This window comes from Paroedura picta, chromosome 18, assembly GCF_049243985.1.
Source record: "Paroedura picta isolate Pp20150507F chromosome 18, Ppicta_v3.0, whole genome shotgun sequence".
In the NCBI taxonomy this organism is placed as follows: domain Eukaryota; kingdom Metazoa; phylum Chordata; class Lepidosauria; order Squamata; family Gekkonidae; genus Paroedura; species Paroedura picta.
The window spans coordinates 3,321,489-3,459,955 of record NC_135386.1 but is presented as its reverse complement, the minus strand read 5'-3'; the positions used below and the strand labels follow the sequence as shown (position 1 = coordinate 3,459,955).

The following is a 138,467-nucleotide window of genomic DNA, read 5'->3' as shown; positions in this document are numbered from 1 at the left end:
AGCCAGATACAAAATGGTTGCTTTGAGGAGGGGAAGAGCCAGCAACAAAATGGCTGCCTTGAGGAGGAGAGGAGCCAGATACAAAATGGCTGCTTTGGGGAGGGGAGGAGCCAGCAACATACTGGCTGACTTGAGCTGGCTCCTCCCCTTCTCAAGGCAGCCATTTTGTAGCTGGCTCCTCCCCTCATCAAGTTAGGAATTTAGATCAGCCAATCAACACTGAGTCAGGAAGCCTCAGCCAATCAATACTGAGACAAAAAAGTGAGATCACAAGCCTCAGCCAATCAACACTAAATCAGGAAGTGAAATCAGCTAATCAACTCTGAGGGGAGGAGCAACACTGAGACAGAAAGTGAGATCACAAGCCTCAGCCAATCAACACTAAATCAGGAAGTGAAATCAGCCAATCAACCCTGAGGGGAGGAGCAAGCTATAAAATGGCTGCCTTGAGGAAGGGAGGGGCCAGCTACAAAATGGCTGCCAGGGGTAGGGAACAATCAGCTACAAAATGTCTGCCTTTAGGAAGGGATGGGCCAGCTACAAAATGGCTGCCGGGGGTAGGAAAAAGTCAGCTACAAAATGGCTGACTTGAGCAGGTTAGGAGCCAGCTACAAAATGGCTGCCTTGAGGAGGGGTGGAGCCAGCTACAAAATGGCTGCCAGGAGAATAGGAGGATTCAGCTACAAAATGGTTGCCGTGAAAAGATTAGGAGTAACTACAAAATGGTTGCCGTTAGAAGGTTAGGAGTAACTACAAAATGGCTGCCATGGGAATGGGAGTCGTCAGCTGCTATATGGTTGCCATGGGTAGTGAAAAGTCAGGTTCAAAACTGCTGCCTTGAGGAAGTGAGCTCACAAGCTGCAGCCAATCAACCCAGAGTCAGGAAGTGAGCTCACAAGCCCCAGCCAATCAACCCTGAGTCAGGAAGTGAGATCAGCCAATCAACCCAGAGTCAGGAAGTGAGACCACTTGGGAATTGTAATGTTAGGGTGTTGTGTTATGGTATTGATGTTTTTATGGATCGATAGAACCACCCTGAGCCTTCAGATAGGGTGGTATATAAATATAATAAATAAATAAACAGAGAATTAATTAAATTAATTAATAGATTTTTTAAATTATATATGTGTTGCAAACTGCCACGAGCCAGTATTGCTTATCGGTGGATGGATGGATGGATAACATTTCAAACTGTAGACCTTATCAGCACTTGGATGGGAGACCTCCAAGGGTGTCCAGGTGTGCCATGCAGAAGCCAGCAATGGCCAGCCCCCCCTCTATCTCTTGCCTGGACCTGGATGTCCCAGGCTCGACTGATCCCATCAAATTTCAGAGACTAAGCAGAGGGAAGCCCAAGTGCCTCTGTTGGTCTCTTGCCTTGAAGACCCCAAAGGGTCTCCATAAATACCACTAATTGGGGGGGAAGGGGAGCCAATCATACTGCAAGCAATGCTTTCCTTTGAACCGATAATGTAGAGCTCCAAAACCTCCCCCCCCCCTCCATCTAGCACTTAGCCTTTGATCCGTTTTGGGTTCTCTTCTTCTAAGCCATACCTTTGCTGTTCCAGATTTTTCACGCGTGACCTCTGGTGACATCCCTTTCGGGCCGGGCAGGTCGGCTACGGGAAAGGAGGTCAGAAAGAGCCGCCTCACTCCTGCCAGAAAGCTGAGCGGTGAAGAAACCCCCTCTTCCGCCCCTTGACGGACATCTTTCCGCCAGGCCCGCTGATTTTTTTGGAAGGTTCCGACTCAGCCGGGCTACCAGCTCCAGTTCAAGAGGTTTGGGGTCAGAGGAAACTCGGCAGAGACGAGAGGCCATACAGTCCCCCCTCCGGAGCATCCCTTTTCTCCAGGGGGACCGATCTCTGTGGTCTGGAGATGACCTGTAACTCCGGGGGATCCCCAGGTCCCGCCTGGAGGCTGGCAACCCTAGCTGGCCACCATACACCTTCTTTTTCTCTGCTTTCCCCCAACATTCTCCCCATCTTTCTGTGCGTCCTTTTTCTTCTTCCCTTCCTTTTACTCTGCGCTGGCTTTTAAAAGGGAGAAGTCGAGCCAGGCTGGTGATCAGCCTGAGTCAGGCGCCGCATCCGGCTTAACAATCAAAAGGTCTAGATCCGAGGCAACTCACTCAGCCAGTGTCTCCACAACGGGATCTGATTCTCCCCTCTGTCAGCAGCTGTCTGCCTTAGCTTTTTGGAGGCAGATGGCCTCAAAGGCACAGAAAGTTGACTGCTAGAAGCCCCACTGAGTGAGCAAATTGAGGGCAACGTTTAAATACGCACCGGAGCCGAGCACCAAGCTGCTCGAAGGATAAATAGCTTTATTTTAAAAAGAAAAGAGAGAGGAGAGAGATGGCCCTAACTGATTACCTGTATTGTCTGAAAATATAATTTCTTCAGGTGACATGACTATATATGTCTTGAGGGTCAATGATATTTAAATCCCATGAAAGCAACGTAGTGGTCAACCGTATAAATAAACATGATATAAATATAAAAAACCCGTAATTTGCGGCTTTGGCAAAGCCCCTCAAGGTAATCTGACCGTTGTTGATGTTGCATTATTGATAAAACCAAATGTTTCTAAGTCTGAATTATCGGGAACTCTCTTATTTTTAAGAGGGATAAAGATACCTTTTCTTTCTGTAGGGACTGGGCCAAGAAGCACCACAGAGACAAAATGTGTTTGAGAGAAGTGCTTTATAGACTAAGATGAGGTTACCTAAAGCACTAGATCCAAGGAGACTAGAAATCTGGAGGAGGGGAATGGTGGCAAACGTTCGGGGTTTCTTTTTCGGGGGTGCCAGAGGGCCAATCTCCAGGCCCATGGATAGCTCATGAGCCAGCCCTGGCTTGTCCTGGAATGGGAGACCCCAAGGGCTGTTATGCAGAAGTAGAAAACAGCCACCCACCTTAGCTTGCCCCTTCCTGGGGTCACCATACGTCTTGGATGGAGACCACCAAGGCAGGCTCTGCAGAGGACAGCAATGGCCAAACGCCTCTGCTCTGAAAGTCTTTTGCTGAGGTCACCATAAGCCAGTTGTGGCCCTTTACAGGGCTCTCTCAGCCTCACCCACCTCACAGGGTGTCTGTTGTGGGGAGAGGAAAGGGCAGGCGACTGTAAGCCACTTTGAGGCTCCTTAGGGTAGAGAAAAGCGGCATATAAGAACCAACTCTTCTTCTTCTTCTTCAGTAATATCAGGGCTCTCTCAGCCTCACCCACCTCACAGGGTGTCTGTTGTGGGGAGAGGAAAGGGAAGGTGAATGGAAGCTGCTTTGAGACGCCTTCGGGGAGAGAAAAGCGGCATATAAGAACCAACTCTTCTTCTTCTTCTTCAGTAATATCAGGGCTCTCTCAGCCTCGCCTCCCTCACAGGGTGTCTGTTGTGGGGAGAAAAGGGAAGGCGACTGTAAGCCACTTTGAGACTCCTTCGGGTATAGAAAAGCAGCATAGAAGAACCAACTCTTCTTCTTCTTCTTCTTCTTCTTCTTCTTCTTCTTCTTCTTCTTCTTCTTCTTCTCCTTCCTCCACACACACACACAGTTTATATTTTATGGTAATCAGGGTTTTTATGGCATATCCTGTGTTTTATTTATCCCTTTGGGTTCAGGAGGGTGAGAGGCATTTTTCAGGCACCGATAATACAATCCTAAACAGAGATGCACCCTTCTAAGCCAGTAGCCTCAAGAGCCCTCGGAAGGGCTCGACTCTCCTTGGGACTGCAGTGCGTGAACCCACGAACGACAGCCGTCATGTCACGGCTTCACAGTTCCCCGTCACCGAGCGCAATCGGCCATTGTGTGATAAACAGTGCGAACGGACCTCGTTGTGATACCCACAGCCTCTGCTTTGCTCTCCTTCAGATGGCAGATGCTTTTAAGCTCTGCTTAGAAAAATATCCTTGGATGACCCCCCTCTCCTTCGCCTCCCTTCGCGTATTAATATGAACATTTGCTATTTACAAGTCCGGGAAAGTGACCGTCCTGCTCTTCCGATCGCGGTCCCGCCGTTAATGCCTCTGGCCTTATCATCCGCAGTGCGTGGAAAATAATCATTTGCGATGACATTATCAGAACGCCCCGCGGGCAAAAGACAAACAAGAAAAACACAGGCCAGGCCCAAAGTTTCCCAAAAACCAGCAAGCGGAAAAACAACCGAGGAGAAACTTAGGGCGATGGTGGATTCAAATTCACGAGGCCGCCTCGCCTGGCGCAGAAGTCTGCTTTCCGAAGAAAACATCAGAAGCCGCTTGTTGAAAGGGCGGTAATACATTGCACGGGAAGGGGGTGATTACGTGGACGATCTCGCTGTTTCGGGACTGCTCCAGCTGCGTTGTCCTTCGCGCCTTCTTGGGATGCAGGGGGAAAAAAGGCCTTTTTATTGTGTTCGCAGAGAAGCAGGAAACAAAGGCAGAGACAGGCTAGTCCATAAATCAAGCCAAACACAATGGTGCACTGGGTTTCTCCTTCTGATGTCTTACTGCTCGCCTGACTTTCGGAGTCTCTTGAATGCTGGCTTCAGTGCAAAGAGAACGGAGATGGGGTTTGGAAAGCAGCAGCCCGGTGCTCTTGAAGGGCATGAGCTGTGAACAGATGGATCTGGGGATGCCAGCCTCCAGGTGGGGCCTGGGGATCCCCTGGAATTACAGCTACTCTCCAGACTATAGAGATCGGCCCCCCTAGAGGAAATGGCTGGGAGTTCCTATTCTAACTATGCAAAATACACATGTCCTCCGCTGCCCCCTGCAGGACACTTTTCATCGTCTGTTCCATCCTGCACACTGCAGTTCTAGCATCTAAAACGTCTGAGTCCAGGGGCACCTTTGAGGACCAACCAAGTATTATTCTGGTATAAATTTTTGCATGCACATACGCCTCATTAGAGCAGGGGAGAAATTGATTTTAAGCAATGTCTGCCAGAAAGGAATTGTCAGAGACGAAAAGCTCAAAACTAGAGCCAGGAATATGCGCTATAGTGGTCCCAATACAGCGTTTAAGAAAATGAAAATGAAACAAGTACCCCCAGATTTAACATTTCTAAGTATTGCTGTTGCCTCCTCTTCACCTGGCACAAGCCAACAATCAAGGTGAGACTCCCAGCATGACAACTATGTGAGGTTATTGGGAGCCGTCCCCGAAATTCCTCCATTGGTCTTTGTTCTTAGTAACCATTTTGGAGAGAGGCAAGGAAAGGACCAGGAGAAAGCTCGATCCTAGAACTACACACTCCGAAACGTGTTTTAAAAGGAAGACCGGGAGGGTGGAGGTGATTTCCAATCACAAAACATCACATCACACACTTTGTATAAGTGCTTTGACCGTAAGCCTTCCGGACGCTGATGGATGAGATGCAGCGGCCGAAACCACAGGTCCGCGTGATTCGAAGGCTGCTGGGTTGGAAACCAACGGGCAGACAGATCCGCTGGTCCTCGAAGACCCAGAGGGGCTTGTGTGTTGGAGGGGGAGGGGAGAAAGTCCCAGAGCTTAGAGTTGCCAACTCTGGGCTTGGGATTTCCTGGAGATCTGGGGGATGGAGGAAGCGTAGGGAGGAATGTCAGTGGTTTTTAATTTCACAGATTCCCCCCTCCAAAACAGCAAATTTCCTCCAGGGGAACTGATCTCTGCTGTCTGGAGAGGAGCTGTAATTCCAGGGGATGCCCAGGCCCCACCGGGAGGCTGGCATCCCTACCGGATGCAGACCAGGCGGCCAAGATGAGTAAACACAATAGGCAAACACCGCAAAATCCATTTCTTTCTTGTTCTTTCCCTTTGGACGTCCACCTCAGCTGACTCAGTTTGCGCCATCTCAATCTGGAGTGAGTCCCAAAGTGAGTCTTGGCCTGTGATTCATAAGCCTGGCGCACGCAGTTCTGGAGTTCATAAGCCCTGGACGGCATGATGCACCTTTTGAAGAGTTATGTAATGCTTCTGTGCTGTTCGTTTGTCAAACCAGGATCCTTCCCAGATCTTGAAAACCTTCCACACAAGGCCACCAATTGTGGTCAGTGCCTGTAGGCTGCCACCTGCTGGGCAATTTAAGGAATCCACGTCACTGGCTAGGAATTCGTTTTAAAAAATGCTCATTCCTTCTAGCCACCATGGGGCAAGTTGGAGGGTTTCGGGGTGGGCCAAGGAAGGGTGAATCAAGGGCCATGGCTCAATGGTAGAGCCTCTGCTTGGCATGCAGCAGGTTCCAGGTTCAATCCCCGGCATCTCCAGTTGAAGGACCAGGCAAGAGGGGATGGGAAAGGCCTTGATCTGGGACCCTGGCTCAGGGGCAGAGCCTCTGCTTGGCAGGCAGAGGTCCCAGGTTCAATCCCCGGCATCTCCAGTTAAAGGACCAGGCAGGAGGGGATGGGGAAGGCCTTGATCTGGGACCCTGGCTCAGGGGCAGAGCCTCTGCTTGGCAGGCAGGAGGTCCCAGGTTCAATCCCCGGCATCTCCAGTTAAAGGACCAGGCAGGAGGGGATGGGGAAGGCCTTGATCTGGGACCCTGGCTCAGGGGCAGAGCCTCTGCTTGGCAGGCAGGAGGTCCCAGGTTCAATCCCCGGCATCTCCATTTTTAAATATCAGGCAGGAGAGGATGGGGAAGACCTACAGCCAGCCTGGGTAGGCTATACTGACCTTGCTGTGTTAACTGAAATAGACCTGTCTTCCGAATTTATGATGGGGGAATTAGCTATTCTCGGAGACAATAAGGGAAGGGAGAAGGGCAATCAGCAAGATACTCCTCCAGGGTCTACAAAGAGAGCACCTGGTCAAAAATCTTAGGCAGAGGCCACTCTTAAAAATTAACTTGAACGTTTTTTTTTATTGGAGCAAATAAAGCATCCCTAATAACATACACTCGGTTTAAGCTAAGCATGATCGTATATATTAAAAAAAAAAGAAAGAGGTGATCGGGTATGTTAAAGGGTTAAATCTGGCTGAAAGAAAGCTGATAAATGCCATCTAAGAAAGATAGAAGGAGCAGCAAAACTAAATAAATTGAGACTTTGCTAATAGATGATAGAGCCCCAAACCCCACTTGCTCAAGGCTTTCCCCCCCAAACCTCCAGGAATTTTAAACTTATAAAAATCCTTTCTCCCTCTCCCTGCATCAGAGTGGGGCGTGGAGCTCAAGGGCAGAGCTGAGGTCATTCCTTTGGCCAGGGAGGTTTCGGAAGAGCAATTCCGCATACTTTGTTAGAAAGGTTACGTGTCCGTCAATCATGCTGCGATCTAAAGACAATGACTTGCTCTGTTTTCTTTCTCTCTCTTTATCCCCCTCCCTTCCTCGGTTTAGGCAGCGGCTTCGGTGGTACTGGTGAAACCATCGGGCTTGAAAACATTTCTTTGGCATATGAAAAAAATAACAATAAAAATACACCGCGGATGGGCGAGAAACAAGGCTGAGATTTCCAGATTCGTCTGTTTCCCCCCGTTGTTGTCTTGAAACGCGGTGCTTTTCTCTGTGCATGTGTGGTGGACTGCCACCGCCTGGGGTGGTGCGAGCCAAATGTTTGACAAATCTGTATTTACGGCCTGTAGAAACCTCCGAGGAACTGCTGATCCCTAGAGAAAGTCAAGCACGTCGTCGGCCCAGTTGCTGCGATGCTTATCGATTTGCCAAAACGTTAGTCTGTCTGTAGCAGGAGAAAACCGCAAGAGCCCGGGAGCACCTTAAAGACTCACAAGATTTGTGACAGGGAAGGAGCTGTCGGGAGACCCTGCTCGCTTCTTCAGATTCAGCTAGAAGGGAAGTCTGTTTGTCCTTATATATGAAATTGCTCCCCTCTCCCAGAAGGACAGAAAAGCTCCCATTTTAACAGTAGAAAAGATCAAGAGTCCAGGGCTCACGAAATTCACGGCAGGGGAGGAGTTTCCTGACTGCTCACTTCTTCAGATGCAGCTAGAAGGGGACTCCGTCTGTCCTTATACGTGAAATCGCTCCCCTCTCCAAGATAGGACTCGTATTCTAGCAGGAGAAAAGATAAAGAATCCAGGAGCACCTTAAAGGTTCACAAAATTCACGACCATTCGGACCTCTCTGTCCCTGTTTCTCACATAAATAGAGGCCATGATGTGCCTTAAAAAGTTAACAACATTTATTTGAGAGCCGGGAGGCCCAGGTTCGAATCCCCAGTCGGGCCATGGAACCTCACTGTGGACTAGTCATGCTTTTTCTCCCCGGCCCACGTCTGTTGTGAAGAGAAAACGGTGGAAGCCACTTTGGATTTCCTTTGGGGGGGGCAAGTGGCATATAAATGAATTAAATATATGACGAAATATTGAAATGACTGATAAAGTTTTTTTAGAGTACTCTCCAAAGGTCGCGATCCCACGCTAAAAGAGCAGTCCTAAGTCTCCTTGGAATCCAACTCAATGGGCTTCCTCTCAAGAAAGATTCCTCGAATAAAACTTTTGTTGCTCTTCAAGGTGCCGGACTCAAGCTTTGCCCTGGGACTTCAGACCAACACGGCGGCCCACCGGAATCTATCTTAGGGGCGTGCTTCGACTCAGTACACTTTGCGCAACTCACAGAGATGTAAGTACATTTGTCCTGCCCACACAGTGAGCAGCACGTGGATAAAATAAGCTTGTAAACAGGCAACCTCAGACGTCGGCTAGGGCAAGGGAAATGGATGGGAAGGGCAGGAATCAATATTCTCCTGGCTTTTAATTCCGGCGGAGCACTGCGGGAGGAATCAACACAAGAGTCAGTTCGGGAGCAGAGAGAAAGAGAGAGTTTTCGAGCGTCCAGGAGCAAGTAAAAACTGATGAATATTTAAATGCCTTTTTCCCCTTTCTCAGTAGCTGGAAGACATTCTGCTAGGGGGGTTCTCCCCAGAGCCTCGGCCGAAAGCGTCGGCCCCTTGTTTCAATTCTGATATCCTTTTAGGCTCTTTCGTTCCTCCACTTTAGTTGTGTTGCTCTCGGTCTAGGGAAGGGAATAACCACACAGGATGGCTGACCCGTGTGAGGTTAACAGCGGACCGCTGGGCGTTACCTAGGAGCAACTCGCCTTGAAAAGCACGCAGCAGGGGAAGAGGAAAGGGGTCAACAGCCAATTTTTGTAGATGCCCCATGAGCAGCTAGGGTTGCCAGCTCTAGGTCACCCTGCCAGCTTCCATGGCACAAGTGGGGATTTGAACCCAGTCCCTAGCCCAACATGGTAACCACGATATCATGCTAGGAGCCAGTGTGGTGTCGTGGTTAAGAGCGGCAGCTTCTCATCTGGCGAGCCGGGTTTGATTCCCAGCTCCTCCACATGCAGCAAACCGAGTGACCCTGGGACAGTCACAGTCCTGATAGAGCTGTTCTCACAGAGCAGTTCTCCCAGAGCTCTCTCGGCCCCACCTCCCTCCCAGGGTGTCTGTTGTGGGGAGAGGAAAGGGAAGCTGCTTTGAGACTCTTTTGGGCAGTGAAAAACGAGGGATAAAAAACAACTCTTCTCCTCTCCTCGTCCATCCTTTTTGGGCTGTTGTGCTTGTGAAAAAGGTTTTTATTGCATTTGAAAAGAAACACGGTAGCCTATTGTAGAAGAAGTATCCTAGCTTTGTGAAGGCCTGGGTGTTGTTGGTTTTTCTGTGTGTGTGTGTGTGTGTGTCAAGCGTTCCTTATTTTTTCTCGTCCTTCGACAGCCGCCCCCCCCCCCCCCTAATTACTTTCCAAATGCAATTTGGCTGCTTCATCCGACGCAGCCATTAGCAAACCGGGGCATAATTCACTTTGCACGGAGGCCTGCCTGCCTGCCGGCCCGGCATGGCGAGATTACAGCCCTCAGACCCCCCCCTCCTTTTGCTCCATTTGCCTGATATTCCAGCCCCCCTCCCCTCCCCGCCACCCTCTGCGGCGAAGAAGCACACCTCCAGAAGGAAGAAACCCAAGCTTTCCCCCCCTGCGAAACCTTCCCTAACTTTATCCGTTGAAGGAACTGAGAAACCATCTCCTTTTCAGCAAGGAAGGAGGAAAAGGCAAGATAATCCACGGCGTTTCACTGCCGGGGAGTCTTGGGGTCTGGTTCAGCTAGGCAAAAAAAAGGAACTGCTCAAACCCAATCGATTTCCCCTCCGCAGCCCACTTATCCACACCACAAAAAACCCGAGCCCCGACGTCAGCGTTTTCTGAACAGGGATGCTGCATCGGAGGGCCTTCTGCTCCCGGCCAAGTGCTTTCATGCTTCGGTGGCTCGCACTCCCGGATCCCTGCCAAAAGGTAGATGGGGCGGAGAGGCGGAGAGCTGCAGCGTGTCAGAAAGAGAGTACAGCAAGGTTTGTGAAATTCCTGGAGATCCAGGGATGGAGACCGGGGAGGGTGCGGTTTGGGGGGTGTTGGGAGTCTGCGAGATCTGTCGTGGGCACGATTCAAATAAGTATGAAGACTATCCAGCAGGGGGCATTGCAGGGGAGGTGCATTTGGCATAGTTAGAGGAGGCTTTTTTTTTTTTTTCCAAATAATGTTTCGGTGTAAACAATTTTATTCGGGCGGCCAATTTCTCTGCATTGTTCTGTTCTGCGATGTTTCGTGGAAACCGCCGTGAGCCTCGGGGGAGGGCAGTACAGAACTGCGATCGATCAATAAACAAAGGAGAGGTTTTTAAAAAGCAAAAGGGAAGAAATCGAAGAAGCGGTATTTTTTCCCCCCAGATAAAGTCGAATAACAGGCACCTCCTGATATTTTTCAAATATTCTCCCAATTTGCTGAATTGGGGACTTCCTGCTCCTCTGAGCACACTTCCTCGTTGCCTCTGGAATGAAGAACAAAAAATTAGTCAGTTGGACTGTTAGAACTCTTGCTCTCCTCTCCGTTTACAAAGTTATTTCTCTTATCTATAAAGCTACTTTTGCTTTAAACAGCCAGGGTTTTGCTCTTCTGCATAATTAAGCCCTGCCAACAGAAAACGGGGGAGCTGCCATGGTTAGCTGTGACTTAATAGCATGTTCTAATATTCTCACACCTGGTTAATGTCCTGACCTGCATAGTCCAGGCAAGCCCATCCCATCAGATCTCAGAAGCTACGCGGGGCTGACCCTGCCTATTATTTGGATGGGAGACCTCCAAGGATGTGGCTGGTCGCTCCTCCAAGGAACACGAGGGATTGAGACGTGGAGGCAGAGGGGCAGACGTCCCTCGCCTGGCTGCCACGATAAATAAATAAGAATACATAACCCCTGGCTCGCAAGGTCATTGAGTAGTGGCCACTCTCAGGCCCTTTAAGGAGCAGGCTTAAACATTCAAACGTCTCTTAAACATTTGCCGAAGCCAGCAGAGTTGTCCGAAACCCTTTCGAGGCCCTTCGTGACAGTAATCGGAGCCGACAGCGTGTGAAGCGTCCCAATTCGTGCCAGGTTGAGAACTGGGCAGGAGGCAGAATGGGCATGAAGGACTCATCACTCAGAAATGGGTGTGCCAGCGCCTTGGTCCTGAAACCAGAGCTTGTGCCACTCGGAGAGCGATGGGACCTGAGAATCTAGAATGACTCCACGGAGTCTGGCGTTGGTGGGTCCCTTCTGAGAAGACCGGGGACACCGGAAAAGACAGCCGTGCTCAGGAAAACTGTAGGGAAACAGGACATTCAGATGCGAAACGGACTCACTCCAGCAAAGACAAAGGTTTCTGCAAGGCCCAAGTGAGCCGGTTCATAGGGTTGCCAGCTCCAGCTTGGGAAATACCTGGAGATTTTGGGTTTGGAGCCTGAGGACGGAGGGATTTGAGGATGGGAAGGACTTCAATGGGATCGAACGCCATCAAATGCACCCTCCGAAGTGGCCGTCTTCTCCTGTTGGATGGATCCCTGTCCTCCGGAGAACAGAGGTCGTCTCAGATCTCCAGCTGCCACCTGGAGGTTGGCGACCCTAGGCGTCCACCCTAGCCCATTGGGGAGGGATGGCGTTAATTCACTCAATTGGCCACGACGGTATTAACGTTCACCCGCCTGCCCGATTGAGGTCTCCCCTTCCTAAACCCCCGCCCTCAAATCTCCAGATATTTCCAGACCAGGAGTTGGCAACCCTGCCAGAGGAGCAGAGCGGCCCACGCTGATTTTCCAAACCGCCCAGGGACCTGGCCTGGTGCAACGACCCTTGCTGGGAAAGCAGGAATGTTCGTAGCAGGTTGCTATTTTCATCTGAGAAACGGGGTCGGGTGGGCGATTATGATCCGAAAACGTGCCCACTGGTTACAATTCCAAATTTAGACATATCGAAATCCCGGGCATGTGTGAGGAGTCTTGAAACAGTCGCTCTCAAGGAAATCTACAAAAGCGACTTCTTCTTTGCAGAATCTGAAGTTCCTAGGATGGAGACAGGAGCCAGCCTCCAGCTGGGACCTGGAGCTCCCCAGAATGACAAGTGTCTCAAGAAGAAGACTTGTTTTTTTTATACCCCGCTTTCCCTTCCCCCGAAGGAGTCTCAAAGCGGCTTACAAAACCGTTCCCTTCCTCTCCCCACAACAGACACCCTGTGAGGTTGATGAGGCTGAGAGAGCTTTGAGAGAACTGGGACTGGCCCAAGGTCACCCAGCTGGCTGCGTGTGGAGGAGGAGCAGGGAATAGAACCCAGTTCTCCAAATTACAATCTGCCGCTCTTAACGGCTACACCACCACCCCTGTTCCCCTGGAGATGACGGCTGCTTGGGAGGGTGGACTCCATGAACGGTGGGGACAGGGGGTTGATCAGCCCTAAATACGGCAAATAGGAACAGTCACAGCAGATGTCGGCCTGCGCTTTCTAGGACTGGCCGTGGCCAGCTTTCCCGGGGCTCTCTGATGACCAGGAAATGTGTTTCTCATCAGGCCCATCTAACAAGACTCCCAGAGCAGGCAAATTCTGCTCGAACAGAACGTTGATTTAGACAAGAGTTCAATTTCGCGTCCGGGGATTTGATTTGCGGAGCAGGGCGATCCGTCTTGGGCTGGCTCAAGGTTCGTCCTGACAACCCGCATTAGGAAGAGCGTTAACCAGACGCCAGCTGATAATTCAATTCGGGCCTTCTCAGAATCAGGGCCACGAGGGCGGGCGCCACTGGTCTGTCTTGGGAAGTTGTCGGAAAGCTTCGGGGGACGGGGAGGGAGCTTGAACGCTTACCGTGGATCGGGAGGGCTGGTGTCAGAGATTCTGACGACGTTCAGTGCCCTTTAAAAAGGTTTTAAGGGGTATAATGCCATCGAATCCCTACCTCCCGTGCTGGGCGGGAAGGACCACTGGTGTGACCCAACATCTCCTGATGTTCTTAAGAAGGCCTTGGCCTCTATGCCCCGTTGTTGGCCATCCAGAGCTGGGCTGGCTCTGGATCTTGTCCTGGATTTTCCAGAACTTGCTGGCATTGGCGAGGCTCTCTCACCGGGAACTTTGGGGCCAAGCCATTGCCCTTTGACCCTCCCCCCCAATGTTTAGTACTCTGAGCCTATTTTTGGAGCACCAGCATCTGCCAAGGCCTGGCTCAGAGCAGGAAGCAGCTGTCATTCAGAGTTAGCTGATAACAGCAGCGCACGGATGGGTCCGGGAGAACAACGGTGCGTTTTGGCCGTGGCCTTTCCAGCGTTGCCCGTTGAAGGACGTCAGTCCCCCTGGAGAAAAGGGCTGCTTGGGAGGGGGACTTTGTGGCCTTGGATCTGGCTGATAGGGATGCCAGCCTCCAGGTGGGGCCTGGGGATCGCCTGGAGAAAAAGGGCTGCTGTGTTACACTCCACCGACGTCCCTCCCTGTCTTGAATTTGCCCACTCCCGGTTCCACCCCCGAAATCTCCAGGTGTTTCCCAGCCCAGAGCTGGCAACTGTATCCAGGCACCGTCACATCCTGGCTCTTTAAAACGCTGCCCCTTCCGGGATATCGCTGGACCCCCTGCATAGTCCTCCTCGGTCTCCACACATGGAGCCGCTTCCGTTGCAAGCGTCTGGCCGGGAACCCGGAGACTGCAAGTTGTAAAAATGTGCAGTGTCGATCTTTTTCTGCTTTCTCGTTGGCAAGGCCCCAGCCGGCCCCTGGCACGCTCCGCTGAGCTCCTGCTTGCCTTTTCAATTTTCTTCCCGTGAAAGAATCGTCTATCACCTGCAGCCTTAATTTTTACCAACCAGCCGGGCGGGCTGGACTCCGCCTGTCCCCCCTGCCCTCCGCTTTGTAACTGAATGGGACGGGGGGAGATATATGTGGCCGATTTCGGTAACCTTAAAAAAGGAAAAAAGAGAGAGCGGAAGGAGCCTTGGCGGAAGGACGCCGATATTCGCAGGGCTGTTCCGCTGGCCTGCTCCGAGCGGCTTGGGCTTGTATTCGACAGGCCTCTCTTTCTCCGAGGGCCAAACCTCGACTGACAGCTCTACGCAGGAACGTTGTGGAGCAGATTATGAAACGGATGCCACCCCCAGGGTTGAGGGCTGCAGTCCGGCATGCTGCGTTACAGGGAGCGTTTCGCATTTTGGAAACTTAACATCGCGGGTCAAGAATCGCTTCCAAACCAGTGGCGTGTCTGGATTTCGTCCCTGCGAGGTAGGCGGGGCTGAGAGAGCTCGGCGAGAACTGCTCTGTGAGAACTGGGACTGGCCCAAGGCCGCCCAGATGGCTGCATGCAGCGGACCGGGGACTCAAACCCAGTTCTCTTTAACCCCGACACCACACAGGCTCCCAGGCCTCTGGGTAGAAATCGGCGTCCATATCTCCGTGCAAGCTGAAATGGCCATTTTATTTGTTTAAGTGTCCTGAGCCGGCGCCAAACCCTACAAGACCGTCCACGTCAGGCTAGAACGGGAATAAAAATACAAGATTCGATCCGTAATTATCCGAGGAAGGCTAGCGGGACGATGAGCTCCCGGAGTCGAGGAATTTTAACCACCGGGCTGCTTGCCAAGGCATGTAAGCCGAACGCCTCTGCTTCATTTCCACAAGCATAATGCTTCTAAACAATCGGGCTGCATCCTGAATGCTTAATGGCTTTCCTTTCGGTCTGCTGCTCTGTTTAAATAATTTCTACCCCCTCCCCTTAGACGTGTGGGAATAGGCAAGATCTGAAGTGTGCATGACTGGGCAGAATATGAAGAGTGTCCTGCAGGGGGCATCGGAGGAGATGTGTATTTAGCATAGCTAGATCTGGAATTTCCTGGAATTTTTACAAATTATCTCCCCGGTTGTTCTGATCGACTGTTTGGAGATTTCTTGTTCCTTTGAGCCGACTGCCTCCCTGCTCACCTACATTTAGTCAGACTTAGTCAGACTTAGGAGCATATTTCTCACCTTATTATAGCGGTGGGTGTAGCCTCTAATCTAGACCGCCAGGTTTGATTCCCCACTCCTCCAGGTGCAGCCAGCTGGGTGACATTGGGCCAGTCTCAGTTCTGTTAGAGCTGTTCTCACCAAGCAGTTCTGTCAGGGTTCTCTCCGCCCCGCCTACCTCACAGGGTGTCGGTTGCGGGGAGAGGAAGGGAAGGCGACTGTAAACTGCTTTGAGACTCCTTTGGGTAGGGAAAAGCGGGATGTAAAAACGAACTCGTCTTCTTTCTATACAAAAATTTGTTTCCCTTCTCTTTTAAGCAGCTCAGCGTCCCGTCCCTCTCCTCAAATTTGTCAAAAAGATGTCCAACGGCTGAAATAAACCGATAGCCCTTTTGTCAGCTTCGTATGTATTCCTTCCTAGAAACTGAATATAACATTTGCGTAGGAAAACATTTTGTGTTTGCTGTTGGGTTTACCATTCAGGGCTTTTCCTGAGCAGCCGTTTCTGGTCTGTCATACCTCTTGGAAGTTTGCAACTCCTCAAAATGCTTGTTGCGTATTATATGCGCCTGTTTACCTCCAGTGCTTAACATTTCCTGCAAAAACACGACTGCATGGTAGGAAACTCCGACTCCCTCACCTTCATCCAGGTGAGAGCTACCTGTGCAGGTAAGGGGAGGACACCTGCGATTCCCCAATTCTCTGATCCACAACGGCATTACACCGCGGTAAGAAGCGCTCCCCTCTCCATCAGGAACGTCTTTGCAGAGGAATGGGAATAAATTTGACAGGTTTAACCGGAAGATAACACACAAATTAATGTAGCTGCCCAGCTGTTCGGCCACTTTCAAATGAGAGCGTCAGTCCAAGGGGCTTTTAATAGCTTCTTTTGTTCCTCGGGAAATGGGGTCATTACCCCAAAAAGCACCTCTTTTGCTAAATTAGTACATTCAGGTTCATTGTGTGTTGAAGAAGCACAGGACGGCTGTGACCAATCGTGGTGTCAATGAGTTTCATTTTTTTCTTTCGTTTAATTTTACTAGAATCAAGCCAAGCGTGATGTAGGTTTTTTTTGCGGGGGGGGGGAATTGGGGGAGCCGATCTCTGTAATCTGGTAATATTGGCAGATCTCCAGCCACCGCCTGGAAAATGGCACGCCTAAGAACAACGCAAACTCTTCCAGTCTTTTGAAGTCTAATAAACCAGAGACCAGCATATCTGTCTGGCCCTGTTTATGGGACGCAAGACCATTTAACGGTCTGGAAACGTCAGCCATTCTGGTTTTACCTATTAAAATGATTTATGGCATTACAGACTTCTCACGGTGGGGCGGGCGTTTGAAAGTCCAGAAAGAAGAGAGCTTTGCGTGTCAGGAGACAAGAGGAAAAGAACCAAAGGAAAGAGTATTTCCTTCTGGTGCCACCGTCAGCGTCGGCCATTTTGAAAACGAAATACATTTTCTGCCGCATGTTTACATTTTTAAGAAAATGTCCTGTCTCCAAAGAGATTATAGTCCTGCTCTCAGTCTGTCCTTATGACGGCCGAATCTGAAAAAGGGCTCGTGTTCTTAAAAGCTTACACCCAGAACAAAACTTTTTCGGTCTAAAAGGTACTGCTAGACTTCAATTTTGTCCAACAACCTTGCTCTGTATGTCTTGCTCAGAATACAGCAGGAGTCCCCAGCCTGCTGACATCTTTAGAATTCTGACAGAGGGTGATGGGCTCGAACACAAAATGGCGGCCGCAGGAGGCGGAGCCAGCCACAAAATGGCAGGAGAGAGTGGTTGCAGAAATATCTCTTAGTAAGGCTAAACGTTTCAACAGTAGCCGTTTTACAGGATGTATTTTAAATCGGCCCAGCTGCTCAGAACCCCTGCTGGGCAAAAGCCCCCCATGGCAGATGTCAGGAAATGAGTTGGCACGCCATCTTGGAGACCCCCTGCACTAGAACGGGAGTTCCGGCTTTTCGATCTCTTTGGAGGGTTTAACCGTTACGGAAGTTAGCCGAGCGGAGAACAATGTTTCTATAATTCAAGCAAACAGTTCCCCGGTTGGCGCTTAGGATTATAACGGGAGCGTCTCTCCGACGCAAGGCCCATCTGTGATTGTTTATTTCCTGCAGGGGATAAGAGGAGAGATTTCTCTACCCGCTTTGGTTTCCGAAGCACAGAGCCCTCTCCCTTCCCTGCTCTTAGGACTGACTGCAGATCGTCCTTTTGTGGCAAGGCCCCCTAATGTTTAACCAAAAACTCCCTTGGATTAAATTTGGTCCTGGGGCCTAACCTACCGTGCAGGGTCGTTGTGAAGATGAAATGGAGGACAGGAAAATGATTTTGGGTTTTGGGGCCCCACTGGGAAGAAAGGTGGGATGTAAATAAATATAATACAAATAAAGTGGTAGTTAGAGTACTGGACTAAGATCTGATATCCAATCCTCAGTCAGATTCATTGGGTGGCCTTAGGATTGTTATTCTCCCTCAACCAAACCACCTTGCAGGGCTGCTGTGAGGGAAAAAAATGGAGGTAATTCTGACACAATGTGGTGGGTGCAGCCATACAAAATGGCTGCATAAAATGGCTGCCTAGGGAGGTGGAGTCAGCCAGAACATGGCTACCTTGTCTTACCTTACAAGTCTACCAAGAGGGTTATGGGCCCAGAAGCCATAGGTTCAGAACCCATGGCATTTTGAGTCCCTTGAAAAAAGGACAGGATAATTATTATTATTTATTATCATGTATTTGATTTATATACCGACCTCCCCGGGGGCTCAGGGCGGTTTACATGGAACTTATGAATGATACATAAAACAATCAATAACACATGAATAACCATACAATATTAATAACAGGTAGTTGTAATAATAAACAGTGTAAACTGATTAAGTTTCAGAATTAAAATATTGGTGGCTGATACAGAACTCAAAAAACAGGCTTTCTGATACAGCGTCAGATCCCACGATTTAGAAATACAGCCTGCTATTTATCAAAGAGGTATTTAAGTCCATGTTAATTCCAATTATTACGTATTTCCATAAAGAGGAAACAGCTAAATCGTACCCAAAGAGACATGAACGAAGGCTCACGGCCAATTCTTCTCAGTGGGGCATCAATTCTTCGGGGGGAAAAAATTCCCTGCTATGAAACGTCTCCGTAGAGGCCAATGAATTCTCCGCAGAAACTTTTACTGAATAAGGCAGAAGCATAAATCAAGAGCGTTTAAAGGGGAAAAAAATTGGCGAGAGCAAATTCCCATTGTGAAGGTTGTATCTGCGGTTTTCGTTCCATATTTCAATTGAGAGATACATTACCTAAATTAGGGTGAAGGGGGGTTTGTCATGGACAAAATGGCAATTTTAGCAACTTCTGTTCCCAATAGATGGGGCAGGGGTGATACCTCCCTTGTATTAGGCAGGGTTGTGGTCCTGATTGGAAGAGTCTGCATTTCTGGAATTCTCAACCTCACCCCCCCAGCCTTAGGTCAAATATTTGTTGGCTACACCTCAATATAGGAATGTCCCTGTGGGATTATTTTGAATGTGATTCACGGCCAACCCAAGGAAGCTGAGCTGCTGAGGATACAGGAATGATCGCAGGATTAAACAGTTTTCAAAACCGATAAGATTCTTGACGTTATCAGTGGCTAATAGGGGAACCTCCATATTCAGAGGCACATAGCCTCTGAAGGCCTCGGCCTCTCTGCCCTGTTGTTGGACCACCAAAAGAACTGGTTGGCCCCTGTGTGAGGCAGGTTGCTGGACTAGATGGACCAGTGGTCTAATCTAGCAGGGCTCTTCTGAGGTTCTTAGGAAGGCCTCGGCTTCTCTGCCCGATTGTTGGCCCTCCAGAGGAACTGGTTGGCCCCTGGGTGAGACAGGAGGCTGGACTGGATGGACCTTCACTGGTCTGACCCAGCAGGGCTCTTCTTGGGTTCTTATGAAGGCTTCAGCCTTTCTGCCCTTTTGTTGACTATCCAGAGGAACTGGTTGGCCACCAGGTGAGACAGGAGAATAGACTGGATGGAAAATGTGGAGAACAAGGTCGCCTTGAAGCATTTAGGTAGAAAGCCAGTGAGATATGGTGGTTCTCTGGATAACACGGTTCGACGGTTCCCCACTCCTCCTTCACAGGCAGCCGGCTCGTTGGCCTTGGGCTAGCCCCAGTTCTTTCAGAGCTCTCTCAGCCTCAACTGCCTCACGGGGTGTCTGTCGTGGAGAGTGGAAGGGAAGACGATTGTCAGCCACTTCAAGACTCCTTTGGGTAGTAAAAAGGGTACAAAAAACCCTGTTCTTGACGTTCTTGCTGAAATCTCTCCTTTCCAAACTCTACGGGCTTCACCCCAAAGATTCAGGAGTTTCCCAATCTGAAGCAACCCTGAGTCCCATGGAGTTCCAACAATTATGTGGCATCCGATTCATTTTTAGAACGCTTCTGAAGCGTGTGGATCGTGCTCGTGTCTTCAGAGCTGGTCAAACTTGTGTGAACAGGATGTCTGAGCCTACGATGAACGCTTCACAGACAGATCTGCAAATGAGGCCCAGAGTATTTGCGATGATTGGATTGCCACCGAAAGGGCCAATCCGCTCGCCGGGCGCCAGTTGGGTCTCCGCCAGCCAGAAGGGCTTCGAGCCGATCCCAATTAATTGCCCGGCCCAATATAATTCCAAACTGATTAAGCAATTCCATTAGGGTTCGGGAGGGCTTCCGAGGAAGGGGAGGGCATCGCCGGGTTCCCCAGCCAATTTTGATTTCACAATTAGGAGCTGGGATGGGTTTTAATTTGGGGAAGGCTGTCGGATGGCACAGATCTGGAGCTCAAGGGGAAGGAGGACGTCTCTGCCAAGCTGGGGGAGAGGCCGTGGTTGAGTGAGAGAGCCTCTGCTTGGCAGGCAGAAGGTCCCAGGTTCAATCCCCGGCATCTCCAGTTAAAGGACCAGGCAGGAGGGGATGGGGAAGGCCTTGATCTGGGACCCTGGCTCAGGGGCAGAGCCTCTGCTTGGCAGGCAGGAGGTCCCAGGTTCAATCCCCGGCATCTCCAGTTAAAGGACCAGGCAGGAGGGGATGGGAAAGGCCTTGATCTGGGACCCTGGCTCAGGGGCAGAGCCTCTGCTTGGCAGGCAGGAGGTCCCAGGTTCAATCCCCGGCATCTCCAGTTGAAAGGACCAGGCAGGAGGGGATGGGAAAGGCCTTGATCTGGGACCCTGGCTCAGGGGCAGAGCCTCTGCTTGGCAGGCAGGAGGTCCCAGGTTCAATCCCCGGCATCTCCAGTTGAAAGGACCAGGCAGGAGGGGATGGGAAAGGCCTTGATCTGGGACCCTGGCTCAGGGGCAGAGCCTCTGCTTGGCAGGCAGGAGGTCCCAGGTTCAATCCCCGGCATCTCCAGTTAAAGGACCAGGCAGGAGGGGATGGGGAAGGCCTTGATCTGGGACCCTGGCTCAGGGACAGAGCCTCTGCTTGGCAGGCAGGAGGTCCCGGGTTCAATCCCCGGCATCTCCAGTTAAAGCACCAGGCAGGAGGGGATGGGAAAGGCCTTGATCTGGGACCCTGGCTCAGGGGCAGAGCCTCTGCTTGGCAGGCAGGAGGTCCCAGGTTCAATCCCCGGCATCTCCAGTTAAAGGACCAGGCAGGAGGGGATGGGAGAGACCTTGATCCAGGACCCTGGCTCAGGGGCAGAGCCTCTGCTTGGCAGGCAGAAGGTCCCAGGTTCAATCCCCAATATCGCCAGTTGAAGGCCCAAGCCGTGGATGACGTGAAGACCTCAATCTGAGACCCCGGAAAGCCAGCTTGAGTGGCCAGTGCTGGTCCAGATGGACTAAGAGCCTGATTCAGTACAAGGCAGCTTCATGTGTTCCCCCTCCTCTCCCAAGAACAAGATTTCCCCCAGTACTGCTTGCCGGCGAACAACCTCTGAACCTGTCTTGCCTCCAAATCCTTCGGGAGCTGCCGTGAGTCAGCCACACCATGAACGTGGTTTCCACTCCTCACCACTGCTTAAGAACCTTCTTACAAGCGCCCCATTAATTTTTCAGGCCCCGACCGCCGACCCGCCAGCAAGCAGCACGCTGGGGGGAAGCCGGGTGAGCCGCAAAGGGGCCCGTAAGTGGCCACCCCTTATGCGAAATATATGTTCTCCGATCTTTATGTGGCCGCGCTGACCCGGAAGGAGCTGAATGATTTATAGGGGAAACAGGCCGATTCTGCACGGCACGCGGATCCCGGGGGGGGGGCGATGAATAATAAATGGGGCAACCCTTCCGCTATTAGTTGCCTAGCTGACTTGCGACCGGGGCTGAAAGGAGTAACTTGTTCTTTAACTTGCACTGCAAAGAAATTTTTTAAAAAATGTACAAAGAGGATTTCTAGTGTTGGCTTCTCTTAAATTGACAGTTTGGGTGTTCCACCCCACGTCCCTCACCTAGAATGCCCACAAGTTCGGCTGCCTTCCGGAAACACACTTCCGGAGATAGACTGCCTCTGCCCGTGGGGCTTTCCCTGAAGACTGTACAGGCGGCTATTCACCACAAATTTGTCCAGAATCTTTTTTTGACACCGTCCGAGAGGACTACCTTTGCCAGGTTTGCCTCTCGCCTACTTCCTCTTGACTTTGTTTCCTTCCTCCAAGAGAAAGGATTAGGCAAAAAAGCTGTCTCCCCTCCCAAACGCTAACAATCCCCCTTCTCGCTGGCTCTAACCTTGACTGTCACTTTGCCTCGTTCCGGGAAGCGCTGAGCTCAGCATATCCCAGATCTTTGCTCGGCTCCAATGCTGTGCACGCTTGGAAGACCTAACCCTTTCTTTGAACCCCCCCACCCCCTAAATTGCTAACTGCCTTGTCCTGTCTGCATAGATCGTGTCGTGTCCTGCATGCAGAAGACGCCTGGATGGGGCCGGTGGGATTGAACTGTAGGGCCCAAGTGCAAACAGAGGGAGAAGAGACAATTGGAAGTTCGTAAGAAGAGGTGCCAAGGTGCCACTGGAGTTCACCCGGCAATGCCACAAAACTGGCCTGGGTCCTTTATGCCGCCCTTTTAGATTCTACTGGACTTGCACCTACGGACAGGTAGCTCAATTATTTGCAGCGCGCTGTTAGATCAAGGATTTCCAACCAGGGGTCTGTGGACCCCTGAGGGATTCAGAGGGGATCTGCGGCCTTTCCCCTCCTACCTTAATGGATTCACAATACGGGGGGCCCAGGGCAGATTCGGTTGAGAATCTGAATCCGTAAGCCTCAGATTTCGATTTCTTTACCCCCGGGTTCTTAATTCATGTCTTCGGGGTTACATTTCCCCCCCTCCCTTCTCCTTGTTGGCTTAGCATTCTCGAATCCTTGTTCAGCATCTCGAGGGCTCCCAATTTTGGCCAGACGAGGCAGCTTGAGGAGGTAAAACGACGTTGGGGCCAACATCTGTGAGCATAAATATGCCATCTGTCTCAGCCTCATTCACTCTCCCACTGAAGACGGTTGCCGATTTCTTGCTGCGGCACCAGCTTTGCAAATCCTGAATCCTATGATCTTGATACTGTGAGGCTTCAGCCATCCTGAGCTACTTGGAAGGACGCAACTAAATTCCTTAAAACCTCACACTGCATTTTTGGGTGTCGTTAAGAGCGGCGGCTTCCGGTCTGGCATGCCGGGTTGGATTCCCGGCTCTGCCACACGCAGCCCGCTGGGTGCCTTTAGCCCAGTCACAGTTCTCTCAGAGCTGTTCTCGCAGAGCAGTTCTCTCGGGGCTCTCTCGGCCCCACCCACCTCACAAGGGTGTCTGTCGTGGGGAGAGGCAGGGAAGGCGATTGTGAGCCGCTTTGAGGTATAAAAAGCAGCTCTTCTTCTTCCAGAGGCCTGTGGTCTCTCCCACAAGGGTCTCAGGCAGCTAGTATCAGGGGAAAAGCCCTTTGCACACCGGAAAACCTGGGAGAACTGAGCTATGAACCAGTATTTTGAGTCAGCAGAAGGGAAATTCCTAGCACAGCTGCTTAGAAGTTTGCATTCTTGAGGATTTGCTGCCCTCTCCTGGCCATTTGCTATCCTCATCTGGTCAAATCTGCTTTCTATAATTAATTCATTTATAAGGTCATTTGTAAGGTGGACCTTTGATATTCACAGACCCAAGTTATACGGCTTAAAATATAAAACATAAGGTATAAAATATAAGGTTGAGTGTTGAAGACTTTGTTAGTATCCCTGAAAAAAAACAATTAATGTTCACTGACAAAGCAAAATACGAAAGTGAGATTTTATACCTAGGAACTCGTTCTGTTGTTCTGTTTGAATAAAGTTTTTGCCATGGCCACCTTGGAAATTTCTTTCTTGTCTACTATTCTGTAATTAATTCTGCAAAATGAGAGATCTTTCCCCAGTTCAGAAAAGGGAGATTCCAGAGCTGACTGGCTGTTCAAACTCAAGAAAGTTCAAAATGACACCAAGGGGTGTGGGAGTGGGGAACATGACCGCCTTTTAAACCAGGGCCTCCCATGGCACTCTCCAGCATCTTTCCTCTGACATTTCTTCGTTGCAACGACCCTGCAAGGTAGGTTGGGAGCCGTAATTGGCCTACGGTCAGTAAACATCAAGGTTTACTGGGGCCTTGGATTCCAAGAGTCTCAATTTTTTTGGCAGATGCAAACCACTGCCCCACGCCGGCTCTTGGTATTTTGGAAGAGTTTAGAACTCGATTTAGGAAGGGATCTAAGATGCCCCCCACTGGAGGGACAAGAGGCAAGGCCTCGCTAGCGTCAACTGATGGAGAAAAGCTTCCTGCAAGTATGGAGCAAAATCTGAAGCACCCTCTGAGTCAGAGCAGGTATTAGGAGGGCAGGCCTCTGTTACAGGCCGGAAGTGGCTTGAGAAAAATCAACTTCTTTTTCCAAAGCCCCGTGGGAAACCTGGGCTGAGCCCATCCAGGTGTCAAACGCCAGAGACATGTGCCCAAACCTGCCCAGGTGGCACGGCCAGATTTTCAAACGTCTCCATTCTGCTGCGTTCCTTCTGAAAGGCCGAAGAAGTCTTATGAGTGAAATGAAGCTTTCAGGAAAGAAAGAAAATAAACCAGTGGAAATAGTTCCGGAAAAAATGTTCTTCTAACTCACTCAAAAGCCTTTTAGTAAGCCATACAAACTCGCGAGGAAGTGTATATTTATTTGTTTATCTATTTATTTATTACTGTATTTATATACTGCCCTCCCCGAAGGCTCGGGGCGGTTTACACGAAACAAGAATGATCCATTTGTAACAATGCGGGGATAACAGTGACATTAACACGGTCATAACATTAACAACATTATAAAACGGAATACAGCAAAGAGCATAGGGGCGTTGTTTGAAGAGTACACGGGAGTGTGGCTTTCTTTCTACTTCATATTAATATTTCTAAGTAGATTGCTAACATAACGGGGGAAAGCTACAAACCACCAGTTGAATGCCCGCGAGAATCTATCACAGATGCATAAAACCTTGCAGTGAAAAGAGTTAGATCTACTATTTTACCTTCTAATAAAGGAAGAAATGCTTCCATATCTATATTTCGGGGCAAAGGAAGAAGGAAAAGATACAAACATCCTGCTGGATCAGACTAGGGGTCCATCCAGTCCAGCCTCCTGCCTCACCCTGGGGCCAACCAGTTCCTCTGGAGGGCCAAGAACAGAGCAGAGAGGCCACCGGAGGGTATTTATATATTTAATACATAAATATTAAAGGCGGCAAAACGATTCACAGGCCAGAGGAATTAGGCATCCAGGATCTTGCCCAGGGCTGCCAGCTGCCAATTGGGGAATTCCTGGAGATCTGGGAATGGTGGGGTTTGGACAGGAACCTCAGCAGCATATAGCACCAAAGGGCTGGGAAATTAACCAGATGACCCAGGAAACAAAACAAAACAAAACCAAAGCAAGGCTAAAGGGTGTCCTGTGAAGAGGTGTGAAACTTGTTTGTTCCGAGTCTCGTGCCGTCTTGCAATACAGACCCCGGCTCTCCCCTCTCCTTCCCTCCCCACCCAAGCTGCACGTATGAAACCCCCTCCCCGTAAGGATCTCCCCTCTCAGTCGAGCTGCAAGAAAGCCGCTTCCGGGTTCTCCCGAGTCAAGCTGCACGTGAGGAATCCCCTCCCGGGCTCTCCCTCCTCCAGGACTCCCGAGTCAAGCTGCACACGAGAAAGCCCCTCCCGGGCTCTCGAGTCAAGCTGCACGTGAGAACCGCCTTCCGCCTTCCGGGGGCTCTCCCTCCTCCCGGACTCCCGAGTCAAGCTGCACGTGAGGACCCCTGTGCGGGGCTGTCCCTCCCTCCTGCAGGCCTCCCGTGTCGCGGTTGCACGTGCGAAAGGCCCTTCCCGCGGCTTCCCTTGCAGCTCCTGCCTGCCGGCTGGGCGGGACGGAGGGCGGAAGCGGGGGCCGGCCCAGCGCAGCCCATCCCCTTCCCTCCTTCCCTCCCCGGGGCCGGGCCGGGCCTGGCCTAGCGGCGCGTGGTGCTGCGGGGGCCGGTGCGGGGCGATGCGCGGAGGATGTCTGCGGCGGCGGGGCTGAGGGCCGAGCTGCGGCTGGTGGCCTCCATCTTCGGCGCCGACCACGAGCGCTTCCGCGTCGTCTCCTGGAAGCCCGACGAGCTGCACGGCCTCTTCGTGGCCCGCCGCGCCCCCCGCGACCCCCAGAGCCAGCCCCCGCAGCCCCTCGCCATCCACTGCAACATCACCGTGAGCCCCGCAGGGAGGGAGGGAGGGGGCCTTTGGGTTGGGTTGACCCCAGGGTTGGGGGGCTTGCAGCAGCGGTGGGGGCATGGGCGTCCCTTGCTGGGTGTCTCCCCTCTTCCCCCTCCAAGGAGGGAGGGAGGGCCCCTTTGGGCTGGGTTCCTATGGGGCATCCCCCCTCTTCCCTTGCCCTGGAGGGAGGGGGCCCTTGGGTTGGGTTGACCCCGGGGTTGGGGGGCTTGCAGCAGCGGTGGGGGCATGGGCGTCCCTTGATTGGTGTCTCCCCTCTTTCCTTGGCAGGGAGGGAGGGAGGGGGCTGGGGTGGGGGTGAGGGCTCAGGGAGGGTGGTTCCCCCCGGGGTAGGCTGGGTCATTTGGGGCTGGGTTGACCCCAAGGGTGGGGCAGGGGGCTACTATGGGGTATCCCCCCTCTTTCTTTGCCAGGGAGGGAGGGAGGGTGGTGTGGTGGGGGTCAGGGAGGGTGGCTACCCCCGGGGTAAGCTGGGTCATTTGGGGCTGGGTTGACCCCAGAGGTGCTGCATGCTAGGTATCTCCCCTCTTTCCTTGGCAGGGAGGGAGGGGGCTGTGGTGGGGGTGGGGGTCAGGGAGTGTGGCTACACCCGGGGTAAGCTGGGTCATTTGAGGCTGGATCGACCCCAGGGGTGGGGCATGGGTGTCCCTTGCTGGGTATCTCCCCTCTTCCCTTGCCACGGAGTAAGGGAGTCTGTGTTGTTGTTGTTGTTGTTGTCGTTGTTGTTGTTGTTGTTGTTGTTGTTGTCATGGAGGGGGGCTCCCCCAGGGGCTGGGTCGACCCCAGGCTTTAATGTATTTATTGCATTTATTGCATTTATATACCACCACTCCCAGCAAGCTGACTCACAGCAGTTCTATAGGAGTAGGAGAGGGGGCTGTGATTGTCGTGGAGGGGGGCGACCCCAAGGTCAGCTTGGGGTTGCAGGCCCGGTCCCTTTGGGCCAGGCTTAGCACAGGGTTGGGGGTAGGGTTCCCCAGGCGACTCCAGTCAAATTGGGCTGGGCTAACATTCAGCACCGGTGGGGCACGGGGTTTCCAGTCCTGGGGGTCCCCCTCCCCTAACAGGGAGTCACGGAGGTTGCCGTGAATTAAGGGCCCGAATTGGAGAGGGCTACTCTGGAGGGTTGTCGTTCTAGTTTTAGGATTATTTGGGGCACAGTTACTGGAAGAGGTAGCTTGCAGGGTGTTATGGCAGTCAGCTTTTGCTTGATTCTGGGGTTTTCCTTCCCTGGGGGGATACGTGGAGAAGCGGTGACACCCCAAACTCATTGGGTTGCAGCTTGCAGGTGTAACTTTGGGTTTTCTTGAGGTGGATTGCAGACGGATCGCTGGGATGAGAGCTGTGACTTTACAGGCTGACCTTTTAAACTTCTGTTTTGCGCTTACGTTTGGTATTTTTTATTATGCTTTTAAGCCTACTGTTCTACATAATTCCTCTTGGATGTGTCAAATTCGGCCACCCCTTTGCACCGAAAGCAAACTTGCCCGTTTCCCCCCTAAAGATTTGGTTCTTTTAACGGAGCCTCCTTAGAGGTCATCTAGCCCAACCCCTGTACAGTGCAAGACATTCACAATTAGCTCCTCCTTTTGCGGTGTAAGATGCCCAGAAGAAGGCAAGACTCCAAGACCCTGAGCCATTCTGGCCTGGCAGAAAATGCCTGGCATTACCCAGGGCATATAATAATAATAATAAATATAAATATTTTTGCTTGAAAACATGGTGTCTGTTGTGGGGAGAGGAAGGGATTGTAAACCGCTTTGAAACTCCTTCGGGCAGGGAAAAGCGGGGTATAAGACCCAACTCTTCTCCTTCTTCCTCTTTTTCTTCGTCCTCTCTTCCCTTAAACCTGTTAAGCCCTGTTTCTCGGCCGGGTGTAGCAAGGGGCAAAGCTTCCCATCCGATTTCTTCAGCGGAGCTCAAGGAGGGCCTGTCTCAGCTGCGTAAAGAAACTAAGCACGGAGTTGAGAAATATCGCACGTTTCAGCGGCTAGTGACAAAGCAAATGGGTTTTCCCCCACACTTCCGAGATCCTGGCTGTGCTCAGAGCCGCGTTGGGGCTAAATCTCGACCCTTTTCTTACGTCCTGGGCGGACGGCACCTCAACCTCTTGGGCTACTCGCACACAACAGGCACCCTGCGGAGTAGGTGGGGCCGAGAGAGCTTGGACAGAACTGCTCTGTGAGAACAGCTCTGACAAGACCCCCCCTTAGCTGCCTGCATGTAGAGGAGGAACAGAGAATCAAACCCAGCTCTCCAGATTAGACGCAGCCGGTCTCAACCTCCACACCAGGCTGGCACACTTTACCACACGCTTGCCGCATGAGTGTAGAATCCTAGAGTGAGAAGGGGCCATAGAGGCCATCTAGTCCCACCCCTTGCTCAAGGCAGGATCAGCCTCAAGCATCCAGGATAAGCCTCTGTCCAGCCGCCTGGAACAACCCTCCCCAAGCACAGAAGCGTTCTTCTTGTCGTTTGCTGTTCTCCTGCACGAAACAGGACGCGCTCTCTAATCTAAATCGGCCGTGCCAGCACATTAAGGGCATCGCCGTATGCCGCTGGGCACGGTTCGGCCGCTCTGCGTTTCCGTGTGCGTCAATACGGGGGTTTTCGAGGACGCGGCGATGGGCCGTCACAGCTTGACCCTGCGCCACCAACGCACGCCGTGAAGGGAGAAGACCCTGAGGCCGTTCGATCCGGTCCTTGAGCATGTAAAGAGAGGCTGACGGGAGCATAATTATCTCGCAGTTATTTACTGCTCTAATTTCTTTCCCTCCCGCCGTCGAAATAAGAGATATTGACATTCGATTAAGGGGCAGAAGGAGAGAGCGGAGGTATTTGTATCTGCGTTGACCGTGTGGGTTAGAGGTTCTAGGCCTATGTCCCACCGGGATTGTCTTCCCTGCCCAAGACCCCTGCATTTGTTCACCGCTGTTTGGCGGAGACCGAAATTAACTGCAGGGGAGCCTCTTTTGGGGGAGGAATTGGCCGCGGCCATGCACATCCCTTTCAGTCCGGCTTCTGCACCGCGCCACTGCATGTGAGAGTTGGCGTGGATATTTTATGTACCAATTAAGATGCAAAAAAACAAACAAGCAAGTGAAAGGGGAGAGGAACTCCACCCAAAATATACTGTTAGTGCTGCAGGGGTCAAGCTGCCTCAAATAAAACATCCATCTATCTATCCATCTATCCATCTATCTATCCATCCATCCATCCATCCATCCATCCATCCATCTATCCATCCATCCATCCATCCATCCATCCATCCATCCATCCATCCATCTATCCATCTATCCATCTATCCATCTATCCATCTATCCATCTATCCATCTATCCATCTATCTATCTATCTATCTATCTATCTATCTATCTATCTATCTATCTATCTATCTATCTATCTATCTATCTATCTATCTGGTGGACACAGTGGTGGAGATGGTAAACAGAAGGTCAGCAGATCAGACTACAGAGTTCGACATTAGCTTTCGTAAGCTGTAGGGATTTCGCATACAAAATAGAGGATTTCACCGAGGCAACTGAGGAATTTATTTATTTATATTTTTATTTATAGGCTCATGGTCCCTGTCACTCATCCGTCAATCTAGCTCTTGCGACGTTATCTCAAAATATAAGTGTGTGTTACGGTTAGCCCACTGGTAGGGGGGTCGGGGCGTCATCAGGCCATGGAATTGGGGTCAATGCGGGTGGGCAGTGAGTTGTGAATTCCCGGCATTCTGCAGGCGGGGTTAGACTAGATGACCCTGGGGGGTCCCTTCCAATTCTGTGATTCTATGGGCTTTGTCCTAGCCTGGCCTCTTTCAACCTTTTTAACTGTGGAAGAATCCCTGGAATATTTTTCAGGCTTTGGGGGACCCCAGAAGGGCTGACCTGCCCCTTCATAGAAGTGGACACAGGACTAAGACACAGGAACCAGCCTATCAATCAATCAATTGATCATTTATCGTTTCCATGGGGGAGAAAGAGACGAGGCCTGTAGAGCAACAGGGAAGGGGGCTCCTGGGACGTCCAGTAATGTCAGCGGCCGTCGTAACCTCTGGGAAAGGACGCAGAACCCCCGGGGACCTCCTGCGAACCCTGATTAGGAATCCCTGCCCCTCGCATGGCTTTCTCTGTGAAGGAAGCCCTTGCTTTTAATGGGGGGGGGGTTCTGCTGTTGGAGGCTTCCCCCATCCCAGATCCCCCCCCCCGGGCTGCTCCTTCCATCTGCTGTTTGTTAAAGCAGGCGGAGGGAGCGAAAAATACTTGGCAGCCGTAGCCTGCAAGGCGGGTTTCACCCATATGGCCGAGGAAATAGCGGAGCATGGCTGGATTGTGCTCATGCATCATCTCCTCAGTGTGGCAGGAAAAGCACACTGAGCGTTTAAAAGGAAAACCTCCAAGAGGAATTCGCCCTCTCTTCTGCTGTGTTAGGTTCGAGTCCAGGAGCGCCTTAGAGACTCCCCAAAATTCCAGGGTCTAAGCCTGAGGCTCATGGGAATTGTAGTCCATGGACATCTGGAGGGCCGCCGTTTGACAACCCCTGGTCTAAGCTTTTGAGAGTCTAAGCTCCCCTCCCGCCTCTGGTTAAGATAGAAGGACTCAATTTCTTCTCCATTTGTATCTGATGAAGGGAGCCCTATTTCTGCCTGTTTCCTCATTGGTCTGTTCAGCGGGGAGGCCACAAAGGGAAAGCAAGAGGGGAACCGGTTTTGCCGGAAAACACCCGCGACGGGAAACGACGTTTGTCGGAACGTCTTACAATCTCTGCTCCAATGTCCTCCTTCTGTTTCCTGACCAGGAGTCTTACCCCTCTTCCTCGCCCATCTGGTTTGTGGAGTCCGATGACCCCAACCTGACCTCGGTCTTGGAGCGCCTAGAGGATATCAAGAAGAGCAATACGCTGGTAAGCGGTCGGAAGGCGGGTCACTTTTATCCTTCCGGAATTTTTCCTAGCCGAGTCCCAGTTTTGTAAACCACAACCCCCCCACCCCGTTTCTCCGAAAAGGACCTTTTGCCTTGATGGGTCCAGAAGAAGAAGGAGAAGGAGAAGCAGGAGTTGGGTTTTATACCTGGCTTTTCACTGCCCAAAGCCACTCACACCTTCCCCTTCCCCCAACAGACACCTCTCTTGGGGAGAAAGAGAGCTGTAAGAGAACTGTCCTGCGAGATCAGGCTCGCCTGGGCCAGGGCGTGTCCCGTTCTCGTAATCTTTCGCGGAGGATTAGCATCCCACCGTCGTCATCCCGGCAAGGATCTGTGGGGAAGGTTGCTCAGGAGATGGGAATCCGTGGGCTTGTGGGTGGGCAAGGCGCCGTTCGGTAGCAGCTGACGTCCGACGGCTGGGTAGGGTTTCCAAGGCAAGAGGCAAACAGAGGCGGCATGTCCTTCCCTGCCTCTGTGTATTTCCTTGGTGGCTTCCCATCCTCGGTGGACTCCCCAGGGCTCAGGGCTGCACTCAATGTCCTCCCAGCCCACTGCTCTGAAATCGCCACGTATCCCACCTTGACGTTTCGCCTGACGGTCCGAAGGGAGGGCTCCTTCCCGGGCAGAAGCCGTCCTCGGGGCTGCTAGGCAACCCTGCCTGGATGCCGCCTTCATTTCTTTTTAACGAGCCCAGTAATTGCCATGTGCTCCCCTTAAGCCGAAGTCTGTGCATTCCTGTGACAGATGTCGTCCCTCCACACATCCAGGGGAAGCCACTTTCCGGCAGGGAGAGGGACTGAGAGGGCAGCTGTGGGTTCTGCTGGCTAAAAATAGCTTCCTCGGAGCCAAGGGCAGGGCAGGGTGTCGAGGAGCGGGAGAAAGCAAGCCGGCTGCCAACAGGTGCTCAGGTGTGCCCAGGTGTGGCCAGGTTGCTTCCGTACGCCCAGCTGTTGTTGATCTTTCGCTCCTGCACACGCCAAGCTCAGCTAACTGGTAACCCGAAGACCCATCTGCCTCTTTGCCTCCTTTTTTCCTTTTCCCTAAAGATCATCCTTGCTCAGAAGAGGCCAGCATGTTCACAGAAGCTCATCCCTTGAATAAAGCTCTCAAAAGGCTCCACTGGACTCTAAATTTGTGCTTCAGGATTGACACTGGTTTCCTTTCCCCGACTTTATTTATTTTCCACTTTTCCCCACGCGGCGTGCATTGCTCTCCTCTCCTTAAAAACCTGGGGGTTTTATCCCAGGCCCCTTTGCCCGGATTCGGTGCCGCTTGGTTTTCTTTCGTCCACCCCCGGCGCTTCGTCCGATTACAAAAGCCGCCCCACGCAAACACCCTTGACTCTGTCTCTGCTTGTTTTGTAGCTTCTCCAGCAACTTAAGCGGTTGATATGCGACCTCTGCAGACTCTACAACCTCCCCCAGCATCCGGATGTCGAAATGCTCGACCAGCCACTGCCGGCGGGCCAGGTAAGTACCGGGGTACGGGTAGAGGTAGGAGTAGTGGTAGGGGAGGAAAAGACATTTTCTAATCAGAAGCAACCTCAGTGTGTCTGCAGGCTTCCTCCCCGCTCCCCTGCAAGCCTCTCAGTTGGCCGCTGGTTTCCTGTCCTTCCAGGAAGCAAGGAAAGGAGCCTGCTGAATGAGCTATTTTATTTTCTTGTTTTCTAGAATGGCACGACCGAAGAGGTCACATCGGAGGAAGAGGAGGAGGAAGATATGGGTGAAGTACGTGTGGGGAAAAGAGCACCGGGCAAGGGGAGGGGGGTGGGCTGGCCTGCGAGCGTCTCCGTAGCCGCTTCGGACTCGCCTAACTCCGTCTCCGGAAAAGGGGCCGGGCGCACGTCTTCCGCCAAATTCTTTTAATGAGATCGGGTTTAGAGGAGGGGGTTTATCTTCACGGCTTGAGAACGAGTTTCAAATCGTCACCCGTCTTGGCAGCTCTGGGGTGGGCAGAAAGACGGGGCATAAAACAAAACGAGGCACCCTAAGGGCCTTTCACCGGGACGTGCGTTTTGGGCCCCTCGGGATTTCTGCCAAGGGCTCTCAGTGTGGTGTGGGACCTTGAACCGGGGCGTCCCCTTGGCCCTCCAGGACATCGACCTGGATCATTACGACATGAAGGAAGAGCCGGCGGACGGGAAGAAGTCGGAGGACGACGGCATCGAGAAGGAGAACCTGGCCATCTTGGAGAAGATCCGGAAGAATCAGAGGCAGGACCACCTCAACGTAAGCGGGTCTCGGGTGAGGCTGGTCGCTTCCGCACCTAAACCCGGCATTCAGCTGCTGGGCAGTCATGCTAGTGATTATTTGCGCAGCTTTCGGGGGCTTCTGTGCAGAACCCATCCTTTTCCTTCTGTTTGCCTGCAGGGTGCGATATCGGGGTCTGTACAGGCGTCGGATCGACTCATGAAAGAACTCCGGGATATTTACCGTTCACCGAGCTACAAGACAGGTGTGCAGTCGGACCGTTCGGGGATGGCGGAAAGGTTGTGCCATCCTTGTTGGCACGCATGTTTCTAGGGTCTAGGCTCCTGTAGCCGCGTGAAATCTCATGGGTGTTGTTCTGTTTGGGGGATTTGCTGAACCGAGTTTTGCCCAGTCGTCGAAGCAGGGCCCCTGGAGTGCAGGAAATAAATCTCCCCAGGCGGAGATTTCCAAAAATAAACTGATGTTTATTCAGGTAGACGCAATTCGCCTTCAGGAGAGAGCGCAGCCTGATCTAAAAAAGTTCTTTCCCTGTTTCAAACGGCCAGCTCGTCCGGCATCGTGAAGGGGGGGGGGAGTATGAAGAAGAGTTGGCTTTTATACCCCACTTTTCTCTACCCGAAGGAGTCTCAAAGCGGCTGGCAATCGCCTTCCCTTCCTCTCCCCACAGTAGACCCCCTGTGAGGCAGGCGCAGCTGAGAGAGCTCTAAGAGAACGGCTCTACCGGAAGAGCACTATCAGGGCTGTGACAAGCTCAGCCCGCATTTAGAGGACAGGCATTCAAGACAAGTCACTGTATTGCTAAGTAGCTGCAATATTAACACTGTCACCATTACTGCTTGTTCTGTTAGAACTCATTGGTAATGTGACAGCCACCCCCTCCCACCCCCCTGTCCTAGAAGCCACCAGCCCCTCTGGGCCTTGAACTGGGGCTATCTCCTGTCGCTCTCCCAGTCAGGAAGGGTACTCTAAATACTGCTATGGGGAATACCCGTCTAAGAAGCTTGTTCTTAATTGCTACCAGGGTTTCAGCTATCTATAGCCCTGGGTTTTTTGGAAGGCCGCTAATCCCACAGAAGAGAGAGGGACGTGTACGCACGGACTTAGCAATGGCCATTTATCAACCGGAGTGCGCTGGGAAGAGAGCAGCTGCAGAAAGGCGAGGGCGTCTTCTGGCGTCACCACCGTTAGACCTTGGTATCACTCAAACCCTGATATCAGAGGTTGCTTTAGTAAAGGAGGAGATTGACAGACCTAGAGAGCTGTAGCAGGAGGAATCCCCAGGTTGGTTAGCATAGCAGTGTAGCCAGCGTGGCTCGAATCTGATTCGCCACTCCTCGTCCACGCGCAGCCAGCTGGGTGACCTTGGGGCCAGTCACAGTTCTCCCTGAGCTCTCCCAGCCTCACCGGGCACCTGTTGTGGGGAGAGAAAGGGAAGCGGCTCTGAGAAGTGGGGTATAGAATCCAACTCTTCTTCTTTTGCTGCTTTAGAAAAAGAAATCTTAGAACAGACTTGAACTGTGATTTCCCATGTATCGGCCTCCTTACCCTGAGTTCTCCCTGTTTCGCCAGGGAGTTTGTGATAAACCCCAGGGGGGTTTGTGATAACCTCCGTGACTCCAGCTCCGCCAAGCCGAGCATCCAATTCTGTAACGGCATTTGTGCCCGAATGTTGTGGCCACCTAGCAGACAGAATAATTGTGAGCCTTTCGTGGGATCCTGTACCCTCCTCTCCTCCGTGCCGGAGTGACGCGGGACAGCATGTCTAATGGACGGGCCCCCTCCTAATCCATGTCCCTGTTTCCACAGGGATTTATTCTGTGGAGCTGGTGAACGACAGCTTGTACGAATGGCACGTAAAGCTTCTCAAGTAAGTGGCCCGCCCCAAATAATCCCGAATCTGGCTTTAACGATGAACAGGTGTACAGATAGGGCTGCTCGTTGTCTCGTTTCCATGCTCCCGAGCATGGCGCTGCATGTTGGCTTAGAGGATGTAGTATCCTTAGCCTTGGAAGAAGGGGAGGAGCGCTCGGTCGCCCCCAAGAGGGGCTTTTTGGTGGCAGCGTCGGCGAAGAAAATCTCAATGTGGTCGCAGTGCTATTGCCCACGCCGTTCAAAATGGCGTCCACCTCTCAGAAGTCTTACCCGGCTGACTCCCGTGTTCTCCTTTTCCCTCTTTCCTTTGCCACGGCGTCCAGGGTTGATCCCGACAGCCCGCTGCATGGCGATCTTCAAGTCTTAAAAGAAAAAGAAGGCATAGAATATATTTTACTCAACTTCGCTTTTAAGGTAAGGAGGAGCAGGTCAACGGGGCGGGTAGAGGTCTTCCTGCAGGATTTGTGGAGCCGATCCATGTTGGCGCCATGTTGGAATTCATTCCAGAGATTGGGGGGAAAGGGTCTATGGCAGGGGTAGTCAAACTGCGGCCCTCCAGATGTCCGCGGACTACAATTCCCAGGAGCCCCTGCCAGCGAATGCTGGCAGGGGCTCCTGGGAATTGTAGTCCACGGACATCTGGAGGGCCGCAGTTTGACTACCCCTGGTCTATGGGATTCTATTTCCAGAATGAGCCCACCGAAGAACAAGTCTCCGAAGTTCCTAAAATCTTGCATCTGCTCCCTTTTTTCAGGATAATTTCCCCTTTGACCCTCCGTTTGTGCGAGTGATTTCCCCTGTGCTTACTGGCGGGTAAGTTGGTCCCCGCCAAGAAAATCAGGGAGGATGGGCTTTGAGCGTTACGGTCCAGCCGAAACATCAGGTTTTTGCAAACGGGGTTTTATGATTCCCTGCTAGTACGTAGTCAATTTTGTGATGGTCCTGAACTCATTCACTGAGATGAAAAGAACATCCTATTATTGATCCACGAGGGAAGTGCTTTGTGGAGAGTTCTATGCACTGTGGGGAGGTTTGTTCCAATTGATGCTTTGTTTGACTATAAGAACATCAGAAGAGCCCTGCTGGGTCAGACCAGCGAGGGCCCCTCTAATGTAGCTTCCTATCTCAGACAGAGGCCAGCCAGTTCCTCTGGAGGGCCAGCAACAGGGCAGAGAGGCTGAGGCCTTCCTAAGAACATCAGAAGATCCCTGCTGGGTCAGACCAGGGGTCCATCCAGTGTAGCCCCCTATCTCACACAGGGGCCAGCCAGTTCATCTGGAGGGCCAGCAACAGGGCAGAGAGGCCGAGGCCTTCCTAAGAACATCAGAAGGGCCCTGCTGGGTCAGACCAGTGAAGGTCCATCTAGTCCTGCATCCTGCTTCACACAGTGAGAACCATGGAGAAGGGCTCTGACTCCGTGGTAGAGTCTCCACTTGGCATGGCGATTTATACAGAAGGCTGAATTATTTTTTTTTTGCCATATCCTCAGCTTGCTTTTTTTCCTGTCTTGCAGGTACGTGCTCGGTGGAGGCGCGTTATGCATGGAACTCCTTACTAAGCAGGTGAACGCAGAGACAGACTCTTGCCCTAAACCGTTTGCTCCTGCAGGACTGGGGGGGGGGGTCAGGCTGAGGACGCCCAAATCCTCTCCCTCTCGTCCTTCAAGCGGACCAGAGCACCAGGGAATTAGGGGGCTGCCAGTTGTATATTCCCTCAGTGTTCCTTCTGGCGTGTTTTTAAAAAATCGGCCCTCTTCTCCCCTGCCCTTGGGCCTCCTCTGTGTCCCCAACTCCACCCACTAAGGCATCCATTTTGTCACTGCTCTCACTGCCCTTTGTCACAATTCAGAAGGTGCCCACAGGCTTTAAGAAGGCCAGAGACCCTTTGCCCTAGATACAGGCATGGCCAAACTGCGGCTCTCTGGATGTCCGTGGACTACAATTACCACGAGCCCCTGCCAGTACTGGTAATTGTAGTCCACGGACATCCAGAGAGCCGCAGTTTGGCAACCCCTGCCCTAAAAATAAACAGGTCTGCTCCAGAGCGTGAACGGAAGCAGGGGCATCCGTTCAAAGGCGTGTGAACTGGCCAAGAGGAAATCCGTTTTGGGGGCACCCTATTCTGCCACCCCACGAGCACCATCCCGTGCTGGAGCTTCTCTCCTTTCGCTTCCCTTCCAGGGCTGGAGCAGCGCCTACTCCACGGAATCGGTCATCATGCAAATCAACGCCACGCTGGTCAAAGGCAAAGCCAGGGTCCAGTTTGGAGCAAATAAGGTAGCTACGGTGATCTTGACTGCAGTGACCACTGTAGGGTTTGTTTGTTTGTTTGTTTGTCTTGGCCTCCAGAGAAATAGGAATAGCAAACTGTTGGTTTGGATTCAGTTCCAGGAGGACTGAATTCCCAGGGAAACACAGCAGGGTCCACATCGCTGTTCTTATCGATCTCCAGAATCTGTTTTCATGACGCTGTATGTTAATTTACTGCCCTGCCTGTAAGCATGGACCGATTACTTCTGGGGGATCGGCTCCCCCTGTCTGATGCCATCTTTAGTCTGGGGTAGCTGGCGGGGGGCATGAAGTGGGTAGGGGGAAGAGTTGGGAGGTTCAAATTGTAGGTTCAGATTCAGAGACCTTTATTGGCGTATAACGTGAATTACGTAAAGCAACGAGAAATAACCAATCCAGGCAAGGACATCGATCACAATGATAGCGTATTTTATTGTAATTTTAATAGTGGCCCTGACTTTGTCGAACGTTTTCCTGTCGCGAGCTGCCCAGCGCCTATAGGGGGTGGGGCAGTATAGGAATTAAATTCTCTCTCTCTCTCTCTTCCTTCCAGAACCAATATAACCTAGCGAGAGCACAACAGTCCTATAAATCTCTAGTACAGTTACATGAGAAAAATGGTATGTATGGTATGTATGTTTGGTGTGATAAAACCCGTAGTTTTGTAAGTATCAACATTACAAGGCGAGAGAGACCACCCCTCCGGGGGGAAAAGCTAGAACCAACCAACCTAAATTCTCTTTAAAGCTGCCGTGCTCACGGTCTTTGCACGCTACATGAACCAAACTGGTGTATAATATAATTTTCACGCCTTTCTGTAGTCCGGGGCTTGCAGTGTCTGCACCCAGGCTCTGGGACATCCGTGACGATAAGTATTCCTTATTCTTCCAACATAAATATTCACTGGGTCCCTGCCAAATCTTAATCCGTAGATGAATCAGCTGACACAGTGACTGATGAACAGGCCAGCAAGATGAAAGTGGGTTGTTTTTTGGGGGTTGTACGTATGTATTTGTTAGAAAACAAAGTGGAAATGTGAAGAAAACCAATTTGGTATATATTTTTTAAAATCCCGGTATGCAGGGTGCACGTAAACGAAAGCATGTCCCCCTGATACCCACTTGTTTATAATTTTTAAAACACTATAAAACACAACAGCACTTACTTCTGTTGGGGTCAATATATATTCAGCATTTGGAATTTCAAAATTCGTTTTGCTTCTACATGATGGGTTTCATCTTTACTACAGTATTCGGCATGATGCGTTTTTGCCCCTTCTGCCGGCTCTCTGTAACTTTTTGGCACTGAGTGGTGTGGTTTTTGCATGAAAGAAGGCAAATTTGATTCCGCCGTGTTAGACAAGGGAAGGGAGAATAAAAACGTCCTTTTTTCCAACAGTGGCCAGTACACCATATAGATAACTGTACCCTTGAGTATCTTTTTTTAAAAAAAAAACTGTTTTGGATGTTTCGACAATATGAAAATGTAAAGTTTGATTTAAATAACAAAAAGGCAAAACGGGACGTCCAGGAATTGTCGTGCTTATCTTGGTGTGGCGCAGAAAACCAATTTTTTGGGAACCCCTCTTGTCATGACGTGATCTTTTCCAGTTGGGAATTGGATTTTTGAACCCGATTCTGCATCTCTGAGGCACCCTCATTGGTCCAAACCAACATTAGTCCATCATGTCCAGGTCACCCAGACAGTTTTGGAGGGGTCGATGCCTAACTAGGGCATGAACCTCCCACAAGCCATTCAAATCTAGTCGCACGAGCACTTCCGAGCGTGAAATTGGGCGCTCAAAGTGTTGGTACCGCATCTGTTTTGTTTAGTGGTACGGCCACCTCTTGAGAAAAGAACGGGCCTTGGTCATTGCTTCTGGACTCCCACAGCCCACTGACCCTTTCTCTCCCCCGCAGGCTGGTTCACGCCTCCGAAAGAAGATGGCTAACCGTGCGGACTTGGCGTCCCTTGGACCAACGCTGGCGGAAAAAGGTGTCCCTTTCCAACCCAGACTCAAGCTACGAATGCCCTTAAACAGCCATACTGAAGATTCTAGCTAATAGATAATAGTCAGGTAATCAGTTGATGCTTCCAGTGTAAGTTAACAGTTGTACGATTCTGCGCCTCCCGCTGAGTATCTTGGACCGAAGAGTTTGCTGTTCTCGGCCCGGTGGATTATGCCTTACGAAGGGGCCGATCGTCTCTCCTTTTTTCTTTTTCGATTTTTAAGGGCGAGATTCTTCAGAACAAGGCTTACAGAGACATCAGTCAGTGGGTGGCTTCCTGCCCCCCATAATTTTGTATGCACTTTTTTTTCTCCCGATAGCAGAGAAATGCAATATATTTTATTCACAGCCGACTAAGTTTAACAAGCTTAGTTTAGGGATCTGTTACAGAGCTTCCCCATCCACCGGACTCCTGGGCCTTGTCAAACGTCATGCCCCTTTTTTTTCCCTTCCCTCCGGCCTAAAATCAAAAGCAGCTGTAGCATTGCCAAATCGCCTGATGGATAGGAAGACTGTACGTTGAAGTCATGACACTTTTTCTTTCCCACCATGGCTGTGTCGAGGATGACGGACTGGGAAGAGCTGCTCGTTGGATGTCTGAACCGTTTTAAAGCAAAGCCAGTCTGTGCCGATAAAAACTTTTTGACTAGTCGACTCCACTGGGGCATCAATTTTTTTTTTTTTTTTTAGACAGGCACTTCTGCTCTTTGGCTCCCGTCTCCTTCACGGCAGGAAGGAGACCCTAGGTTCTAAAGCTTGAAGTGATTTAAGTACTTGGACACCTTTTGCGTAGTCACTCAGTTCTGTCGTGACGGGTCGTTGCAATCCTTCGTAGAATCCACAAACTTCTCAAGCGCTCGGCTGAAATCGAGATGCAGAAGAAAACCGACAAGGAGTCTCTTGATTTGACGGTCGCGCCTGTGGTTTTGTCGCAAAACTAATAGGTATTGTTGTTCCTTTTAGGAAATGAATCTGGGTCGGCAACTACCTGTATGTATCTCCTTGCCTTACCTTTTAAAAAAAACTCATAAAATCAGGGTTGGGGCTTTGGTAATTTTTTTTCTGTTTGCAGGAATCGAATTAAAGGTAAAAGCACTTTTTTAAAGTCCAGAGTTGTCTCTTCTCTCTGCCCCTTCTTGAAAAATGTCACGGGTATTGGTGCCCAAGGGGCTTCAGGCGTTCCGTCCGTTTGTGCTTGGTTTTCTTTTCCACTTGGAAGAACAAAATACACAGATCTGGCCCGGTGGAATGGTTATCGGTGTTTATCGGAACATTTGTAGACGACTTCCCGGCCCCTCCGCTTTTCCTGGTTATACGCGTTCAGTCGCATAAAATCCAGTTAAGGCAAAGGCCGAATTCTGTAAACCTGAGGCGACCGCCTTTAAAAAAAGAAATACATTATTCGGTTCTTTAATATTCTAATGGACTAGCAAAACAACAGGTACATTCTTTGCTATGCTTTTTTTTTAGTTTCACTTTTTTCACGGCAGAATTATTTGGTGGTATACAGTAATCTATAAACTTGCATCAAGTTTATGAATAAAGAACCATTTTAAGAATTCTGTTTCTGATCGGTTATGTCTGTGTAAGTTGGCTTTCGACCGCTTGGAGTGTAGCATTTTTCTTGGCACTGGTGAAGATGAAGGACTTGCTGACTAGATTTATTTTTATCATGTGCTCTACATTTAATGTTTAATCATATATATAAAGGGTGGAGTTAGCTGCTTAGGGGCTGGGCATCTTTACATAATGCTACCCCCCCTTGCTGTTGTATTGGCAAGGTTCTTGAAATATTAATCCAAAGCAGGTAGAAATCTTATTCCTGAACAAAATATAATTTTTATAAATGTGTGTGTGGAAGACCCATTACTGCCACTGATGATAGATATTGAATAGAAAACGGAAAACCATCTAGACATCGTTTGGGCTGAGTCCGGGTGGAAATTATAATAAAGAGATAACAGAGGCTCTCATATTTCTAAAACTATTTGATTAAGCCATCGGGCAGATTCTTTTTTCCCTTGCTCTTAACCACTGTGCAAAGCGTGAAGGAAGATCAGCAGAGCTGTCATTCCCCCAGCGGTTGTTCCTCAACGGATATGGGGAAGGGGGCCAGTAAAGGAGCACAGAAGATGACCTGGGCCAGGGATGGGGTAATTGTGGTGCAGGGAGAACATTCCTTGCCAATCATCCCCAAACTCAGCCTGGCTCCCTTTCTTTCATCCTCCCCCCACCCCCCAGCTAAGGTGGCCATCTCTGGTTTAGGAAAGCCCTGGAGACTTTGGAGGTGGAGCCAGGAGTGGGTGGGGTTTGGGGCAGGGGGGGTCCTCAGCGGCATATAATGCCAGAGTCCCCCTTCCAAAGCAGCCATTCCTTCCAGGGGACCCTGCAGGCAGGGGAGGAGCTGGAATGCCAAATCTCCAGCCACCCCCTGGGGGTTGGCAACCCCCCTTTCGGCTTGATTCGGGTCTGGCATTTGAAACTGACCCTTCGAGTCACCCCCACAACCGCCAGCAAAAGCCTATACGTCAATTTCAGCCGGAAGTGGTCCTTTGGGTCGCTCTGGCCGGCCATGTCGCTGGGCCCCTAGAGACCGGCCCACTTCCGGTCCAAAGCCACCTGTTTTTTTTTCTTTCTCCCCCCCCCCCCGGCTTGAGAGGCGTTAAAAGGCAACGCCCGGGCCAATGAGGACTGGGCCGGAAGTCCCGCCTCTAGCCTTCCGCCCCAGGTGACGCACTCGGAGCGCGCCCGGGCTTCCGGATTCGACCTTTGGCCTCGGCGGGTTGCTAGGCGACGGGCGAGGCCTGGCGGGACCCGAGATGGCGGCGGCGGCGGCGGCGGCGGCGGCCCCGGAGCCCGACCCGAAGGCCTTCTACGTGCTGAGCAACCTGGCCGAGGTGGTGGAGCGCGTCCTGGCCTGCCTGCCCACCAAAGCCCTCCTGCGGGCGGCCTGGTGAGGGAAGGGGCGGGCGCCGGCGGGGGGGCTTCGGGGCCTCGGACCCCGGGGGGGGTGCCACCCTCCAGGTGGGGCCTGGGGACCCCCGGGATTGCAGCTCCTCTGCAGACCGCGGAGGGGGAATGCTCTAGTCTAGGGCAGGGGTAGTCAACATGTGGTCCTCCAGACGTCCACGGACTACAATTCCCATGAGCCCCTGCCAGCGTTTTCTGGCAAGGGCTCATGGGAATTGTAGTCCATGGACATCTGGAGGACCACAGGTTGACTACCCCTGGTCTAGGGCATTGCACCCCCACTGCGGCCCCTGCCCGCCCCAGGCTCCACCCCCAAATCTCCCGGAGGTTCTCCAGCCTGGAGCTGGCAACCCTAGCTCCCATGGGTGGCGGGGGTGGGTGCAACCCTAGCCCCCCCCCCCAAGCTCTGTAAAGGAGTTCCGCCAAAAGTCCCTTGGAGACGCTGACGGTGGGAGTTGTGAAAAGCCTTTTCAAGCCCAAAGGCTGGGAGAGGTTCAAAACTAGGAAGAGGAACAGGAAGCCCAGTTGCTGGTCGTGTCTGGTAGCAAAAAGGACAAGTGGAGGACGGAGATTGTCGCTTAGCGTCTCCTCTTGCTGCTTTCTTGCTGGGCAGCTTGAGTTTGGCTCCTGTTTCTCATCCAAAACACACACACACAGCTGTATAGGGTCCACTGGCCTACCCGATTGCATGGATCACAGTCAGATAGCACTAGTGATGCATCTAAACACAAAAAGTGCTTTCCGGGCCTCCCTGTTGACGGTGGTGCTGCTTCCTTTGCCTTTCAGCGTGTGCCGGTTATGGAGAGAATGTTCCCGTCGGTTGCTGAGGACCCGGCAGAGTTTCGCCTGGGTCTCTACACATGAACCAGGCTTATCCAGCAATCACGCTCTGGTCCATGAATTGGAAGAGGAGCTTGAAGTAAGTGTATGAGCCATATCGGAGCCTATTTGGAAGTATCCGGTCGCTTTAGGCATTGCCCAAGGTGGCCTTTTTGTTTGATTCTTAAATAACTGGGTAACTTTTAATGAAGTTCTTAGCCTGAGGAAGCGTGCTTGCACTCAAAAAGCTCATGCCTTGCACTCAAAAAGCTCATGCCTTGAATAAATCTTTGTTGGTCTTAAAGGTGCCACTGGACTCTTTGTTTTGTTGTGCTGCTTCAGATTAATACGGCTACGCACTTGAATTTAACTTTTAACAGTTTCACTTGGGCTTTTTAATATAAGCTTGCCAGTAAACTAAAAGAGCTCTTTTGATTCTTGAAGACAGGTATAGTGTGTGTGTGGAAGAGGAATTTCCACTAGTGTTAGAGAACCTAGTTAACCAGCGAATGGTACAGCCTAAGAAAATGCAGGGATGTTTTGAGGTATAGCAATGCATGATGCATGTACCCAATGCACATACCTAATGTTTGTTTTTTCTCTGAAAGAGAGGCTTGTGAATGTGCACCCACCCACCCACCTGGTCTGTTGTGCTTGGCTCCCCCCCTCTTTTATTCTTGCAGAAAGTCCAGGTGCTGCCCCAAACGGTGTTCTATATAGCGGATACAGAGACGTTCAGTGGCTACGTCGAATACTGCCGTGGGCGAAAGAAAGGTGAGCACCCCCATAAGAATTTGGCAAGGCATTCATGTGGTTATCGGACCCCAAGACACAAGCAGAGCCATCGTGAGACCAGTGAGACAATTATAAAATGTATAAAAATCACAGATTAAAACCTTCCATTAAGACTGCCAGTAATAATAACTAAATCAAGATGCATTCCTAAAATAAAGCCTCTCAAAGATCCACAAGGAGAAGGCCAGGCATAACTACCTGGGGAGGTTGTTCCATAATTATGGGGCTGCCACCAAAAAGGCTCTCCCTTGTGCATGAAGCAAACAACCCCCTTTAATTGTTGGGACAGTTAGAATGGCCTCTCCCCATGACCTCAATTTCCTGGCAGGAACATCTGGGAAAAGACAGTCCTCCGGGTACCTTGTTTCCAAGTCAGGAGGGCTTGAAAGGACAAAGCCAGCAAACTGAATTGGGCTTGGGGTGGTTCGGTCATTTCTGTAGCATTGGGGACATGGTCCTGATAGCTGGCCCTGGCTAGCAGTCATTCTGCAGCAGCTGCAGCTTCTGAATGCTCTTGAATGGGAGCCCCAAGGAGAGTGCATCTCAGTAGTCCAGTCGGGATGTAACGAAGGCACGGATCGCTGTGACCGGTTCTCACTGGCCCAGGAACGGATGCAGTTGAGGTACAGATCATTGTGTATTCCATTGCAGCTCGAAAAAGAAACAGCAAAGAAACAGCCAGCGCTTTGGAAAAGTTACTGCCCACCCGATGCCAAGTCCTTGGATTGGCGACTCCCGGGATTGTAGGTGAGAAAATGCCCTGGCGCCCACTGCGTTCTGGGGCTGCTCCTTCCCCTCTTTTACAGAAAGACCAAAACGTGACATAAATATGAAAGTTTTGCTGGTGAAGGAATGAGTCTCATTCAAACAAAGCTCCTGTATAATCAGATGGGGTCACCCAAGGCCAGTGTTCCAGAGCACCTGGTATGAACCAGTTTTAAACATTCCTGCTGCTCAATTATTGAAAAGATATCCTCATAGGGTGGTACTTCTGTGTCACTTCATTCAGCTAGCCAAAAGGGAGATGTTAAAAAAAAACATTTACTATAAAGGAATTTCATTTTGAAGTAATTAGATAAACATGACAGAGCAGTGACGGGGTGTTTCGTGTGTTTTGGTTTTTTTTTTTTTGGCATGCCAGGATTGAGGGGCATGCTAGAAGCGCCAAAGATCTTAAAAATAAAGTTTGCCATAGAATGGATTTTCCCTTTCCAGTCACCCCGACAGGAAGTCGTGGCGGACGGCCTCTGGAAATTGAAGATGGCGAAGCAGGCTTTGCGTTACTGTTCCCCAAGATGGATGGCGTGAAGATTCAGACCTTCCACTTTTTTAAAGACCCAAAGTCCAAGGTTATCGATGAGAATCAATTTGCTGAAGCAGGCAAGTAAAGCTAAAATGTTACCAGACTTGATGGGGTTAGGAGGACCTCTCGCTCAGCGTGACCTTCCTGCTTAAAAGGCAACATGACATGAGAATTCCTCCCTTCTCCTCCCCCCTCCTCCCCCTCCTCCTGCCCTTCCCAACCAGGTCTGAAGAACAACCCGGATCTCAGAGTGGTTCTCCTGTTTGGGTACAACACCTGGAGCGCGGGGGCCACGCGGTTTCTGCACCAGATCGTCAACCGCTTGAACGAGAAAAGTATCATCCTGGCCGGCGGGCACGTGGACAGCTTTACGTCTCTGATGTCTGAGAAGTGGGTATCCTTGAGCAGGGTGGGCTGGGCGCCTCGCTGGATGTGCCAAGCTGGCCCGCAAGAGGGATGCTGAAGTCAACCCGGACGAAATCCCTTTGGGTGACTTCGGTGTCAATGGCGGAGGGTGAGCTTGGTGCTTTGGGGTTGTGCTGAGAGCTCTTATCTGCTCTCTCCGTCGGACGGCACGGCCAGTTAAGGTGGTCTGGCCCCAAGGACGCGCAGTGCCGAGCAGATTGGGGACCTTTCTGTTGGCTTGGCAACTGCTCTGTCAGCTGCTTGGCCACGCAGCTTGAGTTCAGTGCTTAGGGTCCTATAATCGTCCCCCACTCGTCTTCATGGGTTAATGGCGACCCATATTCCTTTTCTTGCTTTGTAGAATGGATTTAGCCTTGCCAGTACTAGGGAAGAAAAAAGCTTTCCAACACGCGGCTTCTCTCTCCCCAGCCACAGTCAGCCCGCCGAATCCTGCGGCGTTGTCGGCTTGACGTTTAGCGGGCCCCAAATCCAGAGCGCCGCCATCCTCTTAGACCAGGACGTCGTCGACGAGAAGACGGCGGAAGCGGCAATGCAGCGCCTCAAGGCCGCGAGCATCCCCGAGCGCAACACGGTCGGCTTCATGTTCGCCTGCGTCGGGCGGGGATACCAGCATTACAAAACCAAGCAGAACCTGGAGGCGGACGCCTTCCGCAAGTTCTTCCCCAGCGTCCCGCTCTTCGGCTTCTTCGGACACGGGGAGATCGGGTGCGACCGAATCGTGACTGGGAATTTTATCCTCCGGGAGTGCAACAACATCAAGGATGACCTGCTGCACGGTTACACCACCGTGATGGTCCTCGTCCACCTGGGCTGAGCCAAAGCGAACCGCCCTTAGGCCTCTCTTGGTCAGCGGGCCGGTGCAGTCACAGAGCGGCCTCGCCTTCCAGAAACAAAACCCAGGACGGGCTACCCGGTGGCCTCTTGAGAGACAAAGGTGGCCGCTGTCCGGTTGGCTTGATGATTTCTAGCTGGTGTAAAAGTTTAGGTGAACGAGGGTCTTTTTTCTTCCTTTTCTCGTTTTGGTCCCTGTCTGCTTTTCAAATGGCAAAGGTGTCGGTTTGGTGGCAAAATTTGGATTTCATTTCCCCCGTGGGACCGAAGAGTTATGTTCAGACTTCCCAGGGACTACATCCGGGTGGGACTGAAGCATCATGCATTACCACATGGGATCTGTGGACTGTCTGTCCCACTCTGTGTGAGTTTGGCGTTGGATGCCTCGTGTGCTTGGCTGTAGCCTTTGGAAGATTCCTTTGGGGTCGGCCGTGGGTGACCCAGGCCTTCGTATGAAATCCCTGGTTCGCAAGGTCAGACGGTGAATATCCATAGGTGGGTGGCCAAATGAAAAGACAGCTTATTGCTTTCTTCTTCTTCTTTGAGCTAGATGTCCTGTAAGCTCTGGCACGTAGGCAAGAATAAAGGCAGTCCGTAGGGTTTTTCAGAAGACGTCGTGGATTGGAAGCCGTCCTTGGCTAAATTGGGCTTTATCATGAATTACAGTGGCTGCCTGACCTCCCTGGACCTCCTCGGAGCACAATTCTTAGGGTTCTGTTCCAATTCCCACCATCGGAAGCCCCTTTCTTTGGAAGCAAGCCTTGCTGGCTTCCGTTGGGTCGCCGTGCGTGTCCCTTTTCCGCTTGATCCGCTCACCTCTTCAGCCGCTGCAGCTGTCTAGGGCCGCCGTGAGAAAACAGGAAAAGGTCTCGTGTGAGCTGCAGCACCAAAAAAAAAAAAAAAAAAAAGGGGGGGGGGAGAGGAAAAAGCACAGCTTGCATCTGCAGAAGGGGGCGTAGTCGCTGGATGGGACACACGGCCCCCAAGAGATTCTTGGTCTTGCTAACGCAGTATCGCTGTATGACCAAAACGTTTTGCCGTTCAGTAAAAAAACTGTGCAACTGCATTGTCGTTTTTTCGCTTCTCCTTTCCTCGTGACGTTTGACGGTATCTGCTGCTTGTGCGGCTTCGGTGTTTGTATTCTGGAGTCGTCGCAGTGGGGAGACTCCCAGCCAGCAATGCGCTGGGGGAAATCTGATGTGGAATTCAGTAGGATTGCTGTGGGACGGGTCTGGTGATACACTGACATGCGTAAACTAAGGGGAACCTGGCCCCTGGTGGCCGCCTGGCCTGGAGGTAGAATTCTGAGTTTAGACATTCTTTCTGCCCGTTCTCTTCTGCATTGCCACGTCAAGCTTGAGTGCAGTGTGTTACAGGAAGGGTGCATACCCTTGAAACTAAGGAAGAAATAATTTTTTTGGGGGGGGAGGAGGGCATGTAAAGCTTTGGGGGACATTGCTGGCGTTTGCCCCATTTTCAAAGCTTGGCGAGTTTTCTTTGGCCCCCAGCGGCCGTCAAAGAGAAACTTGGCTTTCTAAAGCGTCATTTTTGTTTTAAACCAGAAAACAGGCTGAGCCTGGAAAAGACAAGGATTGTGTCTCCTAATGGCGCCGTGTGCGGTAGGCAAAACACGCTACCCCATCCAACGATGCACACGCTGCCAACAGCTGAGAAATTAACTATGAGGAGAATTTCAATTTTTCCCCCCCAGCAACAGATGGCTGAGATTGGATTGCCGACAAAGACGTTATTCCTGCTTCCAAAAGGAACGCTATTTGAGGAAGGATGTCGGGATCCGTATAACGAATAGGTAAAGCAGTACAACTCTTATACTGTTATACGTAGGTGTGCAATTGGCACGAGTCAAAAATACAAGGCCCAATCTTTGGGGCTCTGCAGAACGGCTGCCATCTCTTGCGTTTCGTGGCCCTTCACGTGGTGCCACTGTTTAGGGCTTTCTCTGGACTGTCTGGCAGCAGAGGATAAATGCATCTTATAAAGGGGCCCACAAGGACGTTGACCCCCGTCAGTGGGTGCTGCTGAGACCCTTGGGGGAAGGGAGGAAACACTCCCATCCGCAGAGGTTTTGTTTTGAATTTAACCCTGGATGAAGATTTATGAGATTATTATTATTATTATATTATTTAAATTTTTATTCCCCGTCCCTCCCAGAACCGGCTCGTTTCCCCCAGTCTGAAATTTGCTACCGACGGATATAATGTGAAACGCAACATTTGTGACCTTTTTTTGAGAGATGCTAAACAGATCTTTGATGAGAGATGGACGAGTTTTATTCATAAAAGAGAAGGGTTTGATTGACTGATGTTGGATGACCCCCGGATTTCTCCAAGTCCTCCAGTCCTTTGACAGGTATCTGATTAGTTCAAACAAAACAGCTAAGTCTATGTACATTGAGAAGGCTCTGGGTGTCTGTCCCTGTTCTACCTTGTGGAAATTCGTATGAGATCCATTCTAATTGGTTTCCTAAGCCAGACCTCCAACATCACCTTCAATCCCACACAGTCAAAGGCCTTCTTATTTGCCCTGTCTGGGGGAAATAATACGCCTCGTTTGGCCCGTGATAAAAATAAACAAGTAAAACACGGTGACGCTTTAACACGACCGGAGAGCTTTCCTGCATGACTTGGCAGCATTTCTCGCCTTTTAACAGCTAAAGCCGGCCGTAACGGGCGTCCGAGGGTCTCCGTGTACCTCTGGCGTTCCAGTTGTGGCAACGGTGCAAACACAAGCAGTGTACATCGGTGCTGGTCTATTTGGTCCTGTAAAAAATGAGCAACGTGGTCTTCTGTCGCAGACTCTGGGAGCAGTGTTATGATTCCCTGCAAATTACAGAAAAGACAACAGTTATATGAGAAGTTAAACAAGCTACTGTAATGGGGCAGGGAGGAGGTTGGTTTCTTCCACAGGGGGAGCGGGGGCTTGCTCCTTCCAAAAAAATCCATAGGAGGTTTTGCTAGTTTGAGCACTGTGCTCAGCAGAAAGGGGCTCTTTAGACTAATGAGTATAGTCAATTTTTCATATTTTAGGTTTTAAAAAAAGCCAGGTTGGATCAGGCCAGTGGCCCACCCAATCCAACACTCTGTGTCACACAGTGGCCAAAACCCAGGGGCATCATGAGGTCCACCAGCAGGGCCAGAACTCCAGAAGCCCTCCCATTGTGGCCCCCCAAGCACCGTGAATACAGGGCATCCCTGCACCAAACTTAGTATACTGTCTATACATTGTGGCTCATAGCCACTGATGAATATATGCCCCATATGTTTCTGCTATTCCCTTTAGGAGCTGTCTGTGCTTCCACCCACTTCCTGTGGCTGTGAATTCCACACGTTCATTACTCCTCGGGTGAAGGAGTTCCTTTTTAGCTGCGTTTTGTGTGCCGTGTGTGTGGACTACCTCTTAACGTTTTTGTCTACAGGCAAGCAAAATATCCCTCCCTCACCCACCCACCCCAAACAGTGACATGTCCTTTAACACCCTGATATTCTTCCCTTGTTTTCCTTTCCTCTATTACATCCAGGAGCCGACACTGTGCTCCCTGCTTCTTTTCCCTGTTGATTCCAGTCACTTTCCTTCAGCACTTTGTTATAAGCCGGATGTCAAGTGGCCAAGAGTTTGATATTTCTGTTATTGCTGAAATCAGAGGGTTTTTTTTTTTTTCAGAGCTGTAGTACTCTCAAGTTCTCTTAAGGACTAGACTTTTCCATTTCCCATTTTCAAGACATCTTAGTGCTTTTGTTGTTTTTGGTGTCAGCCGCATTGTTCTCCTTTTTTTTTTTTTTTTTTGTAAATTCCAAAAGCACAGTCTGAGGAACCAGGAAACCCTTTGCAAAATGGGATCCAGATCTTCCCCCATCCCCATTCTTGACTCTGGCGGTAATGCTAGTAAGTTATATGCTCTGCAGAATTTGGGGGAGGAGGGGACAGGATTGTCCCAGCAGGAAGAACGGAATTGAGATAAAGGCTTTTTGTCCAATATCAGAGATGAACACCTAAGAATGGAATGTGTCTGCCTGGGCACGCTCTTTTTGTAATTCAGAGAGGTCTCATTTTCAGATACGGTCACCTGGAAATTATTTCAGCGTTTTGTTACTAGCTGATTACACTTTCCCCACGTCCAGGGGAAATGTGAATTCAGATGAGGCGGGTTTGAACAACACGGCTTGTTATATGGGATAATTTTTTTAAAAGGGTTAAAGCTTAGACAGGACCAGAGGAAATACGCTAGTAAGAGATTTATGTTTGCATTGAACACTTTATCCATCCTAGCTCTAGGATTCACCTTCCCTTCTCCCCACAACAAACGCGAGAGAGCTCTGAGGAAACTGTGACTGGCCCAAGGTCACCCGGCTAGCTGCACCTGGAGGAGGAGCGGAGAATCGCACCTGCTTCTCCAGATTAGAGGCTGCCACTCTTAGCCACGACACTACGCCGACTCTACCTGGAGATCTGCTCCCACCTGGATGGACTGACAGGCTGATCTGTATGGGGCAGTTTTGTGTGTGTATGTGGGACATTCCTTTGCTGCATGGAATGCATCTTTGTCTTCCATTTCTTCTTTGTTCTTACCATATTCTCCAGTGTGCTTTGAGCTTTTCTAGCCCTGCTTCGATTGCTGCACTTCCATTGTTTCTTGCTTCGATTCCTTCATTCGGTTATCTCTGTTGGGAGTGAACGAAACGTTACCCTTTCAGAAACACCCCCTCCACACACACACACACACACACACAACCGCAGTCCTCCTCCTTTGCCGTCCCGTTTGCAGTGCACTTACTGTTGCAACCGTGGATGCCATTTGCCTCTATCAGGTCGTCCCCGCGCTCTATGGGATTGGCTCTTGGAATATGGCCCTTCCTGGCAAGAAGGGAAGAAAAAGGTTTGTGGTTTGTTTGCGGCTACCACTTAAACGTTCTCATCTCGCGTTTTCGGTCCTGCCCCTTCTTGAAGGACCTCGGGGCAGCACGTGCAGTTCTCCCCGCTTTATCCTCACAACAACCTTCTGAGGTAGGCTAAACTAAGGATGTCTGATGCGGCCTCTGATTGGCCACCGCAGATTTGATTGACTGCGCAGGTTTTTTAAAATGTTGCTTTAGCAGCGGCTGCCTCGTGTGACCGAAGATGAGCTGCAGCTGCCATTTTGTAGCTGGCTCCGCCTCCCCGGGCAGCCATTTTGTGTCAGGATTCCAAAAGTGCCCGCAGGCCCAAACAGGCTGGGGGACCCCCTGCTAGAGAAATTCCACAGCGGAGCACTCAAGGCAGCAATCAGAGGATGACTGAGCAGCAATTGGCTGGGGTGTTTTACCTGCACAGAAGGAAGATCGCTCCAGCTACCAAGACGCTCAGGACCACCACCGACGCCAAAAAAGCTGCAAACAGTTCCCCTCTCGTGTGGTTCTTGATGCTGGGGAGCAAGTTTTCTTCACAGCGGGCTCCTGTGTAATTCTCAGTGCACCTGTGGGGGAGAGAAGCTTCCTTGTGATGGGCGGCAGACTTTATCTTGGGCCACAGGAAAAGGTTTGGACCAGTTTTGTTTCCTTATCCCCAGCTTCTTGCGGACATGTGGAGCGCACACATCCAAAATGACATGTGCTCCTTCGAGGGAACATAAATGAGCAACAGATGGTATTGTGGGGGGACAGATCCTGCTTCAGTCTCTGCCCAGCTGGAATTAAACTGATGCAGCTAGGAAACTAGGGGTCACCACTGGCTGTTTCCCCACCACCTATGAATAAAGGTAAGGAATTCTAAACGGCGTGTTTTCTAAACGACATATTTCGGCAGAAGAGAGAACAAGGCTTGTTATTGAGGAGCACAAGGTATGCAAACTCCGTTTGCAAACGATAACTTGAATGTCGGGAGACTTTGCAATTTCGGCCTCTCTCGTTACCTGTGTATACCTGTAAGTCCAACCTAGGGCAGTTTAGGACCTTGTCAAGAAGACTGGTTTTTAAAAAGGCAGGCAATTTGCTGTATCAATAAAGAGGTTTTCTTTCACACTTCTGAATGGGAAGGACAGGTTGAAATGGGAGTAAAGCCCTTCTAAAATGTGTATTGCTCAGAGGGGCGGGACAGTTGTTGAGAGATTTAAAACACATTCTTTAAAGACTTGGATCCAAGAGCAGATTTCTGTGGCTAGAAAATCTATTTTTCTGCAGTGGGCCTCAGTTTCCCCTTTCTTCCAGTGGCAACACAGAATCCATGAGCTGGTACCCTTTTTAATAAGCACTGCACGTATATGCTATCCCCCCCCCCCCGGCTTGCTTTCTGATTAGCCGGATTAATCAGAATATACAGTCTTATTTTTAGAACTCTGTTCTAATCAGAAGAATCAGGGGTTTTTCTCGCTTAACGTGCCTTGTGTATAAATACCAAGTCCTTAGCGGGCAAAACTATCGTCTTTCTTGTAACCTCTGCTCGGGCCAAGTAGCTGATCCAAGGTGCCGGTACTCAGAAAGAGCTTGAAAGCTGTCTTTTGCAGCGAGCCCGTTAAGCTACGTGAAAGAAATAAGGGCAACTATTAAAGAACAGGCAGCTCTTTCTTAATGTGTGTGTGGAGAAGGCGGGAGGGAACTAGGCCCAATCCCAACCTCAGTATTAGCCACCAAAAGGACCGTGGGATGCAGACTTTGAGCAGAAAAGGATGAGGATAAATATTTTGGGGCCGATCCAGGCAACGTAGCCCGACTTCATCGAATCTCAGAAGCTTGAGCAGGGCTTGCTTAGTAGTTGGATGGGAGACCATCTTCTCCTTTCGCCCCAGAGACAACAAATTACTTCCTGTGATGCGCGGCACGATCTCCAAGTGCCATTTGCACCAATGGAAACGGCCAACCCCTGCACTGACCGGTAAGATAGTTTGGAGGCAGGGAGGGCGGCCTGATTTTTGAGGGCCTCCCCCCTTTGCTCTTTAAATCCCCCCAACAGCCCTTCAGAATTCGGCCTATGCAATAGAATTTATCCACAGTGGAGGATTTTCCCCGCATGCGCACGCCCATTATACACAGGACGTTAGTCGTGTTCCTCCGAAACTGGGAAGAAAGAGAGGAAAAAGATTCACACAAATGTGTATTTAAAGTCGCAATGAATTCCTGCCACGGTAGGAGAACGAAGGGGTGTGTGTGTTGAGGTATTGTCCTTCAGCAATCCCCTAGCTCTGAGAAACACAAGAAGGGGTGACTTGAAACGGAAGGCAAAAACTCCTTCCGCAGCTCAGTTGCTGAAGGGAATCTACGCAAGGGGAAAGGAAGTCTGGCGCTAGCTGTTCAATCCCTGGCGTCTCCAGTTCAGCAGACGGGGCGGTGGGTGATGGGAAAGGCTCTGCCTGAGATTCGGGAGATTCGGCAGTGATGACCTTGATGGTCTGATCCCATGTAAAGCAGCCTCATGTTTCTGTGTTTTCATTAGGCTAGCCCCTCCATGGGGATTAGAGTTCCCCTTCTGTGCAACCAGGGGGTACATTTTGAGAATGTCTTATACATGAATCTGTTTTTGGTGGTTGCACAAGAAGGCCAGATGTGAGGTTGTGCCAACCCTGGATTGCCTTTCCCTTCACTCCGTCAGTCCCTGAGAGTATTAGCCCACATTGATAGCTATCTCTCCAGTGTACAGTCGCCAGGTTCCCCCCTGGCCATTGGTGGGGGGTGCGTTGCCAGCTCTAGGTTGGGAAACTGCTGGAGAGGTGGGGAAGGAACCTGGGGAGGGCAAAGGGGGCTGGTCTCTGCAGTCTGGAGCTGAGCTCTAATTCTGAGCGATCCCCAGGTCCCGCCTGGAGGCTGGCATCCTTAAGCCAGGGCCCAAAGGCCATGGGAACGCGCCAGCAGCCTGCCAAGCCGAAGAAGCAGAAACGGAGAATGAAAATCCGTGCCTCTCGACATCCGTGGGATTTCCATGGGTGACAGCTTAGCTTCCCCGTTGATTTCAACAGGGCTTAAAGGTGGCAGGAGCGATTTAGCTGGCGCAAGTTCGGTCAACGGGGCCTGCTGATCCGGAATGCGACCACTTTGCCATCGGGGTGGCGTTTGCTCCCTGAACGGTCAGCAGCCGAAAGGGAGGTTAGAAACCATGATGCCGCGTGGAGGGAAATCTAATTGATCACCACTTCCTAGGTCTCTCTCCTCCCCCCCCCCCCCCCCCAAAAAATCTCTCTTGCCAAGAAGCAGCCGCGGCGAAAGAGCCCAAAGCAAACAAGAACCATCATTTCCTTCCTGGACTTTTCTTGAAAGGGCATGTTTGTGTATTCAAAACAACGCTGCGCACACAAGCCCACAGCTCGGAGAGTGACGGGGAGGCTGCGTTGCGTCAGGTGGCTCTGGAAGTGACCCGATTTAGCACTTGGCTTATCTCCTCGGGCCAGTTTTTTCATCCCGATTCCCCTCCAACTTCTATCTGTCGGCCACTGACGGGTTTCCCCGTGCTTTACACTCTTTAATACTTGTTCTAGGAAGGGGGGGGGGCGGTGAATGACAAAAGAATGGCTGCTGTTTAGTTGCTGAAAGGGGTTCCAGATCTCTTCCTTGGGGAGAGCAATTCTTGCGCCCTTCTCCTCCCCTCCGTTCTGTCCTCACAACGACCCTGGGAGGTGGGTTAGGGTGCGAGACTGTGGCTGGCCCAAGGCCACCCAGTGGGCTTCCATGGCAAGGGTGGGGATCCGAACCTGGATCCCCCAGATGCCAGGTAACGGCCAACCCGGAGGAGGACGGGGGGTGGGGATGGAGGGAAAGATACCCAGGCTGAAGTTAGATTCCCCCCCTGCTGATGTCAGCCTCGGGCAGGCACAAGATAATTCAGCCCTGATGTCACTACACGGCAGCGGTTCAGTCTAATTCTCTCCACCGTCACTGATTACCGGGAGAGTCAAGTGTAAACAGAGCGGCTCTCGTTTATAATTAGCCCCGTTGCCCGACTGATAAGGAGCACGCTTGGGATGAGCGCAGGGGGAATCAACTATTCCGATTTACGGAGACAGTCCTTATCCATGAGTTACTCCTGCCGGGTGAGACCAAAATGCGATTACATTCTCCCCCCTTGCCGTGCCAGGAAGCTGATCCTGGCACGGCCATGTTGGAGCGCAAGCGATGTATTTATTTTGCTTTTATTTGTAGCCCGCTTTCCCCCCTAGTTGGGACTCCCAAGCGGCTTCTGGAACATCGTCCTCCCCGCCTCTGTTTTCCTGCAAACCCCGTGAGGTCGGCCAGGCTGCAAATTTGTGACGGGGCGCAAGGGTCGGCCAACCGACGGCTAAGGTAGGATTGGGACCTGGATTGTGAGAGTTGAGACACACCTGGAGATTTTTGGGGTGGAGTCTGGGGAAGGCGTTGTTTGAGGAGGGGAGGGACCTGGGCATCCTCCCAACCAGCCACTTTCTCCTGGAGAGCGGATTTCTGTTGTCGGGAGATCAGTTGTAATAGTGGGTTATCTCCAGGTCCCGCCTGGAGGCTGGCAAGCCTGCGGATTATCCAGAGCACTACAACTACCAAGTAACATCTATCGTGTGTAAGTAGTGTTGACTTAGGCCTGCCAATTTCCAGGAGGGGCCTGGAGATATCCCAGTATTACAACTAAACTCCTGATGAGCTCAGTTCCCCTGGGGGAAAGGGCTGCTTCAGAGGGGGGACCCTACTGCATCCGATCTCTGTTGAGCTTCTTTCTGTCCCCAAAGTCCATCCTTCCCAGACTGGGCTCTCCAATCTTCAGGTATTTCTCAACCCTATCTACACATGGGGGCAAAAAATAATGTGTTTCCTTAAAAGCTCTAGTCCTGTCTGTGACCTTCGCAAAGCAAATGCCTGCAGTGCAAAAGGGAGTCCGCTCTGAACGGTTACCTGCAGAAAGGACTGGACACAGTCGGGATCCTGTAACAAACCCCACCGTTCATGCAGAAGGACCCGTAACTACTGCCGCAGAGTTCTTCATGATCTGAAACGAAAGAGGAGCGTCGGGAGAGATCACAGCAGTGAGTTTGCAACACACACACACATGCCACTATTAGACAAACAAGCAGAGTGGATTTATTTTTAATCATACAATAATAGAGTTGGAAGGGACCTCCTGGGTCATCTAGTCCAACCCCCTGCACTATGCAGGACACTCACAACCCTCTCGCTCGTCCACTGTCACCTGCCACCCCCTTGAGCCTTCACAGAACCAGCCTCTCTGTCAGATGGCCATCCATTCGAACATGCCTGCCAGGGTCCAGACCCAGAAGGATTGGTTGCTGTGGGGCCTGTTTTTTTCTCTGCCTATAGTCAGCCCCACCTAACATAAAGAGCTCTGCGTCTTCCACGGGATGTTTCCCCCGCGTGGAGCGCATATAAATAGGCGTAGATATTCTTAAAACCTCGTGAAAGGGGATGGGTCGGGTAAATCGGTGGCGCCCTCACGCACGCACGCTCTCGATGTGCGAAATTATTCAGACAAAAGGTCACAGAGAAGGGAGAGGGATTATATTTTTCTTGCAGTTTTGCATGCGAGGGACCAAGCCTTTCCATTAAAACAGAGTCGGCTCCCGGTATCACACGCTCGGAAGCTATGTGCTAGTTTAACACATCAGGTGTCAGAGTCGCTGTTATTTCTAGCCGCACCTGAAAATGGGGCGGCAGCATATCTTGAAATGGAAAGACGGTGGTGGCATGGTGGAGGGGGTATAGCTCACTTTTCGGAGGGTTTATGTTCTGGCCTCCCCCCCCCCCCCAACATCCACACCAATGCCAGAAATACTGGGGTAAAACTCCACAAAAGTATCTTAAATGCCAGTTTCTAGCATGTCAAATGAGACTCTTAGCTTTCTTTCCTCACAAAATGCGGAAGAACATCCAATGCTGCAGCCAGGTCATGGAAACACTGTACAGTCCGAGTCAGGAGCAAGTGATGCCGGGAGGGTGGAGGCCGCCTCTTCCCTCCCCGCGGCAGTTATGTCAGAATCGGAACCAGATCTGCTTGTTCCCCCAGTCGGATTTCTTTGTTGACGGAACAGGCTCATCTGACCTGAATTCCTCTCCTTATCTATTTTTATATTGGTTCTGTAAAGCCGGCTGGAAGAGCCTGCGTCTTATTGGAAGAGAGCCGGGCTGCGACTTTTACGATGCGGGGCTAGAAGGGCACTGGGTGCTGTGCAGAAGTGAGATGGCCGTCGTCACTGGAAGCAACCCAGGTCCTCCCTCTTTACATTGGTGGCCCAAACACAATGGAAACTGCCTTAGAACTCCACAAACGGTTGTGTGTAAAATGCGGGAAGAAGAGAACCCTGGAGTTACCTGTTCGCATATTATTCCGACCGCAACTTGTTGTTCTCGGCCGCAGGCGATTCTCCGAAAATTGCCCTGAAGACAAAAACACCTTAATTTAATCCAAACTTCAACTCTTGGGGTTATTTCCGGCGATGTGTCGAAACGAATAACATTGGCCTCCACCGACAGCAAATATCTGGGACCCTCGAGGTAAACTCAATTTTAAAGCTAACAGCCAACGTTCCTACGTTTTGTAAATGTCCGTTGACTTTGCAGACCCAGTTGTAGTCATAAAAATATTCATGTTTTCTTTCCTTTAGAACATGAATCTAGGCAAGCTGCCTTCTACTGAATCAGACGGTTAGTCCGCTAAAGTCAGAATTGTCTACTCAGATTGGTAGTAGGGCCTTAGGAGCTCAGGCGTAGGTCTTGCATGTCACCTGCTGTCCGGTCCCTTTAACTGGAGATGCTGGGGATTCAACCTGCATGCCAAGCAAAAGCTCAACCACTGAGCCATAGAATTGCTATATTTCTCTGGGCGAATATGTAGACATCCCAGAACTGCAAGGAAGAGCCGGTAGGGGATTTATTTAATGAAACTTAGTCTTAGCCAGTCAGTAAGACAACATCAGGGGAAGGCCTTGGCCTCTATACGACGTTGTTGAACCTTCAGAGGAACTTTTTGGCCATCCCCCTGGTCTGATCCAGCAAGTCTTATGTTCTTATTGTGCAAAATGTTTCAGCTTTTCCTATACCTGATTAAGCACAAGTTACACTAAACCTGGATTATGAATACATTGAGGAACAGTCGCGAAAGAGCACAGAGCAACTTGGGGGTCGCTTTTGGGTGCCCGACAGAGGGGGCATCTCTAGCAGCCCATATTCTGGCTCTTCCCGACCAGACTGTATACGCAAACCACCGGTCTGTGCTGCCGGAGGGAAACGCCGGACTCTCCTTTCGTACAGCGTCCTGTTTCAAAAAGCCTGAAGAGATTGGTACTTACTGTATATTTCTAAACCGCTCAGTGGGTTTGTTGCAGGGAGGCGTTCTCCTTCTTTACTGTGTCCTCTCTCTGCAACAGAAAGGCAAAATGACAACTCCCTGGACGACATGGGGACTTCACTATGCCTTCTTTCCTCACCTGCGCGCTCCATCAGCATTAAGCATACAGAAGGAAATGAAGCTGGGGGGGGGGGAATAGATGGCATCCATATTTTTCCCTTCTTCAAAAAGCAAACTGAAACCGGCTTACCTGAACGCTAACATCCCAAACCACTTGCACAACATTAACAAACACACGTGCGCACCGTGCACTTAAAGAGAGTGCCGGGTGTTCTGCAGCAAAGGTTCCGATGCGTGTACCAAATCCTTAGAGCTGAGGATTTATAGGTCTGCCCAGAGCAACCTGGGTGACGTCCAGGCACAGACAAAGGTGCGCCGGGCGTGGGCCGGGAGAACCGCCCCTGCTCTCAGAAGGCTGCTGATGTCAGTGGAGCGAGGCTTGGATCGTAAAGTGAAAATGCACCTCGGTGACATTTCACTGAACTTTAGAGGCAGCTCCCAAAGAGCGGCATAAACAGGACGGCAGTCGAGCTTGCTGGCGACACGTGGCAACATGGAGCACACGCAGGTCGGGTTGGTTTTTTTCCCCCCCGAGTTGTTAACTGTCCGTCTTTTCTCTCCTTAGCAAAAGAATCCCGAACTGCTATGAAATAACCCTGAAGTTCTCTCGCCGGACTTCCGTGGCCTACATTTCAAATCGGCTCCGTCGCCAGGCTCGATTAGATCTTTGTAGATACACCTATATTGCACGTTGGTTCCCGTAAGTGATTTGTCAAGAGCGATGCAATTGCCCTTAGGACAACTTGTGGCGCTTTTTTAATACACATATGTGTGTGTGTGTGTGTGTGTGTGTGTGTATTTTAGGGTGGAGGTAGGGAATAACCTGAATTTACATATATTTACTTAGGACGCAATCCAGAATCAGACTTCAGTGGGTTGTGGATTGCAGCATGCTTAACTTGCAGCCTGCGCAGTGTATAGGATCCCGGAATTTGGAACGGGTTTGTAGAAGCTCGGCTTAGAAATCCGTAGAAAATGAAAGACAAGATTTATGCGGTCCAGGGGCAGGGTTGCTGAGCATGCTGAATGCGGATGTTTATTTTAGAAGAGCCTTCGCAGATGTGTTTTGGTTTTAAAGCACCGGTTATAAATTGCACCTTTTGTTTTCAGGGTTTGGCTGAGCTCAGCAGTATTTGTTCATATTGTTTTATGTTAACTAGAATTAAATAGAAATTATTAATTCTGTGTATGCAGATAATGATTTGGTCCAATTCCTATGGAGCTTTGGAACCTTTTGAAGGTGAGAGTGCAGGAAAGCACACGTAGGGGAAATAGTACAGGACAAACCGATCGCTTCTGTGTTTTGTAAACATGACAATATGCTGTGATAAATATGCAATGGTAACATGTGAACGTACGTTAAGTTTTTTTTCCTTTGTGGCCTGGCTTGAGACCTCGGGTTGAGAACGATCTCTCCCATCAGAACCAACTTTGCTCAACTAGAGAAAAAGACAAAACAACTAAATTCAGACACGACAGCTCAAAGGTGCTGTTTTAAGACAGACAGGTGCAATTAAGCAACCCAACTTGAAAACAAAAAGTTAATTTTGCACCTTAACTGAATTGTTTAAGGCAGCGTTAGATGACCACAGGCCAAATAAAGAAACATACAAATCACAAGCGCTTTCAAAAAGAATCAAAATGGGACTGACCACAGGCCAAAATAGATCCTCAGTTTAAAATCTGCCTCGCCCCTTTTCAAGTGTGTCTGGCTGTCACTGGAACACCTGAGGTTAACCTAAATTTTGCCTCTCCCTGTTCTTCCGTAGCCTACGTATCCGAAGGATCGCCTCTTCCCAAAGGTATATTTTGAGCAACACGTCAATAAGCTGCTTCCAGTGTTTTTTAAAAATTAGGAATTCAGGCAATTGATATTTTAAAGTAAATTAAGATTTAAAACATGGTCTCCTCTGGGGTGCCCCAGTAATAAGGCCTCATCTTCCTAAAGATGCTTCTCACATGGAAATCCTTTCCGTACAGTGGCTTTTAATTAATTAGGATTTATCTAGCATTCATTGGAATTTTAGATTCAGTGGGCAGTTTGCGAGGAAAAGGTGCGCTCTTACCTGTCCTTCAAGCCAATTACATTTTGGATATGCAACCATGGCAACTGATCACCCAAACTAGAGAGTTCAGTTTTGTTTTTGCGTTATCAAAGAGGCACGCTGAGCGGAGAGGGAGGGGGGAGAATATACACGTCACTGACTCCCGAGCAGCGACCGGTTGTCTCCGCGGAACGTTTTTACGACAGGACCCTAGGGAATAATCTTTCTATCTCAGAAGTGGCACGATGACTCACTTTGTTTGCAAAATGGGTCTTGAGTTGACTGGGAACCTTGTCGTGAACATTGTTAAGGGGAGCAGCCAGAACGATACTCCATAGCAGCACCCTTGCGTGCCACCCTGTCCCCTTCCCCTTTTACATCCATCCTGAAAGACCCCGCAAAGTCACATTAAAAATATAAAAATTTGCACAACCTGCTTCTCTGATAGGCACACTTTCAGGGCTAAAACAACCACCCAGGGGGAAAGCATTGAGTGGGAAAGGTTATGTGCAGAGAGGAGCTGAAGCCATGTGAGGATTCGCGGCGACAGCTGAGGGATGGCTTCACTCTTCTGCGCTTTAGCACCAAAGAAAGGGAGGAAGAAGAACTCAGTCCTAAGTGTCAGGTCTGAATGACATCTTCTGCGAAAGCCCACAATAGGAACCGAGGGGAAAGAAGGACCAGGAAAGGAGGCCAACATGGCAGCCACTCCGATCCTCTTAGGAAAAGCTCTCTCCTTACAAAGGGATGCTCTTCTTTCTTCCCTCTGACCTTGAAACGGAAAGCATTCTCACCTTCGAGATGTTTACAGTTCAGCCCGACTGATTAACACATGTGGGACTTGAACAAGCTGCTAAAGGCAGAATTGTAAAGGGGCGGCGGGAGGTGGAGGGGGGGGGAGAGAGAGAGAAAGAGAGAGAGAAAGAGAAAGAGAGAGAGCTAAATGGACTTTGTCCAAAAAAGACAAGGAGCAGAGCTTGGGAACAGACTGCATCCAGATCTCATGCGGTCATTAAACCCGGGTAGCTGGAAATCAGATGATCTTTCCAGTGACCAGTGGTGAGAAAATCTGGCTTGTTTTCTGCGGACCGATTGTGGGGAACAAAGGTCTTGGTGAGCTTCAAGACAGAAAGGCGAGATTTTGGGGGAAATCACACGGCTGTTGTCACGGCGTCTCTGGATTTGGAATAATTTTTCCACACACACACAAAAGTAGGAAGTGTTGGTGAGTCAGCAGCTGCTCTCCTAGGGGGTTTGTGGCAAGAGATATAGATTGATGGTTGGCCACTGCCTGGCTCTGCACAGGACAGACTTCCATGGCTGACCATGCTGACCCTCTGAGATCTGACGGGATCAGCTAGCCTGGGCCTTCCACGGTAGGGCAGCAGGCATATATCCACCCCTCTAAAGTTTTAGGGGCCCTCAGGTTTTTGCGATTCCTACCAGGGATGCAATATCTCCAACCAAGAGAGCTTGAACTGGTGTCCCGCCTTCTGTAAAAGCCTGCAGAACTATTTCTTTCCAATATGTTCCTCTTCCAGCCCTGCTCAGCAGATGTGGCGGCTCATGTTGACCTATTAGGAAATACAGCAATCAAACGTTCAGTGTCTCTAGGTTGTTTGACTTCATTTTTTTCGCCCTCCGGTTTTGTTTTCCTTGGACGCTACCCTGGTGACTACATCTGTGCAGAAAGCTATCTGCGAGGCCCTCCGATGTGGGGAAGGGCAGTCACAACAAGATTGCATTAACTGATTAGAGTCAAGTTTTACTAGTGGGAGGAATAGTCAGGAATCTCACGCAATCGATTTTTCTTTTTCTTATCGCTTCTTCTCCCCGCCCAAAAAAGACCATTTAGAGAGTAGAAAGGACAGCCGTAAAACTCGGAGATAACAGGGCTATAGTAAAAAAACAAGACAATGCAACTTTGAGAATCTAATCTTTATAAAAAAAATAACTTTGGGGACTTTTTGCTTCTATACACAGGGGAGCTGTAGCTCTAAAGTGACAAATCTAACTGCTTTTCAGGAAATTCTATTATAAGGGCTTTCTTCCAGGGGAAAAGAAAGGTCTTAAGGATACCACCCCATGGAAAAGGGACAGTGCTTTCCTTCGCTGGGAAAGGAAACTCCAGACGGGATTCAACAGTAAGAGAACAAACCGGACTCAAGGACCTTGTAACATTTAGTTAGGCATAATCCTCCAGCATAATCTGCAAACTGCAGTGTTCTTTGGGGACCTAGGGTGACAGCTTTGCCTAGCCAGGCCCTTGGAATTCTGGGTCTTTATAAAACCCTTCCCGTGCTTGGGCCTTGAGTATAATGCAAAGCAACTAGCCCCAGTCTTGTAGGGGTAGTCAACCTGTGGTCCTCCAGATGTCCATGGACTACAATTCCCATGAGCCCCTGCAAACGCTACAATTCCTGCAAAGCAACTAGCAAAGCAAAACGCTGCAAAGCAACTAGCCCCAGTCTTGTAGGGGTAGTCAACCTGTGGTCCTCCAGATGTCCATGGACTACAATTCCCATGAGCCCCTGCAAACGCTGGCAGGGGCTCATGGGAATTGCAGCCCATGAACATCTGGAGGACCACAGGTTGGCTACCGCTGGTCTAGAGATCAGCTATAATACTGGGACTATAATCTCCAGACTCCAGTTTGACAATCCTGTATTATTACAATATTCTGGATTGAGCAGCTTTGAGGATACGTTGGCAAGGATTAAAATAGCAACAAGACAAAATGTTAGAGCTCTGTTGCAGGCTGTATATTGCCTCGTGAACATATGTCTTTCACCACTACAAGGTTTTTCCCCAGCCATTTTTGACGTGCGTTAAATTATTCTTCGTATTGATTTTTCTATGCTTTTCCAGGCTGCTCTTTTTAACTGTTGATTTGGGGTTTTTTTTCTTTTTAAATCACAGTTTACGATGAGTTATACAGCAAGCTGGGCGCTTTCAAGAAGAAAGGCAATGAATAGCTTGTAGGCATGGGTTTTAAAGAAATCAGTAATGGCTTTTTTTCCCCCTCGCTGATATTATCACATGCAACAGAAGAAGACGAAGTATAGCCATGGATTAACACTGCGTTACCCACAGCGAGAATCTAAATCCTCAGGGCAACGTGGCCCTCTGGAACAGCACCCTCCCCCACCCAGGGAGTCCTGCCCGCTTTACATGATGTGTCCCTCTCCACCCCCTGCTCCCTTGCTGTGTTTTATGCCATCTTATATGCCTGTTCCAAGGAATTATTGCTGCCTTTAGTTAAAAAAAGGAATTAAAGGGCGATATTTAGTGTGTCAACTAGGACATTTTTGTCTTAATGAAAAGTACATCACAAATTTTGTGTGTGTGGGGGGGCGCTTTTGGAATAAAAGGGCTGTCTTGAGATTTAGGACTGAATGACATCGCAAGCCACGTCATTTAGAATCAATTAAAAATGTTTCCGTTGAGGGTCAAATGAGAACGAAGACATACCCTATGTGTCTTTTAGAATGAAGCCAATCTTAGTACAATGGAATTTACTTCCATCAAGTGTGAATAGGATTGCAGTGCTAATTTCACATGTAGATTTGATCTCAGCTGGGAGCCAGACAAGAGGGAAATGGATTCCTGCATCATCTTGCCTGCCAGGAAGCATGAAATTGAGCAGAATAATGATCAAAGGGCATAACCACACACAGAAATAAAAATCATAAGGTGGGCATAAAAGATGGCTATACTTTGGTCCAAAGAAAGCCTAAAACTAATATGCAGACGGAGCAGAGGTCAGTTTTCTTCATAATTTGAAAAATAAATAAGAGCCAACACTGAAGGCTGACAGGTGGGGTCAGCAGCTACTGGATCTTCCGCCCTTAGGAAAGTCTCAAATGTCCACGCAATAGGGGAAATTGCGATCAAACCTATTACTACTAAAAACCAAGCGATTAGGCAAAGCCTTAATTGGGGAGCGGCACAGAACCAAAACGATACGTTCAAATAATTTTAACATATGCTACCACTGCCCCAAAACAGAAATAACAGGAGAATAAATGAATATAATAACCAGAATGGCCTATAAATGGCCTTCTGCTATTACCACTGTCAGGGAAAGCAAAGTGTCCATCCTCTTTTACGTTTGTTTAACTTTTATTAATGCTCGCTGGCTATGTCCTTCCTTTCCCTTACACCCATAAATATCGTTCCGAGTTGTTTTTAATGGTCCGCTTCTAGCCGGAGGGTTGTTTTATGGATATCATTTTCGGATGCGGAGCGTTATTTTCTGCTGTGTTGACACCACTGGCTTCAGTGGCTTGTTTGAGCATTGATGCTCCTTGCATTTTTATGGGATTTTTTTTTTTTTGCTCCAAAAGTCTCCGAAGAGGCAGCATACCAACGTTGTAAATAAACATTAGAGGCAGAAGAAATCAGCCAACAGGCCACTACAGGCTGGAAGATTGCCTTAGTATTACACACTACTGTAGCTGGGCCAACCACATGGCAACAGAGAGATGTGAGTCTGTCTGTAGCAGATGAAAAAAGCAAGAATCCAGTAGCACCTTAAAGACTAATAAAAATTGTGGTGATGCACAGAAGCGAGCGGTGACCCAGGAAAGCTCCGACCCTGCCACAAATTTTGTTCCACGGGGCTGATGAATTTACAGGAAAGGCTGCCAAATGTTGAAAAACGGCTCACAAAAGCTCATCCCCTGCCACCAATCTGGTTAGTCTTCAGTGTGCCACTTAGGTCACCAGAGGGAGATGTGGGAGGAGAGTTGATGAGGTACGCATTGGGACCTGGGACCTTTATCAGCATTGGGGGATTTAAAACTTCAGCACGCCGGATGAAGTTATCCTAGCTTCTGCTAGGATAAATGGCGCCTTGCCATGCCGTGCGTGCCCCTTTTTAATTTGGTCGCTTGCAAGAGAGTTATTTATTCCTTTAAAATCTTTATTAGCCATTGCTTTTCCTTACGGATCAGCACCAGGCGACTTACAAACATCGATACAAACACATCCGATAAAAATACATTAAAAACGCAAAGCCAGAATTTAAAGTCACTACTCAGGTCTGTTACTAACCTTAACCCAATTTGCTTCTGCTTGCCGGCTCATAGCATGATGTGGAACATATGAAGCTGCCTTATACGGAATCATCCATCACAGAATCGCCTACTCAGGTTAGTGGTGGTTCTCCAAGGTCTCCGGCCGAGGTCTTTTGCAGCAGGGGCAGCCGAACCTTTAACTGGAGATATTGTGTTATTAATTACATTTATATAACACCTTCCCCAGAGGCTCAGGGTGGGTTCACGTGGAACATAGGCACAGGAACAATAACTGATCATAGAACAATGGAACAATAAATAGTAAACAGTAAGAACAATAAATTCAAAACTGGTACGTACGCATGGGGCCTTGTGCAAATCTAGCAGATGATCCACCTCTTAGCTGCAGCCACTCCCAAATATCGTGGGGCTGCCACTGAAAAGGCCCCGCTCATGTACCCACCCAATGAGCCTTGATAGGACAGTCTGGAGGGCCTCTCCCTAGGATTTTAATTATTGGGCAGGAATGTATGGGAAGACCAGTGCTTCCAAGATGGCGCTCCTAAAGCACGGAGTGTTTTAAAGATCAAGGCCAGATCCAACCAAATTGAGCTCAGATCCAAAGGTTGCCGTAATCCCCCACCAGCAGTCTAGCTCCAGCATTCAGCATCTTCTGAACAGTCTTCAAGGGTAGCCCCATAGAGAGTTGGAAGAGGTCCTACAAGCCATCTAGTCCAAGCCCCCGCTCCGTGCTGTTCAAATGAGGTTATTCTGGATTTATAATGTGTTTATTATCATTGCAAACCGCCCTGAGCCGCAAGGGAAGGCGGCATACAAGTATAATAAATAAATAAATGCGAGATCCAGGAGAAAGACCCGCCCCCCGGGACGCACCGCCCGCTTTTCCCGCCAAAACCCGGGGGAGTGGGCGGAGCTTCCCTTCTGCTCCTCCCCCCTCCCTCTCGAAACGCACCAACGGCCCGGCCAACGGTAGTACTACTACGAGCCCTCCGCTCCTCCGATTGGCTAGCGGCGCCCCTCCCACGTGACCGGCGGCACGCGCTTCGCCTCGCCTCTTCCCGCCTCGCCGGGCGGTTGCGACGGTTGCTCTAGCCCCTCCCCCCCGCGCCATGTCCTCATAACGGGTTGTCGGTTTCCAAGGGAACGTGAGAACGGGGGGGGGGAAGGGACGCGTTCCCGAGCGAGACGGTTATGACTGAGTTAAATGGAGGGGTTGAAGCCTCTCGGTGGGAAAAGGAGTGAGTTGGAGGAGGAACGGGGGGGGGGGGGGAAGAACCTAGCGCCGGTGCGCATGCGCGCGGCGGGGCTCGCGCGCTGGAACCCACCCCCCCTCTCCCCGGACCCGGGAAGAGAGAGCGGGAGAGCCAGCGCGAGAGAGAGCACGCACGCGCATGCGCGCGAGCAACATTTCTCTCCCCCCCCCTCCTCTCCAATCCCCCAAATCCTGATCCTTATGGGCTTGCAGTTGCTCTTTGCAGTAGCAGAGCGGAGCGCCTGCCTGCCAGCTGGGATCTCTGGCGAGCAGGTACGAGCTTCCCTTATTTATATATCTATATATCTATTTGCACGCGCCGGCCTCCCTGCTTCCCTCCCCAGCCCCTTCCTGGATTTTCCATCCACCTCCACCCCGGCCTCCGCAAGGCACACGTGCTCACCTGCAATGGGAGGCGCTGCTGGGGGGGTCCCCTATTGGTCTATAAAGCTGCTGTAGGAGAGAATGGGGGGGGGAATAGGTGTATATTATCCACATAAGGGCATCTTAGCAGCGCCCTCCCTGGCTCTTTTCCATCCCCCCCCCGTGGGGGCAGTTGAGCAAAGGGATGCCCCCCCTTTGGTTAGAATCAGGAGGTCCAGGAGGATGCCAAGAAGAAGGGGCAGAGGAGAAGGAGCTGTCCTGTGCTGAAGAACGGAGCATGCTTCTCACCCACCCCCCAAAAAGCTGTCCTCTCCATTATATGGGAGGGAGGGGGTGCTGTTTGTGGTAAGAGCTGTCTCGGGCTCCTTTCTGCCTCCCAAGAGGGAGGCCGATAGATTTTTTTTATATATAAAGAGGGGGATGTACAAGGGGTTTAGAAGCGGGGATTCCCTGTCGTCGCTCTCTGGAGATATGGGATGGTTTGGGGGCAAGGAAGCCCCTTCCGTTGTAAAACTGCAGAGGGAAAGATCAGGGTAATGGATTTCTCACCTTCCTGTCGGGGTGGTTTTGGGAGGGAGGGTTGGCAGAGGGCAAAGCCAGCCTCCCTCGTCGTAGTAATGATGAACCCTGGCGGGGGTCTGTAGTGTTCCTCTGACTTTGCCTCTGAAAAGGAGTGTTTGGTGCCCCCTCCATGTTAATCTCTCATATCAGATTGCAGATTTGGCCCCAGCAGGGAATAAGGGGAGCCTGTACGTTACAGACTTGCCCGGTGAGAGAGGATTACCCCTCAGCAACGTCTGCTGGGTAAGGCATCCCCTCATTGCATGTAAGAGGCTTTAGCAGGTTCCTTCTGCAACCCCTTACATTTCCCTCCTCCCACAAAAAAGAATTTTGCTGGCTTGGCTACTGGGTTACTTCTCTGCTTTGTCACTGTAAAAGATATGCACATTGGTGTGGGTCAGGTCAAGTGTGGAGTTAAATCTCTGTTGATTTTCCTAGAAGTACATGTGGGAAGCATCCCCATGATCATAAATATTATGCTTCTCTCTTTAAAAAATCTGTGTGGGTTGCATCTCCAAGCTTGGGTGCTTTCACAGCTGGGCGATGGGCAAAACCCTTTGTGCTTAAGAAGACCCGGGTGTCTTTTTGAGAAGCCGATGCTTGAAAGGTTGACAGAAGGCTTCTAAGCCTTGGTCGTACTCTCCTCATTGGTCACCGGTAGTGCGAAAGAGGCAATATTATACCTATATAATATTATGTAGTGTTTGGAAGGGTGCACCTGGGCGGGAGTTTAATAATGCTGTTTTCTCAAAACAGTGCATTATCTACATCTGTCAAATTGGGAAGAGTAGCTTCATCGATGTCTTGATTTTCGGGGGGGGGGGAGAGTTTCATGATGAAGCAACTCTTTTCGTAAAATACATGACTCAGGTTATTTCTGCACTATCAGCCTCCTGTGTCGTGGTCGTATAGGGCTCCACACTCAACAAGTTGCACTCTTGTTTTATTCGCAGACCCCTCCAAAGCGAGAGGGAGCCTAATTCCCTTTGCATCTCCTTGGAGGACCCCCCCCCACTTCCCCCCTGAGCTGGCTTTTAAATCACACCTTCGTTTGTAATGCCACAAAGAATTAAACTTATGTCAGCTGTGGAACGGCGTATTTGGCCTACATTAGTGTGACTCTTTGCCAGCTTTCAAAGGCCAGCATTTACACAGACTGACTTCCTTACTATTGGGAGAAATAAATCTGACTCCTCATTTCTCTAGCTTCTGTAGTACAGACTGACTTAGAAAACTGCTAGTGATCCGGCAGCAGGCAGAGCTGGAAAAAGTACAGAAGAGGGCAGCCAAGACAATTAGGGTGCTGGAGCACCTTCCCTATTAGGAAAGTCTGAAAAATCTGGCATGTCTCAGCTTAAAAAAGAGATAACTGAGGAGAGAGAGTAGGTTTATAAAATAGGTTTATAAAATCCTGCACAAGGCGGAAAGTGCTGACAAAGAGTACTTTCCCCCCCTCTCACAAGACACTAGAACTCGGCATCCCATGGAGCTGATGGACAGTAGATTCGGGACACACGTAAGGAAATGCTTATTTACACAGTGAGTCATTACAATGTGGAATTTACTGACAGAGGATGTAGTGATGGCCACGGGCATAGACTGCTTTAGAAAGGATTAGACAGGACAAATCCATCGGTGACTAAAAGGAACCTCCACATTTAGGGGCAGTCCAATTGCTAGGAAGCAGTCTATGGGGATGGTATCAGCCTCTCTGCCCTGTTGTTGGCCCTTCAGAGGAACTGGTTGGCCAGTGGGTGAGACAAGAGGCTAAATTGTCTCTGTTCCCACAGGGCTCTTCTGATGCTCTTTGAGCAGTCCTAAGAATAGTTCTTGTTTTTTACTTAGCTGTACTTCTGCTTATGACAGTTCTGTAAACCAGATTTCCCCTTATTGCATCCTTCCTCTCATGTGAATGCCACTTTGGTTTGTGTGTCTGCCTTGCAGTTTGTTGTTGCACAAACTGCCGTCCTTTGGACGTGCAGAAAAGTACAGAAAATTTACCTGCTCGTACCTGTGTGTCAGACGGTGTCCAAGATAATAAATGTGGCAGGTAACTCTCTAAGCGAGTGTCTAACAGCAGAAATTACTGTAGATCTGTCTTGGAAGAGTCATTATAGTTTGATCTTGTCAGCAGTTTGTTTTGCTTATTTTATCACACAAGTAACTTTGAGAAGGGCTTTCATCTGCTTTCAGCTCTGTGGGTACAGGATGGATTGCTCTGGGAAGAATTGCATATTAACTGACCCTTGAGCCCATCTAGATTGTGAAGTCGTAGGTTCTTTCCCTCTACATTTTAAAAGAGAGAGTGTGTGCATGTGCGCATGTTAGCGAGTTGCAGCCAAGTTAGGGTCACTCCCATAGGTTTTCAAGGCAAGAAATTAACCAAGGTAGTTTGCCAGTGATGGTCTCTGCATAGAGACCCTGACATTCTTTGGGGGTCTGCCAAACAAATATTCACCGTTCTTGGCTTCCAGATGATGTCTTCCCTATTAGTATCTTCCCAATTGCTAACAAGGTCACATGAGACATTGGCCTTTCACCCTTTTGCACTGGTCAGCTTGCGTTTTTAATCACAGAAAAGTCTGGCTTCCCCTGCATTCTTTTCTGGTGGCTTTAACAGCCCAGTTTACCCGGGTGCAGAAATAGAGAGAGCATTCAACCACAGGGTTGTATTACAAAAATACCAATGCTGTACGTTTTTACTCGGAACTGAATCCATTAACACCAAGGGGGACTTCCAAGGAACAACCTGATCCCTTAAATCAGGGGTAGTCAAACTGCGGCCCTCCAGATGTCCGTGGACTACAATTCCCAGGGGCCCCTGCCAGCAAAAGCTGGCAGGGGCCCCTGGGAATTGTAGTCCACGGACATCTGGAGGGCCGCAGTTTGACTACCCCTGCCTTAAATGGTTCCTTGGAAGTCTGTCTGATTGATTTCACTTTAGTTCTTTCCAAATAACTATCTGCGGGGCTGTAGCAAAAAGAATAAAACATAAAAACGAAACACTCTTTGGGCTTTTCCTTGTTCCGTTCTGACTTGACTCATGATTAATGCATAAGCCCTTTACCGAGGCTTACTTTTCCCTCTAAGGACGCTTCTAAGGCCAAAGTTACCAGCCTTTCCAGACTTGGCACCCACCAAACGTGCGGCCCATTGATCTGCAAACTTGCAACATCTGAGCCCTGAGACAGGAAAAGAGGGAGCCAGAACGACACTGTGGCTGGTTTCAGGACCATGGGCAGCAGACAGAGACTGGAGACAGGCTATGTAAGCTGGTCACCAGGAGGTATACCACAGTGAGGAAGGAGAAGAAGAGTTGGTTCTTCTATGCCGCTTTTCTCTACCTGAAGGAGTCTCAAAGCGGCTTCCCTTTCCTCTCCCCACAACAGGCACCCTGTGAGGGAGGTGAGGCTGATAGAGCCCTGATATTCCTGCTCGGTCAGAGCAGTTTTTCTCAGTGCTGTGGCGAGCCCAAGGTCACGCAGCTTGGCTGCATGTGGAGGAGCGCAGATTCAAACCTGGCTTGCCGGATTAGAAGTCCGCACTCCTAGCCACTACACCAAGCCTAGGGACAGAGCTGTAGAGGAATCTTTTCCACCACCAAGGACCTTCCTTTGCTCCTTTCAGCGTAGGAAGCACGGTGCACTTGCTCTGTGCAGCCACACTGTCTCTCCAGAACAGCAGCTGAATAAATAGCAGCTTCGTATGGCCTCCTGACCCATCTAAAGGTCCTGCCACCTGGCTTGAGGATCACCTGTTCCTAGGTGGTCAGATGTTCTTAGGAAGCAGTTGGCAAGATTAATGCTGACGGCCTGCAATACTCCGCAGAACTGGAGGGGTTTTTTTTTGTCAAGCCCAACTTTGAGCATCCTTGAAATTGTGGCAGGAACTTCTCCAACCATATGTCCCTTACATATGGACCCCTCGAAGGGGTTTGTTTCCCTAATTACGGGTGTGAGAGTTGTTTCTGAACATATAATTTCCAGACCGTTCTGACTCAACAGCCCGACCTTCGGCTCCTTATTCACAGCCCGCAAATCCAGTCCATGGAGGGGGTGTGTATGTGAGGGCCGCTTCACGTGCTAAGAAATTACGGGGTACATTGTGTGCGCCGGCTAACCCTTTAATACACGAGGCAGCCCCAACCCCGCGGGTGAGGGACCCTGCTGTCATAACCCCACTCTCCTTCTGGGCTTGTACGTTGCAGGCTGCTGGTACCAAATGCTAGGCAGTACTCAAAGTAAGGTTGGAGCAAGTTTGCGTCAGTTGCTAAGTGACTGGGTAACAAGTACTCGGCCTGCATCGGCTTCCTGCGATCCAGGCATGCATATGCAATGCAGGCATGCTCCCTACAAGGGCAGAGAGATGAGGATGACCACGAATGCAATCATTTGGATGCAGTAGCATCTCTTTCTCTCTCTGTCTCTAGCTCTGTCTCTCTGTCACTCTCTCTCTCTCTCTGGCAGCGCTACCTGTCCTAGGATGCCCGCCCACGCAGCTAGATGACCTCATCAGCCATCTTGAACCCTCTCCCCATGCTCCCTGGCAAGACCGAGCCGGTGGCATCCAAGTGACAATAATGTGATCACGGGTGGGAGCCTGAGCAGTCTGGCCGTGTCGCAGCAGAAATGCTCGTCCGTCGGGGTGGTAGAGGCGTACGTGAGAATCGCAAAGGAGAAATTCTTAAAAATTGCTCCCCCCCCTGGCAATAAAGGCCGGCCAAAAGTCGGGGGTCCGCGAGCATCTCGCTCTGGCCTGGATGATCTCGTCAGATCTCGGACCCCCTGATTAGTATTTGGGTGGGAGATCGCCAAGGAAATCCAAGGTGGCAATGCCAGGCCACTTCTGAACTTTTTTGCCTTGAAAACCGCATTGGGGGTCACTATAAGATGACCAGAACGTGATCATTCTTTAAACATACACATGCCTGCATCTTGCCTGATGTTCTAAGACATTAACTGATGTGTGAAAATTAGTCCTTTAGTTCTGTTAGGGCTATTGGCCTAGTAATATTCTCGAAAACAGTGAGACTAAACTGTCTTTCAACTTCTGCACTGCTGTAAGTAACTGTTCCAAAATGTGTTGGACTGTAGGGTAGATAAGGGGTAGTCAACCAGCGGTCCTCCAGATGTTCATGGACTACAATTCCCATGAGCCCCTGCCAGCATTTGGAGTAGATGATCCCAGATATCTCCTGTTCGACCTTGGTGTTCAACAGCTTGTGGGATTGTAAGGGAAATTGCCTTCCTGTGCTCTCTCAGAATGATTCTTATTTCTTCCAGGGTGGGGAGATTGTTTTTGTTAACACCACTCAACTCATGTAGCCATGTGACCTCAACATCTCTTCTGCCTAACGCATTATCACCGAAAACGATAAATGTATCCCATTTCCCCGAAGTTCTGGCGATGTAAAGGGAGAACTACCCCTTTTTTTCTGTCTCTCCCGCTTAGATGTCTTGTAAAGCCCTTGGAACGGCAACAACAAAACACCTTTCTTCCACAAATACGCCGGCCCACGGACAGAGAGAACCTCTAGTGCATTCCATCAGAGGAATCAAAGCTTTCCCGAAAACCGTCTGCCAAACACAGGTGAGAGAGAGCCTCTTTCAAAACAATGCCAGGGCCAGGATGCAGAGTTGGGGTTGACAGTGTGTGGGGATGGAGGAGAGAGATTGCCGATTCTTTCTCTAAAATGCCTCGTGTAGACAGTAGGGGCTGGGAGGGGCACATGGTCTGCGTGAAACTGGAAACAAGGTTAGTTGTCTACTAGAAACAAGAATGGGCTTGCCAAAATTTGTGCTACTTTGCTAACGACTCCTCCCCCCGCTTTGGGTCAGTTTTCGGAAGTTGACTGGTATCATAACGGCATTGCAAGAACCGGGGGTGCATGTTCAATGTTTGTGGGAAGGAAGGGGGGGGAGGAGAAATCTCCTGAAATGTAGGCTATAAACTTTGAGCATGTGATACTCATTCCTTCTCCGTTACCAACTAACATCCTTTTTTTTTTTTTTTTGCACGTTTATTTTCTTTTCTCCCCCAGCAAATTAACATGTCCTGATCAGCAAATGCAAAATGCAGGTTTGCTTTTTTCCCCCTAGTACAAATGTGCAAAGATTTGAGGTGGATGTGCTTTGCTCGTGCACAATCCATGCATCATCCCCCCCCCCCAAAAAAAAAAGATTCTCTGATGTTTTTGTTTCCTGTGGGGGAAACAAAACGAGCCCTCGCGGATCGTTTTGTTGAGAGATATTTTTTGACGGAAGTGGAACAGCGAGTGGGATGCAGATGTGCAGTTTGTGTTTGTGTGAAAGGTTCTTTCTTTTAGACTTCCCAAAAGGGCAAGCAGTGCTTAGAGTCATAATCTGTGGCCTTATTGCATTCTCATTGGGGCACATGGAAGTGGTGGGGGGGAGAGTAAGGGAAGGCCTGGGGAATGCCATAGTTCGCTTAAGACCTTCTGACATGCTCCTGTGGGCAAAAGAGGTTCTGGAACGGCGACGGAGTGGGCCTTCCTTCCAAAGCAGGACATTCTGTCTTAATCAGGTACATTCCGGAATCTTGTTATTACGTTGGGGCGGAGCTCTTGAGCATGTGAGCATTGTGGCCCTGAGCATGCTCAGATTTCTTCTGACTTCTCCAGTGACCTATCTCAGGTTCCCAGTTGAGAATTAGCAAGCCACGTTGGAGTAAGCCCCTTTCCCGATTGAAAACTTGGGTCTGCTAAAGTCCCATAAAAGTGTGTTAATGCCCAACTGTCGCGTTCTGTTTTCTTTGGATAGGGATGTTTGTAGTGATCATTTTTGGGAAACTCGCTAGCTACTTGTCTGATGCGTGTTACGCATCTGCTGAGACTGGGGTGGGGGGGGGGCTCTGCTGTGTCTCAAGGCAGATGCCTTTCACATTACCTACCAGCTGGTTCTCTTCTGTACTGTCGATGCCAGGAATCGAACCGGGGGGGGGGGGCATTCTGCATGCAAGGCAGATAGTGCATTATTCATGTATTATCCATTCTTGTGCTACCTTCTGCAGGCACTTAATATCTAAACCTTTTATAGGTGGGACCGTATGTAAATAATGCTGCAAGTGTTGTAATGCGAATGTGTAATCGACTGGCCAGGCCCCAACACTTTGTTAACTGTTTGCGGTCCCCTCCATGACGGTTCATTTGAGGTCGCCTAAGAGCCCATAGTGGCTAAATGTAATACATTCTTCTTAGACTTCCCTTAGAGCTGGATGACCTATATTAATTCAGAAGAAGAGCTGGGCTTTTTATACCCTGTTTTCACAACCCAAAGTGGTTTACAAACACCTTTTCCTTCCCCTCCCAACCACAAACATCCTGTGAGGCAGGTAGGGTGCAGAGAGCAGTGTTGCAACTTCCTATTTCTTGTTGACATGACCCGGTGCTGGCTATCACTCTGCATACGATCCCATCGGATTGGTCTGGTCCTTCTTGGGTGCATTTCGGTGATCGAGCATTATTGGGAAACACTCAACTTCACTTGGGTTATATTTGTGTCCGGTGACCTCTAAGTCACCTGCCGATCTGTCCTATTTCAGAGCCGCCCTTTGCTCTCTTGGGCCTTGACTAGTGGCCATCTGCCCGTTGAGGGATGACTTTGTGCCAGCAAATGGTCGGAGTCAGGAGAATTTGGGGATTTTTCTTTCACACAGTGCAAAAAATAGGATGGGAAAGCAGCCCTGCACAAGTGCTAACCTTCCCCCTACCAGTGCACTTTGGCTGCAATATTTCAAAACAGCGGCGCAGGGGAAGACCCAAAAGTAGGACAAACAGGAGAACATCACACGGGTGCTTCCGGAAACAGTGCCGCTGTAAGGAAGCCAAAGCATGTTTGGAAATGAACCTGTCTCTCCTCTCCCTCTTCTCTTTCTGTTTGTCCTCCGTTTGGAGGCTGAGGAAGAGCTCTGTCATACTCAAAAGCTGACTTTTATGAATTGGACTTGGGGCCTTTTTCGACGCTGAGGCTCTCCCTCTGGAAAAGCTGGCGGATGACGGCGGGCCCTCTGTGTGACCTGATCACAGCCACCCTAATTCCAGTGCCAGAGGGGTTCTGTTTGGGCTAGCATCCTTTAAGCCACGCCGTTCCCAACCTGGCGTACAAACATCTGGCTGCTTGCTTGTGCTCAGCAGAAGCAAAGATATAACATCAGCCCCACTAGGCAGGAGCCGACGGGGCCTTTAAAACCTTTAATTATACACCGCGGCCTGTTCTCCCAGGGCCTCAAGCTGCCTTGCCATCAATTGACACGCCGCAGCCGTTCCGAACCGTTCGTAGCGACGTGATCGTTCGTTTGACGGATCAGCCTCTGCCTAGCGAGCAGCAGCTGCCCTTTCATTAAAGGCTATGTTTGAAATACTTCCACCCGGCATACTTGGACTTGAAACGTCTTGTTCTTTTACCGCTGGAAGGGCCGGAGAGACCGAGATGCTTTCAAGGAAGTTGTTAGCGCAGCCACAGGCTTCTCCTCTCCCCCCCTGTGCCCTTCCGTAGCCGCACTTAAAATTCGGGCAGGCGGTTGGTTGCTGAGTTTGCATGCGGTGGTAGCCCATGTGGGTGGGATGGTAGGGGCCCAAAGGCTTAGCCTCGTAGTACCAAACCGAAGCTTGGCTTTGCACCTCAATTGCGCCATTCAAAAAGAATGCACATTGCAGGGTACGCCCAACTTTGCAGGGCTGGCGTGCTAGCTCGGTGTAGCGGTTAAAAGTGGCAGCAGGAGCCAGCGTGATGTTGTGGTTAACAGCGGCGGTGTTTCTAATCTGGCGAGCCGGGTTGGAGTCCCCACTCCTCCACGTGCAGCCAGCTGGGTGATCTTGGGCTCGTCACAACCCTGATCGTGCTGTTCTCCCAGAGCAGTCCTGTCAGGGCTTTCTGTTATTTCTAATATGGTGAGCCAGGTTTGATTCCCCGCTCCTCCTCCACATGCAGCCAGCTGGGTGACCTTGTGCTCAACACGGCGCTGATAAAGCTGCTTTGAAGGAGCAGTAATCTCAGCCTTATTGTTTTTCATTATATATGTCTCCCCCCCCAAGCTATTTAGCCGTCTTGTATTGCCTGCTCCAAGGCTGGTTTTTCCATGTAGCATGTGCCATGGGCCCTGCACTTGTGGTGCCTTTTCCCCCCTTCCCCATGAATCAGGATCATAGCTTCTCTCCCTCCCCCCCTTTCCCCTCTTTAAGGACACTCAGAGAGACCCCTTTCCACTGTGGGGGTCCCTTCTGTGTCCTGTCTGGCTGCTCCTGCTGCAGTGGTACTCTTCTAGGGCCCCCACTGGCTCTGGTGCGAAGGGCCCCGCAAATCCTTCAACCACTCCTGGCCTGTTCATGCATTTCTCCATGCCCCCTGCATAGGGGGAATTTGCGGGATCAACGCACAAGGAATTGTTCCTGTCAGGGCAAGGTATGTGAAATCGTTCCTGAGCTCCTCAGAAAGTCCTTTTTGAGTTACTGCTTCATGCATTAGTGCAAGAAGTCCTCAAACGTTTCCCTAAAAATGTTGCCTTTGTGGCCCCCCCCCTTTTTTTGGGGTGAGGAACAAAAGCTTCCCGTTTCTCCCAAAGGGTCGTTGACTTGGAGTTTGACGTTGGCCTGCCAGCGCGCGTGTAAGCGTCTTGCCTTCCAGAGGGACCCGTTCTTTAATAACTGTGATCACGGCTCCAATCTCCAAGGTAATGCATCTCGTAGAATGTGACTCTTTGGTACAGTTTCTCCAGCGGGGAGATCAAAGTGTACTAATAATAGGCTAAAAACAGGAGCAGTTAATCAGATTATTCTGGAATTCATCTGAGAACTGAATGCAAATCGTGTCGGCTTAGCAAGGCAATCTGGGGTTTGTAGCAGGGGGAATTAAGACAGGAAATCGTTGGGCCGGGGGTCCGTCGGATGCAGTGCTTCCACGGGGTCACAGGTGGAACGCAAAGGAATTCGCTGTCGGTCGTCCCTGCGTTTCGTCGTCTGAGGTATACGGCTTCTAAGCCACGCTTTCTCAACTGGGGTTTCTTGACAGCCCTGGAATGGTTCCTGGGATTGGTGGGAGTTAATTACATTTTTGCACTTTTAAAATTATTAAATACTTATCAGATGATATGACCATGTATGCTCATATCGACCTGCCCCTCCCTCCTTCCCAAAATGGCCAACGATGAGCCGTTAAGTGCCTCGGTACAAGTGCATTTCAAAAGCCACCCAAAGGAAGAAGAGTTGGTTCTTATATGCCGCTTTTCTCTACCTGAAGGAGTCTCAAAGCGGCTTACATTCGCTGTTCCTTTCCTTTCCCCACAACAGACACCCTGTGAGGGAGGGGAGGCTGAGAGCGCTCTGAGATTACTGAAGAAGAAGAGTTGGGTCTTATATGCTGCTTTTCTCTACCCAAAGGAGTCTCAAAGCGGCTTCCAATCCCCTTCCCTTTCCTCTCCCCACAACAGACACCCTGTGGGGTGGGTGAGGCTGAGAGGGCCCTGAGATTACTGCTCAGTCAGCACAGCTTTATCAGTGCTGTGGCAAGCCCAAGGTCACCCTACCGGCTGCATGTGGGGGAGCGGGGACTCAAACCTAGCTCACCAGATTAGAAGCCCACACTCCTAACCACTACACCAAGGGATGAATGAGCCACAATCTTGAAGCTCAAAAGTGTTTCAGGAGAGGGAGGGGGGTAACCTGCCAATTTTTTTCCTCCGTGAATTCATTAGGGACCGCTCTCCTCCTCAAACGCATTCTTTTGTGTCTCGAACAATGATCCAGCCATTCCTAACACACTTATTCCTTCCTATTTTGACTGCCTCTTTCAAGTCCTCATCACGGCGCATCCTCTTTTCCCGCAGCCGTGCCCTTTTTCCCCCGCGCTCCCCGAACCTCTTCCTTTTTCCGTAGCTCCTTTGCTTCCCTTTTCGACATTACCCAAATAACTAATGAGTCAATTAACTCCATTTAGGCTTTGCTAATTGGGGCACGATCGGCCTTTCGCAACTGGCTTAATTGTGAAAACTCAATCGTGGCCCAATTAGCGAAGTTTTGTTCCGTATGCTCATGCAAACGCTGGGAAATCAATCGCCTTCTATGCTCACGTGCTCCTTGCCTCTATCCAGAGAAGAGCTAGAAAAAGTGACCGAGGTTCAGGATACAAGGCGAGCGAGCCCTGAGCGTGGGAAGCCATTTTTAAATAAATGCCAAACGGCCTGAAATCTGAGAGGGCCTTTTTTCAGTGGCGAAGGTGAAATGAACCACGTCGGGGGGGTCTTGAGAGTTTCCGTAAAGCATCAGCTGCTGTGCAAGAGAGAAATCTAACTTGTGGCACATAGATGCATGGGGGGGGATGCACCCAGAGGATGTGCCCTTCGCTTTCAACAGGTCACACATTCAGTCTGTGGCACCTCGGCTAGCAGATGTTAAGAAAGATAGTGAGGCAGAGAGCAGCTGCCAGTCTGAGCGAGGTAGAGAGCAGCTGCCAGTCAGAGCGGGCAACATCAGGGGAGATGGACTACCTATATTTATCTGCCTCTTCCTGTTCGGGCTCCTCTTCCTGTGTCCGATAGCTCTGACATGGTGGTGAGAGCCGCCCCATGCAGTTAGTAACTCTGCGGTTCTTTAAAAGCCTTGCAAGGCTTTCTGAGATCTGACGTGGGCAATCCTCCCTGGATAACGGTCAGAATTCCAGACTTCTGTATTTTAAAGAATTCCAGACTTTTGTGGACAAGAAATCCAGAGTTTTGTGTTGGTCCTTGGAGCTCCCCTGCGTATGACATTTGGGGAGGGGAGAATGAAATAGAGAGAGGCCTTCCTTAACTTCTCATGGTATGTCCCTTTGGGATCCTTCTTTTCTCACCAGCTTTTTAAATATAACTTTCCCAATGAGACTGCAGTCTTTTGTGCTAAAGGGGTAAATATAAAAGTAGCAAAGTTTTTACTGGCAATTTAAATGAAAATCTTTTACGATAGATTTTACATCTGAAACTGTTTGAAAGTTTCATTTTATGCTTTGCAATTTTATGCCAATAAAGGTATTCTGATTCTATAACTTTCCCACGGAATTGGGTGTTGGGAGGCTTGGGCTTCTTCTTTTTTTTGGGGGGGGGGGGGTTATCTGCGTGCAGGAGATGCCCTGAAGAGTTGCTCGCACACTTCACAACAAGCGAAATCGCGCGTGAGAGCCTTGTTTGTGAGATACACTGAAGTGGAACGGCATGCAGCCGTGCTTTCACCCCTAAAACGCAAGCAAGCAAGTTCCGCCCTAAGCAAGTCCGTCGCAGTCGAATAGTCTTGGGAGGGATGAAACTGTAGAAAAGAGCAGCGACATCGGCCCGACCATCTCACGTTCATGCTCATCCCTCAGTGTGAGCCACGCCGTCATGTGTTAGCAGTGCCCTTCCACCCTCTAGATTGGACAAACAAGCCAGTCCCTGCGACAAAGAATAAACGGGCATAAATCTGAAACCAGAAACCGCTCGGTCTAGCTTAGCAAACGGGCTTCCATATGGGGCACCCATTAGAAAGATCCGTAGCCGCTGGCCGATGTAGTGTCGTAAAGCAAGGCCATTTATCATCGAAGGCGGGAGTCGTGTTCGAGATAAGGCCACGGTGCTTTACATTAACCCGGTGCCGGTACGCGGCCGGCCTCGGAGAGAGAGATTTCACGCTAGGACTTCATTCATACCAAACGCATCCTTCCCGGAAGCGTTAATGATGGATGGCAGGCCCGTCTTTCTCCGGGCGAGCGCGTTTTCGTTTGTAGCCGTGTGGCTTTTAATGCAGAGGTGTGTTGCTGGGTCGCTGCTTATGTGGCCGACAAGTCCCCTGTTGGTCACGGGGCTCGCGCCGGTGACCCCGGGCTGCTCGCTTCCTCGAGCCAAATCTGTTTTGCAAGCTTGTTGTGCAGATAAAATGAAGAGGGGATCAAAACTGGCACAGCTATGCCAGAGGAGAGGATTGAACGGTTTGTTCAGGATGTCCTGGTCGGTTGGGAGAAGAGCGGACCTCTCCGTCGGCAGGCAGAAGAGAGAGTAGGGACTTAGTGGGGAAGTTGCGTGGCATCCGTCCGATGATTTGTAAACGTTCTGCTTTCAGCTCCACCTTTTCTTGTATAGCGCACCTCATGAACTCTGAGTGCCACTTGGGGGAAGGACCGGGTTCTCTCTTCTTTAAAAAACAAACAAACTGGAAATGCAAATATTTGTGTTGCATAACTGGACCCGGGGGCTGCATTTGGGATGCAAATCTCAACAAACTCACCATCAGGAACTTTGAAAACACATCCTCATGAAAAGGGATTTGCTCCGCTTGGGTTTTCCCCGCGCAGAGGCGGTGCCAGCGCTAGACCGCAAGATTCCAGGCCTAGAATGCGTGGCAGCGGATAAATCCCCGCACCAAAGTCTTCCAAGAAACTCTGATCGAGGCGCAATGATACTCGCTTATCCTAACATTAACCCCGTTCCTTTTCCAGGTGTGAGCGGAACGTCGCTCTCCGCTGGAAATCTGCTGGTCCGGGAAATGAAAGAGCCGCACGGTGCTTGGCAAAATCCCACAATGGGCCTCAAAAGCATTCCACTTTAGATCAGAAGAGGGCGGAGACACCGGGTGACCAATGGAATTAATCTGCAGCTTTCGGTGAGATGACCGAATCCAAGGTGACCACTACACTGCAAAGGTACAGTAATCCGTGCTCCTCTGTGGCCCTAGGTCTGTGGGGAATTGCAAGACTGTATTTCATATTTTGATCCTTTAAAGTCACTTCTTGGGGCGACGTCGAAAACTTGGCTGACAGCATCCTTTTTGGGCTAGTCCTTTCTCCATAAGATAACCGACCCGTAGTGGAAATGCTTTTCACCCCTCCTCTCTCTTAATGTTTGAACCGGGCCTTGAAAACCTATTGGTTAAAGCAGGTTTGTTTTATGGTGTCTGTAGTCTTCAGGGGGTTATAATGACTGAACCCTTCAAAGGGTGGCTGGGCAGGAAGGGACCAGCGGAGGGAGCGTGCTTGCCCAGCCTGGACGGCCTTCAGTTTGCTTCTTCCCAGACAGTCCGGAATCTGGGGTTGATACTTGATGCCTCCCTTTCTACGGAGGCTTAAGTCACCAAAGTAGCTTAGCAGGGCATTTTTCCATCAGTGCCAGTCCAGGCTACTATCAGATCACTTAGTCACCTCCAGATTAGAGTTCTGTAACTCACTCTACGCTGGCCTTCCCTTGTCCCCGTTCCAGAAATTACAGCTGATCCGAAATGCATATGCCTTAGTTCCTACTAGAACACTCTGCAGGGGCTGTGTGGAGAGCCAGCTTGGTGCAGTGGTTAGGAGTGCGGAAGTTGGGTTTGATTCCGCGCTCCCCCACATGCAGCCAGCTGGGTGACCTCGGGCTCGCCAGGGCACTGATAAAGCAGAGCTAGGCAATAGCAAGCCGCCTCTGTCCTTCTCTTGCCTTGAACCCCCCCCCCCTCCAATAGGGTCTCTGCAAGTCAGCTGTGATTCGACGGCAAAGGGGGGAAAAAAAGGTGCACGGGACTCATCTAGGAGCAACCAAGCGCAAGCTTTCAAATCTCACAGTGTTCCTGCAGCAGAGTATTTGGCCCGGCAAAGAGCTGAAGGGAATGTGGGTGAAATGCACGCCCTCCGCCAGCCTCCCGCTATCTGCTCCAGATACACAAAGAGCTCGGTTCAGCGGCAGCACGGAGCCTTATCGGCAGTCAGAGGCCTTGGCCCCGAATGTTTGAAGTGCATTTGCACCGCCCTCCCTCCCTCCCCTCTCAGTGAATGCCTTTCTAGCGCGTTTAGATCAGAGCACAGATGGAGCGAGACTGTGTCATCAGAATTCTTCTCGCACTCCGTAAGCAAGCAGGATTCAGGGGAGCATTACGGAACTTTTGCGGTTAGGCACGAGCGTGGCACATCCACACGTTATTAATTTGGTTTTTTTTTTTTTTTTAAAGCATTCCCGAGGCTCTTTTCAACAAAAAAAAATACCCAAAGAGGCAGAAGTAGCCATGTTACAGTGGCGGTGCCTGGCCACCTTCCTGGCTGCGTTGTGGGAAAGTCACAGGCTGCTCCCTGCAGAACAATTCTAACCACGACCAAGCCACTGATTTGAACGTCAGCCTGGCCTTCCCACGGTGGCGTGCATGTATAAATGGCAGAAGGGTAACATCAGACGCATATGCGGAGGCACCTGCCCCTTTCCCCCCAAATTTAAAGGCAAAACAAACCCTCAAAGGCAAATGGTTCGATTACTTCCCACCCACCCTCGTCTCCCCGGTTCCTTAACAAACAACTCCCACTTCCTTGGGGCTGAAAAGCCAGCGGCCCCCCACCCTTGTGTTCCTTCCTGCTGCGATCGGGGCACACCTTGCCCCGAAGTGCATTGGCGAGCACGAACAACAAAGCCGTCTGTACTTACGCAGAGATAGTGAGCGCGCTCTCCTCGTGTCCGTCTCGGAGCGGCGACCGCAAACGCCCGTCAACGTTCAGGAGGTCAGAAGCTTCTCGGGCGTGTTTAAAGGGCCGACTGGGACGCAGGGTGAAAAGGCCCTACAGGAGAAGAAAATTAGCTCCTTATGGTTCTGTTTGGGACACGTCCTCCAGGTGGGTCCCGTTCTGCGTCCCTCCCCCTTTCCATTGTTAGGGAAGGGGTTTTTTTGGTGTGTTTTTTTGCCTTGGTGATATCGCTCTGGAGTGCAAACAGAAGATAAGGTCAAAAAAAATTAAATAAATACAGGACAGACAAAGAAAGCCCACTCACTTCCGATGAATGGAGTTTCATTCAGCAGGTCTTCCCTCCCCTGGCCTGGATCGCACAGGGTAACCCGATCTAATCAGATCTCGGAAGCGAAGCTGGTTGGAGGCCACCAAGGAAGTCCAGGGTCCGGAGGCAGGCAGCGGCCAAGCCCCTCGGAACAGTCTCTCCCCTTGAAAACCCTCCAGGGTCACCACATGTGGGCCGCTTCCCACCCTCTTTCCTGCCTGCCGGAAGCATCAGCGGGTCACCTTTGAAACTCACCCACCCATTCGGAAGTTTGCTTACTTTTTAGCATCTTCTCCCCTTTCCTCCCGAGAAGTTCCTTTCAAGTCACGTGACAGTCGCACACCCGGGAGGGGCTCCTCTCGTCTGGGTGCCCTCCCAGCCGCCTGCAAATTTGGCGCAGTGGAAGGGGGGCTGGTGTTAAAGAGCCACCAGAGCTGCTCCTCCCCCTCGGCGGGTGGCTGCGGGGCGGGTAGGTGGGTGACAATACTGTCTGCATGCCGTGTGAGCAGCTGCAGGGTGAGGGAATAAAACTGGCCTCATTTCTTTGTACTGCTTGGGCTCGAAACACCTGTTGTCTCCGTCCTCGTGCCTCCCTCCTGTCCCTCTGCCTGAGAGAGTGCCACGCAGGTTTGGGCATGGCTGTCATGAAGATCGCTTTTCACTCCCGTCCTTCCTCCATGTGTGGGACCGCTTGTGTGTTCTAGTAAAGTAAATGAGATGCCAGAATGTTTTTTTGGGGGGGTGATGGGGAGGTTGTCCCTTGTCTGATTAAAATAACGGGGGGGGGGGGGAGTAAAACTGTAGCTCTCTTCAGGCCCGGACCTGGGTCACCGAGGCTAGCTGGATCGTGTAAGAGCTTAGGAACGAAGGTAGGTCAGCCGTTCGTAGTATTTGGATGGGAGACCACTGAAGAAGTCCAGGGTTGCTACCCAAGGGCTGGCAACGGCAAACCCACCCCTGCACCTCTCTTGACTTGAAAACAGCAGGGAGTCCCAACCAGAGCGCCCTGGGCTTCCATGAGCGCTCATCAGGGTCCTTTCCCCTATATCCTGCTTTAATGGGCTCGGCCACAAGCTCTTCCTGGCATTGCCATAAAAGCAGGGGACAGGGGGGGCGCCTGGACGCCTACTCCTGCCCCAAACAACTAGGCCTGCCTTTCTGACCAGAGAGCCAGCTCGGTGAGGTGGTTAAGAGCAGTGACGAATGGAGCTTAGCGGACTTCCACTTTGTCCTCTGTCGTTCCAAGCAGGGAGGCAGGAGGCTCACAATCTCCTTCCCCTGTGTCAGCAGGGGTAACAAAGTACATCTGTAAGCACCCCTGCAAGCCTGTCTGCTCTGCCGTGCAAGGAGATGTGGGTGCACACGTGGTCCCAGGTCCTAGGTAGGCTCTGCAGCACCCATGCAAGGTTCTTCTTTGCGCTCTTTTTGGGCCTGTGCAGAGCAATGCTCTGGAAACTTCTAGAGCAGGGCGGCTAACGGCCTTTCTGAGCCCGTGGGATTTCGAGGGAGGGGTGGTAAGCGCCTTCTCAAACAAATAGCTCCCGTTGGACGTGAAGCCAAAGGTCCTCTGGATCCTCCAGTGGAAGACACCTTCTTCACTGGAACAGGGTCAGCCAATCACAAGCCCCGCCTTGCAGCGGCCCCTCCCACTTTCTGAAAAGCTCGGTCGGCGTCTCCTTGGGGAATTCTGTTCTAGAGTTTTGTAGGCTTGCCCTTCCCTTTACGCTTCTGGCTCAACACGGAGTCCAGAAGCACCTTGGTACACACGACTCTTGCCCTCCTTTTACAGAAACCGTTCTCCGTGAAGCTGACCATTCATGACAGTGGAGCTGGATACACCCGCTCAGGGGCTGCCGTGGGTGCAACTTCCAACATGACCCATCCTCAGTAAGTGCCGATGAGAACGCGGGTTTTGGTGCTGCGTGAACAAACCTGTCTAGAAAATGGCCTTCTACGCCTACGGAAGAGCTTCCCAGTTCAAACGACGCTCTTGGGAGCCAGCGTGGGCTGTAATGGTCAAGAGTGGCAGACTCTTGGCCAAGGGACCAAGCCCTGTGAAGATAGGTTGAGGGACTTGGGAATGTTCAGCCTGGGGAAAAGGAGGTTGAGAGGGGACATGATAGCCCTCTTTAAGTATTTGAAAGGTTGTCACTTGGAGGAGGGCAGGATGCTGTTTCTGCTGGCTGCAGAGGAGAGGACACGCAGTAATGGGTTTAAACTTCAAGTACAACGATATAGGCTAGATATCAGGAAAAAGTTTTTCACAGTCAGAGTAGTTCATCAGTGGAATAGGCTGCCTAAGGAGGTGGTGAGCTCCCCCTCACTGGCAGTCTTCAAGCAAAGGTTGGATACACACTTTTCTTGGATGCTTTAGGATGCTTTGGGCTGATCCTGCGTAGAGCAGGGGGTTGGACTAGATGGCCTGTATGGCCCCTTCCAACTCTATGATTCTATGTCTCTCGGTGTCATGGTTAGGAGCACGGACTTCTAATCTGGTGAGCCGGGGATGGGTGTGTGTGTGTGTGTGTGTGATGCATCGACCCGCTCGACAAGCTCATTTGTAGAACTAACCGGGGTGGAGTTAATCCGAATACCGTCACTTGCCCTACCCACCGTCCCTTCCTCGCTGATCGCTTCTTTCTCTCCCCGCCCTGGTTTGTTTCGCCAGGCCTCCTATAGACGGCGGAGTTTCGGAAGTGGAAATAATTTCACAGCAAGTCGAGGAGGAGACCAAAAGCCTAGCGCCTGTGCAGCTTGTTAATTTTGCTTACCGGGATTTGCCGCTCGCCGCGGTCGATCTGTCCGTAGCAGGTTCTCAGCTCTTGTCAAATCTGGACGAGGAGTACCAAAGAGAAGGGTAAGTGGCGAACGACGGTTTAAACACCTTTCTGTACCTTAATAAATCTGCGAAAGGCCAGCCAGTTGACTTGGACACACTTGGACCATGCCATCCCTTCTGCTGCTGGCTGTCCCATCTAGGCTCTTGGCACCTCTTCCGCAATCAGCCGCAGTTCCGATTTCCTTTTCTTAACTACATGACCGAGCAGGTGACTTGACTTTTGCCCGCGAGGCCGGCTAGGTCCGATGGGATGCCAATTAAGGTACGGCCCGGAGTCCTGCCTCGTGATGTCATGGGCTATTGAAGCCCGGCTGCGGTTGACAGCGAGAGTGAGATCGCCGAACTTATTTGGCATTCTCTCGTCCTTTCACTGTACGCGTGAAGCGACGCGAGATCGTGGGGAGACCGGAATGAGATCCACTTCCCCTGTTGCTGGTGTGAAGGGGTGTCATCGTCTCTTTTCGAGTCCCGGGCCCCTAGCTTTTCATGCTCAGCGTGTCGGTTCAGCACAGGTTCCTAGGCAGGCGATTGCAGCGGAGGGACGCCAGTCTCTGAGACCTTGACTAAATGAATTCCCCAGTCCCTGACTTGATTAACCTTCCCATGCTGACCTAGGATTAGAGTGCTCCTGCATCCTCTGCTACGATCTCTTGATGGGGATAGTGGCATAACCAGAAGCCCTTCTCACTAACCGAAACCCCCTTAAATCTCTTGGTGGATTCCGCCAGATATCCTGATTCCGCCGAATCCCCGTCGCATGATGGCTTAAGCAGCACATTCCCCTGAGCTTGCCCGGAACGAGATGCTGTTCCAGAGGGGGACCACGACGTTGGCCAAATAGCTCAGTTGTATTCCTAATCTTATTCTGAACCCCAGGCGCCTCATCAAAGCCACAAGGCACCAGCCTCTTTCTTCCCTTCCCCTTCCCATTCCCATTCTCCTTCCCCTTCCCCTTCCCTTCCCTTCCCCTTCCCCTTCCCCTTCCCCTTCCCCTTCCCCTTCCCTTCCCCTTCCCTTCCCCTTCCCCTTCCCCTTCCCCTTCCCCTTCCCCTTCCCCTTCCCCTTCCCCTTCCCCTTCCCCCCACTCCTGCTGGGACTGGCTGCTGCAGCAACAATAGACTTATAGAAGTGGGCGGGCACAGAATGTTTGTCTTCTCATCCCCTTCCCCAAACCTCAGCACACCCTTCGAATTAACAGAGGGGCAGCAGGAATCCTGTTTCGCAGAGGGGGAGCCAAAATCACCTGACTCCTGCCGTACGGCTGCCTTCTCCCAAGCGGAGGGCGGCGGGCCACCTCCAAGGAACGAGCTTTGCCCTTTGCACTGGTTTCCCGTCCTTCCGGTTTTCCTTGACAGCACCCGAACTCCAGCCGACCTCACAGTTTGCTTTTATTGATCTCTTTCGAGAATGCATCAGCGGCCTTTTCCAAGAAAATTGCCCAGCCTGATGCACAATAAAATCCACGAGGCCAGCCCGGCGAGATGCCGTAAAAAACCAGACAATAAGAAAGCGAAGCATTAAAAAAAGAGAACGAAAACAAAGCAGCTTGTAATTGGCCATATGGGATCGAGCCCAGTAGATGAAACGGGGCAGGGAGGTCCATGCCTGATGGTAGGGCTGAAGAGGCTTTTAGAATTGTTTCGGTTTTTCAAAACTCTTCCACTGTCATCTCGGCTAGCCTGGGGGTAAAAGCTTTTGAAAAGCACTAGACTCATTTCCTGCCGAGTGCCGCTTGAAGAACAAAGTTCCTCAACTTGCTTGTTTTTTTAACAAAAAAGATATTAATAAATGGGATCTGTATTCTTATGTTAGGGGTCAGGAAGTAGTTCTGTGTAGGGTGAACTCTGTGTTCCTCGGGGAACTTGATGCTGCATGTTTCTTGTCATTATGTTAATAATGTTATCGGTATCGAGTCAACTGTAGAATTCGAGACGCTCTTGAAAGCTGGTTGAGAATGTTTCGGGGGGGAGGGGGAGGGCGTGTTGGCCTGAAGCAGCAAAGTTGGGAGTCCAGGAGCACCTTTAAGACCAACAAAAATAAGAAGAAGAAGAAGAAGAAGAAAGAAGAAGAGTTGATTCTTATATGCCCCTTTTCTCTACCCGAAGGAGTCTCAGTTAGATGACGGTGGGAGGTGGGAGGGACCATGCCCATCTTGGTATCTTGGGAGTTATCCTGGCTAGGGGGGGTTTATGGGATTTGGTGGAATTATATTTTTGTGTCTTTGGAGGAAGGCGGGCTATAAATCTGATTTACTAATAATAATCGCCCTTCACCCTTCTTTTCTTAATTCAGAAAACTAAAGCACCTGATTTTGTGCTGGCCATCCTTATAACATGGCATTGAGAGGGACTGGGGCGGGGACTGACGTGGTGACCAGAGCAACACAGCTAGAAAACCTCAAGGGTGTCCCTTAAGCATGCGCCTTTCGAATTCTTAAGTTTATCCTTTCTGAGACCAGTCCCTCCTGCGTTGCTTCAGTTCTCATTTCCGAAAAGCCCCTTTTTGTCAGCTGTCCATCTTTTGTTGGTCCATCCTGCTACAGAGGTTTTGCTTCTTAGAATTGGGGCTCTGCAGGCCTGAACTGAGCCAGACTCTGTACCTGTTAATGTGCCAGGAAGCTGTACGCTGCACGAGTACGGCAGCTTCTTTTTCCCCCCCCAAGTCAAGGAAGCGGAAAAAATGGCAGCTGTTAGCAGCTTGAGTCGAAGTGTCTGTAGTGTCTTATTACCCAAAGAAATATGGTAATCTTTTTCCCACTCCTGTTCAGCGTTAAACATTCATTTAAACACTAGTTTATCACAGAAAGTGTCAGCGGGTAACAGATTGGCTTTGTGCAAATCCCGAAATATGTGCTTCCCCCCCCCCTTCCCCTCTTCCTTTAAAGGAGCGTTGCCTGACCTTTCCTTCCCAGTACATTTTAGAAATATTTCTACAATTTTTGTACAATGTTATGCACCAAATATAAACAGCAATCTCAGTATTGCTGATTCATAGAGAACAAGAAGCAATAATTACTGTACAGTGGTTCACCATCCCCCTCCCCCCCCCCAAAAAAAAAGAAGAAAGAAAAAAGATCAAGGTATTTTCCATCCCCTCCTGCCTGGTCCTTTAACTGGAGTTGCCAGGGATTGAACCTGGGACCTCCTGCCTGCCAAGCAGAGGCTCTGCCCCTGAGCCAGGGTCCCAGATCAAGGCCTTCCCCCATCCCCTCCTGCCTGGTCCTTTAACTGGAGTTGCCAGGGATTGAACCTGGGACCTCCTGCCTGCCAAGCAGAGGCTCTGCCCCTGAGCCAGGGTCCCAGATCAAGGCCTTCCTCATCCCCCTCCTGCCTGGTCCTTTAACTGGAGTTGCCAGGGATTGAACCTGGGACCTCCTGCCTGCCAAGCAGAGGCTCTGCCCCAGAGCCAGGGTCCCAGATCAAGGCCTTCCCCATCCCCTCCTGCCTGGTCTTTCTACTGGAGATGCCGGGGATTGAACCTGGGACCTCCTGCCTGCCAAGCAGAGGCTCTGTCCCTGAGCCTGGGTCCCAGATCAAGGCCTTCCCCATCCCCTCCTGCCTGGTCTTTCTACTGGAGATGCCGGGGACTGAACCTGGGACCTCCTGCCTGCCAAGCAGAGGCTGAGCAAAACCCAACTGGCTATCCTCTCCTGTCTCTTTCACCAGCATTTGGAAATAAGTTTGGTCCTGAAGGCTTCTGTCGGGTTTAACTGAGGTCTGGTGACTCCCGTCAGATCCGAGCAGCTCTGCACCGTCCTGATAATTCTGCCAATGCCAGATGATGCTGGCTTTTTATTTTTAGCCTGTTTTACATCATCAGGCTCTCTCGGTGAGTGACAAACACAACCTGAGAATGCTTCAGCGCTTCCGTCAGAGCGTCAGATCTGTCTGCGCTGAAAATCCCTACCAGCTCCGCTGAGGCAGGGCAGGGCAAGGCAGCTTGTTCCTAACACCCGAATGTAGCAAGTGTGGTTTTTTTTTCCCCCGGAGAAGAACATCCCAATCTGGTTCATTAAATGTGGTCCGAGATGGTGCGGGCGCAGGGCCAAAACCACGGTCTTAAGCAGGGGGCTTGAAGAATCGTTTGACCTTTCTGCAGGAGGTTGCTGCAGTTGTGGCTTAAGTGCACCAAGAACCTCTTGAGTTGAGAAAAATAAGGGGGTGCCGCCGACTCCCAAAAGTTTCCCAGCTCTGGCCCTTGAGAAGTGGCCGTGCCATGGGCATGTTTGTTTCGCATCATGGCCAAGTGGCGCGCGCACTTTGCATAAGCAGAGTGGCCGCCCCCTCCTTCGAAAACCCAGCCATGCAGTCAGAATGCAGTTCAGGGCAATGAACTCTATCAGAGTACCTTTCCTGAGTTTGGCTTCTCTCGTTCTGTTAGAAATAGGGTGCAGTGGGGAGAGGGGAGGCAACAGGATGCAGAGTGTGGGGCTAGGAGAGGTCTGTGTGAAGAGGCATGAGGAAGGTGGGGTATGAAACAAAGGCCTTGACCAATCCTATGTTGATCTGTTGAATAGCATTTCTCCCCAGGGAAGTTCCCTTAGGCTTGCACTGTTGGTTCTTTCAGCAGACTTCACGCAATGCAGCCCACGTGCGCTGAACTGGATCGATGCGTAGGGACTGTGGTCAGCCCTGCTGTGTGTAGCTTACTCCAAGTAGGATCCTTTTCCCGGTAACTTTGCAACAATGGATATGCCATGGCCATACTTAAGATCCATTTCAGTTCTTTCCGGTTTGGCTCCAGGCTTCTGCAATCAGGATATCAGGAAAAAAAACTTCACAGTCAGAGCAGTTCAGCAGTGGAATGGGCTGCCTAAGGAGGTGGGGAGCTCCCCTTCACTGGCGGTCTTCAAGCAAAGGTTGGAGACACACTTTTCTTGGATGCTTTAGGATGCTTAGGGCTGATCCTGCATTGAGCAGGGGGTTGGACTAGATGGCCTGTATGGCCCCTTCCAACTCTATGATTCTATGATTCTATGACTAGATGGCCTGTATGGCCCCTTCCAACTCTATGATTCTATGATTCTAATCCTAATGCCCCGTTTTATGGTTTGTGCTGGCTCACCCTGCCTTGCGTCCCTGCGAGAAAGGTGGACAATACATAGCGTAAACAAGCAAAAATGATTCCCAAAAGCTTGTGCTACAACACACCTTGCCCCCCCCTTGAAGTCCCCACAAGACTCTGCTTCTGGCAACGACTCACTAAGACGGCCACACCCCTCAAAAAAGACATATATACCTTTTTGTAAGGCAAAGCTCAGATTCAACAAACGTCATGCTTTGTTCTAAGCTAGGCTCTCTCAACCGGGTTTTTTGGGGGGAACCCTGCTGTTTCTTGGAGGCCCTGGAGGGCTTCCTAAATGGGTGGGAGTAAATTTGTATATATATATATATATCTAGATATAGATATAGATATATAAATTTTTAATTGGTTAAACGTTTACCTAATACAGACCTAATACAGATTACTTGAGTCCATTCAAGCAGACCCCCCGCCCAAGCAAACAACCCAAGACATCTCGGTTGGAAGAGCAACTCGCCAAAAGGGCCTGCGACCCCTTCTGCTCCTGCAGACCTCTGAAGCCTTTCTGTCCTATTGCTCTTGACCCATCTTCCTTTCTCTCTCTCTCTCTCTTTTTCCTCCTGTGCCCCCACCCCATCCCTCTACCCCCCTACCCCTAACCCCTCCCCCTCCCCGTTTTCTCTCTCCAGATCTAACTGGCTTAAACCTTGCTGCGGGAGGCGAGCGGCTGTCTGGCAGGTATTTTTGCTCAGTGCGAGTCTCAACAGTTTCCTGGTAGCCTGTGTAGTGTTGGTGGTGATTCTGCTGACTCTGGAACTCCTAATAGATATAAAGCTCCTCCAGTGTGAGTAGCAGGCTTTTCTTTTTCCCGAAAACGTTTGTTCGATAAGGCGTGGCGGCTCAGGCTCACGGGGAGGGGCCGGGGGCAAGCGAGCTGGCCACTGTTCGGAAGACAGTGAGCCCCCCGGGGGTCGTGTCGATTGATTTCCCAGGCCAAAGTAACGTTATCTGCTGTTTCCCGCTGCCTGCTCCCTTCCGCGCGTGCATCGGTGTGTTTTGCACGGGGCACGGCGCTCTCACCGGGTCTTTCTTTGACAGGATGCATTCTGCGCGCCAAGGTTTGACGTGTGAGTTGTTCGTAAAGGATAACGCCAACGCTTGTGTTTGGAAGCCCAAGACCAAACGCACCAAGGCTCTGCCCTAAGGGAAACGGGAAAGAGCAGTCAATTAAAGCATTGGTTTTCAACCTTCCGTCTCTTACAGCCCATCAAAGCTCTGTAAAAGACCCCGGCTCCCTCCGTGTTAGAAACCAGGCTGGGCACAGATGCAGCAGCGTCACTCCTGGTGGCCGCGCCTAGAGTCCCCCCAATATCTGTGGGGATCCTTAGAGCATCAGGCCACGGTTCCCGCCTACTCCAGCCTCGTTATAACTACTGCTTTGGCAAGGGCTTGTTGGCTGGGTTTAAAATTTAAAAACTGCATCTGAATACATAATTTGGGTGGGTGGCTCTTGTCTGCAAGGGCAGCGCTTCAGGCTGCCGGGTAAAGACACAAAAGCCATTGTGTGTAAGTACAAAGGAGAAGCCATGTTGGATCAGTCCAATGGTCCATCCAGTCCCACCCGCTATTTCCTTCCTTCCTTCCCTTAGCCCTGAATCCTGTTCTCCTTCCTTCTTCCTTCCCTTAGCCCTGAATCCTATTCTCCTTCCTTCCTTCCTTCCTTCCTTCCTTCCTTCCTTCCTTCCTTCCTTCCTTCCTTCCTTCCTTCCTTCCTTCCTTCCTTCCTTCCTTCCTTCCTTCCTTCCTTCCTTCCTTCCTTCCTTGTTTCCTTGTTTCCTTCCTTCCTTCCTTCCTTCCTTCCTTCCTTCCTTCCTTCCTTCCTTCCTTGTTTCCTTGTTTCCTTGTTTCCTTGTTTCCCTCCCTCCCCTATACTGCTCTCCCTTGTGGCTCAAAGCAGTTGATATGAAAACCAATAAGTCATATACGTGAATGTATATGTTACATGGTGACCGAAACCTAAGGGCCACCAGGAAGTTCGCCAGCAGGGCCAGAACTCCAGAAGCAAAGGCACTGAACTTGCAATACAGACATGGAATATTTTGTTAAAATAACAAGTAAGGATTAAATTATTCCTATTTGATTAACGATTATCTTAAATGATTGCGGTTCAGTATTTTAAAGACAAAATAATTCCCAAGCATTCCCTAGCGACAAATGATACTTTAAAAAAAAAACAGATTGCGAGAATGACTTTGAGTTCTCCGAGGTGAGTCCGTCTCTTTCCCAGCTTGCTTCACGGGTTTTGGAAAAACTACAGATTTTCACAGACCGAAACCGTGCGAAGGACTGAAACAGTTGGTTCTTTTTAATTAGGCGGCTTTGAGAAAGGGTTTTCTTGCATAGTTGGTTTTTAATTAATCGTGCCTCTGCTCTCCGGTACACCTAGCAGCGCTTAACATCCTAGCGGGGAAGAACAAACCTCTAGGTCCTGGAATCTGTTTATAGCTCTCTCTCTTTTGGGGGGGAGGGGGGGTTTGTATATATCTTTGCATGAACCGCCAGTGGGCAGCCAGGCAATGGCTCATTGCTGGATTCCTTCCAGTCTTATGGTTAGACGGCTTCCTTGCAGCATTTGCCCTGTCGCGGGCCGGGTTTGAATCCTCACCTCTTCACATGCAGCCCTCTGGCTGACCTTGGCAAACCCTTGGGCTAGACCCCGTTCTCTCGGAGCTCTCGCCCTGCCTCAGAGGGTGTCTGCGTGGGGGAGAGGACGGGAAGGTGACTGTGAGCCATTTTGAGGCTCCTTTGGGTGGTAAAAAGCGGGGCGCAAAAAAATCCAGCTCTTCTTCTAATTGGGGTTCTTAACCTTCTCCACAGGGGTGTTGTGAGAATAAAACAGAGGAGAGAAGAACATTGTAAGCCGCTCTGGGTCCCCGTTGGGGAGAAAGCTGGGATGTGAAAACAGTAAATAAATAAGGAATGGGCTAGCCCCGGTGAATGTCAGTGCAGTTATAATATGCAGTATCTCAGGCAAAGGTGGGAAGAGGAAGGGAAATTTAGGCTGGGGCAGGAAATTTAAACTGGAGCAGGTTGAGTCTGGTGCCTAGGTGGCCTTTGTTCCATCTGCATTTGGTCTCAAGCTGGGTATTGTCTCCTTTTTCAGCCAGTTCGCCTCCCTTATAGCCATGTTTAACAAATGAACCCTACACGAATAGGTCTTAAGTTGGTGCTAAAGGTTTCCCATCCACACGGTAGTCTCTGTATTGAATTGGGACTCCTTGCAAGCAGACCCAAACAAATGGTGCCGAAATGGGTCAGAAGCAGGACTCGGAACCCTCGAATATAAAAGTGTCACCACTTCCCGTAAAAAACAGCCCCTTTGAAATTTTGCTTACTCATGTAAGATTGCAGAGATGCACCCGGCACAAGGCGCTTGGAGGATTTGCGAAATAAAAGCCCGTCTTTGAATGTTCACAGTTTGATTTGGCCGTTCGCCTGCAGTGTGTGATTCACCACCGAATGCACGGCCACCAATGGCGAAGCCAGGATATTCCCCGTCGACCGTATAGCTTCTTTCCTGAGGCTGCCAGTTAAAGGAAGACACTGGGCTAAATATATTTTGTCCAATTGTTCTCCCCCGCCCCCCCAACAAAAAAGCATGCCCCTCAATTTCATGGTTTTTGGAGGGGTGATTATGTATTTTCCTACACGGAACTTTCCGTATTTCTTAATGCAGAGCTTCAATGTGAGTTTGGGTTTGCTAGACCGAGCTCCCGTCCTCTGTTTTGAAAGCCCGTATTTCTGAATGGCGAATCCTTCTTTGCAGCCGGGTTACAAAGCCTTTCGATGAGCATGTGCAGAGTTCACCTCCATGACCCCAATCAGATGTTGCATTCCTAGGCGTCAGCCAGTTCAAGCTATCTCCGCCCCCCTGGGATTGGTGTGAAGGGTCTGAACCGCGCGTACAAGCAGCAGAAAAACTCGGCCATCGGGGTAACTAAAACCGCTTCCTTCTATTGTGTCCATTACAGTTTCCAGCGCGTCTCAGTTTGCCGGCGTGATTCACTGGATCAGTCTAGTTATCCTCTCTGTGTTCTTCTCGGAGGTAAGTAGGTTGTACGATAAAGCATGTAGACGGTTGGATTAGCCGGTGACTTTCCAGGAGCCCCCCCTGCGTGCGTGCTCCAGCGAGCCAAATACCTTGTTTTAAATTGGCTTACGTTTTTAAGGCAGCAGAGGTGCATACGAACTCCTCGATTCGGCTTCTCAAGGGTCGGGCAGAGAGAGCTATGGCCCCCCTCTCTGGCTGCCTTGCTGTCAAAGCCCTGGTCAGAACCAAATGTCCCAGGGCAGATGAGCCCTCCGTTGAAAATAACCATTTTGTTGTTGTGCTCAAATAAGGCTCCATGTGTCGCCTTGGTCTTAAATTTATATATTGCTTGGCCAACCAGCCAAGCAGGTTGTTCTTTGTTGTTACCGAACATCTAGCGGAGGTGAGCTAATAAGCACGGCTGGGTCGCACGGAGGGTGGGGATACACGTGGCAGGCTTGGGAAAGTACTTGGCTAACTCCCCCTCTCCCCCAAAACGAGGTTTTGAAAAACAAACCCTGCCTGCAGGACTGGGCAGATGATGGCCATCTCTCCTGCAGAGAGTCAGGAACTGGTCGCAGCACGGTGCTGGGCAAAGGGAAATGGGCAGCCAGGAAGCTTGGGTTTTTTTACGGAAGCTGTCACATTGTCATCTCCTTTTCTCTCCCCCCTCCCTCCCTGCTTTCCCACCTGTCAAGCAGGGTTTCATTTATGTCTCCCAAAGATAAAGAAGAAATCTGTAGGGCATTTTTCTGACTAGCGCTTGAAGGGAACGATGAAGGATTTTCCAGAGAAATTGGCAATAGACCCAAGCCTTAAACCCGTCGAAGCTTCCGCACGCAAAAGGCCAAAACGAGCAGGCCCTGCTTGTGGAAGTCTCGAATACTGTAAAGATCGTGTTGGAACCCGTCTTCCGATTCCAGAGTGTTTCCAAGCCTGACGATTCAACGTTTTCCTGTTCTCCACCCCCTCACGCATGCCTCCGCGTCCCCGTGCTAAGTTGTCAGATCTCGCCACCGTTCAAATTTACCCAGTCGTTTCACAGGCTGTTGCGCCCCTGATGGAAGCAACAGTCCCAGGGAATCATTTTTCAATTTCCTGCCGCTCCAGTCCCTGGTGCTCTTCCCACTCTGGCAGCTGCACGGACGTTCCCATGTTCTCTGCAAAATACTTTGTGTGAAAGATCTGGCAGCCCGGTCTGTAGAAGGGGGAGGTGACCGAGAGAAAACATGGATTTCTGCACTGGTTCAGATCTATGTGGCCATTCTCCTATGCCAAGGGCAGAGTGGGAAAGGAAGATCTTTATCATGCATTTATTAATGGCTGGGACATGCACGTCACCCCTTGGCTGATCAAGCCAAGAAGTCACTGCCGCATTAACGGACCAGGGCTACTGCACAGAGGCAGGGGATGGCAAACTCCCCCCAAATTTCTCTTGCCTACAATGTTATCCTACCATAAATTCGCTGCAATATGACAGTGTTTTTCCACCCCCAGCCTTTCCCCGATACCCTGCCTTAATGGGCTCAGCCGCACATCCATCTGGTTCCAGGGTTGGTCGGAGCCTGGAAAATACTTCAGGAGCTCCTCCATGGTCAAAAAGTTGAAAAGGGCTGCTGGTTTGGACTGTGGAACAATGCTAAAGAAGCTTTAGAATGCTTCTATTTTTAAAATGGCTTTTCCCCCCACCCCTCTTTTCTTTTCTGTCCTGTCCCTTTTGGTCAAGACTATTTTGAGAATTGTGGTCCTCGGCATATGGGACTATATTGAAAACAAAATAGAGGTAAGTCAAATGTATTCTTTGTCTTTGAATCATGCGCCCAGCCTCTGCAGCATTCCTTGCGGGCAAAAGTTAACTTGCCCATCAGCAGAGCCACATAATTATTGCTGTTTACTTTATTGTTGTTATATTTATTAACTGCACGTCCTCAGCCAGCATTTGATGTTATTAGGATTTATTGGCTACCCCTCCCTGGTAACAGGCTCGAAGCATGGCAAGCAGAAGCTCTACCCCTAAGCCACAGCCCCACTTCATAGTTCTCCAGGGTCTCAGGGGGCAGTCTCCCCCATCAACCACTGACAGGTCCTTTAACTGGAGATGCCGGGGATTGAACCTGGGACCTTCTGCCGGCCAAGCAGAGGCTCTGCCCCTGAGCCAGGGTCCCAGATCAAGGCCTTCCCCATCCCCTCCTGCCTGGTCCTTTAACTGGAGATGCCGGGGATTGAACCTGGGACCTTCTGCCTGCCAAGCAGAGGCTCTGCCCCTGAGCCAGGGTCCCAGATCAAGGCCTTCCCCATCCCCACCTGCCTGGTCCTTTAACTGGAGATGCCGGGGATTGAACCTGGGACCTCCTGCCTGCCAAGCAGAGGCTCTGCCCCTGAACCACAGCCCCTCCCCATGGCAAAGGCAAAGAACAGTCATCTCTGAATTTCTTGGGTTAGCAGTGCAGCAGATCCTAAAAACAGGTTGACCAGGAATTGAAGGGGGGTAGCTCGACTTAGACCTGACCCTTGCCTCACTGGCCACAGTTTGCTCTTATCCCTCCGGAAAAATAACGTTGCCTTGTGACGTCTTCCTCCTCTTAGGTATTTGATGGTGCTGTGATCATCCTGTCCTTGGCACCGATGGTGGCTTCGACCGTGGCTAATGGCCCAAGCAGCCCCTGGGATGCCATCAGCCTTATCATCACTCTGCGGATTTGGAGGGTCAAGAGAATCATTGACGGTGAGTCGCCTTCACCCTCCGAAGCCTCTCCGCAGGGTCTGCGCCTCTCGCTCCTTCGAAGCAGGAAGCTCGGATTCGGCTGGCTGGCTCGGGTCGAGGCGGTGACAACTCATCCGTCGGCTTTGGCTTCGGTTTCCCCACTTGCAAATAGGAGGGCTAGAATTCTTGGCGGAAATAGCTGGGTTACCAAGAAGAAGAAGAAGATTGGTTCTTATATGCCGCTTTTCCCTACCTGAAGGAGTCTCAAAGCATCTTACAGTCGCCTTCCCTTTCCTCTCCCCACAACAGACACCCTGTGAGGGAAGGGAGGCTGAGAGAGCCCTGAGATTACTGAAGAAGAAGAAGAGTTGGTTTTTATATGCCGCTTTTCCCTACCTGAAGGAGGCTCAAAGCGGCTTACATTCGCCTTCCCTTCCCTTCCAAGAAAGCCCGTTGGCTTTGGAGAGTCTAAAGTGCGAGTTTAAGACCTCGTTCTTGGCTCGGAAGCCGGGATGCCCGAGCCAAAGAGCCATTAACGCATGGGATTCACTGCTGCAGGAAAGGGTGGTGGTGACAATCATAGACAGCTGCAAAAGGGGATTGGATCAACATCTGGAGCAGAAGCCCATGAGGGGCTATAGATTGAGCCCTCTGTCTGAGGCAGGGATGTTCTGTCTTCCTGGTGCTTGCGGGGCAGGGTGACAGAGGGAAGTCTTCTGGAGTTCTGGCCCTGCTGGTGGACCTCCTGATGACCCCTGGGGTTTGGCCCCTGTGTGCCACAGAGTGTGTTGGGCTGGATGGGCCATTGACCAGATCCAGCATGGCTTATGTTATGTTCAACTTCGTGGTTTCTGTGCAGTCACACATGGGTTCTGCGAAGACCGCAGGCCTGCCACACAGAAATAACTAGCCAGCTCAAAGCAAAAAAGACTCCCAGGAGTGCTCACCCCTCCCCTCACAGAGTGACTTTTCCGCCCAAAGTCACGTGATGTGGGAGGGCCTCTGAAGTTCTGGCTCCACTTGTGGACTTCCTGCTGGCCCCTGGGTTTGGGCCACTGTGTGCCACAGAGCGTTTGACTGGATGGGCCATTGGCCAGGTCATCATAGAATCATAGAGTTGGAAGGGGCCATACAGGCCATCTAGTCCAACCCCCTGCTCATAGAATCATAGAGTTGGAAGGGGCCATACAGGCCATCTAGTCCCTGCTCATAGAATCATAGAATCATAGAGTTGGAAGGGGCCATACAGGCCACCTAGAATCATAGAATCCTAGAATCATAGAGTTGGAAGGGGCCATACAGGCCCTCTAGTCCAACCCCCTGCTCACGCAGGATCATGGCTTCTCTTATGTTCTTATTGGCAGAGTTTGCGGGTATTGTATGCAAAAATCTGGGACACGGGTGTGTAGGAGCAGAGGCATCTTGTTTCGTACAAATCCAGGCCCGGAAATCTCATCGATTAAGTCATTTTGGTTTAAAAAGGAGAGTCAGATTTGCTCTCGGAGTGCTCCCTTTGTACGCACTTGTTTATTTCTCTTATTTCTAATCCACCTCCCTCACTGGGACTCAAGGTGGATTCCACGGAGCAAGTCAAAACAAGAAGGGGCATTCAATACGCACTGCAATAGGATTAGGGTGTCAGAGCCACCCAGACGTCTCAAAAACCAGACCGAAGCACATTGTAGGCATTAACACAGGGCGTTAAGTCGCGCAAAACTACATCATAGAATCCGGTGTATCGTGAATTGTACACAGGAGCACAAACCACAGTCCCTGGTCATTCATCCAAGGCATGTGGTGAATAATTTTGCACAGCTCAGCTCTATTGCCTGCCTAGAAAAGCCATCCTGAATAACTCAGTTCTGCATGGCTTGTGGAAAGCCAGGCATGCCATTCCTCAAGGTAGGGGCCCCTGTGAAGAAGGAATGCGCACAGGCAGTTGCCGATTTCACCCATGCGCAGGTTGTAACCTGCAGGAGGCTCTGCTCAGATGAGCAGAGCTGTCATAGCCGAGGATGGGAGAGAGACAGTCCCATAGATAGGAGAGTCCAAGGCTGTGAATATGTGACAGCCAGTACTTTAAATTTAGCATGGGAACTGCTGAGCAGCTGGTGGATGACTGTGGAGGAAAGAGTAACCTCTGCATATACATAATTTACAAAACTAGTAGGTCATTGGTCGAACCTAGGTCAGCATCATCTACTTCGCAAAGGATTGCCCCTCCCGGGTCTCCGGTAGCCAAAAAGGTTCTTCCCCAAACCTCTTGCCTGGAGTTCGTTGTTACTGGCAACACCACGGTTGTTACCGGCAACGCCTTTGCATTCTGCATGGAACGCTCTTCTCCCAGAGCCTCAGCTCTCCTTAAGTCGATAGGATTTCAGACTGAAATAAACCCAACTCAAAAAGGTTTCGTGCCGACTCAGTCATGTCCTGTGTTGATGTGCGCTTTTGTCGTGTCGTTTACAACTTTACATGTGAAGTTTCTTTAGACAGAATGCGTACAGGATGAGTTCCTGCATTGTGCAGGGGTGGACTAGATGACCCTGGGGTCCCTATTTCTTAATGCTGATAAGGCAGAGGCCTTTCCAAACACTGGTCCCTTAACCGTTCTCCTTGTGTGTCCTTATTGTTTGTGGGAGATGTTTTTTTCCTGTATATATTTTGCTGCCTCTAGTGGTCGTTTGGGTATTACATCACTGTATGTCCGGCCTATCTCCCGGCAGATTTTTCATGCCGGACATGCAGCAGTGCACTAAAAAAACTTACCACTAGAGGCAGCAAAACGCATGCAGAAAAAGGGGGAAACCCCCCAAGCCATCGCCACAACAATGAAAATTCGGAAACGCTGACTGTTTCCTGATCCTTGAATTGGAGATGTCAGCTGTCACCTTATTAAGGACCTGGCTAAATCGGGCTGCTTTACCCTGGCTAAGCAAGGGTTGGCTTTTCAGGAAGCCAGTGGGTCGCTGGGCTTCTTAAGAGCTACGGCCATCTCTTCCCGTAAGCTCACGGACCGCTTTGTTGTTGCTTCCAGCTTATGTACTGCCAGTCAAAGTGGAGATGGAAATGGTGATCCAACAATATGAGAAGGCGAAAGTCATCCAGGACGAGCAGCTGGAAAGACTAACTCAGATCTGCCAAGAACAAGGGGTAAGGTCCAGACGCGTGTGCATGCCTGCTTGTGCACGTGTAAGAGCGCGTATTTTCATAGAAAGAAAAGTCACCTCTGCATGAGTGTATGTGCATAGCTGAACATAGCTGTATGTGCAGAAGAAATAATTAACGGACAGCTTGGTGAGCCCCCATGGGAATTGTAGTCCATGCTCTTCTGGAGAGCCCATAAATCATTTGCAACTGTTTCTTTCTTTCTTTCTTTCTTTCTTTCTTTCTTTCTTCTTTCTTTCTTTCTTTCTTTCTTTCTTTCTTTCTTTCTTCTTTCTTTCTTTCTTTCTTTCTTTCTTTCTTCTTTCTTCTTTCTTTCTTTCTTTCTTTCTTTCTTTCTTTCTTTCTTTCCTTCCTTCCTTCCTTCCTTCCTTCCTTCCTTCCTTCCTTCTTCTTCTCTCTTTCTCTCTTTCTCCCTCCCTCCCTCCCTCCCTCCTCCCTCCTCCCTCCCTCCTTCCTTCCTTCCTTCCTTCCTTCCTTCCTTCCTTCCTTCCTTCCTTCCTTCCTTCCTTCCTTCCTTCCTTCCTTCCTTCTTGGTGTAGTCACTAACATCGGCCCAAGCATTGGACGGCGTCCCAGCGGCGGATGAGTGTTTGGGCAAGGCGCACCGTCCTGAAAGCACTAATAGGACAGAGCAGAATTATGGCTGTTGCATGAGAGAGGAACAAGCTCTTGGTTAAAGTGTCCATTGATCTGCCCACGGGGACGCCAATCATCCCCGGCCGCTTGGCCCATTAAAAGGAGAGCGTCTAGGATTCCCCGATAGCCCATCCCTGTGTATGTACATTGTAAAACACCAGCGGGGTGGCCCTTGGTTTTATATCCCCAGTCGTAAAACTGCTTCCCTCGAGGCCTGTATTGCTTTCTGCCCTTTTATAGCTGTTGATAAATAATTGCTTAGTGCGCTGCATGCGCGCGCATGGCTCTGGAAGAGTTATGCATTATGGTGCACTTCCCTTAGCTGGCGAGAGCAGCCCAGAGAGCCACTTCCTGCAAGGGAGGAAGCAAGGTTAGGCGTGTGCATTTCCACCCGGTGGTCATAAGATGGCAGCAAAGCCACTCTGGTTACACGTTCTCCAAAGTTCGGCTCTGTTTGCAGTTCTAATTCTTTGAACCGCTAGGTGGTCTCGTGCCTGCCGGAATTATTTTTCTCCCACTGCGCAAGTCCCTGATTGGCAAGAGCCGTGACCTCTCGGATCACGGGAGCAAAGAGAAAGCCGTAGGCACTCTCCAGCTGATTTGTGGCACCCGAGGCTTGTGGCACTGTGGGCAAACGCCACTCTTTCTCTTTCCTCTGTTGGGCCTCTCTCTTGCTTTCCTTCATTTTAGGGCCCGTTTGGTGCTCCTTGAGGGCTCGCTGACTCTTTCCCCAAAAACAATACAGGGCAGAGCCTCTTGACGGCTTCTTGAACAGGCTTCAGTTGACCCGGAAGGGATCAGGGAGCACCTCCAGGCAGCTGAGCTGTACTCACTGTGGTTGCTACCCAATCAGTTTGGCCACCCCCTTCCCTGCAGGCCCTTCCCAGACTTTCATATTAGTCTTTTTCTTCCAGAAGTCGAAATGTGACTTTGGGACTCAGCGCTGACAGAAACGCACGGAGTCATAGAGATGTCCGTGTTTGTAAAACGCTGTCAAGTCTCTTCCAACTTAACGGCGACTCTTATGAATTAATGATCTTCAAAACAGCCTGTCATTAACAGCACCGCTCGGGTCTTGCAGCCCGAGAGCCAAGGCTTCCGTGATCCGTCCCTTGCTAGCTCTTCTCCTTTTTCTGCTGCCTTCAAGATTTCCTAGCGACAGGTTCTCAGTTAAGGACGCTCCGCATTCCACAATAAGAGGGGTACGTTTGCCCACCCATCTTATTTAAGGCACAGGCTTTCGGCTTGCACACAACTCTTCTTCAGGGCGTCTGTTGTGGGGAGAGCAAGGGTAAGAGAGGGATCTGGCCCATGGATCTCAGGGATCTAAGATGGAACCCGGGCTCTGCCCTGGCCTCAACCGTACGCCTGGCAGAAGAGCTCCGTCTTGTAGGAAACAAGACAGATTGGAAACACAAGCTCTGTTATTCGATGTCTCCTAGGAACCCGGTTTGATCCCGGTCTGTTGACGTAAAAGGTTTTCATGTGCCAGTGTCTATCCACAGCCTTTAAAAAAAAGGCCCACCTTCTCTTTCCCCATCCCGTCCCGTCCCCCTTGTCTCCGACACAGTTTGAAATCCGGCAGCTGAGAGCACACCTGGCTCAGCAAGATCTGGACCTGGCCGCGGAGAGGGAAGCGGCGCTGCAGGTCCCTCACATGCTCAACAAGCAGAGCAGCAACAGGTACAAAGTGGTGGCCGAGGCAGGAGACTCCGACGACGAGGCGACCGAGAACATCACCGAACTGCGTCCGCCTCGAGGTGAGCAGTGCTCCTCGCGCCGAGGCCTCCTCGCCGGACTGCCGCAGGGGCCGGGGACAACCCCTCCCCTGCGTCGGGAAGGAGTGACTGGGGGGCGATTTTTTCAGGACCACAATGCAGGGGACACTCCAGGGCTAAATGCCCAACTCCTGTTGGGGCCCTTGCAGATGGGTGGGTCTCGGGCACATGAAGAGAACAGTTGTTCACTGGAAGGGGGAGAAGGCGCTTCCACTTTCCGCTCCCTCTCTGGTTTCCCCAGCAGAAAGGGCTTCCCTTTCCGCCAGCAGAAGCAGGGTGGGAGGGAAATCTGCTTTCCCCAGCAGAAAGGGCTTCCCTTTCCGCCAGCAGAAGCAGGGTGGGAGGGAAATCCAAAGCGCCTAGTGGGAGATGCACTGTCATAGAGTCTGTCCTTCCCGCCACTTCACCGGGGGCCATTCATCTCTAAGTCTGGAGAGCTCTGGTAGTTCTAGGAAAACTCCAGGCCCCACCTGGATGTTGGCCACCCTAGCGTCGGGAGGTCAAGAAGTCGCCGCTGGTGAGGGACCGCCAAAGTTCTTTTTCTGTTGATTGCAGCGGGGCAAGGGTTGCATCCGTTTTTAATGGCCAAATTGCTACACTGTGCAAAACGGTATGTTGGTTTGCTCAGAAACGTACAAATGGTGTTGAACAAGCCAAGCCCGCGGTCCAGTGACGATTAAGCCCGTGGTGGTTTCCGGTGGGAAGGAATTTAAGCCTGTGCGGAACACTCCCTTTGAAATCAGTAGGATTTTGACTTTGTCTGGAGTACATCCTTGACGGTGGGAATGGCGCAGGAATTAAGCGCCAGGTAGGTTTCCGCCTTCCTTCCCCTAAAAACTGGGCAACTGTGAGCCAGCCGTGCTTCTCTCAGGACTCTCTTAGGCTCACCTCCCAGGGTGTCTCTCGTGGGGAGAGGAAGGGAAGGCGATCGGAAGCCGCTTTGAGACGCCTTTGGGTAGAGAAAAGCAGGGTATGAAAACTAACTCTTCTTCTACTTCTTCTAATTCACCGGCTGCCACTGAGAACAAAAGAAACGGGCGTTCTTTTACGTTGACGTAGACGTTGCTACGTCACAAAGTTACGGCAGTATTAACGGCTGGCTTGCCCAGCTACAAACTCAGTGCCACAACTGCAGTGGCAGAAACCCACCAGAGGACCGCTGAACACTTGTGTCAACATCTCCTTGTGGTTTTCCACTGGTTGACCCCAGCATGGGAACGGTGAGGCCGGATTTCTCCCGCAGCCCGTGAGAATACCTGTCACGAAACCGCGCACGCTCAACTGACAGGCACTTTGTGTTCAAATGTTGCTCCACTGGCACACCGCCTTTCCAAACGGGGGTCACATCGAGACTCATTAATTCCTCCCCCCCCTTATGAAGAGATTTCTTAGAGCTGCCCTCCGGGGGAATACTTTATCATTTATGCATATATTCCTCGAGGGTTACACCCGCAGCGGATGAGAGCAGAGCCCATTTGCAAGGAGGTCTTCTGAAATTATCGCGCTTCCGAGCACCTGCCTTGGACTTTTTGTACTTCCCAGGCTTTTGTGCTCCTGTGGAACTGCGTTTACAACAAGGTTACACAGTGTTTTTCCCCCCGCTGCACTTACGTGCACAGTTCCTCCTCCTCCTCCTTCTTCTTCTCCCGTGGGTCGATGCCTTGACCGTGTTATCGCTGATCCGCGATTGTAATAAAAACAAATGAAGTTCTCTTTAGTTTCATAGAGTAGCCCAGTCGGTCTGCAGCGGGAAACAAGATTTTCGCGGTGAAACCTTTCGAGAGCCTAAGCAGGTGACAGGAGTTCTGACTTCTGAAAGATAGTACTCATAAAACTTTATTGGTCTATAGCAGGGATTCTCCACCAGGTCTCCATGAGAGCTCCCCGGCCTTTCCCTGCCTTAGTGGACTTGGCCACAAGCTATTCCCGCCATGCCTGTGAAAGCAGGGAGCCGGCCGCTTCCGTTACCCACGAGGACGGCTTTCTCGCATGGTCACCGCCCCTCGGAAAGAGGGCCGAGCCCAGCCACCTACTCCTGCCTCAAATCGCCTCCTTTTTCTCCCCCTCCCCAGTCCTCCTCCAATACGGCAGGGGGGCGGGGCCAGCTGACGTCCCTTCCGGCCTAGTTCCAGCCTCCTCCGTGGTCAAAAGGTTGGAGAAGGCAGGTCTACTGGACTAAAACCAAGCAGTTCAGTGCCCCTCAAGGGCTGTTGTCATTAAGCTGGAAGCCACGGGCGCATATCTTGAATGCCGTGTTGGGGTGTACGGTTGGAGGGTGGCAAACTTGCTCCCCAAGGGACTCCAAGGACCCCATTCCCTGAAAGCTCCACGTTCCACAAGCCGCTTGACTTGCTGCCATGAAACACGTTTGGCCGATTTCGGGTTACCTTGCGGCATCCGGGAACTGCGTGGCCTTCGTAGGTCTGCCTGGAGAAAGGGAGGCACGGAGAAGGCAGGAGGCAATAAATTTCCGGGCCAAGTCTGCTCCGAGGACCCCTCAAGGTCTTCCAGACCCCTCTCTCCTCCCTCGAACAATGGCCTTTTTAGCAAACGAGCCTGCCAAATGAACGCGAAAGGGGATACCCCCCTCCCAAGCCAGTTCTGCTTCCCCTGCCCCCGAGGAACAATGAAAACATTCAGCCTGGGCCGCAACCATGAAGAGTTACAGAATTCCAAGTGAAATGTTAGACTTGCGCTGCTTCTGTGTGTGTTGTGTGTGTTGGGTTTTTTTTTTTTTTAACCCTCGTTGGTAGGGTGTTTTTACGGAGCAGCCCTTAAATTAATGCACCGTAGGGAGCTGCACAAGCCTGTGTGCGGTGGCTGTGCCTGTAACGCAAGGCCAGAATTGTACAGTCTGCCTGCTTCTAAAGAGACACGCGCTTAGCTCTGGAGCAGCCCAGCATGCATCAGGGTCGGTTTGGCTTTGCTTTTTATCTCCACCAATCTCTCCTCCTTAAATTCTATTTTGGCATCCAAGTCTCAGCAACCCTGTGGGATTTGCAAGGTGAGAGACGTTCAGAGTTGGTTAGCTGTAGCCTACCTCTGCGGGACTTCCTTGGTGGTCTCCCATCCAAGCACTAATCACAATCGGACCGGCTTGGCTTCCGAGTTCTGATGAGATCGGGCTAGCTTGGACCATCCGGGTCAGAGCTAAAGCACAGTACTTAACAATGCAGTACTCACAGTACTCACACCTGGAGTCCTGTGTGCCGTTCTGGAGGCCTCACTTCAAGAAGGACGTAGATAAAATTGAAAGGGTACAGAGGAGAGCGACGAGGATGATCTGGGGCCAAGGGACCAGGCCCTATGAAGATAGGTTGAGGGACTTGGGAATGTTCAGCCTGGAGAAAAGGAGGTTGAGAGGGGACATGATAGCCCTCTTTAAGTATTTGAAAGGTTGTCACTTGGAGGAGGGCAGGATGCTGTTCCCGTTGGCGGCAGAGGAAAGGACACGCAGTAATGGGTTTAAACTACAAGTACAACGATATAGGCTAGATATCAGGAAAAAAATTGTTCACAGTCAGAGTAGTTCAGCAGTGGAATAGGCTGCCTAAGGAGGTGGCGAGCTCCCCCTCACTGGCAGTCTTCAAGCAAAGGTTGGATACACACTTTTCTTGGATGCTTTAGGATGCTTAGGGCTAATCCTGTGTAGTGCAGGGGGTTGGACTAGATGGCCTGTATGGCCCCTTCCAACTCTAGGATTCTAGGATTCTATGACTAGATGGCCTCCATGGCCCCTTCCAACTCTATGATTCTAGGATTCTATGACTAGATGGCCTGTATGGCCCCTTCCAACTCTATGATTCTATGATTCTATGACTAGATGGCCTGTGTGGCCCCTTCCAACTCTATGATTCTAGGATTCTAATACATCCTGGGACATGTCAGATCCATGTCGTGTTCAGGCTTCCTGTTGGGCTCCTGGGATTTATGGTAATGCCAAGGGGAAAGAGGAGGAGAGGGCACCCAGAAACACTCAGAGCTGTCGTAACGTCGGCCCATTGGCCCATCAGGCCCAATATCACGAACCAGTAAATATTTTGGGGCGGCCTGAGTTTGGCATGGATTAATGACGGGGTGGTGGTGGTATGGAGATGTTAACACATCAGGTTCAGGAAGAACACGCCCTGCCTCTCTCAGACCGATAACCATGAGCAGGGCGATGGGAGAACATTTCCCACAGGTCCTAAACGACCTGGATGTCGCACAATAGTTTTACGGCAGGAGCACCATCGACTCTTGCGCGTCCCCGTAAAAACCCTTTCAAAGGCCACCCCAGTTTTCTCCTCGGCTCCTCCAGCATTGTCTGGCCTCCCATTAGAACAATTAGGACGGTTTTCTCCCGAGTCGCGGGGACTCCTTCCGCGGTTAATTACATTCTCCCTGGAGACAGATGGTAAGCTTATTAAATGGAAGCCGTGATAAGGCAGACGGAACGGGGAGTCGGGAGTGGCGTTGGGGGAAACGGATGCTTCGGAGGGTGGGCTCTGGCATTTGAGGTCCCTCTCTTCCGTGGGCTGCATCCCAAAATCTCCAGGAGTTTCCCAGCCTGCATCTGGCCACCCTACCCTCTCCTGATCTCCGGCCTGCAGCTAAGGGGACCTGGCCAACCCTCAACACGCAGCCTCTTGAGTACCAGAGCTGTATTTTATTTCTTCAAAACGTTTCTTACAATGTCAACATCGATGCAACAAAGGGTAAAAAGCAAGCAGTGCTGGGAACGTTCTGTCCATCCCCTCCAAAGCCTCCTGAAATAAAAATCAGGATCTTGGAGAAGATGGGGCTTGGGAGGGAAAACACAGTCTGGGCAGAATAGCTGGGAAAGGCCTGTTGGGCACCCCCACCTCTCTGCCAACTGTCAGTGTGAGCATGCCAAGCAGACTCTTGCCCGGTTATCGCAGGTGGGAACATCTGGGCAGAGGTGGCCCTATAGATGCCCTGGCTCGGCTGTTTAGGGAGTATTGAGGAACTGTACCTGTTTGTACAATTCGGCGTCCTTTTCTCAGCTCCAAGAGAGACACAAAAGACCCTCACTCTTTAATGCAGAGAAGGAAGCCCTGCCAGGTGGTGCCGGAATTTGAGCCAGTGCGTTCAGGATTGCTGAGGCCCAAACCCGACAGGGCAGGGAGACCTCCAGAATTATTGCTGCACAGGAAGAATAGCTGCCTTGTACAGAAAATTGGGTTTCAGTGGGCCAAATTCAATGGGAACAGCAGCAATCTGTTAGAAGGCAGGAAAGAAAATGCGTTTGACCACGGTGTTCTTCAGAAAGTGGAAAAATCAAAAACCATGAAGACGCACTAAGTAATACCGCCTGCACCAGAGGGCTGGCGGAGAACGCAGAATCATCAATGAAATCTTTAAGGCCGCTAGGAAGAGCTCGTGAATTTGCTTCGACAGACGGCGTTGAAGGACTTCTATTTTGTAGAACTGGAAGTTGTCATCTTCAGGCGTAGAAGAGACTCCGCGCCCCCTAATTTTATCATTCCTCTGAATATTTCAGTGTAGGTGCAGGAAAAGGGGTCTCCACTTGTATTCCTTAGCGGGAATGGGTGGTTTTGTCTCCTTTGCAAATGCATGACTTGAGACTTAGAAGATGGCAGGGTTTGGTCAGAACAGGGCTTCTGACTGGCCACTGGAGAGCTGATTGGCCAGGCAAACTTGCAGAAGTTATTCCGACAGCCACCGCCGTAATAGTCCAAGTTTCTTTACTGCAAGGCTGAAGATAAAGCTGTGTGTATCCAAGAAAATATTTTTAATACAGTACGCTCGCTACAAAAGGCAGCCTGTTAAAGAAAAGTTCTGCCTGAAATGTTGAGGGGTCGCTGCTCAAGTGACCCATGACCTCACTCTCTGACGCCGTGTGGTTTGGCTCCGCCTCCTGCGGCGGCCATCTTGGAGTTGTGCCCGCCACCTTTGGGGCGGAATCCCACAGATATTCCCAGGCTCGAAAAGGCTGAGGATCCTTGCTTTGCCCGTCTCAGCTTACGAAACCCGGCCCAGCTCGAAAAGAAGCCGGGCTGGCTTTATTTGGATCCACTCATCGTATCTGTCAACGACAGGGCGCTCTAGAACGGCAGGGTGATCTATCACTACCTGCTGTTTTCCAGGCAGGCTAGGCTGCCCAGTCCCTCCTCCAATTAGGGTGAAATCGTCGCCTGTAAATGCCCTCTGGGGCTTTGCCGTTGCGTTACTCTCCACGTAATGCGATGCCATTGTTTGGTTTTGATGGTCTGATATTCCTGTTGAGATATTGTTTTGTTCTGCCTGTCTTTTCTGTGTAACGGATTGTAAACTTTCCTCCCATCCCCTCATCGTTATAGCCCTGAAATCGCGAGGACAGGGATTTTTGTGTGCTGGCATGGAGATTTGCTGCAGGCAGGGGCTCATGGGATTTGTAGTCCATGGGCATCCGGAGAGCCACCGTTCAGCCGCCCTCGCCCTAGGGTTTTGACGCCTGGAGCCTTCCTCCGGTCTTCGCAGCCTTCCACCATCTTAAGCGGCTCTTCTGCTGGACGGAGGAGGCAAGGCCAGCATCAAGACTCCCCGAGGTGGGACCAGTGGCTGGGGCCTGGGGCTCAAAGCAGGGCCTGCTGATCTCACCGTCTGCCCTTCCCCAGTTTGTTCGCACGTGAGCGCCTTGCTACTAATATTCATGGCCGCACATGCTGCCCAGCGCGGGCTGATTGTAGCTGGGAGTGACCAGCCCAGCTGCAGAGGTGGGCCAACGGGAAGGTTTGTGAGTGGGGCACAGGCAATAGAGCACCTGACGGGTCGAGGAACAGCAAGGGACCCTGGACCCTCTTCAGCTAGGGCCTTCTGGAGCATGGAACCAGCGCCGGGGGAAAGGCTCCAGCAGCCAGTTGCAGGAGGCTTAGATCCCTTCTGGAACTGTCACCTAACGACCAAGCTTCCCGCGAGCCCGTCCTTTCCCCCAAATCCTCAATTCCAAGCCGTTCTCCCAAGCCTGCCCGAGATTTACGACACAGTTGGGTCCCGAAACCCCGAGCGCTCCTTCCTGTCCGTCTCCCTTCCCTCCCTTCCGCTAAGATACCCAGTGGCACGTGGGCGCTCCTGGCCGTCTCTGGAATAACATTCAAGCCCCGGCCCCACCGCCACGGGTACGCGGCATTTACGGCATCAATTATGCATGGCCGAAACGCCGCGTGTCTCGACAGCAGATAGCTAAAAAGCCTCGCAGTGTACTCCTGATCCAGCGGTATCGCCTTGAGCCACACCGAGGCCGCTCTCCCTAAACCCCGACATTAGCAGAAAGCGCACCTCTGACTGCAGGCATTTAAAGATCAGCAGAGGCCAAGAAAGCTTTTAAGAGCCCGCGAAAGCAGGAAAGCAGCCATGTTCCCTTTCAGTGTCAGGTTAGATTGCCATCTCCGGCGCGCGGCCGCTGTTCCAGGTACGGAGCGCCTCGGCGGCTTGGGCCTTGTTGCGCGGGAGGAAAGGCTGCCACGGGAAACATCTGTTTCTTTCCACCTGCAAAACCGCAAATGTGCTGTGAGGAAGGGGGCCGTAGCCAGAGAGACCGGGGATGTGTGTGAGGGATCTGGCTCGGAGGGATAAGTGAGAGGGGTAGCATCACTGTGTGTGGTTTCCCCCACCCCTCGCCCCCTGTTGTGTGGTGTGTGTGTGTTTTAAAGCACTTTAAAAGACAGGCTGCTTTTAAGGCTTGCGATCTGCCACAAAGCGGGCAGATCAGATTGCTTTTCGGTTTTGGGCCTTTTCTGAAGCTCGAAACGCACACACAAGGGGGAAGAAAGCTGGGATAACTTTTTGTTTCAGGCTGCTTCGGAAAACCAGTGGAGCGGGCGGCCAAACTGCGGCTCTCCGGATGTCCTTGCACTACAGTTCCCATGAGCCCCTGCCAGCAGACCGAGGCCTGCTCCTTGTGTCACTTCCTGGCTCTGGGATTCAGCGGCTTAGGGCCTCTGAACATAGAGTTTCCTCTCAGTGCCCCTGGCTAGCAGCCCTCGATAGACTTCTCCTCCATGACTCTAATCCCCTTTTGAAGATGGACATTCTGGACAGTCCAGCCTCTGTCTGAAGTTGTCCAGCGAGGGAGTGTCCCTTCCTCCTAGATCATAGAGTCTTGAACCACTCTTACCATTGGGGGACTTCTCCCAGTGCGTCTGTAACCTGCCCTGCCTCTGTAACCTATATATTTCCCGTAACACCTGAACCTCGCCCTTTAGAGCAAGGCTTTAGCCCTCTTCCCTGTGGTCACGTCCCACTCCTTTTCCAGGCGAAAGGAGCAGTAGGTTTCTCCGCTGAGAAAAGGTTTAATTCAGAAAACGTGTGTGCTGCTTCTCCGGACCGGACCGAGGCGGTTCGTGACAATAAGCGCCAACGGCAGCCCCTACAAAGCACAAGAAAGAGAGGTGCTGATAAAAAAACAGCAGCAAAACAACCCGAGTCAATAAAAACAGCAAAGCAATCCAGGCCAAAACGGGGCACCCTAAACTGCCTAAAAAGATAGAATCCCTGATTGGGCTACGTGGCTCTTGACGGTCTGTTTTTATGTCCGCAGAGGCAATGGTCAAAGACGACATGAACAACTACATCAGCCAGTACTACAACGAGCCCAGCAGCGGTAAGTCACGCCGGCAAAAAGTCACCCGTGCCCATTTGGCACGGGCGAGGCCAAACAGGGAACCTCGGCCGCTGGGGCGTCCCAGGCTGAGCTCTGCGGAAAGCCTGAGCTTGAAAACTAGAATCCGCAGATCTCGAGCTTGCCTGTGAATTGCAGCCCACTTATTAATCGGACGTCTTTGACCGAAACGGACAAACGCCTGTCCGCAGGGAGGAAGAGAGAAGTCAGCGTAAGAGGGTCTCGCGCAGAGAACCATTAAGAAGGGTTAAACGGATGGAGCCAAGAATGGAATAAGTTGGCACAGGGGAAGACCACCGTGAGAGCAGTGGTCACCGGGTCATTCTTCAAATGGATATTCCCCCCTCCCTGCCCCCCCTGCTCCGCTTCCGGGGCTACCCATACAGTCTTTGAAGGATCAACAGGTATCGTTCTGAAAGGGGCATGCCGTCTAGTGCATTTCATGCTTGAGTGCTCACTCTTCCCCGTTTTGCTTGGGTCTCTTTCCTCTCCCCCCCCCCCTCCATAATTCAGGCACTCAGAACGACTTTCCTGATTTTTAGCCAGAACTCCCTTGAGGAAGCAGCATGTTTCATTTCCAAAGAGAGCCTCCTAACCGGGGCTCCATCGTGAAGGGCGCTTCCTCGCGTCTCTTGTGAGGGCAGGTTCAGGAAGAAAAGAGGTTTCTAGAGCTGCCTTTCTCGACTTTTTCACCCTTGAGAAAGCTCTAAGGCTGGGGTAGTCAACCTGTGGTCCTCCAGATGTCCGTGGACTACAATTCCCATGAGCCCCTGCCAGCAAACGCTAGTCCATGAACATCTGGAGGGCAAGAGGTCGACCACCCCTGCTCTAAACCATGACTGGGGTTTGAGAAGCAAATACTTCGATGGCAGCGGAAGTCCCGGGTTGCCAGGGAGAGGCAGGCAGTGGCCGACTTCTGGAGGGGCACCATGTTGGGGAGCCGTCTTCTAACACCCCCGCCCTCTGCTGTTTCCCCACGCAGACAGCGGCGTTCCCGAACCGGCCGCCTGCATGATCACCACCGCGGCCATCGACGTGCACCAGCCCAACATTTCCTCGGACCTCTTCACGGCGGAAGTGCCGATGAAGATCGGCGGGAGCAGCGGGGCTTCCACCAGCGTCACCTCCGGCAGTGCCTCCAGGTCCACGGACAGCTCCGTCACCCGAGCGCAGAGCGACAGCAGCCAGACGTTCGGCTCTTCCACCGACTGCAGCACCACCCGGGAGGAGTCGTCCGAGTCCTGCCTCTCGGAGAGGACCCGCCCCGAGGCGAAGCGCCCCCCGGCAGATCCTTCCGCCCACCGCGTGAACAGCACCGTGGTTCAGGAGCTGCTGTCCTCACTGTCCGAAGATTCGTGCTTGACGCCCAAAGGGCTGGACCCGGTCAACCTCAAACTGCCCAGTCCGGCCGGGTCGACCAAAGCCAGCCCCGAGCTGGAACACCGCCTCAATATTTACAACAAGAAGAACCAAGAAAGCTTCGGCGTCTTTCAGATCAAGCCGGTGATCCACTTCCAGCAGAACGCACCGGTCATCGACGACAAGTACTCCTCTTTGGAATCCAAAGGCCAAAAGCTAAACCGGATCCCGGATTCATAGTCCGTTTGCCGCTAAAACGGGGGCGGGAGACGCTTCCCGAGGGGACCCACGCAAGCTTTTCGAAGCCTCTGAACCACCCCCGGGGGGGTATCTTGAGTGGATTGGAACGAGTTGAGTAAACTTTCTTTTTAAACAAAAAATGCATGAGTTGTGAGAGCCAGCACGAGAAAAAAACGAAAAAAGCAAACAAACCAAGACGTTTGAAGCCATCAGGCTTCGCCCCGTGTGAAGGGGCTGGGGAACCCCTCTGTTAAAACGGCGACCTCAAAGATGTATAGATTCGTAACGTGTTTTTTAAAAAACGGAATCATACACCAAATCCCACAATTTTTATGGAACTCTGGACAATCTTCTATCAGGTGAGGTTTCAGCAGGGTACGATTATTAGAAGATCATACTTCTCTCCTTCTACAGTTTCTTACAGTTTTTCCTTTGTACATGACGGCTTAAAAAAAACAACAACAACAACCCTTTGTATAAATATGGTACTTATTTTTGCTCTTCCTAGAGAGCGGGGTGGGGAAAAAACAAAGCCACTTTTTCAAAGAGCACTTTGAATGATGCAGATCAAATAAATTAAAAAGCGTGATCTCTTTTTATTTTTGGGGGCATGAACTTAGGGGAGAAAAAAAGAAATATTTTGACACACACACACATTAAGTCGTCCCCCTCCGGGACAACACAGTGAGGACGGACATTTTACAGATACAATTTTAATTTTAAAAAAATAAAGAGATTTCTAAATGTCGCCTCATTTTTCTAACTGGTAACTGCTTTTTTTGCTTTACAGGTTATCGTTGTGTAATTAATCAATTGAATTTGGTTAGTTTTTCATCGCTTCCGTGTGCTTGGCGCGTTGAGTTTTTTTCCGTCACCGTGTAGAGCTGGGTTGCATGAGACACCCAAAACACGCCTTTGTCGCGTGGCCAAAAGCAGCGGACTCTACGCGAGCCGGGTTTGATTCCCCGCTCCTCCGCATGCAGCCAGCTGGGTGACCTTGGGCCAGTTACAATTCTCTAGGAGCTGTTCTGACAGAGCCGTTCTCGCAGAGCTCCCTCAGCCCCACCGACCTCCGAGGGAGTCTATGGTGGGGAGAGGAAGGGAAAACTCCCTCGTCAAATCTGTATTGGGAGAGGGCCCTGACACAAGCCAGCTGAGCTGTTGTTGAATTGTTCTAAATGTTTAACAAACCAGATTTTCCTTAGGTGCCCTTTGTGTGTGTGTGTAGCCCAGACCACTGACAACATGCACCAGGCGGCTAACACAGCGGTGTGAATGAGTCCATATCTGCTCGCCGGCAAGGTAAGACCGTAAACCCTTTGTCTAAATGTTAATCCCTACTCAGGGTCCAAATGTCTTTGTGCTCCGTCCCATAAGCATTGCTGCTGTGGGATTTGCACGTGCTGAATCCAACTATCAATCCACCAAGGACGACGTTACCAGCTCAGGCTGGCAGCAGCTCTCCATCGGCTCGGTAAGAAATCTTTCACATCCCCTCCCACCTGGCCCTTTTCCACGGGCGATGCTGGGGGTTGGATCCGGCTTAGCTGTTTCAGTAGCTACCGTAGGGCAGCGGCAAGCACCTTTCCACGGTTGCCTCCGAATCCTTGATTGGCACTTAAGCCGAGATTGTCTTGCGAGTCGCTGTACGATTGAAGCAGGACATATCTGGCAGGGCTGGTTTTCCTCCCATGGCCAGGACCTAAATCCTCCCCCCCCAACAACCTTTTTGAGCCTTGGAATGCCGACAAGCTACACACAGTTCCAAAATGGCCGCCAAAGGAGGCGGAGCTAGCTGCAAAATGGCGGCCACAGTTTAACGTTCGGTGGCACAGGGAAGGTCTTTGTGCTTTGCCGCCAAAGCAACATTTTTAAACATCTGCACAGCCAATCAGAAGCATTCCTGGGGAAGAGCCCTATCTGGCCCCCTCACTTTCTAAAAACACTTGGCAGGCCCGTCGAGGACCCTCACCCTATAAAGGAACAGCTATTGGGACAGGGGGATGGGAAGCAAGGGTGATCAGTGGCCTGTGTCAGCGGGGCCAGAAGGGCAAGGCAACCCCCGTGGTATTCATTTCAGTTTGGAGACCTCGGCTCGCCAGGTCTGAAAGCAGCGTGACATACCGGTTGCTCCTTAATGGGCCACTTCACCGTCCTCCCTGAATAACACTCGATTTCTCTGTGACAGGAAGCCTTTGCAGACAGCTGAGGGATGATCTCCGAGCGGTCCGTTCAGGAAAAAAAAGCCCTGTAGTGCAGCTCTCCCGGGACGCCAGCTCTTGGCAACGTAGGTGAGTGAAGTCAGAACATTTGTTTTGGAACCCAGTGGGGTGCAAATCGTTGGGATGCCCGAAAGGGTGGGAAGGAGGCCAAGCCGGAACCGTTTGCAGTGACGTGGTGGGAGAGGAGCCTTCGGATGGGCAATGACTTTATCTGCGTGCCCGTTCCAAGCTGGCAGCCTAGCCCTTCGGTACCAGTTCTTAAAATTGGGGATTGTATGTTCTGGCTGCAAAATACTGGGCAGCTGAACAGTGTGGCAATGAGTAGGGAGGGGGCATGGCTCAGGGGCAGAGCCTCGGCTTGGCCTGCAGAAGGTCCCAGGTTCAATCCCCGGCATCTCCCAAGGACCAGGCAGGAGGGGATGGGGAAGGCTTTGACTGAGACCCTGGCTCAGGGGCAGCACCAGACAATGTCCAGGGAACAACGGCTGCTTCTCAGTCACAGACTGGGCGGAGAGCGAGGCAGAGGAGGCTCCGGAGACAGAGCAGAGGCCTGGGGAGCCTAACGCTAGACGGGCAGATGGGCTCGAAGTCCCAGCAGCTGGAGATGATATCAGGGAACGCTCCAGCCTATCTCCTGGGAGCATTATTATTTTTAATACTCCCGCAAAGCCGCTAAGGGGAGTCTGCTTTTCCAGTCATGTCAGGACACCGGGTCACTCTGCTTCTTGCCACCAACCTGTTATCCGTGTCGCTATTAGTGCGTTCGGGGGGGGGGGGGGATAGAGTCAGCCGATGCCCAAAGAGACAAGACCAGCCAGTTCTGCTCCTTTTGCAGGGTGACCGACAGGCTCCCGCAGCAGACATGCCCATCTCGATGCTCGCTTCGCTGGCCTGACAGTCGCCCAAGCGCCACGCAGATTTAGCAGTAAAGGCACTCCTGGCTAAGTCACCACCTCTGCGTGCTGCACGATTGGCCAGAGCTGGTGCCCGTCACGGGAGATGCTAGTCCCGCCCGGGTAGCTGGCCTCAAACCTGATCGTGATGCGATTAGGCAGGCGACATAACCAGCGAGAGAGAATAGTTGTCGCTGTAACCAGACCGGCAGCCTCCGAGACGGCTTGTCTGGGGCGGTTAGGTTTCGAAGACAAAAGAAACCGCACGGCTGAAAGGTCTTGGGGAGGTACAGGAGGAGAACAGTTATGTTGGCAGGAAGCTGATGAGGGGTTGCAAGGAATTGAGCATGGCCATACCAGGCCCCGATGAATCTTTCTGATAAATGATTCACACCCCCGGGAGCTGGAACAGGATTATTCCCCAGTAAGATCCCTGGGAGGGATTTTGGGGCAGAAGTGGAGGTGGACCCCACGTGGGGACCCCTGCTTTAGCGCCTAATGGCAGGTCAAGCGTAAATTGGGAGAGGGGGCGGTTTCCTCCTCTGGTGTGCTCTCTTCCCTTTCTCTTGTGGGGGTCAGGCACACAGCAAAGAAGAGCTGTAAGCTGCTCGAAGCAGCTTATAGTCACCTTCCCTTCCTCTCCCCACAAGACACCCTGTGAGTTAGAAGGAACTGAGAGAGTTCTGAGAGAACTGCTTTGCCAGACCAGCACTATCAGGACTGTGACTAGCCCAAGCTCCACGCAGCCGGTTGCGCATCGGGGAGCAGGGAATCCAACCCAGCTCGCCAGATCAGAAGCCGCCGCTCTTAACCACTGCCCCACGCTGGCTCTCTCCGCCTTGAACTGCAGGACTTGGTTGGGCCAGGGTTCCTTCTCCTCTTCTCGTGGCATTAGCTGGGGCTCCTTAGAGCAGCAGGACTGTTTGCTGCATGACACTTGTGCAGATCGAGCACGGAATATATCTTGGATGAGAGTGGGGAGGCCCTGGAGGCGATGGGGCCTCAGTCTCAACTTGGGTTTCTAAGTGAGTCAAATGGCCAATATTGGAGTGCTGCGGTATAGATAGAGCTCTGGTGCGGCCTCGTTTGGAGCCCTGTGTCCAGATCAAAAAGGACATTGCAGGCCTGGAAAGAGTACAAAGGAGGGCAATTGAGAGGAGTTGGAGGGGGGTTGCAGCCCTTTCCCTAGGAGGAAAGGCTACCTAAAGTCAGGTGAACTGCTAACAGGGACTGAAAGCTGTACCTATCAGTTTCATGTTTGGACCGAGTAAATGCTAGCAGGTGCTTGTGTCCTGTGGAGAGCATGCCCTAGAGTAGGGGTAGTCAACCTGTAGTCCATGGACTACAATCCCCATGAGCCCCTGCCCTAGAGGTTGGGGTGACAGAGGACGGCTTGCTGGCTATTAATCCATTGATGAATACGAGACATCATGATCTTCCCCAAAGATCCTTTGTCATCTGTAGAAGCCCCATGTTAGAACCGTTAAAAGGCTCGGCATCTTCTAGGTCGGGTAGTCAAACTGCGGCCCTCCAGATGTTCATGGACTACAATTCCCAGGAGCCCTTGCCAGCATTCGCTGGCGAATACTGGCAAGGGCTCCTGGGAATTGTAGTCCATGGACATCTGGAGGGCCGCAGTTTGACTACCCCTGTATTCTAGGTAACTGACAAGAGTATGAGTTCGCTTTCCAGGAGACTCTGAAATCATCTGTATAATTTATTACAGGATTAGAAAAATATTCCGGAAAACGAGTCTTGCTGACAAAGAAGCCCAAAAGACAGCAAATCAGTACATTATAAGGCATTCCGGGTGTCATCCAAAACACAGACGTTGGCAAATTGAGTAGACGGTAAATTATTTAGTTTTTTTGTTTGGTGGGAAGATAATTTAGCGGCATTTTCTTTTCTTCTCTGGGCAGGGCCGCTTGAGTTCTTCACTTCTTCAACGCTGCTGTCAACTCAGGAACCACCTAAAAAAACATTTTTGAAAAAAACAGGTAATTCTCTAGTTGTAAAGAAAATGGCATTCCTAAATTTGGGGTGTTAATGTAGCTTGTGAGCAACAATAGCTGGACGCCCAAGTCCTGCTTCTTGACACCGCTGAACTTTGGGGGTGGCCGTCAAATCACAGCTGACATGGCGATTTTCAGGGCAGGAGACATTCATAGGTGGTTGGCCATTGCCTGCTTCTACAGACCAACCCTGGGACTCCTCAGTGGTCTTCCCATCCAAGAATTAACCGGGCCAACCCTGCTTGGCTTCCAGGAGCTGACAATACCATGTTGTCTCATGCTACCAGGCCACAGCCAACTTACGGTGACCCTCTAGGGCAGGGGTGGCCAAGCTATGGCTCTCCAGATGTCCACGGACTAAAATTCCCATCAGGGGCTCACGGGAACTGTAGTCCATGACTATTTGGAGAGCCACAATTCAGCCACCCCCGTTGTAGGATTTTCAGGGCAAGAGATATTCCAAGGTGGCTTGCTATTACCTCCCTCTACATGGCGACCCTGAATCTTCCTGGCCAAACCCTGCTTAGCTTCTCAGAGCAGAAGGGACTGGGTTAGCCAAGGCCAGGAGTGGCCAAGCTGTGACTCTCCAGCTGTCCGCAGACTACAGTTCCCACGAGCCCCTGCCAGCGTTTGCAAACAGGAGAAGAGAACAGATTGAGCCGAACGAAGGAGTTGGCAGACCAATGCCAGCACTTGGCACCTGTGGGCAATCTGCCGCTTAACGCAACACTGGTCCTGCCACCCCGCGACTCTCCCTCGTCCTCCGAAGCACAGCTAGGCACGAAGAGCAGCTGGCGGCTTCAGCTACACCTGGAACCTTTTCGCGAGCTGCTCGTGTCGGGAGATCGGTTACCTTGTCTTTCCAGGGGCGGGCGGCTGCCCACGCTCGGAGCGATCCCCGCTGAACTCGCCAAGCTGATGAACAGAGCCGCTCAATTATTCAGCAGGGCTACATTTCCATTAGGTGGAAATAATGCGGGTCGTACAAAATTTATCAAGGAAATTGTCTACATGTTGTTTCTTCCGAATGTCGCTTTGTCTCCACCCTTATTAAAAGGCCCGTGTTTACTGCCGAGCCAGCAGGCATTAGTTGAGGCAGAGCATTAAGTGCTGGCAGGGTTTCTGCCGTCTCCCTTTGGTGGATACACCGGGCGTCCCTGCCCAGCCCCACAGATTACACGCTCCTCGGAAGGTGGGAGGGGAGGGGACGAGAAGAGAAGAGAAGCAAACGTTTTCTGGAAAATACATAACCCGTCTGCGGCATGAAGTGTTGTCATTCTGTGCTGGGAGACTGGCGTGATCTCACAGGATTTCAGAAGCTAAGCAGGGTCGGCCTTGGTTAGTACTTGTATGGGAGACTGCCAAGAAAGTCCAGGGTCGCTACACAATGGCCCACCACTTCCGCACGTCTCTTTACTAGCTCAGTCTCATCAGACCAGACTTGAGCCCTAGATGCCACCTAAGGAAGCTGTTCCTCACGGGGGCCGAGGGATTGCAGCAGGAAGTGGTGGCGGGTTGAAGCCCAAACAGCTTCAAGAGGAGATCAGGGAAATGGACAAAGCAGAGGTCCATGGGTGAGTCTCAGCCACAAAGTACAGATGGAACACTCTGTCTTGGGTACGGATGCTCCGTATTCTTGGGGCTCAGGGGACAATAGCGAAGTTCTGGTTGCACTGGTGGACCTCCTGCTGGCCCCGTGGATTTTGGCCCCTGTGCGATACAGTGTTGGGCTGGATGCACCGCTGGCCAAATCCAACATGGCTTCCCTTATGTCTGAGGAAGGGACGCTCTGGATTCATGGAGAGCAAGAGTGGGAGAGCTGAGATCCTGGCCGTGCTGGCGGACCTCTTAAAGGCACCTGGGTTTTGGCCGCTGTGTGACACATCACGCTGGACTGGGTGAGCCACTGGCCCGACCCAACATGGCTTCTCTCACGTCCTTATGATTGCCTGAGAGTAAGCAGCAGCGCAACACTCACCTTAAATAAGTCCGCTACCAAACCGTAATCTGCAACTTGAAATATCGGCGCTTCGGGGTCCTTGTTGATGGCCACTATGGTCTGGGAAGGGAATAAAGTGAAGTGAACTGCGGGACGCAGCTTCCCTCCCAAGTCACGAAAGTGTCCTATTATAGAGGGGAGGGGTTCTCTGGCATTTGACCCTACTGAGGATCGGGCCAGCCCCAGGGTCCACCCCCAAAATCTCCAGAGCTATCCTGAGAGCACAATCTATATTGCAAGCTAAAGACCGCAGGAATGCCATCGGCCTGTAAATATTAATGGCCAGACATTATAATTTTTACTGAATAATGCATCTTTGAAGGGGAAAGAAAATAATTTCTCACTCCGCAAGTGTGAGGAGAAGCAAGCAGGAAGGGTTCTCTACAAAGCCCTGTTTTCCACCTTGCTAAAAAGTGCAAATGAATTATAGATTTCACTTGTAGAAAGCTTCACCGACCACTTTTGAAAACAGCCTTAAGTGGGCACAATTGGGGGGGGGGGAGAGTTTCCCCACTCGGGAGGCTGTCGCTATGGTTACCGGGTGAAGGTTTAAAAAATATATATATATATACATAAATCTGACCTGTTTGAATAAATATAGCACCCCTGCCTGGGAAACAAAGTTTAAGCTCTGGTAAAAGAAGTGTACAATTTTAAACCGAGGGGAAAGCTGCAGCAGGGTCTCTGTCACCAGGAAAAGACTGCCGCCAACTCTTGTCTTGGCATAAAACAGAATACTGAGCTGGTTCCGTTGCTGATTTTGTCACTGACTTACGTGGTCACACGTGAAACTGCCTTACGCTGAATAAGGCCATCTCTCCATGAAGGTCGGTTTGGCCTGCTCAGACTAGCAGTTGCTCTCCAGGGTCCCAGATCCAGGCCTTCCCCATCCCCTCCTGCCTGGTCCTTTAACTGGAGATGCCGGGGATTGAACCTGGGACCTTCTGCCTGCCAAGCAGAGGCTCTGCCCCTGAGCCAGGGTCCCAGATCAAGGCCTTTCCTATCCCCTCCTGCCTGGTCCTTTAACTGGAGATGCCTGGGATTGAACCTGGGACCTTCTGCCTGCCAAGCAGAGGCTCTGCCCCTGAGCCAGGGTCCCAGATCAAGGCCTTCCCCATCCCCTCCTGCCTGGTCCTTTAACTGGAGATGCCTGGGATTGAACCTGGGACCTTCTGCCTGCCAAGCAGAGGCTCTGCCCCTGAGCCAGGGTCCCAGATCAAGGCCTTCCCCATCCCCTCCTGCCTGGTCCTTTCAACTGGAGATGCCGGGGATTGAACCTGGGACCTTCTGCCTGCCAAGCAGAGGCTCTGCCCCTGAGCCAGGGTCCCAGATCAAGGCCTTTCCTATCCCCTCCTGCCTGGTCCTTTAACTGGAGATGCCTGGGATTGAACCTGGGACCTTCTGCCTGCCAAGCAGAGGCTCTGCCCCTGAGCCAGGGTCCCAGATCAAGGCCTTCCCCATCCCCTCCTGCCTGGTCCTTTAACTGGAGATGCCTGGGATTGAACCTGGGACCTTCTGCCTGCCAAGCAGAGGCTCTGCCCCTGAGCCAGGGTCCCAGATCAAGGCCTTCCCCATCCCCTCCTGCCTGGTCCTTTCAACTGGAGATGCCGGGGATTGAACCTGGGACCTTCTGCCTGCCAAGCAGAGGCTCTGCCCCTGAGCCAGGGTCCCAGATCAAGGCCTCTCCCATCCCCTCCTGCCTGGTCCTTTCAGCTGGAGATGCCGGGGATTGGACCTGGGACCTCCTGCCTGCCAAGCAGAGGCTCTGCCCCTGGGCCAGGGTCCCAGATCAAGGCCTTTCCCATCCCCTCCTGCCTGGTCCTTTAAGTGGAGATGCCGGGGATTGAACCTGGGACCTCCTGCCTGCCAAGCAGAGGCTCTGCCCCTGAGCCAGGGTCCCAGATCAAGGCCTTCCCCATCCCCTCCTGCCTGGTCCTTTAACTGGAGATGCCGGGGATTGAACCTGGGACCTCCTGCCTGCCAAGCAGAGGCTCTGCCCCTGAGCCAGGGTCCCAGATCAAGGCCTTCCCCATCCCCTCCTGCCTGGTCCTTTAACTGGAGATGCCGGGGATTGAACCTGGGACCTCCTGCCTGCCAAGTAGAGGCTCTGCCCCTGAGCCACAGTCCTTCTCCCATCGGTAGTGAGTAAGCAGGGCCAAAGAGATCCAGTCTAGATGGGAAACAGAACTAATAACTTCCAGTCCAAGTCCCCATTTTCCTGGGCTTCTCATTTGTGCGGTGCTAAACTGAATGCACACAGAAAATACGCACACTGCCCTAGTCATGCGACTACAGACGGGGGAGCGTCATGTACTCTTGGTATGCATGGCTGCAACTCCTGAAAGGGGCTACAATCCTACCATGTTGGAAAATAAAAGCACAATTTTGCATCGACACACTGCAAACGGGCAAAATCGCTTTCTCCCTATCATGTTTCAACAGGGATCCATAGCAGGAGGGTAAAAAATCCAGATTAAAAACTGCTTTAATTCACCCTCCAGAGGAAGAGCCAGGGGGGAAAAATTTCTCTTTTAAAAATCAAGAAGATGTCTTCCAGTGGCTTATATGGGAAAGTGCCAGGTTCCCCCCCCCTTCCTTGAGATGCCTGCTGAAAACTACTCAGCTACTAATGAGTTAAGCCCTTTAAAGTTTTATCATCATTTTATAATCGGTTTCCATTTGAATGAATAAATGTCGGTACGTCAAGTGCGTCTTTGACTTTATGGAGGAGCGGGCCCATAATTCAAATCGCACATTCTTATGCATGAATTCATGTGTCAGGTTCTGAAATCTATGCACGTAAGACTACGATATTGCATTCTGATCTGGGCTGTTTCGTTGAAGCTATAAATTGGCGTCCGTGCGCGTGTGTGTTTTTTTAAACAAATGGTTCCAGCCTCCTGCAATAGGCGCATTTCAGACCTGTATGTGCTAAGAACATGCTCCCAGATTGTGTTTTAGAGTGAATTTCCCAGAACAGCAAATATCTCAACGTCCTTGTTGTTTCGGTGGCTTCTACACCCCAAATCGTATTTCGTTACTTACTGAACGCCCCACCCTTTCTGGATCATATTGACTCACTCTGGATAATCCCAGTGAGATTATTTACAGAGAACAAAAACAAATTATTTGCACATCCGCAACGTGTTTACGACTGGGGAAAAAACACCTAAATAAATAAATTAAAAGGGAGATTCGTCCTTGGCTTTAGCCACACCCAATTGGCTGCTCTAAGCAATAAGCGGACTGTCTCTTCCAGGGTGGCTTCTGTTAAAAGTCACAGGTAGCCCTGGTTAAAGGAAAGTACATGCCGAATTTGTCCACAAGCACCCTCAGGTATGCACTTTGTCCCTTCTGGCTTTTCTTTTTTGAAATATTTTTCATAGCCCACCCTTCCCGGTGAATTAAAGCATCTTGATGTTTCATGCTGGATTTTCTTCCCTTCTGCTATAGATCCCTGTTGAAACGACAGTGAGAAAGCAATTCTGCCTATCTGCGGTGGGTAGATGTAATTTTGGTTACTCATGACCAAAGGGGCATCCTGGCCAAACCAGGAGTTTTCCTCCCTCACTAACCACGACTCCAAGCCAAGGTCAAGGCTTAAATTTCAGATTTTTTGGGGGGGAGGGTTAAATTGTGATTAATCCACACACCTGGATTCATACATCACAAGAAGCCAGAATCAGCATTGCACCAAATGTCTCAATAACGAAACAGAAAGTGTGCAGGTTAGCTGGGCAACAAGCTGGTTTCGAGTACATCCTTGCCTTAATGCGATGTCCCAGTGTAAGAAAATCAGAAGGCTGGATCAGCTCATTGGTCCGTCTAGTCCAGCCTCCTGTCTCACGCCGTGTCCAAACCATTCCTCTGGAGGACCAAGAACAGGGCAGAGAGGCCGAGGACTTCCTCCAATGTTGCCTCTTAGCTCTGGGATTCAGAGGTTTAGTGCCTCTGAATGTGGAGGCTCCCCTTTGAAAGCTGTCTACGCCTGTGCAAGTGAAATGCAGCCGCAAGTCCATTCACACACGCAGGCGATTTACCTTACTGTCTTTCATTCCTGCTAGATGTTGGATCGCTCCGGAGATCCCAACGGCAATATACAGCTCCTGAAAGAGAACGTTAGAAAGCTGAAAAGGTACGTGTGGAAAACCGACCCTGCAGGCCAAACTCTTCCACAGCGCCTTAATACCACCCTGCTTTTGGGGTGTTGGTCCGAAGCAGCAGAGTAAAAACCAAGTTTTGTTCACGCTTACGCCTTGAAATAAAGGTTTATGCCTTGCATAAAACTTGGTTGGCCTTAAGAGGTGCCACTAGAATTTTCAGAATTCTTGTCTGGGAATTTAATTCGACAAGCCTAATAGGGAACATTGCAAGCCAGCGTTGGATAGAGTGTTGAACTGGTTATCTGGGAGACCCAGGGAAGTATCCCCCTCTGCCAGGGAAGCTCACTGGGTGTCTTTGGGCCAGTCACAGCCTCTCAGCCTGACCTACCTCGCAGGGTTGTCGTCAGGCTAAAAATAAGAGGAAAGATTTCACTGGAGATGCCGAGGATTGAACCGGAGACCTTCAGCATGTCAAGCAGAGGCTCTGCCACTGAGGCTCCCCGTGGGAGAGAAAGGCGAGGTACAAATAACTAACTTAATAATTTAAACAATAACTACTCCCTCTTTTTTAAAAATATTATTGTTCTATTCAGTTTATTGACCGTTCCGCCTCTGCTAGCGGGCTCAGGGCAGTCCACAACTTTTAAAACCGACGTTCAATGAATACGAAGGTCCAACAGAAGTCATTAAACGGATCGTACTAAAAAGGTTTCTTTTGCCTTTCGCTGGACCGCTGTCTTTGGTCGGTCAGCATCGTCTTGCTGGCAATTCCCGTCCCGCCATAAGGACATTTGTGTTCAAACGCCAAGGACTACCACACCATCTGTCTTAATGTTTGTCCGTGCGAGGACATCTGCCTGTCGCCCCAAGAAAGGGGTATCAAATGCCAGTCGGCAGCTTTCCGGGGGGTGGGGGTGGGAGTCACACACCTCTTGTTCATCGTTCGTACGCTGACGTGGCAGGATTTAGGACAGTTGGAAAGATCGTGTGTAGAGCACATCAAGAAACGGGGGGAGAATAGAAATGGGACCCAAACCAACCCTCCCGGCCAGCCCCACCTCTCTCTGACCCACGTGGGGACCAGCCACCGAGCCTGAATGGACGGCGCCATGCCAGGCATTAACCCAAGAACCTCGAGGTGTGCAAATCTCAACAAGCCTACCTTCCCGGGTATTTCTCCTTTTCCCCCTTCCATTTTTTTTTTTTAAGCAATAAGAAACACCCACGCGATCAAGAGCCATTAATGCAACGCTGCCATTTCGGCCGCTTTCCGAAAAATCCCGCTAGAAATCTACTGCCCAACCTGGAAGTGGTTCTCCCTGCTAAACGGCCAACGGGGTCGAACGGCTTCATCCCCCCCCCTCCCACCCGTATGCGGACCCTTTTCGCTTTAAGAACTTCTATGGGGTCTTTGATCGGCCGGGTCACGTGACCTACTCTTAAGGAGCCTTCGTAGGGTGTCTGCTTGAGATGGGGCCATGCAGCGTTTCTTTCCGCCCCCCTCCAGGGAGCGGCACGTCAATTGCTTTCAGCTAAATGCACTCTCATATGAATATTTTAGTACAATTTAATGTTCCTGCGCCAACCCCCGAGGAGTTCTCTCGGAGTTAAAAGCCACGCCGGATAATGCAGGATGAAAGGGGGCCGGGGCTTGGTCTTTCGCCGGCTTTTTAGCCGGGCGGAGAAAGATAAAGGGCCTGGAAAAATCCGACAGCGCACACAAAAAGCGCCCTTTGAAGTTTGCGGCCGGGAGAGCCACTTTTCAACGCTGGGGCTTGTCGGGGAGAATCGGACGATGGGGCAGCATCTCGATTCTACCACCACCACCCCCCAAACCGACAGCCGAGAGAACCACGCCCGTTCGTCGGATCCGAAAGCTACTTAAATCGAATGAAGGCCGAGAGCGTGCACCGGTTTACCGTGCGTATGTCTGCAGCTGTCTGGAGCAAAGGGGCACCAGAAGGCATCTTTCGGAACGCCCAGGCTGTTAGCTATTATGGTGTTGATCCGTGGGCAGATTTTGAGCAAGGAGTCCCGCGAGACAGCCTCGTCCCTGCGGATACACAACCCCTGACTCACAGAGGGCTTTCAAAGGCAACAACTGACATCTTGAAATTGAGTTGCAAGGCCGATCCTGCTGCACCTTACGCAACAGAGCAGGAAGAAGTGGCGTCACCCACCCAGCCCACAGGAGCTGCAAAACAATACACACGCACACGCGCCCCCTCCCGAACAATGTTGTTCTGCTATCACATGTTAAGTTCACCAAACCGCGGTTCATGATCAAGCAGCCAATCAGAAACCGGGGGGGTACGGCAGGTTCTCAAGCTGCGGTTTGTCAAAGCGTCTGAGAAAGCAGCTGCTACCGCCAGGTTTCTCTGGCTTTCACTGTCAACCTTCGTACTGCAAACTGTGGTTCGGCACAGTGTCCAAATTCAAGCCCTGACCGGCACATGGCTCCACTGAGGAAGGCCGAGGGAAGCCTCTTTTAAGGGTTTAAGCTGTTTTTCAATGCATAGCTTCGGTGAACGTTGCTGATGTACTTACAGGTGCCACAATCTTGCCTGTCTGTCCGACTTGCATATCGTTGGGGACAAAGCCTGCGTCAACAGCTGCACGAGAGGCTCCAACTGGAAGGGAGAAAAGGCCACCTTAAAGCCTGGCTTCAGAGGGGAGCCAAGTCGGTTTGCAGTCAAAGACCTGGATTCGAATCCAGCAGCGCCATTAAGGCCAACAAGATTTTTCTGGATAGACAACGGGAACTTTGATTCTTGAAATCTTATGCCCAAGATATCGTTAGTCTTTAAGCTGCTCTTGGACTCAGATCTCGCTTTAAAGTACTGGTCAGGAGAAGTTAATACTTTCTTACACAAAGAGTTTTGTGTTTTAGATACAAAGAACTGCTTCTGAGAGCCAGCTTGGTGTGTTGGTTAAGAGCGGCAGCCTCTACTCGGGAGAACTGGGTTTGATTCCCCACTGCAGCCAGTCCCAGTTCTCCGAGAGCTGTTCTTGCAGAGCAGTTCTCACAGAGCTCTCTCAGCCCCATCTGCTTCACAGGTATCTGTTGCCGGGGGAGGAAGGGAAGGAGTCTCAAATTTGAAACTCCTTCCGGTAGTAAAAACCAGGATACAGAAGCCCAGCTCTTCTTTTTTGTAAAATGTTTACTGACTAATTCCCCACCCCTCCCCTGGGTATAATTGGCTTAATTCTTTTCAGATAAAAGGTGGTAATATAAGTTCAGGGTGCAGGAAAAGAATAGGGCATGATAGGGTATATTCAAAGCTGGCACTATGGTTCTAGGTATAAACATTTGATTAAATGCAGGGAGAAAAGGTGAAAAATGTAAGGCTACTTTGGCACTTCAAAAAGTCAACAACAGTAGGCCTCTCTTGTACAAAGTACGGCAGCGTTCAGTCGATTTTCACGCCGCTAAAGACCAGCCATCTGTCCACCCCCCTCCCCAGGGGACAGACAGCAACCCCCCCCCCCCGCCCCGTATCATAACCAAGACTTATGCCGCGATCATGTTTTGGAAAGCCAGTAGGAAAACCCTGTTCACCTGCCGCGTGCAGCTGGTCGGCAAGGTCGTAGAGTAGCTTGAAATTGTCTCCGCTCTTCAAGCCTCGTCCTTGAAAACAAAACGCGAAACACAGGACGTGGGACGGGGAAATCGGAAAACATCAAAAATATACAAGTAGAAGACTGGACAATGAAAATGGCGGTATTTGTTGAAACGGCGACACGGGCCGCTAGGACAAACTAGATTCTTTCGCATTTCCCGGCCTCCGACGAGGCATTACAGAACGGAAGCGTTAATCGTAAGGCGTGACAGCACAAAAAATGGTATTGAGTATTAGAGTGCATTAGCGGTTTACCAATGATCCCCCCCCTCTCGTTTTTATCCACTTACCCCCCGACACAACAACCTTGGCGCTGGTCAACTCCGGACGGTCGCTTTTGGTCAAGGTTTGCTTGATCCATTCGGACCGGCTGACGGGCGGAGGAGCCGAGACTGTTTCCAGACATAAAAAATATTTAGAGATTCATATTTCCAAAACTCTGTAGAGTACAAAGCCATCATGTCCGAGCCCAAATTCAATACTCTATTGACCTCCATTTTGATTGCCCCCCCCCAGCCTGTTTTATTGATATTTGCCTTTGAAGAAAACATCATTCATATCCAAAGCTCTGAAGGAAGTTTGACTTCATGTCCAGTTTTTATATCGGTGCTCCCATTTTGTCTTCAGCTCTAAATATAGTTCGGGGTCCCTAGCTTTTTCAAGCCCATGGGCATTTTGGGAGTTCTGACTCAGGATGGTGCGCGCAAGCTCAAGATGGCGGCCCTGGGAGGCGGAGCCAACCACAGAATACCAAGGACTGGGGCTCTGCAGAACTCTTAATAGTAAATCTTCCAATATTTCAGGCGGAAGCTCTGCTTCAAGGGATGACTTATCAATGAAGGGACCCCAGCCCTGAACTGCGAAGAACACTGTGTGCTAGAGCAAGGCCAAAAAAACTCTAGGACACTGGCAACGTATTTGGGGGGAGAGCATTGCAAGGAAAGAAAACCCCTAAAACTTGCCAAGCGGGTAACGTTGAGGCTGCATCTCGACCAGGATGTCTGTCGGCTTGAGCGGAAGGCAACTTCACCAGCGGAACACTCACCTTTTTCTAAGCTTCCGCTGCCGCCGCTTAGGGACGCCGCCTCAAAGGAGGTGCCCCGGACAGAGAACACTTTCACCTTCTCTTCACACTTCACGGTGCACAGGGCGTTTCCTGCAAGGGGATCACAGTGAGGGCCGCCATTTCACCCACTGGCTCCTAACGCTAGCAAAGGACTATATGGCTGATGCTTAGACGGCCACCTTGAGAAGCCTGGAAGTGATTTAGTGGCTAGACTGCTGGACTGTGAGGCCAAATCCCTGTGCCGCCAGGAACCTCACTTCCCGATTCAGAGTTGATTGGCTGATCTCACTTCCTGACTCAGTGTTGGTTGGCTGAGCTCACTTCCTGATTCAGTGTTAATTGGCTGATCTCACTTCCTGATTAGTATTGATTGGCTGGGCATTCTGCTCTAACTTCCTGACTCAGTGTTGATTGGCTGGGCCTTGTGAGCTCACTTCATGACTCAGGGTTGATTGGCTGATCTCACTTCCTGATTAGTATTGATTGGCTGGGCATTCTGCTCTAACTTCCTGACTCAGTGTTGATTGGCTGGGCCTTGTGAGCTCACTTCATGACTCAGGGTTGATTGGCTGATCTCACTTCCTGATTAGTATTGATTGGCTGGGCATTCTGCTCTAACTTCCTGACTCAGTGTTGATTGGCTGGGCCTTGTGAGCTCACTTCATGATTCAGGGTTGATTGGCTCATCTCACTTCCTGATTAGCATTGATTGGCTGGGCATTATGCTCTAACTTCCTGACTCAGTGTTGATTGGCTCATCTCACTTCCTGATTAGTATTGATTGGCTGGGCATTATGCTCTAACTTCCTGACTCAGTGTTGATTGGCTCATCTCACTTCCTGATTAGTATTGATTGGCTGGGCATTATGCTCTAACTTCCTGACTCAGTGTTGATTGGCTGGGGCTTGTGAGGTCTCTTCCTGACTCAGGGTTGACTGGCTGATCTGAGTTCCTGATCAGTTCTGATTGGCTGGGCATTATGATCTCGCTTCCTGACTGAGTGTCGATTGGCTGAGACTTGTGATCTCACTTCCTGACTGAGTTTTGATTGGCTGGGGATTGTGATCTCACTTCCTGTCTCAGAGTTCCAGCTATGGAAGCCTTGGACAATTCAAGTCTCTGTATTACTTGTAGGTTCTTTCTACAAGCCAGGTTGGTATAAACAATCGAGAAGAAACAAGAAACTCTGTGATTATTTTTTTATAAAGGACAAAATGATTCTAAGAGGGGAATTATTGCCTGAGAAATAGAAATCTATCACTCCCCAAAGTCTGGAAAACATTGACAATGGGAGGAAAGAAACCCCTGCTGCAACCAAACATCAAGAAACAAAAGCTAATGGTTTCATGTCCGAAATTAAATTACGTGATCAGACAAGCAGGGGAGGGGGGGCAGACATCAAGGGCTGGAAAATAATCAGAGAAAGTCAATTAAATATTACTAATAATCGCATCACCGTCTCCCTAACGAAGAAAAATAACCTGGGGGGATTGCTGCAATCGGAGCTAATGTAACCCATATTAAATAAAGAGAATCATCGGAGCGGCTGAACATTTTGCAAAATCTGATCAGGAGTGCATTAACGGAAACACAATACATGGGAGGAACGCTGGCTGATTCCGTTACTTAAAGGGCTCTGTTTTCTCCGGACTTTGGACTGCAATCCTCCAGTGCAGGGGATGATCCTATTAATCAGGGCGGGAATCTGTTTCCACACCATCAACCAGGTACGAGACAGGTGAAAGAAGCTCCAATTCTGGACAGCACATAACCTTTTTGGTCTCTCAAGGCGCTACTGGACTCGAAAGTAGGTTTTTCGGGGCAGTCCAACCCAGCTACCCAACTGAAGCAAAACTAAATACAAAATACAACACCTGTGTGTGGCATGGCCTGTGCAATAAAGCGTAAGGAATTGTCATTTCAATGAACTCAAAAACTGGATTGGCGGAAATCTTCTAAATAAGCTTCTAGATCGATTGTTTTAATTTCTCAAAGCCCAGGATGACCAGGTACCCCGGCCATGAACCTGTCTGTCCCCGACGGAAACAATCAAAACCACGAAGCTCACCCCACGAAAACCTTGTTGGGCTTTAAGCCGAAACAGCCGACCGCCTCACAAACGCTCACCTGCATAGATCGTCCTCACAAACGTGTCGGGGGACTTAATCTCGATTATATCGGAAACCGGGGCCACGTCGAGCTTGGCTGCCAATCTTGGAAGGAGACTCTAAACGTTTTTTTGGGAAAAAAAAGAAAATTATATCTAAAGGACAGGAACCCAGAGAGGAAATCAGGAAATGAGATCAGCCAATCAACACGGAGTCAGGAAGTGAGCTCACAAGCCCCCAGCCAATCAACACCTCGACAGGAAGTTCAAACATCTCTCCTCTGCCTTATGCACTGAATGAGTCTCCGGCACACAGTCTATTACAGCAAGAGAATAGACAACCAAGCGGCCTGCTTCTAAAACCTTTTTGGGAATGCAAGATCTTGACCTGCAGCCGGTCAATCCGGGCTGCTAAGCGCCTGATCTCCTTCCCATAACCGGTTTTAAGGGGCGCTGAATTCTGTCATCTGCTCACCTTCCCAAAGGCAGACGCTCCGGCACAGATGTGTGAGTAATTAAACTGCGTCTGAGCCGCCAGGATCAGCGGTGTTAACTCCTCTGGGGGAACAAGACAAATCGGTCAGGGCACATTCCAGCAACAACTACAGAGAATCTCAGTTGCTAACAAAGAGACAGGTCTCACCGGGCAAAAATCCTTTGTAGGCCTCATGTTGGGCGAGAAGAACTTTGGAGACACCTGGAACCTGGCTCAGGTCCTGAGCTACCTGCAGGGGGGGAGCGGACTGCGTTAGTCAACTGCACACAATGAAAAAGAACTCCACAGCTAAGAGGAGGAGCCGAAACGAAAAAGCAGAGGGGAGAGGGGACAACTGAGGAATGACCGAGATTCACACAGAATCGGTTCCGGTTCAGGATCGGCTCATCCAAGCGACCCAAACCTGACTTCCGCCTCAGAACCCAAGCTCAAAATTCAACCACGCTCCAGCGGGAAGGATTCAGCTTCTCGCATCCAGTTTCTTCAGCCATTAATGCTCATACTATCGAAACACAGGTGCTCTTCGTAGGCCGTTGCCTTACCTTTTCGCAGTTGGTCCCGGCAACCAAGCAAGAGATTTCTCCTCCCACCTGCTTGGCCGCGGTGATGGCATTCAAGGTGATGGGTGTCAGAGCCTCGTTTGTGTGTTCCGCTATCACCAGGGTACTCTGAAACCTGAGCGAGACCTTTGGGGAATAAGAGAAGATGGGGAGATGTTTTATGACAGGGGTAGTCAACCTGTGGTCCTCCAGATGTCCATGGCTACAATTCCCATGGGAACTGTAGTCCATGAACTTCTGGAGGACCACAGTTTGACTACCCCTGCTTTATGAGATGTTAGGGTTAGCTTTAAGGTCAGGGGCAGCTTTAAGTCCAACAAGGGTTATACCCAGAACTAAACTTTGTCAGTCCCGAAGGTGCCCCTGGACTCACACTTTGTTCTATTGCTCCGGGCCAACACGACAACCAACCTAAAGCTACATACTCTGTCCTAACATGGGTAGCTCAATCTCATCAGATCTCAGAAGCAAAGCAAGGTCGGGCCTGGTTAGTGCTGGATCGCCAGCCTTAAAACCAACAAACCATTTTTAACGGTTAACTCAAGGCTTAAGGGTTAAGCAATCCCTCCCCGGGTCTCCCAAGAACTGTCTGAACCTCTTCCAACGTCTGCACACTTGCCCTGCCCGGCGCATTTCACCTTACAATCTTGTACAAACAGCAAAATCTCGCTCAGCGCTTCCAAGTGTCGTTTGCAAGGGGTGCATTGCACAATTGACGGGACCCAGGACCATGCTTGTGTGGAATCAGGAGTCCCAATTTACGAAGGGTGGCCGTGGTGATTTGTCACACGCAACGGCGGTTCAGGCTACAGCTTGTAAGTGCGCCTGGAGCGGCGTAAGACACACTTCTCGTTCGATCTGAACGCACGCAACGCTCCTTTGCATGATTTAAGCTTTTTTAAATCGCGGGGGAGTGAATTACCAGTAACAAACTGCTTAGGGCTAATATATCTCAAACAGCGTATTTTTGATGATGTTTCAGACACCATTCCCCGCAAAAGTTATGGAGGCCCACCGTCGGCGCCTGGCGAATAAATCCATGCTTTGGTGGCAGCGGGCCCATGTTCACGCTGAAATTTATGGCCCTGTCGTAGGGCAAAACGCACGGAACTTCGGAAAAGAGTCAGGCTGAAGTTTCCAAGCTAAGGGAAGCACATTTTTTAGGAGGCAATCTAGGGCCTGGCGGAGAGGATACATAGCTGAGTTGGGCTTCTCTGCTTCCCTGGCGTACCGCGCTTGTTTCTAGAGTTAAAAGTTAAACATTTAAAGAGCGTTTTGCAAGATCATGGCTTTGGCTTGCTATGTGTTCCGCTTTCAGCCCTGCAGAGGTTCGAGCAGACATTTTGGACATACGCTTAAGTCAAATGGTATAATTCAAAAGAGACGACTCACAAGCGATGTGTTTTAAATTTGTTTTTGTCTGGAGTAAAGCTGTGCATGTCTGAACTGGAAATCTAGCTGCAATACTTTGTGACTTGGCCTCCTACACGCCACCCAACCATTTCCCAGCAGATTCTTTCGAGGTGCCACTCAGAATCCGGGGAGCTTTCTCAGTACGGAAAACCCAGCGCTTGGTACGGGGAACCGACCTTAATGCAACACACACCAGACTGGCAATGGAAGGAATGAAGAGGATTGGGAGAAGGACGACAGTGAGCTAGTGGCTGGCAAAACGTATTAAACTGTTCCCTTTTTAAAAAAAAAAACAATCTCACTTTTGACTTTCCACTTTGGCAAACAAGTGGGGGGGGGGGAAGAAAATTCCAGCTCCCCCAGGAGCCAAAATCACATCTTGCAACACAGGCCCAGTTTGTCCCTCACCAATGCCACACTCAAAAAGCTTATATTTATTTATTTTGGAATCTTGCACACCACCTCTCCCAAGGCCTGCTCAAGACTGTAACCCAAAACCAAGTGATACAGCAAACCGCAAAAGGAGAAAGCCAGTGTGGAACTGCAGACTACACCCTGGAAGGCCCAGGTTCGAATCCCCGCTTTGCCACAGAACCTCAGTGGGTGACCTTGGGCCCTTCGCAGCCTAGCGAATATCACTGGGTTGTTATGAAGCAAGGAAAAAAAGGACACAGGCTGCTTTGGGCTTTATGGGGGGAGAGGAAAGCAGAGTATGCATCTTATTTACTTTATTATTATACCTTGCCTTTCTCTCCAATGGGCATCATTTTCTCCCATGTTTATCCCCACAACAACCCTGCGAGGCAGGTCAGGCTGAGAACATCAGACTGCCGCAACGTCATCCAGCGGTCTTCTGTAGGAGAGCAGGGATTCAAACCCAGGTCTCTTACACCCCAGTCCAACACTCTCACGCTGGCTTGTTTGACAATGTATTTTCACACTGTTTTCCGGCGTAAGCCACCTTGGGGGCCCTGGCGGGGCAGGAAAACATAAACCTCGCAAACAAAGCGAAACATAAACCTTGCAAATGAAACTGAGCATAAACACTGCAAGCATAGCAAAACAGAAATGTTGCAAAGCGAAACCTTTTGCACCCTTGCCCGCTAAGTGAAACATACATCTTGCAAGTAGAGGGAGAAATAGAGCCTGTGACCATAACAAGCACTACCCCTCCTTGCCTCTCCTGCAAAACCACCACCAAATTGGGGTCTGGGGGCACCTTTAAGGCCAACCAAACGACTCAAGGTCCAGGCTTTCTTTGCCCTGCAGCTCCAGACCCACCGGACTCAATGCCAAGCGCTCTTGGGCTGCTGCCCCTGCCTGCAAGCTGCAGCCTGGGAGGCACAAGGGGCATGACCCGCGCCCAGCCCCTTCCCAGAGAGGTCAGCGTGACCTTGGCCCCACTGGGCAGGCGGCCTACACTGCAGGGGGGTGGGGCAGCAGCCTTGGGGGCGGGGCGCGGGGTGGCCCCGCCCCTTCCGCAGCAGGCAGACAGCCGCAGAGGCCGGGTCCCCCTCGGCCTCCCGCCCGGGAACTCACCACTGTCCGCCGCAGCCGCGGCGCCCGCAGCAACCCCCGAAGCATGGCCGATCGTCCGTCTTCGCCCCGTCCAGCCGCCCCACCGGGCACGCATGCGCACAGCGGCCGGTGGTGGAATCCCGCGGGATCGCCGAGAAGGGCGCAAAGGCGGCGCGGCAGCGGGGAGGTCTCGCGAGATCTCCTCCAGGCGTCCATTACGACTGCGGGCAGCGAAGCCTGCGTGGCGAGCGGCGCTTCTCATTGGCTGGCGGCGCTGCCCAATCAGAAAAGAGAGGCGGTGTTCTATTTCGAGGCCGGCTTTGACAAGTCCTACCTCGCGTGGTTGTAGTCGGGACTACCGCAGCCCTGCAAGGTAGGCACAGCCGGAGCTAAGGTGGCCGCCAAAGGTGACCGGATCCCCGCGGTTTGCGCCTCAGTTTCCCGCACAAGCCCCTCTAGGTTTTTCTCTCCTCCTAAAGCAGAGAGGTGGAGATCGGGGGACTGGGTTGATCCCTCACTCTCCTTCCACATGCTGCCAGCTGGGTGACCTTGAGCCAGCCGCTGTTCTCGCAGAGCAGTTCTCGCAGAGCAGTTCTCTTGGAGCTTTCTCAGCCTACCTCACAGGGTGCTTGTGGGAAGAGGAAGAGAACGGTGTTTGTAAACCCCTTTGGGACTCCCACTGGGGCATAACAAACCAGCTCTTCTTCCTAAATTCCCCCCCTCCCCCAGCATAGATTTTTGATGCATAAAGACTTCTTGTGATTTATTCTCTGTGGGAAAAGGGAAATGCAAAATCCTTTGCTTCCCAACCTGAAACAAGGCACCCTTCCGCACGAGCTGAATAACGCACTTCCAATGCCCCTTGGCGACCATTCACAAGTGGGTTTTGCCGTCTCACGCCTCTTTTTTGGAAGCTCTGTTGGGTGACATTTCGCCAAGGGCCCCTTTGCTTCTTTCTTCCTCTTCCTTGCATCTTCCTTCACTCCGTCTGCCTGTAGGTGCTGGAACCACATACGAAGCCCAGGCCCAGACACTGAGGCTTCCTCCAGGACTGCGACCGCCAAGCTGCGACCTGGCAGCTTCAAAGAGGAGCCACGCCACCCCGGCCTAGCATGGTACCCCCATTTTCGAAAGACAGATTTACAAGTCCGTCAGCTGACGCCCTTCCTCGGAGGCCACCCAAGCCCCATTAAAGTCTGCAGAGCCCCTTTCAGGAGGGGGGTAGCCCCTGGTGCGGCCTTCATAATTTACGAGCTTGCGAGCGTTTTGAAGGAACGGAGCGTCTCTTGCTCGGGATTTGGATTTCACGGGCCAATATGAAAATGATTAGGAGACCGCGTCCCTGGGAATGTGGTTCGCATTTCGGGCAGACGGAGAAAGCAGATGACGCAGTTCGGTTCCAAAAAGCGGTTATGTGCCTGATCCTGCTTTGGATCACTTTTGTGTGGAGTCCGAGCTGAGGGAATCTGGGCAGGATTGAACCCAAAGGGATTCCACTGGCCCACTGCACGGTCCCTGGTTCTGTGCCACAACAAACTGGAAAGCCCTTAAGATAGATCTAAGTGGGTCGCCGTGTGGGCCTGAAGCAGCAGGACAAAATTTGAGTCCAGGGGCAGCTTTCAGGCCAACAAAGTTTCATTCACATTTTTATTCAAGCCTCTTGCGAAATTCTTTCCCAGTCCTGGCAGCAGATTCCTTTTCCGGCCTGAAGATGCCAAAGGCTCTTGCAGTGGCCTTTGGTGACATTTGGGGGGTTAGTGCAGAGAAAGAGCATGACGGAATACTTAAATCTGATGCGAACATCTCCACTTGTGTGTAAGTCTTCTTCTTTTTTCCGTGATGTGATTTGTGTAAGTCTTCTTCTTTTTTCCGTGATGTGATGGCCATTTTGCGGCCAAATCTGCGGACTTCCCTCTCCATGCTGTGACAGTCTGTTTTAAGGGGTTTGCATGCATTTTTTGGTCTCTCTTTACATCTCCTCAACGAAGAATGCTTCCAGTTTACAGCGGGCTGGTTCATTTTGGCTTCCTTTAAGGCAGGCTTTCTCAACCGGGGCTTCATTTATTCATTTATTTAATTCGTTAGAACAACCTCCCAGCTATGTCAAAATAACAAGTGGGTGATCCAAACGAGATAACAAAATTTACAAAAATACGATGACAATTTAAAAGCATATTTGGCGTTCCCCAACCATATTCTGCACGATCCCACCACTTCTGGGGTTTCTCAGTAGTAAAAAAAGTTGATAAAAGTAGTTTTAGGGGAACATCCC

The 138,467-nt window shown here is 50.9% G+C and overlaps 6 protein-coding genes across 11 annotated transcripts in view; 3 read left to right on the top strand and 3 right to left on the bottom strand.

Annotated features, from left to right (window-relative positions):
• CHRNB4 (cholinergic receptor nicotinic beta 4 subunit) overlaps window positions 1-2,991 on the bottom strand; it is a 19,541-nt gene extending 16,550 nt beyond the window's left edge. The window contains exon 1 of the mRNA XM_077317805.1: window positions 2,915-2,991. The gene's annotated coding sequence lies outside the window, so the exon portion shown is untranslated. The remainder of the gene's footprint in view (window positions 1-2,914) is intronic.
• A 22,497-nt stretch (window positions 2,992-25,488) lies between these two features.
• On the top strand, window positions 25,489-40,300 carry UBE2Q2 (ubiquitin conjugating enzyme E2 Q2). Of its 3 annotated transcripts, none has more exons than XM_077317394.1 (13): window positions 25,494-25,866; window positions 30,692-30,796; window positions 32,181-32,285; window positions 32,487-32,543; window positions 32,910-33,044; window positions 33,186-33,270; window positions 34,833-34,893; window positions 35,222-35,312; window positions 35,653-35,711; window positions 36,412-36,460; window positions 37,079-37,174; window positions 37,740-37,815; window positions 39,106-40,300. In XM_077317394.1, the coding sequence occupies exons 1-13, from the start codon at window positions 25,678-25,680 to the stop codon at window positions 39,135-39,137; spliced, it is 1,140 nt and encodes a 379-aa protein (XP_077173509.1). In that variant the 5' UTR covers window positions 25,494-25,677; the 3' UTR covers window positions 39,138-40,300. The 3 variants fall into 3 exon arrangements, with proteins under 3 accessions (XP_077173508.1, XP_077173509.1, XP_077173510.1); XM_077317395.1 differs by having other exon boundaries at window positions 25,504-25,866; window positions 37,740-37,806; XM_077317393.1 differs by having other exon boundaries at window positions 25,489-25,866; window positions 37,740-40,300.
• A 1,594-nt stretch (window positions 40,301-41,894) lies between these two features.
• On the top strand, window positions 41,895-47,405 carry FBXO22 (F-box protein 22). The gene is made up of 7 exons (XM_077317269.1): window positions 41,895-42,148; window positions 42,952-43,084; window positions 43,668-43,758; window positions 44,431-44,526; window positions 44,995-45,159; window positions 45,307-45,472; window positions 45,917-47,405. The coding sequence occupies exons 1-7, from the start codon at window positions 42,015-42,017 to the stop codon at window positions 46,320-46,322; spliced, it is 1,191 nt and encodes a 396-aa protein (XP_077173384.1). The 5' UTR covers window positions 41,895-42,014; the 3' UTR covers window positions 46,323-47,405.
• Window positions 47,406-48,607: 1,202 nt separating this feature from the next.
• NRG4 (neuregulin 4) lies at window positions 48,608-58,649 on the bottom strand. Its single transcript, XM_077317270.1, has 7 exons — window positions 58,587-58,649; window positions 57,610-57,675; window positions 56,179-56,272; window positions 51,660-51,809; window positions 51,132-51,211; window positions 50,927-51,018; window positions 48,608-49,179 (listed from the first exon to the last, which is right to left on the bottom strand). Exons 2-6 carry the CDS (start codon window positions 57,617-57,619, stop codon window positions 51,005-51,007), a joined length of 348 nt encoding a protein of 115 aa, XP_077173385.1. The 5' UTR covers window positions 57,620-57,675; window positions 58,587-58,649; the 3' UTR covers window positions 48,608-49,179; window positions 50,927-51,004.
• Window positions 57,644-114,930, top strand: TMEM266 (transmembrane protein 266). Of its 4 annotated transcripts, none has more exons than XM_077317266.1 (14): window positions 57,644-57,792; window positions 59,271-59,405; window positions 73,438-73,575; window positions 81,441-81,644; window positions 85,520-85,617; window positions 86,399-86,587; window positions 92,281-92,435; window positions 95,623-95,696; window positions 97,408-97,464; window positions 98,268-98,406; window positions 101,420-101,535; window positions 103,757-103,946; window positions 112,507-112,569; window positions 113,570-114,930. In XM_077317266.1, exons 5-14 carry the CDS (start codon window positions 85,604-85,606, stop codon window positions 114,184-114,186), a joined length of 1,614 nt encoding a protein of 537 aa, XP_077173381.1. In that variant the 5' UTR covers window positions 57,644-57,792; window positions 59,271-59,405; window positions 73,438-73,575; window positions 81,441-81,644; window positions 85,520-85,603; the 3' UTR covers window positions 114,187-114,930. The 4 variants fall into 4 exon arrangements, with proteins under 4 accessions (XP_077173381.1, XP_077173382.1, XP_077173380.1 ...); XM_077317267.1 differs by lacking the exons at window positions 57,644-57,792; window positions 59,271-59,405 and adding exons at window positions 66,892-67,027; window positions 67,255-67,314; XM_077317265.1 differs by lacking the exons at window positions 57,644-57,792; window positions 59,271-59,405 and adding an exon at window positions 67,055-67,314.
• Window positions 114,931-118,995: 4,065 nt separating this feature from the next.
• ETFA (electron transfer flavoprotein subunit alpha) lies at window positions 118,996-136,441 on the bottom strand. The gene is made up of 12 exons (XM_077317466.1): window positions 136,217-136,441; window positions 133,247-133,390; window positions 132,852-132,933; window positions 132,684-132,766; window positions 132,229-132,328; window positions 130,081-130,191; window positions 129,326-129,427; window positions 128,975-129,043; window positions 127,963-128,045; window positions 125,353-125,418; window positions 121,292-121,372; window positions 118,996-119,271 (listed from the first exon to the last, which is right to left on the bottom strand). The coding sequence occupies exons 1-12, from the start codon at window positions 136,409-136,411 to the stop codon at window positions 119,236-119,238; spliced, it is 1,152 nt and encodes a 383-aa protein (XP_077173581.1). The 5' UTR covers window positions 136,412-136,441; the 3' UTR covers window positions 118,996-119,235.
• Between the last annotated feature and the right edge of the window lie 2,026 nt (window positions 136,442-138,467).

What these genes read in the sequence shown, in the direction of transcription:
- UBE2Q2 (XM_077317393.1), top strand. Translation starts at nt 25,678, where the DNA reads ATGTCTGCGGCGGCGGGGCTGAGGGCCGAGCTGCGGCTGGTGGCCTCC. An exon ending in CCATCCACTGCAACATCACC is followed by an intron (nt 25,867 to 30,691) that starts GTGAGCCCCGCA and finishes TTTCCTGACCAG; the next exon opens with GAGTCTTACCCCTCTTCCTC. An exon ending in AGCCACTGCCGGCGGGCCAG is followed by an intron (nt 32,286 to 32,486) that starts GTAAGTACCGGG and finishes CTTGTTTTCTAG; the next exon opens with AATGGCACGACCGAAGAGGT.
- FBXO22 (XM_077317269.1), top strand. Translation starts at nt 42,015, where the DNA reads ATGGCGGCGGCGGCGGCGGCGGCGGCGGCCCCGGAGCCCGACCCGAAG. An exon ending in GCCCTCCTGCGGGCGGCCTG is followed by an intron (nt 42,149 to 42,951) that starts GTGAGGGAAGGG and finishes TTTGCCTTTCAG; the next exon opens with CGTGTGCCGGTTATGGAGAG. An exon ending in AATTGGAAGAGGAGCTTGAA is followed by an intron (nt 43,085 to 43,667) that starts GTAAGTGTATGA and finishes TTATTCTTGCAG; the next exon opens with AAAGTCCAGGTGCTGCCCCA.
- NRG4 (XM_077317270.1), bottom strand. An exon ending in GTGTCCAGTCCTTTCTGCAG is followed by an intron (nt 51,810 to 56,178) that starts GTAACCGTTCAG and finishes TCTCCCCCACAG; the next exon opens with GTGCACTGAGAATTACACAG. An exon ending in GCGATCTTCCTTCTGTGCAG is followed by an intron (nt 51,212 to 51,659) that starts GTAAAACACCCC and finishes CCTTCTTGCCAG; the next exon opens with GAAGGGCCATATTCCAAGAG.
- TMEM266 (XM_077317266.1), top strand. An exon ending in GAGGAGTACCAAAGAGAAGG is followed by an intron (nt 86,588 to 92,280) that starts GTAAGTGGCGAA and finishes TTCTCTCTCCAG; the next exon opens with ATCTAACTGGCTTAAACCTT. An exon ending in AGATATAAAGCTCCTCCAGT is followed by an intron (nt 92,436 to 95,622) that starts GTGAGTAGCAGG and finishes TGTCCATTACAG; the next exon opens with TTTCCAGCGCGTCTCAGTTT.
- ETFA (XM_077317466.1), bottom strand. Translation starts at nt 136,411, where the DNA reads ATGGACGCCTGGAGGAGATCTCGCGAGACCTCCCCGCTGCCGCGCCGC. An exon ending in CGCGGCTGCGGCGGACAGTG is followed by an intron (nt 133,391 to 136,216) that starts GTGAGTTCCCGG and finishes TATTCCCCAAAG; the next exon opens with GTCTCGCTCAGGTTTCAGAG. An exon ending in CAGGCAAGATTGTGGCACCT is followed by an intron (nt 125,419 to 127,962) that starts GTAAGTACATCA and finishes GTTCTCTTTCAG; the next exon opens with GAGCTGTATATTGCCGTTGG.